Source organism: Loxodonta africana, chromosome 27, assembly GCF_030014295.1.
Source record: "Loxodonta africana isolate mLoxAfr1 chromosome 27, mLoxAfr1.hap2, whole genome shotgun sequence".
NCBI classification, from domain to species: Eukaryota; Metazoa; Chordata; class Mammalia; order Proboscidea; family Elephantidae; genus Loxodonta; species Loxodonta africana.
Genome location: NC_087368.1, coordinates 13,428,863 through 13,573,041, shown reverse-complemented (window position 1 = coordinate 13,573,041; position 144,179 = coordinate 13,428,863). Strand labels below are relative to the sequence as shown.

Below are 144,179 nucleotides of genomic sequence, written 5' to 3'. Positions count from 1 at the left end.
AAGATTTCCCCTCCCCACTTTCTTTCAAGGCCAACCCTGAGTTTGGCTGTAATGTAGTAGCTGTCCATTTTAGGCTTGAACCCACACACTGAGCCAACTCAAATGTAAACCAAGCTAAGGCTTCTTCCTCTTTCTTCAGCTGCTCTTATGAAATCCCACATATGGCCATAGTTGTGAGCTTAGGGAGCGGTGCCGGTACAACCACATGTGTGACATGGGGGACTGAACTATCTGCTTATGCAGTTAACTTGTGCCCTCTGGTCCTGCTTGGGCTCAGTCCCAGATGTAGCATTTCCATCTTGAAATTAACTGCTGCCGGGCTCACCCAAATGTCTCACTTGGCAGAGCCAACAATTTCCTATGGGGAAATTAATTCCAATGTCAAAATTAGAACTTCAGCCAGTGGGAACCAGATTTTCTCCTTCCTTGTATCCTGCAATAATTATACCATTTAGAAGGATGTCCTAGGGCCACAAGGTCCCAGAAAAAGCAGACACAATGGATATGGGGGATGGTCTGCCTGTGAGGTAGGGATTCATGGTGATGGGGATCTGGAATTTGGGGAGTAACTTCCATGGCAAGACAGAGTGGTTCCAAGCAGGAACAGAGTTGGATGCAGAGAAATTCCTAAAGTGAGTGCTTGACTGAAGTGGGAGCGTTCATAAATAACGGAGATGCATATATTAGGTGCTCATGGGATCAAGGCTCCTTGAATACCTCATTTATTTTTCAGAGAAGTGAGATGAAGCACAGGTGAAAGTGGGAACAAATCATCTATATTTGGTTATTTAATTAATTAAATAGGGTTATAACTGAATTCTTTGCTACTCCTCCCAATGAGAAATATTCCTTCCCTTTGAATATAGGCTGGCTCTGTTTCTTATTTTGACCAAAAGAATATAGTAGAAATACCACTGTTTTGCAACTTTCAAGGATAAACCTTAAGACCACCATGCTGAGAGGGAGCTCAAATGCCTGGAGAGAGGCCATGGTGAGAGCACTGAGGTGTCAGAGGTGTGCACAGAGCCAAGTTTCCAGCTAAGCCAGCCACCAACTGAATGCAGTCAAATGAATGATCCCAGCTGACATCACTTGGAACAAAAGACCACCCCACTGAATCCTGCCTGAATTCCTGACCTACAGAATGGTGAGCAAATAAATGGTGGTTGTTTCAACCCAGTAGGTTTTAGGGTAGTTTGTTATACATCAATAAATAACTGAAATAATACAGTGTTTAGAAGTAGAGGGCCTTAAAGAAATTGCAATGTCAACGATGACTCATAAACCCCCTCAGATAAATTAGAAATGAAATCAGCAGTCCGAGTGGGAAGGAAGAGAGAGGGAATTCAGAGATGGACAATGACTCAGCAAAACTGTCTCTTAAAAGGAAAGTTATCTCCTATTCAGTTTCCCGAGGCTCTCTGTCAGAAAGGAGCTACCAGCTTTATTATTAGAGCAGTTCACATGATTAAGCTGATGTTTCTATATTCCTCCTCCTCAACCACACCTCTCTCTCCTCCTCCACTACCAGCAACAAAAATTCTTTGTTTCAAGTTTATTTTGCAAGTATCAATATATGTACATAAAATCATCCCAATAAGAGGACGATTTCCAAAAGAAACTGAAAAAATCCACATTTTAGAGTTTTTAAATGGCTTTCTTGATCTTGATGAACAAGTAAAGCTAGCAAAGCCCAAGAGCAGCTCTCTCTAGAGAGAACTCCCTAGAACTTTCTCCCACAATTCCACTTGTCAATGACAGAGAAGCCAGGATTAGAAGGTCGGTGTGGGTTCTGACATGGGGGAAACCGATCTCTATTCCGGGTTGCCTCACTAACATTTGTGATTTTGAGCAGGCCATTTAGCCTCTCTGCATCTCAGATTCTTCATCTTTAAAATGAAATGTAATTCACTGAACAAATGTTTATTCAGTTCCTACTCTATGCCACGGTGGCGTAGTGGTTAAGAGCTACCAATGATAACCAAAAGGCTTAGCCGTTCGAATCCACCAGGTGCTTCCTTGGAAACCCTATGGGGCGGTTCTACCCTGTCCTATAGGGTCTCTATGAGTTGGAATCGACTCGACGGTAATGGGTTTGGTTTTTTTTTTTTTTTTTTTACTCTGTGCCCTGCACTGTTCTAGACATCTGAGATACATCGGTGAACAAAATAGACAAAAAAATACAGAAATCCTGCCCTCTTAGAGCTTATATTCTACTGAAAGAGAGATAAACAATAAACATAATAAATATATAAATGATGTGGGATGATAAAAAACCCCAAACCCAGTGCCGTCGAGTCGATATTGACTCATAGTGACCCTATAGGACAGAGTAGAACTGCCCCATAGAGTTTCCAAGGAGCACCTGGCGCATTTGAACTGCCGACCCTTTTGGTTAGCAGCCATACCACTTAACCACTACACCACCAGGGTTTCCATGGGATGATTAAAAAAATAAAAAAAATTTTTTTTTTTTTTGATAGAAGGTGATAAATTCTATGGTAAAAACAGAACAGGGTGAGGAGGGAGAATAATATAGGGGAAGAGAGCAGTCTGCCATTTTAACTAGTACCATACATGTTATTGAGAAGGTGACATTTGCACAAAGACTTGAAGGAGATGAGGGAGGGAGCCGTGAGGATATCTGAGGGGAGAGTTCCAGAGAGAGGAAAAATAAGGGCAAAGTCCCGAGGTGGGAGTATGCCTGGTGAGTTTCAGGAACAGCAAGAAGATCACTGTGGCTCGGACGGAGTAAGTAAGGGAGAGACTAGTAAGAAATCAGCTACGTGACCATTATTGAACATTTTGATCAAAGATACTATAGAAGAAGCCTGATCAAAAGGGAGAAAATGCAGAACATAATTTCAAATTCTCATGGAATCCAGAATTTCTGGATCCATGGAGGCTGGATAAACCCCCAAATCTATTGCTCTAAGATAATCTTTAAACCTTAAACCAAAAATATCCCCTGACATCTTCTGAAAACCAAACAGTAATTTAGCTTAACTACTAAAGAATGTCTGCCTAGAGCATTATGCTCTTTTAAGATGGATCTACATGGGATCAAGCTGATAATAGCAACTCAAAAGATTGGATAGGAATATTAGAAACCAGCGAGTTGATGTTAATGGAGGAGGAACAACTCAGTAAAGGAGGGTGAGAATGGCTGCACAACTTGAAGAACGTAATCAATGACACTGAATTGTACATGTAGAAACTTGAATTGGTTTATGTTTTTGCTATGTATATTCTCAACAGCAAAAAAAATAAATTATTTTTCAGAAAGGTTATATACACAAAAATATCAACCATTATATGAAGCCTACAGGTAATCAGCAATCCTGGGTAACTGCAGTCTACAAAATATACCTCAACCAAAATCCCTGACATTAACACAAAAGAAATCAGCTACATGAGGGCCTGGGGTAGTAGAGCGTCGATCATGCAGAGCCTTTAGCCACTGTAAGGCTTGGGCTTTACCTCTGATTGAATGGTTGGATGGTTCTGAGCAGAGGAGTGGCAGGTTCTAACGTGCCATTTAACAGGACCCCTCTGGTCTCTGAGTTCAGAACAGATTTGCCAGGGGCAAGGACAGAAGCAGGGAGTCTGCTGAGATAATCCAGGGGAGAAATGATGACCCACACCCTGACATTTTAATTTGCCTATTCTGGGGCTCCCTGGTGCCGTAGTGGTTAAGTGCTATGGCTGCTAACGAAAGGGTCGGTAGTTCAAGTCTGCCAGGTGCTCCCTGGAAACTCTATGGGGCAGTTCTAGTCTGTCCTATAGGGTTGTTAGGAGTCGGAATCGACTCGACGGCACTGGGTTTGGTTTTTCGGTTTTATTGTGGGGCTCCACTGAGAAAATGGCATGCAATACATGGTGGAAAGGATGGTGGGGGGGATGTAAATGATGGTTCTGTCCTCTTTGACACACCTACTCTGCACTGGGCTGGGCTGGAGACTGGACAGCTTCCGGCTGACCTCTACTGGGGTTATGACTAACTGTAGTGGAGGAAGTGCAAGACAGAGGGAGATCTTTGTGTTTCTTTCCAAGTTTGTTAGTAACTGCCCGTCTGAGAGGAGTGGCTGGCCAGCCCCGGGAAAATCTGATCCTGGTGGGATATGTATTTTGGGGAAATAGGTCACTGCACACTCTTTGAACAGGAAACTTAGCCTGTGAACAATGGCTGGATTTTAAAGACTGGAAATACCTCTTGACTAGGAGAGGTAGCCTCCAGGTCCCACCAAGAGGGTTGGAGAGGAGCCTGCAGCCAGGATATGCAGCAGGACATGCAGGCTGGGATAAGGGTAAGTCCTCGTGGGCTTTTAATGTTCCATTGGCACTTCCCTTACACACACGATGCATGGAAAACCCAGTGCCTGCCACGTTCAAGAAAATGTTCAATGAGTGTTACAAAGGAAACCATCGGGATGGATTTGGCAATTACCTGAGTTGTCCTGGTTACCTTGTCACTTGTCTCATTCTTCCCTACACATGATCACCTCCAAATAATTCCATTTCATCAAGGGTTTTCATTCATCAGGCTTTTGTCAACCAAAGCTTGGCTGTATTTTATACAGGTTGTCACCTTTAGGAATCCTAAGGAAATTTATATTTTAAAAGTGGTCTAAAATCATCACCCATTTATGATTTAAAAAAAAAAAAAACTCCCAGCAAACTAGGAATAGAGAAGGCTCGTCCTCCACTTAATAAAGAACACCTACAAAAACGTACAGCTGACGTCACACTTAATGGTGAGAAGCTAGATGATGTTCCCCTAAGATCAGAAACAAGGCAAAGATGTTCCTGCTCCCCACTGCTATACGACATCACACGGGAAGTCCTACCTAACACAGAAAGACAAGGAAAGGAAAGAAGTGCAAGAAACCAGTCTGAAAATTCCACATACCGAGCGGGGCCAAGATGGCGGACTAGGTAGACGCTACCTCGGATCCCTCTTGCAACAAAGACTCGGAAAAACAAGTGAATCGATCAAGTACATAACAATCTATGAACCCTGAACAACAAACACAGATTTAGAGATGGAAAACGAACAAATATGGGGAAGCAGCGATTGTTTTTGGAGCCTGGAGCCAGCGTCCCAGTCAGGTAACCTTTGGTGCCCAATTTAGGGCAAAGCCCAGGGGAGGTGACAGCGCAAACAAGGGGCCCAGCCCTATCCCCCTGAACTCACCCCGGGAGGGGGCCCAGCCGGTTCACGTGGGCCTTGTGGCAACGCAGCCAGGGGGAGAAGTTCCCGGGAGACAGTGACTGGTCTGGGAGCTGGGAGAGCAGCGTCCCAGCCGGGGAACCGTGCCACCGGGATTTTGACTGGGCGCTGGAACGGCACAAGCACACAGAGCTGTTCCACTCCCCTGAACTAACTCCGGGAGGGGGCCCAACCAGTCCGCGGAGGTGGCGCGGCGACACGGCTGGCAGGACGAGAAGTCCCCCGGAGGCAGCGACTGATTTTGGAGCCGGGAGTAAAGCATCCCAGCAGGGGAACCTTGACACTAGGATTTGGACTGGCAGCGGGTGGCTTCAGAGGGCCAGACCCCCGGGGGCAATCTCCACACAGCCAGCACACATAGGCAACACGCCCTGCGGGAATGTCAGATATAATAATCATTCCAAGCAAGACAAGCAACTCTGGCTATATTCTGAGGTGCTACTCTCCTATCTCGCTGATCCCTCCGCCACCCTCCCCAGGTGGCTTCATTAACATTGGAATTGCCTGAGCCAGAGGGAGAACGGCTCTGGCTCTGCAGCAGCTTTGCTTTCCCCCCTTTTTTTTTCTTTTGGTCTTTTCCTAACCCACTCTTTCGGCCTGAGAGAAGGAACAACAACAACAAAAGACCAAGGGACCAAAAATCCACCCCTAATTGGACTGAAAACACTGAACCAGCTACAGCCAAGCATATATGATCCAAATCTCAGACTTTCATCCTTACAGGGAACAAGGTGGCGGTTATAATCCAAAGGCAATTCTGATAGGGATCTGACTGCATTTTTTTTAGTGGATTTTCTGGAAAAACAAGTTTCCCAGTGATGGCTCGGAGACAGGAGTCCATATCAAACCACATAAAGAAGCAGACCATGACAGCTTCTACAACCCCCCAAACAAAAGAATCAAAATCTTTCCCAAATGAAGATAGAATCCTGGAATTATCAGATACAGAATATAAAAAACTCATTTACAGAATGCTTCAAGACATCGGAAACGAAATAAGGCAAACTGCAGAAAAAGCCAAGGAACACACTGATAAAACTCTTGAAGGACCCAAAAAGATTATTCAAGAACATAGTGGAAAAATTAATAAGTTGCAAGAATCCATAGAGAGACAGCATGTAGAAATCCAAAAGATTAACAATAAAATTACAGAATTAGACAACGCAATAAGAAGTCAGAGGAGCAGACTCAAGCAATTAGAATGCAGACTGGGACATCTGGAGGACCAGCGAATTCACACTAACATAGCTGAATAAAAAAATCAGATAAAAGAATTTAAAAAAATGAAGAAACCCTAAGGATCATGTGGGACTCTATCAAGAAGGATAACTTGCGTGTGATTGGAGTCCCAGAACAGGGAGGGGGGACAGAAAACACAGAGAAAATAGTTGAAGAACTCCTGACAGAAAACTTCCCTGACATCATGAAAGACGAAAGGATATCTATCCAAGATGCTCATCGAACCCCATTTAAGATTGATCCAAAAAGAAAAACACCTAGACATATTATCATCAAACTCGCCAAAACCAAAGATAAACAGAAAATTTTAAAAGCAGCCAGGGAGAAAAGAAAGGTTTCCTTCAAGGGAGAATCAATAAGTTCAGACTACTCAGCAGAAACCATGAAGACAAGAAGGGAATGGGACGACATATACAGAGCACTGAAGGAGAAAAACTGCCAGCCAAGGATCATATATCCAGCAAAACTCTCTCTGAAATATGAAGGCAAAATTAAGATATTTACAGATAAACACAAGTTTAGAGAATTTGCAAAAACCAAACCAAAGCTACAAGAAATACTAAAGGATATTGTTTGGTCAGAAAACCAATAATATCAGATACCAGCACAACACAAGGTCACAAAACAGAACATCCTGATATCAACTCAAATAGGGAAACCACAAAAACAAATTAAGATTAATTAAAAAAAATATATACTCATAACAGGGAATCACTGAAGTCAATATATAAAAGATCACAATAATCGAAAAGAGGGACTAAATACAGGAGGCATAGAACTGCCATATGGAGAGTGATACAAGGCAATATAGAACAATACAACTTAGGTTTTTACTTAGAAAAATAGGGGTAAACAATAAGGTAACCACAAAGAGGTATAACAACTCCGTAACTCAAGATAAAACCCAAGAAAAACGTAACGACTCAACAAACATAAAGTCAAACACTACAAAAATGCGGATCTCACAATTTACTAAGAAAAACGCCTCAGCACAAAAAAGTATGTGGAAAAATGAAATTGTCAACAACACACATAAAAAGGCATCAAAATGACAACACTAAACACTTATCTATCTATAATTACGCTGAATGTAAATGGACTAAATGCACCAATAAAGAAACAGAGAGTTTCGGACTGGATAAAGAAACACGATCCATCAATATGCTGCCTACAAGAGACACATCTTAGACTTAGAGACACAAACAAACTAAAACTCAAAGGATGCAAAAAAATATATCAAGCAATGAGCAAAAAAGAAGAGGAGTAGCAATATTAATTTCTGACAAAATAGACTTTAAACTTAAATCCACCACAAAGGATAAAGAAGGACACTACATAATGATAAAAGGGACAATTGATCAGGAACACATAACCATATTAAATATTTATGCACCCAATGACAGGGCTGCAAGATACATAAATCAAATTTTAACAGAACTGAAAAGTGAGATAGACACCTCCACAATTATACTAGGAGACTTCAACACACCACTTTCGGAGAAGGACAGGACATCCAGTAAGAAGCTCAATAGAGACATGGAAGACCTAATTACAACAATCAACCAACTTGACCTCATTGACTTATACAGAACTCTCCACCCAACTGCTGCAAAGTATACTTTTTTTTCCAGCGCACATGGAACATTCTCTAGAATAGACCACATACTAGGTCATAAAACAAACCTTTGCAGAATCCAAAACATCGAAATATTACAAAGCATCTTCTCAGACCACAAGGCAATAAAACTAGAAATCAATAACAGAAAAACTAGGGAAAAAAAATCAAATACTTGGAAACTGAACAATACCCTCCTGAAAAAAGACTGGGTTATAGAAGACATCAAGGAAGGAATAAGGAAATTCATATAATGCAACGAGAATGAAAATACTTCCTATCAAAACCTCTGGGACACAGCAAAAGCAGTGCTCAGAGGCCAATTTATATCGATAAATGCACACATACAAAAAGAAGAAAGAGCCAAAATCAGAGAACTGTCCCTACAACTTGAACAAATAGAAAGTGAGCAACAAAAGAATCCATCAGGCACCAGAAGAAAACAAATAATAAAAATCAGAGCTGAACTAAATGAATTAGAGAACAGAAAAACAATCAAAAGAATTAACAAAGCCAAAAGCTGGTTCTTTGAAAAAATTAACAAAATTGATAAACCATTGGCTAGACTGACTAAAGAAATACAGGAAAGGAAACAAATAACCCGAATAAGAAACGAGAAGGACCACATCACAACAGAACCAATTGAAATTAAAAGAATCATATCAGATTATTATGAAAAATTGTACTCTAAAAAATTTGAAAACCTAGAAGAAATGGATGAATTCCTGGAAAAACAGTACCTACCTAAACTAACACATTCAGAAGTAGAACAACTAAATAGACCCATAACAAAAAAAAGAGATTGAAATGGTAATCAAAAAACTCCCAACAAAAAAAAGCCCTGGCCGGGACAGCTTCACTGCAGAGTTCTACCAAACTTTCACAGAAGAGTTAACACCACTACTACTGAAGGTATTTCAAAGCATAGAAAATGACGGAATACTACCTAACTCATTCTATGAAGCCACCATCTCCCTGATACCAAAACCAGGTAAAGACATTACAAAAGAAGAAAATTACAGACCTATATCCCTCATGAACAGAGATGCAAAAATCCTCAACAAAATTCTAGCCAATAGAATTCGACAACATATCAAAAAAATAATTCACCCTGATCAAGTGGGATTTATACCAGGTATGCAAGGCTGGTTTAATATCAGAAAAACCATTAATGTAATCCATCACATAAATAAAACAAAAGACAAAAAACCACATGATCTTATCAATTGATGCAGAAAAGGCATTTGACAAAGTCCAACATCCATTTATGATAAAAACTCTCACCAAGATAGGAATTGAAGGAAAATTCCTCAACATAATAAAGGGCATCTATGCAAAGCCAACAGCCAATATCACTCTAAATGGAGAGAAGCAGAAAGCATTTCCCTTGAGAACTGGAACCAGACAAGGATGCCCTTTATCACCGCTCTTATTCAACATCGTGCTAGAAGTCCTAGCCAAGGCAATTAGGCTAGACAAAGAAATAAAAGGCATCCGGATTGGCAAGAAGGAAGTCAAATTATCTCTATTTGCAGATGACATGATCTTATACACAGAAAACCCTAAAGAATCCTCCAGAAAACTACTGAAACTAATAGAAGAGTTTGGCAGAGTCTCAGGTTATAAAATAAACATACAAAAATCACTTGGATTCCTCTACATCAACAAAAAGAACATCAAAGAGGAAATAACCAAATCAATACCCTTCACAGTAGCCCCCAAGAAGATAAAATACTTAGGAATGAATCTTACCAAGGATGTGAAAGACCTACACAAAGAAAACTACAAAGCTCTACCACAAGAAATTAAAAAGGATATACTAAAGTGGAAAAACATACCTTGCTCATGGATAGGAAGACTTAACATAGTAAAAATGTCTATTCTACCAAAAGCCATCTATACATATAACGCACTTCCGATCCAAATTCCAATGTCATTTTTTAAGGTGATAGAGAAACAAATCACCAATTTCATATGGAAGGGAAAGAAGCCCCGGATAAGCAAAGTATTACTGAAAAAGAAGAAGAAAGTGGGAGGCCTTACTCTACCTGATTTCAGAAGCTATTATACAGCCACAGTAGTCAAAACAGCCTGGTACTGGTACAACAACAGGCACATAGACCAATGGAACAGAATTGAGAACCCAGATATAAATCCATCCACGTATCAGCCCCTGATTTGACAAAGGCCCAGTGTCAGTTAATTGGGGAAAAATAGTCTTTTTAACAAATGGTGCTGGCATAACTGGATATCCATTTGCAAAAAAATGAAACAGGACCCATACCTCACACCATGCACAAAAACTAACTCCAAGTGGATCAAAGACCTAAACATAAGACTAAAACGATAAAGATCATCAAAGAAAAAATAGGGACAACCCTAGGAGCCCTAATACAAGGCATAAACAGAATACAAAACAGTACCAAAAATGACAAAGAGAAACCCGATAACTGGGAGCTCCTAAAAATCAAACACCTATGCTCATCTAAAGACTTCACCAAAAGAGTAAAAAGACCACCTACAGACTGGGAAAGAATTTTCAGCTATGACATCTCCGACCAGCGCCTGATCTCTAAAATCTACATGATTCTGTCAAAACTCAACCACAAAAAGACAAACAACCCAATCAAGAAGTGGGCAAAGGATATGAACACACACTTCACTAAAGAAGATATTCAGGCAGCTAACAGATACATGAGAAAATGCTCTCGATCATTAGCCATTAGAGCAATGCAAATTCAAACTACGATGAGATTACATCTCATTCCAACAAGGCTGGCATTAATCCAAAACACACAAAAGAATAAATGTTGGAGAGGCTGCGGAGAGATTGGAACTCTTATACACTGCTGGTGCGAATGTAAAATGGTACAACCACTTTGGAAATCTATCTGGCGTTATCTTAAACAGTTAGAAATAGAACTACCATACAACCCAGAAATCCCACTCCTCGGAATATACCCTAGAGATACAAGAGCCTTCACACAAACAGATATATGCACACCCATGTTTATTGCAGCTCTGTTTACAATAGCAAAATGCTGGAAGCAACCAAGGTGTCCATCAACGGATGAATGGGTAAATAAATTGTGGTATATTCACACAATGGAATACTACGCATCGATAAAGAACAGTGACGAATCTGTGAAACATTTCATAACATGGAGGAACCTGGAAGGCATTATGCTGAGCGAAATTAATCAGAGGCAAAAGGACAAATATTGTATAACACCACTATTATAAGATTTTGAGAAATAGTATAAACTGAGAAGAACACATACTTTTGTGGTTATGAGGGGGGGAGGGAGGGAGGGAGCGAGAGGGTTTCTTATTGATTAATTAGTAGATAAGAACTGCTTTAGGTGAAGGGAAGGACAACACTCAATACATGGAAGGTCAGCTCAATTGGACTGGACCAAAAGCAAAGAAGTTTCCGGGATAAACTGAATGCTTCAAAGGTCAGCGGAGCAAGAGTGGGGGTTTGGGGACCATGGTTTAAGGGGACTTCTAAGTCAATTGCCAAAATAATTCTATTATGAAATCATTCTGCATCCCACATTGAAATGTGGTGTCTGGGGTCTTAAATGCTAACAAGAGGCCATCTAAGATGCATCAATTGGTCTCAACCCACCTGGAGCAAGGGAGAATGAAGAACACCAAGGTCACACGACAACTAAAAGCCCAAGAGACAGAAAGGGCCACATGAACCAGAGACCTACATCATCCTGAGACCAGAAGAACTAGTTGGTGCCCGGCCACAATCGATGACTGCCCTGACAGGGAGCACAACAGAGAACCCCTGAGGGAGCAGGAGATCAGTGGGATGCAGACCCCAAATTCTCACAAAAAGACCATACTTAATGGTCTGACTGAGACTAGAGGAATCCCGGCGGTCATGGCCCCCAAACCTTCTGTTGGCACAGGACAGGAACCATTCCCGAAGACAACTCATCAGACATGAAAGGGACTGGACAGTGGGTGGGAGAGAGACGCTGATGAAGAGTGAGCTAATTATATCAGGTGGACACTTGAGATTGTGTTGGCATCTCCTGTCTGGAGAGGGGATGGGAGGATAGAGAGAGTGGGAAGCTGGCAAAATTGTCAGGAAAGGAGAGACTGGAAGGGCTGACTCATCAGGGGGAGAGCAAGTGGGAGTACAGAGGAAGATGTATGTAAACTTATATGTGACAGACTGACTTGTAAACGTTCACTTGAAGCTCAATAAAAGTTAATAAAAAAAAAAAAAGATCCATTCTACTACCACCGCCAAAGGTTATATAAGTCACAAAAAATGTTAAAAAAAAAGAAAACCAATATGAACTTGAAACAAAAGCGTTAACAACTCAGAAGGCTATAAGGGGAAATGAATACATACCGCTCCCTATTCTTTGAAGGTTCTGCTCTTCGAAAGAGGTTCAGAAGACTCACAACAGTTACTTCTGAACTAAAGTGTTGTTTGAAAATCTAGGAGGGGAAAAAAAAATCAATGAATAAATTTTTATTTGCATCAAAAAAAAAAATTCCACATACCGTATGATTACGACTATATGACATTCTGGAAAAGGCAAAACTACAGAGACGGTGAAGAGATCAGTGGTTGATGGGATGGGGCGGAGGTGCTGAATACGTGGAATGCAGGGCATTTTTAGGGCAGTTAAACTATTCTGCATGATACTGTAATGGTGGATACATGACATTAAGCATTTGTCAAAACGCACAGGACTGAACAACACTAAGGGTGAACCCTAATGTGAGCTAAAGACTTTACTTAATAACAATGTATCAATATTCATTCATCAATGATAACACGTGTAACATACTAATGCAAGATGTTAATAATTGAAGAAACTGTGGTGGGGTAAAGGAAGTGCACAGGATCTCTGTACTTTGCACAATCTTTCTATAAACTCTCAAAAATAGTCTATTAATTAAAAAGAAAGGTGGTCTATAGTATTCTCGATTGTTTCTTTTCTATATATGTGATCTCCTCCTTTTCTCTTTATCTCTATCTCAGACCACAAGGCACTGGCTATGTTTTTCAACCAACACTTCTTGGGTACCTCTTACGGAGCCCTGGTGGCTCAGTGGTTAAGCGTTCGGTTGCTAACCAAGAGATCGGCAGTTTGATTCTACCAGCCGCTCCTTGGAAACCCTGTGGGGCAGTTCTATTCTGTGCTATAGAGTTGCTATGAGTCAGAATCAACTCAATGGCAATGGGTTTATGTACCAAACACTTAGCTCAGATCTAGAGTTTCAGAGCTGAAGAATTCAAGGTCCCCATCCTTCAACTGTGTTTGTGCTAAGAAATTTCTATTATCTGCTCAGGACCTGCATAGACCCTAATGCACTTCAGAAAGGGCTGTGACCAATCTAGAGGACCCCAAAGAAGGAATAAATTTGCCTCTGAACTGGGTCTTGGAGAGTGAGATAAGGACGGAAATATGCTCATGGCAGAGTAACTAATAGCTAAGAATAGCTAAAAATTACAATTGGCTCTCCAAAAATTGTGCATGTATACGTTATAGATTATAACTATTATAAATGTTATTGATAGAAAGGATATGTAGAACACAATTTACTACTAATACTAATACATGATACTCACTATTAATTCTTCATGAAATGCTTTCATTGATTTTTGCCATTGTATCCACAGCCAAACCAGGGCTGCAACTGACAAGTAAGTGTAGCTACAACATGGATAGGAGCCTTGGTGGCACAACGGTTAAGTGCTCAGCTGCTAACTGAAGGCTGGCAGTTAGAACCCACCCAGAAGCTCCATGGGAGAAAGACCTGGCAATCTGCTCCCGTAAAGATTACAGCCTAGAAAATCCTATGGGGCAGTTCTACCCTGTCACATGGGGTTGGGATGAGTAGGAGTATGAGACAAATCGACTCCATGACACCTACCAACAACAACATAAGACACGGATATGCTGGTGACATTTTTGTTCACGTTAATGAGTAAGACAAAAGTGAAACAACAAAAATGTATGTGAGACTTCACTCCTTAGTCAATGACACGAGCAACTTCTTTGCTGAATCCAGCAACAGTTTTGAATACTGGAAAAATATATCCACAATTTTTTGTGGCATTCATAACGTAATGGCTACAGACATGACACACTTTTAAGTTTAATCATGTTCTTCACTTTTTTCCATCACTTTCTAAGGCAATCAACAAAGCAATAAATCAAGACCTGATTTGTAGGGTTTCTTGATTTCTGTGGCATAAATACTGACTAAAGGAACTTTGTTGCCATCGAGTCAATTCTGGCTCACGATGACTCTGTGTGTTACAGAGTACAACTGCCCCGTACGATTTTCTTGGCTGTAATCTTTATGGAAGCAGATTGCCAGGCTTTTCTTTTACAGCTCTGCTCTGTGGGTTCAAACCACCAAACCTTTAGGTTAGTAGATGATCACAAACTGTTTGCACCACTTAAATACCGCCATCATGGCCAATTCCAAGCCACCAGTACGACAGAGTTGCGCAGTAGCAAGGTATTTACAATATTCCCAACATACAGATACCACAGACATAAATAACTGCTACAGCGTAAGTAACAGTAAAATGTAGTCAAATAATTAAAAAGTGATGAGTTGTGAATATTTATCTTTCATTTTAATATAGTTTATATTATTTTTAATTATGTTAACATATTTTAATTTTTGATTAAGGCCCTGTTTAACAGTTTCTTGCAAAATTCCTGGAAAGCAAACAGCTGGCTCTCGTGAGCCTATACAAACCATCTCCAGCACGCACAGCGCTGCTTGTAGCACACAGAAGGAATTCATGAAATAACTGTTGCCTTTCTTTCCTTTATTAAAGAACACAAAATAGAAGTGGATTAGATAAAAAAAAAAAAAAGGATTAGATACGATGGGTAAAAGAATGACCGGTACGAGTCCACAAAGAAAGGGCTGTCCAGAAGGCAGTGGTAACGTTGTCCCTCTGTCTGAGCACGTTCCCTGTCATTTTCTTCTGGAAGTGTAAGGACTGCTCTGCTCTGTGAAGGGGAAAAGGCTCCGTGGAATGACCCACACGTGTCAGTCTCCTTCCTGGGCAGGCTCCAGGGCGATGGGCCTTCTGCAGGGCACATAATGCTCTGGCTTTGTGTCCAGACAAGCAGCTCAGCCACGCCCGACCTCGCACACTGTGTCAAGTGACACTCAGAGATTGTCTTCAGCAGCTCAGACTTCGCAGCAGCCAGTGAGACCTGGGAATATTTCTGACTGTGCCACAAAGAGCGATTCTAAGGTGTCAACCAGGAAAACACTCCATCCTTCCGAAATTCATGTGACAAAGTCCACAGAGAGGAAGCTGCTAATATGGAAATAACAAAATCTGTATGTTCCCTGATAGCAGGTTAGGCTCTAAAACACACCACCTCACCATCTCTGTGAGCTGGTGCTTAACACCTCTTCAAGACACCTCCACCGAGCAGCAAGGTGCTTGCTCTCAGGACACAAAGGACCAAAGTGTTCCAAGTGATGGTCCTAAGGGCTGTGTAAAATGTGACAGCACCTTTCACTTGGAACACTCGGCAAGCCTTACTTTGCCTACAGGCCGGAGAGTGGGCACAGGTAGAGAAAAACAGAGGGAGCTCAGAGGAAGGTATGCCTACAAGCTAAGGGACAGAATGACCAAGCCTAGTCATCAATTCCCACTCCCCGGATGAGTGTTTGCGCTCCTGCATAAACTGCTTTCTCAATGACCACAGGAAGATGGTGGGGAGGAGGGACTGTAACGAGCATCTATTACCTATTTATCTGACTTTAGTCCTTACTTTTCTGGATTTTGCATTTCCATTTTCTGAGAACCAAGCCACATGGTTATCATGGCAGCAGGCTATGCAACAGTGTAGCTCCTTTAGCTACAAGTGATTGATTCTGGGATAGGCATCCATCCCAATGTAGGCTAATCAATCACAGGTAGATAGATAACTGTCGTCAAGTCGACTCCAACTCAGGGCAACCTTACATACAACAGAGCAAAACGATGCCTGGGACTGTGTCAGCCTCACAGTCACCAGCAGGTTCGAGTCTCCCATAGCAGCTATTCTGCCCGTCCATCTCACCTGAGGGTCTCCCTCACCCTTGCTGGCCCCCTACTTTACCAAACATGATGTCCTCCTCCAGCAATCGGTCCCTTCTGATGATGTGTCGGGAGCCCGGGTGGCACAGTGGTGCCCAAAACAAGTGAGTTGGATAAATATTCTGTTGTGATCCATAAAGTTTTCACTAATTTTTTGGAAGCAGATCATCAGGCCTTTCTTCCTAGTCTGTCTTAGTCTGGAAGCTCTGTTAAAACGTGTCCACAGGTGACCCTCCTGGCATTTGAAACACTGGTGGCATAGCTTCCCCCATCACGGCAACACACAAGTCACCAAGTACCACAAAGTGACAGACGGTGGTCATCAACCTGACCACTAGGAATCTGGCATTTAGGCCTTGACTTTGGTCCCAGGGTTGGGTTTCTCTCCAGGCTGCTGAACCTGCTACATGTAAAACCTTGGTCCAATGGTGGCCGTGTTCCTCTGTGTAGACTAAGTAGGAGAAGAAACCAGTCATTACAAGAGAGAAAAGATAAGAAGACCCAGAGAGGAGCAGAGGCAAGCCACGGCGAGAAGTCATGAAGTCTTTCAAATCCATGGTTCCACTGGGATCCTGAGGTGCAAATCATTGCTGCCACTAGATTCCAGGAAAAATGTCCATATCAATGTTATAATCTCCTTTTTTGCTTGTGTTAGTCTGACCTGAGTTTTTGTTACCTCAAACCAAAATAGTCATAATTTATGAAAGCCCTGAAGAAGGGTTAAAATTAAGAGCTGGCTTTGCCAGAAAATGCTGTGGTGGCCAGCACGGTCATCTAGTCACTTAAGTAGGCCATCACATTACTTCCTGTTTGCCACTGGTTACCTTTGAGTGGCCATCAATGATACTACTAATAATAACACTTTTGGAGCACGTACAAAGAGCCAAACACTGTATTAATTGGTATACATAATTATTTCATTTAGACTTCGTAACAATTCTATAAAGAAGGTATTGTTATTATTATCATCCCTATTTTACAGATAGGGAGCATTGAGCGTTTAAGCGTTCTGTGACTAAGTTTCTGTAACTCATAGATCCATTAGACTATCTGGGCAATTTCATCCCTGTGAACTCATATTTGTCACACTAAGCTTACTGATTTTTTTTTTACAAATATGGGCATTCTGCTTTTATTTATTGTGTCTTATCCTATTCCAGGAAGAATTTGAGAAGCACCTCATTAAAATGCATACAATGCAATATAAAACAATAAATTTAACTGAATGTTCAACTGTGATAAAGATAAAATGAGAACAAGAAAAATACTGTAAATGTAGGAGATATGAAAGTATTGCAAAAGCCTGACAGACAGGGTTTAATGTGAAAATTATTTCTCACAGCATCGTTTGTAATAATAAAAAATTGGAAACTATATGTCCCACATAAAGAGACAGACTAAATTATAACACATCTAGTTGAAGAAATATACCATAAAACCAGGTTAAGGACACTGAAAAATGCCCAAAACCTATTTTTTTTTTCATGAATAAAACAGAATGTGTGGTGTAACACCAATTCTGTAAACATTTAAGGGAGGTAGGAACAAATCTCAAACTACAAGTTCAATCCTGCAAGAAACTACTTCTTTAATTTACTTTTTTATAACTTTCAAGTGGTAGAGCTCTAATCTCACCACTCCCCAGAGTTTTTTCTGGGTTCCATAGGAGCCAAGGCTTCAGGGTTCAAGTAAGTGTGCAGAAGAATTCTTCTCTGGGTATTGTCTTCTACCCATGTTGGTGTTGGCTGAGAGATTCTCATTTCCACGCAATCTTTACTTCTGATCTGTGCAGGGCACTGTTGGACCATCCCAACAAGCCTCCCTTTCGCCTACACAAGATTCAGGTGAGTTTCTGTCTGCTTCTACAGTGAGAATCTTAAATAATACAGTTTCACTCACCTTTGTTATTCTCCAGGGTGCGGTACTTGGCTCATCATAGGAGCTACACAAGAAATGATTCTGTGATTGAATTTGACTTATTTAAATCACTAAGTGTGAATATCTAAGCATTTTTGACATCATGCATACCCTGCGTCAACATGTCTTGTTTGTTAGATGTAACACTGACAACATGATAATCTGGAACTGGAAGTACCTTGCAACAATCCTAGGCGCATTTATTCAAGAAAAATACCGAATCATTGTAAGAACCGCAAGCTTTGTGGCATTTTAACTTGACCTATTCCCATATCCCTCTCTCCAGCTCTATAGTTACCTTGAAAACCAACAGCCTCATAACCACAGCAGCTACGAAAACCAGCAGCCTAGTAGCCACCAGAGGGAGCAGAAAAGGTTTGAAGCTCCCCCAAAAGTCCTATCCCCCGAGAACTGTCACTATTTCACCAGTTTGGCAGTTCACTGAAAAAGCTTTATTCTCAGAGTTTCTCTTCATTGACTCACTCTGTGAGACCAGCCCTGTCCCCAGGGCATTTGTCAGAAATAATTAGTAGCAACTGCTTAACATCATAGCTGCCTAAAGTAGAAACACTGGTAGGGGTTAACAAGAGGCAGACCAAAAACATTAATTAAAAAAAGAAAAAGATTGAGAGTGAGATGTCCACGGGGGCTTTATAAAGTCCAGACATGTTTCTGAGATTCCAGGAGGTCTCGTGCATATGCAGAGCTGTGCTGTGCCCAGGGAAGACCTGAGAAGACCCTATTTTCTCACAACTGCTGGCCTTGAGGCTCTGCACAAGAAGGAACTAAAGGGTAGGTAAAGCTGTAAAATGCCTGCCAAGGCATTGACGCCATGCCTCACACACACTGAGCCCCTTGGAAAAGGCTGGGAGACTTGTTGATTTAAGGCATTTAAGGAAATCTCTGTCTCATCATTTGCTGACACTAAGAAACCCCAGTGCCATGGTGGTTAAGAGCTCAGGCTGGCAACCAAAAGGCTGGCTGTTCAAATCCACGAGCTGCTCCTTGGAGACCCTATAGAGCAGTTCTACTCTGTCCTATAGGGTTGCTCTGAGTCAGAATCCACTTGACAGCAATGGGTTTATGGATAAGCTAAGCAAGCAGAGATTTCAGTGGCTGCACATAACTAAGAATACAAGCTTTACAGAAGTAACCCAAGAAAGACACTAAACAAACAGCAACAACAACAAATCCTACAGAGGTGGGGAATATAATTTCGGTTTTCCACAGTATATTAAGTAAAAAATCCGGTCTTTAACAACAAATTATGAGACATGCAAAAAAATAAAAAAGTATACCTCAAACTGTTCCTGAGGCACCCATATTTTGGATTTACTAGACAAAAACATTAAATCAGCTATTACAAAGGAAATCACGTCCAAAAAATCAAAGAAAATGTGAGATTAATGTCTCACCAAATAAAGAATATTGATAACGAGAAAGCAGTTATACTTTTAAAAAAGGAAGAAATTCTAGAGTTTTAAAGTACAATTACTAAAAAAGAAACATTCATTAGAGGAGCTCCAGAGCAGATGTGAACTGGCAGAAAAAAAAAAAAAAGAATCAGCAAACCTGAAGACAAGACTATTAAGATTATCTGATTTGAGAAATAGAAAAAAAAAAAAAAAAATGAATGAAGAAAAATGACCAGGGTCTCAGAGACTTCTGGGACACCATCAAGCTAACCAACATACACATCATGGGAGTCACAGAGGAGAGAGAAAAAGAGACAGAAAGAATATTTAAAGAAAATCACTGAAAACTTCCAAAATATGATGAAAACATTTGACAATGAAAACCTCATGGATCACAACAGCATATCGCCCAGTATAGTGCGGGAAGATGAGCCCCCTAGGTTGGAAGGCACTCAAAATACACAGTGACCACAACAATGGACTTGAGCACACCAGCAATTGTGCGGATGGCACAGGACCGGGCAACATTTTTTCTGTTGCACATGGGGTCGCCATGAGTCAGAGTTGATGCTATAGCAACTAACAACTACAACAACAGTCATTAGTAAGCAAAACTACGCCATAAAATAAGATTGGACATGAATACTCAGCACAGACCAGGTATTCCTTGCACAGTGCTTTGAAGATGAAAAGCATTGAGTATTTATGGGTAAGACCCTGTTCTAAAGCGTGTGCAATTCATGTTGGCCTGAGACAACAGATGAGGAGGGCTGTGTGGCTGAGTGAGGGCCCAGAAAATGTGCGGCTGCTCATGTGAGCAGCATGTGGAAACAGAAGTAGTGCCCAGGACTTGCTGCGGGAATGGTCCCAGGAGAGAAGTGTCCCAGCGCACTCAGCCACACGTAGTTACTATGGGAAAACCAAGAACATCTTTTTCCAGATGTCTCTGTTTGTCTCAAAATTTTCTTTTCTTTTTTTAAATACTGGGACTAGTCACAAGTTTTTGAATACTCTCAATTTTGTCAACTGGTGGCTACCGAAGAGTAAGTCAGAATTTGCCAGCAAATACTGGTAGGACCACCAACTTCTTCCCTTCCCCTCCCTCCCTGTGAATTAGTCAAGTGACTTATCAGTTGTGAGTTTTCTACTTGACAGTTTTGCAACATCGTAGCTGATGGTTTCTATTTTTTTCCCTTAAAAACAGGGCTTAGTTAAAGTTAAAAACTTTTTTTGTGCACCAGGTACTTACTCCCTTAATATGCCTTTAAGCATTTGTCTGTCTTTCAGAATTTGCAGGGCTTTCTTTTTAGAAGTTAATGAATGAACTTCAAAGCAGTTTTACAACTTTCATGTCCTTCTTTGCATTTCTTTCTCATATGAATAAACACATACAGGAACACACCAACATGGAGTTGTAGATACTCAGTGTCCTGAGAGTGCAAACGTGCCACGCTAACTCTCTGCTTCTTCCTTCTCCCCACTTCCTCCGTTCCCAGCGACATAGACACTTATTTTGGCTACTCGGAAAAGCCCAAATGGGAACAAAGTTCTATTTAAAGAGACACACATCAACATGACCATAGGTACCTGAGACACTGAATTACTGGTCCATGTTTGTCATCCTCTTGTAATAAAATCATTCACAGTCCACTAATGGCTTCATGGAGAGTGGAAGACACCTGCCTCGCAACTTCTGGCTGGACACGTGATGTCAACAGAGGCCTGAAATGTGCTTGCGTGGCTGGGGTGCTCCCTTGTGCTCTGCTGATCCACCATGAGAAGAACATACTCTAGGTAGCTGCTGACCCTTTGGCCTAGGCTCCAGAACAAGACATGCGGAGCAGACTTGAACCCAACCTGCAGCCTGGGGCCTGGGACAGAATGCCTAGCCCAGTTAATCTGCAGGAGACCCACAGAGCTGTGAGCAGCTCAATATCTGAAATAGAAACAAGAAGGGTGGGTGCTTATCATTGGGCCGGAGGCCAGGCTTGCAGCTGAAAAAGGGGCTGGTCAAGCCAAATAGCTTTGTCCAATATGGACATTAAAGGGGGGTGGGAGGGTGAGAGCCCCTTTACAGAAGCTGGAAGTCAGAGACAAACAGAGGCCTAAGCATCTAAGAATACAGAAGCAAGGAGCAATGGATCATCATGGGGGAATGGGAGATGGTCTGCAAACTTTCCAGCGAAAGGGGGAAATCCCCAAGAAGGGACTTTCCATGCTTCTCAAGAATGGCTCCCTGTCATGGATTGAATTGTATCCCCCCAAAATACAAGTATCAATTTGGCTAAGCCATGATTCCCAGTATTGTGTGATTGTCCACCATTTTGTCATCTGATGTGTTTTTCCTATGAGTTGTAAATCCTACCTCTATGATGTTAATGAGGTGGGATAGGAGACAGTTATGTTAATGAGGCCAAACTCAATCTACAAGATTGGATTATGTTTTGAACCAATCTCTCTTGAGTTTTAAAAAGGAGAAGCAAGCAGAGAGAAAGGGGGCCTCACATCACCAAGAAAGTAGCGCCGGGGGCAGACCGTGTCCTTTGGATCTGAGCTTCCTGCGGCAAGAAGCTCCTAGTCCAAAGGAAGATTGATGACAAGGACCTTTCTTCCGAGCTGACAGACAGAAAGCCTTCTCCTGGAGCTGTTGCCCTGAATTTGGACTTCTAGCCACTAGACTGAGAAAATAAATTTCTCTTGGTTAAAGCAGCACTAGATAACTAAGACACTCCCCCTAGAGGTATGCAACCTCTTCCCTAGGAGATGAGGGAGAGGACAGACGGTGGCAAAATTGATTAAAAAAAAAAAAGGTAAGTGCCAAGCTGAGGGTAGATGTTTAATACATTTTCTTTTCTTTCTTTTTTTAAACTTCCCTTTTTCTATGACTTTTTTGAGTGCTTAGGGATCTCTTTTTGACTCCTTAATGTTCAAGGGACGTTCTGTCTCTTTGACTCTCTGAGTCAACTAACATCAATATTGCCGAAGCCTAGACAGCCAGCTTCCTTCTTCTGCCCACACTGCGTTTCCTAAAAGGCTATCTGCAAAAAAAAAAGGGGGGAATTCACCTGGGTTAATGAAAAGTTCTTAAAAAAAAAAAAAAGCGTATTTATAATCTCTCCAGGTTAAAGTTGGCCAAAGAGTGGTACTAAATTTTAGGAACTGGTTTCTTTTTTCAACAAGGATGTTTGGGGAAAATTCAGGAGCTGAGGTAACCCATTGAGTTCTTCTCTCCTATCTGCCTTGCACTGGTTCCCCTAAGCAGGCTGGCACATCAAGTGAGGAATGGTAATGTTATCAATCAACTCTGGAAAATAAAAAGCCCTGGCAACCCCAGGAAGACCAAGGAGAAGAAGCACTGCTATCTCCAGGTTTAACTAATGGTGGAAAGAGGAGTCCAGCCCAGGGAGCCGCCCAGAGAGATTCTACAAGAGATAAAGTGCCAAAGGTCTGGTAGGCAACAAGCCATGGGCTCCTGCCTCACATGCTCACACATGTGGGATAACACACTCATCAGGGTTATCCTACCACAGGGGTGGAGGAGCTGAGGTATGTATGTTCATCAAATCCCATCAGTCCTTGGTTGACAGCTACCCTGAAGGGAGGGTGGTATGAGTCTTGGGCACTCTGGCCTGCAGTGTGGGCAGACAGAGAGAGACTTTCCACAGTTTCCAAGAGAGCCCTCAGGCAGAGAGGTTCGAGACTGGCAGTTGGAAGCAGGCCTGAGACACAACGAAGTGGTAAGGACCTAGGGATATGGGAGAGGTGCTTCTGTAGATTTTCATCCTTTCCCAAAGCAGCATCCCAATGGGTTGTTGAACCATGTTAGTGAGAAAATTAAAGTTGAGCTTGAATGACAAATGATCCAGGGACAAATATCACAAAAGCCAACAAATTTAAATAAAAACCAGAAAATACTCATTGCAAATACTTAATGCTCATTCCTCAGGAGCACTGCTGCCATAGAAGGTAAATTATTATCTCCGTGGTCAAGGCAACTCCATAGGGGACTGGGATCATTCATGTCAATAAATCTCACGTCGAAAGGCAAGTGCCAGTGATTCCAGGGTGAGGGCCCCTTCCTCTCTGGAGGCAAATTCAGAGCCTGCATTATGTCTGGGTGACTAAGGAGATTCGGGTTAATTACAGGAAGGTGGCCATCCTTAGCGTTTCTGGCATCCAGGGAAACGCTCTACTCACAAAATTAACTTCTGGAGTTGTGTTCAGGACCCTTTCCTCAGTCCTTGTAGTATCTTCTCATTCTCCCAGGACCAGGTCAAAGTTTACCACTTCCTGTTCATCAATCCTGCCAAGGGCACTTCATCTGGACACTCACTCAGAACACTGGTTTTCTCTGGCAGGTGATGCTAGCATGGCACCATGGGCAAGCAAGAGGCTATCCACAGAGTTCAGCTGAGATGCATGGTTCTTCACAACAGCCCTCCTGAAAATGAGGTGGGATAGATTAAAAAAAATAAAACCCCTACAATTCCCATCTCCTCTAAAATGTCTGCCCTGTAACTTACATTATTGTCTTATAACTTTTCTTAACTCTGGTATTATTATTCAAATGTACATGCATATATTTTGTTTCTATAAAGCCATTATCAGGTCCTTCAGAACAGTGACCATGACTTCTATGTTTTAGGGTACCCTATAGGTTATCCTTCCCTCTTGCATGCCAACAGAACCCTAAATTTTTTTTTTTTTTCAGAACAGTGACCATGACTTCTATGTTTTAGGGTACCCTATAGGTTATCCTTCCCTCTTGCATGCCAACAGAACCCTAAATTTGTTCAGGTGGCAATGTGCCCAGTTTTGGACAGTGAGACCTACAGGTAAGTTGTCGTGAAGTATTCTGGGAAAGCTTTTGCCTTTCTGATAAAAAGAAGCAGTTGGCATTGCTGTTCCCGTTTTCTACTTCTTCTTCTTTTTTTTTTTTTCCTGCCTGAAATACAGATGTGATGGGTGGAGCTGCAGCAATGGCCTTGCAACCACGAGGGGACATCCAAAAGAACTGCACAGATGCTGACCCTGACACTGTTGAATTCATGAACCAACACCAGTATCTGCCTACCTCCAAACTTCTTGTTAGCTGAAAAAATAAGTTCCTATTTATTTAAGCCCTTGCAAGTGGATTTTTCTATTATCTGTAGCCTCACAAACATGGTTGATAGAAGAAACAGTAGAAATAGTAGGAGCATGACCTGCACTCATTATGTTCATTTCTGCCTCCTAAATCACACACAAGTATGCCCACCTGGAACAACCTGTGTCTCATGTGAAGCCTGAACTAGAAATGGGTGTCTGGGAAATGAGGAAATATCTTTGACGTTCTTCCATTTAGCTTTCCCACTACAAAGGGGCTGGAATAGAGTTGAGTGATCCAGTTTGCAATACCTGCCATACCAACCATGATGGGCAGGGAAATCAGGGCCCCCATACAAAATCCCTAATTGATGCCTCTCCTATTAGTTGAGGAAAAAGTGGCCGCTGTAGCAGACAAACCCCAAAATCTCAATAGTTTAGCACAATAGAAGTTTATCATTCAATCCTGGGATGTCCAAAGTGGGTCTTGAATATTGTGGAAGGGGACTGGGGGGCACTTTGTTCCGTGAGTCATTCCGGGACCCAGGCTGACTTCTTCAATATTCAACCGGCAGACAGAAGAAAAGACGGTGAGGAAGGCATGTCTGCTTCTTCAAAGCCTTGGCCTGGAAGAGGCATCCATCATTTATGCTCACATTCCACTGCTGAGAGCTCATCTTATCACCTCCACCTAGATGCAGGGGCAGGACATACAGTCCTTGGCTTGGCAGCAACTTCCCAGGGACAACTCTACGGAAGGAGAGAACAAATTTTGGGGGAACAGCTAGTTGTCTGCCACCAGCTAAACTTGCTATAATCACTGTGGCAGGTTTTGCCCCTAATTGCTGCATTAAAAAAAAAAAAAAAAAAAAAAAAACCCATTGCAGTTGAGTCGGTTCCAACTCAGAGAATTCTTAATAGATAAATAAAAGAATGACTGGGAGGATGAATACACCTCTTCGTATCTCAACTATTGTAAAAAGCCATTAAAATATTTTTAACGTCAATGTCTTTAAGGATCATTTTTCATAAGAATCATTTTTAATTGTTGCAAGTCTTTTGAAGCTAGGGAAATGTTTATTAATAACCTTGGATGTATATTTTTAAATCCAGTTTATGCCATCGGTAAATGATACTAAACAAGGGCTTCTTCTTGCATGCCGTCGATTTGATTATGACTCGTAACAACCCTACAGGACAGGGCAGAACTGCTCCATAGGGTTTCCAAGGCTGCAGTCTTTAAGAGGGCAGATTGTCAGGTCTTTTCTCCCACACAGCTACTGGTGGATCAAACTGAACCGCACTCAGCAGCCAAAAATTTAATGGCTACGGCAGCAGGCCCTCTTAAGAGTTTCTTAATCTAGGAAATCTGTGCATAGAATTCAAGAGGTGTATAAACTTGGAAGAGAAAACTCACATCTGCACTACCCTCTAACTGAAATTTAGCATTGTTGTTAGGTGCCGTCGAGTCAGTTCCAAAGAATAGCGACCCTATGCACAACAGAATGAAACACTGCCTGGTCCTGTGCCATTCTTACAATCGTTGTTATGCTTGGGCTCACTGTTGTAGCCACTCTATCAATCCACCTCATTGAGGGTCTTCCTCTTTTCCACTGACCCTGTACTTTGCCAAGCATGATGTCCTTCTCCAGGGACTGATCCCTCCTGACAACATGTCTGAAGTATGTTAAGACGCAGTCTCGCCATCCTTGCTTCCAAGGAGCAAGACAGATCTTGTTCGTTCTTTTGGCAGTCCATGGTATACTCAATATTCTTTGCCAACACTGCAATTCAAAGGCGTCAATTCTTCTTTGGTCTTCCTTATTCACCGTCCAGCTTTCACGTGCATATGATGCAATTGAAAATACCATGGCTTGAGTCAGGTGCACCTTAGTCTTCAAGGTGACATCTTTGCTCTTCAACACTTTAAAGAGGTCTTTTGCAGCAGATTTGCCCAATGCAACGAGTCTTTTGATTTCTTGACTGACACTTCATGGCTGTTGATTGTGGATCAAGTAAAATGAAATCCTTGATAACGTCAATCATTTCTCTGTTTATCATGATGTTGCTCACTGGTCCAGTTGTGAGGATTTTTGTTTTCTTTATGTTGAGGTGTAATCCGTACTGAAGGCTGTGGTCTTTGATCTTCATTAGTAAGTGCTTCAAGTCCTTTTCACTTTCAGCAAGCGAGGTTGTGTCATCTGCATAACGCAGGTTGTTAATGAGTCTTCCTCCAATCCTGATGTTCTGTTCTTCTTCATATAGTCCAGCTTCTCGGATTATTTGTTCAGCATACAAATTAAATAGGTATGGTGAAAGAATATACCCCTGATGCACACCTTTCTTGACTTTAAACCAATCAGTATCACCTTGTTCTGTCCGAACGACTGCCTCTTGATCTATGTACAGATTACTGATGAGCACAATTAAGTGTTCTGGAATTCCTATTCTTCACGGTGTTATCCATAGTTTGTTATGATCTACACAGTCAAATGTCTTTACATAGTCAATAAAACACAGGTAAACATCCTTCTGGTATTCTCTGCTTTCAGCCAGGAACCATCTGACATCAGCAATGATATCCCTGGTTCCACGTCCTCTTCTGAAACCAGCCTGAATTTCTGGCAGTTCCCTGTCAATATACTGCCGCAGCCATTTTTGAATGATCTTCAGCACGGCAATGGGTTTGTTTTTTTTTTTCTTTAGGTTAGAAAGAGATAACGATAATCTGTAACCAAACGCTCACCCAGGGAGAAAAACTAAATCTCTCCGACACAGCTAGACGATTTGCAGATGGGCTATATATACAAAACCAACAAAGACTTAGAGACACAAACAAACTAAAACTCAAAGGATGGGAAAAAATATATCAAGCAAACAACAATCAAAAAAGAGCAGGAGTAGCAACATTAATTTCTGACAAAATAGACTTTAAAGTTAAATCTACCACAAAGGATAAAGAAGGACACTACATAATGATTAAAGGGACAATAGACCAGGAAGATATAACCATATTAAATATTTATGCACCCAATGACAGGGCTGATCAATATACATAAAACAAACTCTATCAGCATTGAAAAGTGAGACAGACAGCTCCACAATAATAGTAGGAGACTGCAACACACCACTTTCAGTAAAGGACAGGACATCCAGAAAGAAGCTCAATAAAGACATGGAAGATCTAAATGCCACAATCAACCAACTTGACCTCGTAGACACATACAAAACACTCCACCCAACATCAACCACCTATACTTCCTTTTCTAGTGCACACGGAACATTCTCTAGAATAGACCACATATTAGGTCATAAAGCAAGCCTTAGCAGAATCCAAAACACTGAAATATTACAAAGCATCTTCTCTGACCGTAAGGCCATAAAAGTGGAAATCAATAACAGGAAAAGCAGGGAAAAGAAATCAAACACTTGGAAACTAAACAATACCCTGCTCAAAAAAGACTGGATTATAGAAGACATTAAGGATGGAATAAAGAAATTCAGAGAATGCAGTGAGAATGAAAACACTTCCTATCAGAACTTTTGGGACACAGCAAAAGCGGTGCTCAGAGGCCAGCTTATATCAATAAATGGCACATTCAAAAAGAAGAAAGGGCCAAAATCAAAGAATTATCCCTACAACTTGAACAAATAGAAAGACAGCAACAAAAGAAACCCACAGGCACCAGAAGAAAACAAATAATAAAAATGAGAGCTGAACTAAATGAAATAGAAAACAGAAAAACAATTGAAAGAATTAACAAGGCCAAAAGCTGGTTTTTTCAAAAATGCTAACAACATTGATAAATCATTGGCCAAACTGACAAAAGAAAAACAGGAGAGGAAGCAAAGAACCCAAATAAGAAATGAGAGGAGCAATATTACAACAGACCCAACTGAATTTAAAAGAATCATATCAGATTACTATGAAAAACTATATTCAAACAAATTTGAAAACCTAGAAGAAATGGATGACTTCCTAGAAACACACTACCTACCTAAACTAACACAAGCAGAGGTAGAACAACTAAATAGACTCATAACAAAAGAAGAGGTTATCAAAAAACTCTCAACACAAAAAAGCCCTGGTCCGGATGGCTTCACTGCAGAGTTCCACCAAACTTTCAGAGAAGAGTTAACACCACTACTACTAAAGGTATTTCAGAGCACAGAAAATGACGGAATACTACCAAACTCATTGTATGAAGCCACCATATCCCTGATACCAAAACCAGGGAAAGACACCACAAGAAAAGAAAATTATAGACCTATATCCCTCATGAACACAGATGCAAAAATCTTCAACAAAATTCTAGCCAATAGAATTCAACAACATATCAAAAAAATAATTCACCATGACCAAGTGGGATGCATACCAGGTATGCAGGGATGGCTCAACATTAGAAAAACAATTAATGAAATCCACCACATAAATAAAACAAAAGACAAGAATCACATGATTTTATCAATTGATGCAGAAAAGGCATTTGACAAAGTTCAACACCCACTCATGATAAAAACTCTCAGCAAAACAGGACAAGAAGGAAAATTTCTCAACATAATAAAGTGTATTTATACAAAGCCAACAGCCAACATCACCCTAAATGGAGAGAGCCTGAAAACATTCCCACTGAGTTCGGGAACCAGACAAGGATGCCCTTTATCACCACTCTTATTCAACACTGTGCTGGAAGTCCTAGCCAGAGCAATTTGGCTAGATAAAGAAATAAAGGGCATCCAGACTGGCAAGAAAGAAGTCAAAGTACCTCTATTTGCAGATACTTTGTACAAGTGATCTTATACACAGAAAACCCTAAAGAATCCTCAAGAAAAGTACTGAAACTAATAGAAGAGTTCAGCAGAGTACCGGGATACAAGAGAAACATATAAAAATCAGTTGGATTCCTCTACACCAACAAAAAAAACACCGAAGAGGAAATCACCAAATCACTGCCATTTACAGTAGCCCCCAAGAAGATAAAATACTTAGGAATAAATCTTAGTAGAGATGTAAAAGACTTATACAAAGAAAACTACAGTAGACTTCTGCAAGAAACCAAAAGAGACTTACATAAGTGGAAGAACATACCTTGCTCGTGGATAGGAAGACTTAACGGTATAAAAATGTCTATTCTACTAAAAGCGATCTATACATTAAATGCAATTCCGATCCAAATCCCAACGACATTCTTTAAGGAGATGGAGAAACAAATCACCAATTTCATATGGAAGGGAAAGAGGCCTCGGATAAATAAGGCATTACTGAAAAAGAAGAACAAAGTGGGAGGCCTTACTTTACCTGATTTTAGAATCTATTATACCGCCACAGTAGTCTAAACAGCCTGGTACTGGTACAACAACAGATACATGTACCAATGGAACAGAATTGAGAATCCAGACATAAACCCAGCCACATGTGAACAGTTGATATTTGACATAGGCCCCCAAAACAGTTAAATGAGGAAAAGACAGTCTTTTTAACATATGGTACTGACATAACTGGATATCCATCTGCAAAAAAAAGGAAACAAGACCCATACATCACTCCATGCACAAAAAACTAACTCAAAATGGATCAAAGACCTAAATATAAAATCTAAAACAATAAAGATCATGGGAGAAAAAATAGGGACAACATTAGGAGCCCTAATACATGGCATAAACAGTATAGAAAACATTATAAAGAATGTAGAAGAAAAACTACATAACTGGGAGCTCCTAAAAATCAAACACCTATGCTTATCCAAAGACTTCACCAAAAGAGTGAAAAGACTACCTACAGACTGGGAAAAAGTTTTTAGCTATGACATTTCAGATCAGCGCCTGATCTCTAAAATCTACATGATACTGCAAAAACTCAACTGCAAAAAGACAAATAACCCAATTACAAAATGGGTAAAAGATATGAATAGACACTTCACTAAAGAAGACATTCAGGTAGCTACCAGATATATAAGGAAATATTCATGATCATTAGCCATTACAGAAATGCAGATCAAAACTACAATGAAATTTCATCTCACTCCAACAAGGCTGGCATTAATCCAAAAAACACAAAATAAGAAATGTTGGAGAGGCTGTGGAGAGATTGGAACACGTATACACTGCTGGTGGGAATATAAAATGGTACAACCACTTTGGAAATCGATTTGGAGCTTCTTTAAAAAGCTAGAAATAGAACTACCATATGATCCAGCAATCCCACTCCTTGGAATATATCCTAGAGAAATAAGAGCCTTTCCACGAACAGATATATGCACACCCATGTTTATCGCAGCACTGTTTACAATAGCAAAAAGAAGGAACCAACCACGGTGCCCATCAACAGATGAATGGATAAATAAATTATGGTATATTCACACAATGGAATACTACGCATCGATAAAGAACAGTGACGAATCTGTGAAACATTTCATAACATGGAGGAACCTAGAAGGCATTATGCTAAGTGAAATCAGTCAGTTGCAAAAGGACAAATATTGTATAAGACCACTATTATAAGAACTTGAGAAACAGTTCAAAGGGAGAAGAAAACATTCTTTTGTGGTTATAAGAGGGGGGAGGGGGCATTCACTAATTAGATAGTAGATAAGAACTACTTTAGGTAAAGGGAAGGACAGCACTCAATACAGGGGAGGTCAGCACAACTGGACCGGACCAAAAGCAAAGAAGTTTCCTGAATAAACTGAATGCTTTGAAGGTCAGCGGAGCAGGGCCGGGGGCTTGGGGACTATGGCTTTGGGGAACATCTAAGTCAATTGGCAAAATAAATTCTATTAAGAAAACATTCTGCCTTCCACTTTGAAGTGTGGCGTCGGGGGTCTTAAACGCTAGCAAGCAGCCATCTAAGATACATCAATTGGTCTCAACCCACGTGGATCAAAGGAGAATGAAGAACACCAAGGACACACGGCAATTATGAGCCCAAGAGACAGAAAGGGCCTCATGAACCAGCAGCTACACCATCCTGAGACCAGAAGAACTAGATGGTACCTGGCTACAACCGATGACTCACCTGACAGGGAACACAACAGAGAACCCCTGAGGGAGCAGGAGAGCAGTGGGACGCAGAACCCAAATTCTCATAAGACCAGGCTTAATGGTCTGACTGACACTGGAAGGACCCCAGTGGTCATGGCCCCCAGACCTTCAGTTGGCCCAGGACAGGAACCATTCCTGAAGCCAACTCTTCAGACATGGATTGGACTGGACAATGGGTTGGAGAGGGATGCTGGTGAGAAGTAAGCTTCTTGGATCAGGTGGAGACTTGAGACTATGTTGACATCTCCTGCCTGGAGGGGAGATGAGAGGGTGGAGGGGGTTAGAAGCTGGCAAAATGGACACGAGAGCAGGCTGTTTCATTAGGGGGGGAGTAATTGGGAGTGTGTAGCAAGGTGTATGTGGTTTTTGTGTGAGACACTGACTTGATTTGTAAACTTTCACTTAAAGCACAATAAAAAAATATTAAAAAAAAAAAAAAAAACCAACAGGCCTACCCCATGGGCACCGCCACAGTCCAAGACGCAGACCCGAGAAGGGATTATAATACCCAAAGAAGCAGGTGGACAAGAGACCACATGTTAGTGTGCCTGGTTGAGAGGATGAAAGCCTACAGAATAAAACCTACCAATTTCAATAAACTGGCCAGTATCGACCACGGGCCCCATGAAAACACCATTCTGTGGCCCTTTAATGTCTTTGATTCTTTTTTTACTATTTGGGCCTTGCCTCTTCAAAATACTCACTCTTTTTATATCCTCCAGGTTACAACAGTTTCAGTTGCAAATGGCTGGAATTCACACATCAACAAATAATATAAGTCTTGAAAACCCTTTGGATCAAGCTGCCCAAAGCTTCACTCCTGGCTCCATGAAGTCGAGCTAACCACCCCCATTAGAGAACAAGTGCCACTCCTAGGGCCAGCTCTGTGCCCCCAGTGACAGCAAGAAGTAGCTACAGAAGACAGACCACCCCCCCTTCAACAACCCCAAAGATTTGGAAGAATGGCACTTGAGGGGGGAAAGATTAAGGGGAAGGGTGAGAGCTTATGCTCCGGTAGAAGAAGTGACAGGGAGGGGTGATGTTCCTCAATAAGATAGTCCCTAACTTGATAAGGTCCCTGGCTTGGCTGTTAAATGTTAAGATGGAGAGAGAAGAGAAAAAGGGTATAAAACCCTAAGAAAACAACTATCAGGGCTCTCAGACTGTCCCTCTGAGCAGCCGCTAGATGCTCTCTGGTCAAGTGCACTTTTCGCTATTAACCCTCTGCTAACTAATAAAACCCCTTGCTTGCTTGACACTCTTTGTCTCAATGTTTGAATTCTTTCCTACACCGAATACAAGAACCCAGGCTATTCTCTGGTAACAGGCTGAGCTCCAATCATTTATATCTCTAACAAGTTCCTAGGTAATGCTGATGCTACTAGGACCACACTTTGAGTAGCACTAGATTAAAAACTTCAACATATTCCAAAATGTGTGTCAACTTGACTAGGCCATGATTCCCAGTATTGTATGAGGATCCACCACTTTGTCATCTGATGTAATTTCCTATGTGTTGTAAATCCTACCTCTATCATCTTAATGAGGTGGGGTTAGGGGTATTTATGTTAATGAGGCAGGACTAAATCTACAAAATTAGTTTGGATTTTAAATCAATCTCTTTCAAGATATAAAAGAGAGAAATGAATACAGAGACATGGGGACCTCCTACCACCAAGAATGCAGAACCACAAGGGGGGCGCTTCCTTTGGACCCAAGGCCCCTGCACTGAGAAGCTCCTAGGATGGGAAGATTGCTGACAAGGACCAACTCTCAGAGCTCACACAGAGAAAAAGCCTCTCCCTGGAGCTAGCATCATGAATTTGGACTTCTAGCCTTCTAAGCTGTGAGAGAACAAATTTCTCTTTGTTAAAGCCATCCACTTGTGGCATTTCTGTTACAGCAGCACTAGATGACTAAGACACCAACCTATCTACAAGAACAGCTTCTCTCACTGTCACCTTTCTGCTACACAGAAGTGCCCCTTCTAGTAAAAACACCTAGTACTGTAAATGCAGGGCAGACAGAATATAAATAACAAGGCTACCTGTCTAAGACGGCTTCTCCACCTATTAGATCCAAGGTCTGTTCACATTTGTCATAAGCTTTGCAAGTGTATCTAACACTACAGAGACCAGAAAACACAGCAAGGGCGAACGCAAGCCTGCCAGGATGGTTTTCATCTAATTCCTGCACTGACCCTGCCTTAGAGTCAAGTTGGTGCTTTCTATTGAAATAACGTACATCACTCGGGTCTAGATCAGGATTACAGCATTTCGCACCTTTCCGACACACAGTTCTGAAGAGCAACAAAAGAACACACGTATCATAGTAAAGCATTTATCGAAGGCATATGCTGAGGACAACTTTTTCCCATATTCCAAAAGAGAGGAGACAGAAACCTAAAGGCTCTAGAAGAAAGAGACTTTTCCCAAAAAGTCTCTGGTCTGCATTAATCACCGGCAACAACTCTTCTGGATCAGCAGTCATTTGAAAAGACACTTTGATTTGGGGGGTCACTTCTCTGTGTCCTCTGGTCCAATTATACATGAGTCACTTTCACATCACGAGATCGCCCCACCAAGTGCACTGTCCTGACTGCTCTTCTCAACAGCCTCCTTCCTGCCTCCTCCACCCTCCCCTTTCTTTCCTCTCCAAAAGAAAGCCTTCATCCAGAATACACTGTCACAATAAACTAGGACAGGATGCCTTCAAATAAACTCAGATGCCACTGCTGTTCACCATTTCCCACACCACTAAGCCTTTACCCTTCTCCAGATTCCCACTGCCCCTCACTTACTGCCATCACAAAGATTAAGAGTGATCTTTGGGTCTTGGAAATGTGGGGAGACAGGTATTGTTTCTGAGCACTTACACAACCCCCTAGTTGCCACGCAGTTCTATGCACATTACTTCCTTACACTGTGTCTACAGGTAGTGAAACTGAGGCACGATGAGGTTAAATCATTAAAATACAATCCCAGAAAAACTCAGAGCAAGATTAAATTCCTGTATCTCCCACTGGAGTCACTCTCACCTGGGGCTCTTTTGGTGCCCCTCCCCGCTCATGCAGACATCTGCCATGTCTGGAGACATTTTTGATTGTCACAATTCGGGAGGGGGGCAGTGCTACTGGCATCCAGTGAGCAGAGGCCAGTGATGCTGCTAAACATCCTACAACAACTCCCCCTTCCCCCCGCCCCCGCAACAAACAAGAACTGTCTGGATCAAAATGTCAACTGCATTGACCTAATCTCTAGGACTACGTCCTTTGGCCCCTAATTGATAGTTAAAGAATGGCTTACTGTACAATTTTATCATTCTACAGCATTTACACATGGCAGTCAAGTGCTATTTCCAACATGTTATACTTCAAAAAAAAAAAATACTTTTTAGTTACTCTTAAAAAATATATATATATATTTTTAAAACACACGATATAGGGAGCCATAGAGGAACATGAGTAGAGCTCACAAAGCCCAACTCTTTTCCTTTATTGAGAAAACCTGGCAAAGACCAGCTCCTTTCCTTAGCAACCTCCATCCACTGCGCTGTGGTCTGCCTGTGCCTGGCTGCTCACCTGGAGTCTTCAGTTGCTGACATGCTCTTGCAGCTGCCTTTTCTCTGCTTTGCTCATCCCCACACACATGCATCACTCCACAGCAGTAATGATGTACATTGATGGGAATCTCCAGAGATCTACAGCCCCTAGTTGTCTCTTTTGCTCAGTAAATTACATTCATTACCAAGCCATGTGAGGCATCTAAGGACATCAGCCTTTCTGGCTGCCCTCTGTCTGAGGCTGGGCAATGGGACATTATCTAGTAAGGGCTCCAAATTACTATCGTAAGCTGAAAACAACACTCCAACCAGTTTTTAAGCTGAATACAATTTTTCTTTTTTAATTTTTCACTCCCTGTCCCTCTTTCCTAACCATCCTTGGCTCTGCTTAGATTTCTATTAGTTGTAATTTTCTCTTCAAGGAGTCTGCTTTGAGTTCAAGCTGCAGAAGCTGGAGAGCTCAAAAAGAGATGTGGTATCTTTTCTACTCCTTCTTCCAAGACTTCCACCCGGACTCTCAGAAGGGTACACGAAACACTGACTTTCTCCTTCTGGCCTCAAAAATCATCAGCACAAAGGAGAGCTCAAAGCCAGCCTTGGTCATAATGCTCCCAATGCCAATACCCGATTCACTGTTGTTAGCTGCCTTCAGATTCCCAGGTCTTTCTTCTAGCCGCTGGGTGGGTTTGAACTGTCAGTCTTATGGTTAGCAGCCAAGTGCTTAACCTTTGCGCCACCAGGGCTCCTTGCCTGATTCACTAGGAACTGTAAATAGATGAGTAAATGGACATGTGACTGCCACTGATGAAGGATAAAGTGGAACTGGCAGAACCACGTGCTTTGCTGATGCTATTATCCACCAAACCTGGAATCCTCAACTCTCTGGCACGCTGTTTCCTTTCTAGAAAAAGTAATTAACAAAAGAACAGCTAAGGAAAGTGATCCACAGAGAAGGAGGATGGTGGTTGAGGGAATGTGAGCTGGCAGAGCTAACAACCTGATATGGTACAGGAAAAGGGCAATCAGACCTGGTTCCATTCTCGACAACACACCTCAGGAAGGCCCAACAACCCTTCCCTGGTTCTAGGAAAATCATGTCTCATGTCAATAAATCCCTAATGATGCCTGAGATATTTCCACCCACATAATGAATTCCATCCTATCACCCAAAACCTAATGGTTTTCTCTTCACAATTATTCACTGGCATGGTGTCTATGAGTTGAATCAACAGAGGCTTTGGGAACCTTTCACAGGCAGGGTATCCCATTGCACTAACTCCAAGAGGCTGGAGAGACAAGAGTCCCTATGACCTGGCAAAGTCAGAGTAACAGTGGCAGCCACTGCCTTTGCCTTACCCTGAAGTAGACAGTGTGACAGCCTTCAAACACATCTTCACAATCCATCAGCTCTGCTGCTTTTCACCACTCACTCGCTTCTGCATGCTGGACCACGATCAATCAATCACCAACTGCCAGAGACAAAAAAAGGAATGAATGCATTAGGACAACAGACCCACGACTTCAATTACTAAGTCACTGCTCGAGTGTATTTGTTAAAGTTGGCTGAAGAAATAGACCCAAACACAGATAATGGCTCAAGCTCAAAATAAAAGTTTACTTCTAGCTCCTGTACACATACTGGACAGGTGAAAGGTCTGTCACTGAGGTGGGCCTCCTCAATGCAGTGATCCAGGGACCCAGGCTGACAACAGTCTTGCCATCTCTGAAACAATTTCTAAGGTTGCTCTGGGGTGAGGCGGGGCCAAGATGGTGGAATAGTCAGATGCTTCCAGGATCCCTCTTACAACAAAGACCTGAAAAAACAAGTGAAATGGTTATATATATGACAAGGGAGGATCCCTGAACATCAAAGGCAAAGTTCAGAAGTCAGACTGAGTGGCAGGGGGACGGAGAGAGGGGTCAGAAGCTGCAAGGAGTTGCTGGACCTGACTCGGCAGGAACCAGTGCCCCTCAGGCACAATCCCCCAGAGCAACTGCAGCAGGGCTGGTGGTGGCATTCAGGACGTGGTCTCCTCAGGGAGAGACAGCCAGCCGCACAGTCTACTCACACCTCCCAAACCACAGAAGAACAGCTCTCTTGGCAAAAGCTAAGTACTTGCGTTTATTTTACCGTGCCCCCAAGCCCCCAAGCCAGCTTCAGTGGCCATTGATTTCCCTGGGCCTGAGATAGGTCCTGATGCACACCCTGAGCCATTCTCCCGGCCTTGGGGGAAAAGATAATCTGCCAGCTCCAGTAACCTGGGGAGCTCAGGACAGAAGCGGCTCCTGTCCAGGCACAAATGGTGCATGAACTTTGAATACCTTTAACCCCTGCATGGAGCTGTGTGGGCCCATTTCAGATTAGGCCCTTTTTGGTAGACTGCAACGGTGCATCTGCTTGAGATCTGACTTTAACAGTCTCAGCTGTGTGGTGGAGAGGTGGGTTTTTGATGTTTGACAACTCTTTGCCTCTTAAACAGGGTCTTCACCTACCTACATCAGGAGCCTGAGGACTGGTGGCTCCACCCATGTCACCTAGCCACCCACGACAGGGGTCCAAGGGTAAGTGATGCCTACCAGTCCTTACAAGCAAAAGCATTCGGTGCCCGTGGTCCAGCTGCAGAACCTACCGAACTCTGCGTTCTAGGGAACAGGGACACACTTTCCTCACAGACACTCGGGGGGATGGCTGGCAGCCCCCTACCTTGTTCAGAGCGTGACCCCCTTCTGCAACCAGATACCTGTGCCTACACCAATCTCCCCTTCCCCTCAAAGACCAAGGTTGTTCTGGGGACTTCACTCCTTTCAAGCCAGCTAGGAGTGGAAAACACAATGGAGGAGCTGCATGGGAGTTATCTTTTTGAGTTTGTCTCTTTTCCCTAGAAATGGATCTCAGTACCTCCCACTTCCACTCACATTATGCGGGCTAGAGCTATCCACACGGACCGCTCCGCAGCCAGGAATCTCTGTTGTACAAGGCTGACTCCCGCCCAACCAGGAAGGCAGCATTACGTTTGTTGTTGTTGTTGTTAGGTGCCGTCAATTCTGACTCAGAGAGACCCTGTGTACAACAGAATGAAACACTGCCTGGTCCTGTGCCATCCTCACAATCATTGCTGTGTTTGAGCCCACTGTTTCAGTCACTGTGTCAATCCATGTCATTGAGGGCTTTCCTCTTTTTTGGTGACCTTCTATTTTCCCAAGCATGATGTTCTTCAGGGGCTCGACCCTCCTGATCATATGTCCAAAGCATGCGAGATGAAGTTTTGCTATCCTCACTTCTAATGAGCATTCTGGCTACATTAGGTTTAGAGCAAGAAATTTGGGATAAGACACAAGCACAGTAACCTTGCCTTAGTTACTTAACAACTCTGAGTCTTGATTTCCCCATCTGTAAAATACCCTGCCTTCCTCTGAGGGTCATTGCTGTTATTGTTGTTAGGTACTGTTTCCAACCCTGCTTTCAATTCTTTGAGCCATATGCTTAGGATTCGAACTGCTGGCTCATATGATAGCTCTACACTGAAATTTTTTGAGGAACCACCAAACTGTTTTCCACAGCGACTATGGCATTTTGCATTCCCACCAGTAATGAATGAGGTTCCAATTTCTCCACATCCTTGCAAACACCTGTATTTTCCTTTTTTTTTTTTTTTTTTATTATACCCATTCTAGTGGGGGTGAGGTGGTATGTCTTTGTGGTTTTGATTTGCATCTCCCTAAATTTTTTTTTTTTTAATGACTAACAATGTTGAGGTAGCACCAACAGAATTTTAGGATTCGTCATCGGTAGTAAAACAAGCTCATCAGTTCATTTGAAGAGAGACAGAAATAAACCTCCAATAAGCTGAACATAGAATATGAACTGAAAGAGGAAGCAGGTGACTGGCGTACTGGCATCAAAGGCAGTGTACTCTACGTGGGTCAGGGTCAAAGCTGAGGTCCTCATTATACACTGTAACCTCCCCTTCACTGGCAACAGCACCCATCTCCCTCAAAAATCATGTCTACAAAATTCACCTCAAAGAACAGCCACCTAGTTATTTCAGAAAAGAGAATGGATGAATGAACCATGGCTCGTGAGGTCAAAAAAACCAATGTTCAAGTTTTGGGTTGTGAATACAATCTCAAAGGGACAGAATTTAAGAAAATCCATACTTATTAGAAAGTTCCAAGTTCTAGAAGAACCTGATTTCAGAATAACTTTGACCTGCCTTCTGTGCCAGCCCTGAAGTATACTGACTAATTAACCAACATTATTTTTACTAGTACTCTCACGCCTACCTTCAAGGTTTATAATTACTGGATATTGATCAGGTTTAAAAGTCACATGTATGTTTCCAGAATCCCACCCATGTGTGTAGGCTAGGTTTACATGCAACGAATTAGAAACTATGAAGTTATGGGGAATTTTAATTGAATCATGATTTCAACTTCAGGTTCAATTACCCAATTTATGCAACCCAAAATTCAAAACCTGTATTATGATGCTTAATTGTTAGGTTACATCCTGCCTTCTCACCCACTACACACGCAAAAACACACACACACACACCCCTAGCAAAATAACCGCAACCATCCCTCAGTCTCCACAAAACCCATTATTTCAACCTTACGTAAACAATTTGGCTTTCACAACTATTTTCTTTGAGCTTCTCTTTGACTGAGATCTCACAAAGCCTCTCAAGATCCTGTAGACTAGAGGCTACACACTGCTAGTTTGCCAGCTCCATTATTTCACCTCCTCCAGGAACTCCCAGAGACAGCAGTGCCACCTGCTGGTAGGGAAGGCACAATCTGCTTTCTGGAAGCCTAAGGGTGACAGGAATGGCAGCCTAGATTTCTGTCCTTGGGAGCCTTTCTTTTCTAGAGCACATCATAAGCATAAGCTACCATCTGAGATGTGTAACCTCCACAGGAGCCTCCACTGTGACTGGCAGGTCGTCTGGAAGCCATGTAAAGCAAAGCCAGGCTGGCCAACGATGAGGCACTTCTGCCTGGAAATGCCTCCTCAATCTTGCAAATGCAAGAGCCTCACTGAATTCAACATTTCCTGGCTCTCCTCTTCCCCCACTGCTTCAGTATCAGATAACAGCACTCCCAGCCCCCACCTGTAGCTATGCTATCTAGCTCTACCTTACATCCTAAGGAAGGTGCTCAGACCCCTCCCAATGTGAAGGCTCTTACAGGTACACAATGTGACACAGATCCTTCTCAAGGGATACTACTGCTTAGGCATGCAAGTCAGACTCTAATTTTTCATTCACTCTCCATCCTGCCCGTGCCTAACCCAAGGGACAGAAAGGACAGGAAGGAAATGATTTTGTTATTGTTTTGAAAGTAACACTAGTGAGCTTTCATTGATTCAGAGAGTAAACTCTTGTGCTATAGGTCACTAATACATGCTGCGTCCCTCAAGATGCACTCAGCCTGCCAATCTTCCTGGTTTCCCTTGCTTAACCTGATCAGTGTTTTTTAACCTTTTCACAGCCCCTTCCACAGGTGAACCTAAGAACTGCACGCCCTTTGTGTAGTTTTCACAGGCAGTCCCCAGTTACAAACGTCCCACTAACATGCAACCTATAGTTACAAACCAATCCCCATAAAGCCTATTTATATTAAAAATTTGAGGTATATACAATGGCTCGTAATAATAAACAGGTGCTACTTTGCAAAGAGCATTAAAACACTGTTATTATCACCATATTATCATGTTAAAGATATTTGAGTGTATCTGGAAATGATTCTATAATGCTTTTTATGTCTACAAAAGGAACACTACGTGCTAAGACAAACATCTGGTTAACTAACATTAGATACAAACTGTACCTAACTGTTCCGGCTTATGTACAAATTCAACTTAAAGACAGATTTAGGAACGGAGCTCCTTCTTAATCCGGGGACTCCCTGCATGACAAAAATGACATTTTTTTTTTTTTTTTAGATCTAAAAGCATATACTTTTTCAAGTTATACCACCTCTCTCAACCTTCAGAATTCCTTCCCTCACCATCACCAACTTAAAAATTTTAGACAAAATTTTAAGTTATTACCAATAATTTGCTTTGTGTTCCAAACTATTAGCCGACAACCTATATTTCACTTTACTAGGGACAGTTCTTCCCAGCGAGCTTGAGCTTCGCTGCAACTTCTTTTACTTCCATTCACCTCAGAGTTCTCATCTCTCTAACAGATCCAAGTGCTCCCTCTTCAATTTTTTTTTTTAACTTGCCAAGCTAATTCATTGCCTATCAAGTATAGACATTTTGCCAGTATGCAAGGGTGGATTAGCCAGGAAGCAAGGTGTACAACAGGGTTAATTGTGTTTACTCACTAATCAGTAGTGAACAATTTCACGGGGGTTTCATCACACCTTTGATGTGGTGAAAAACAGGGAAAATTTTGACTACAGATTAGTAGGTAGGCACAAGTAAACCCGTGTGTACCTTGCTTATTGGATAAACCATCTCTGGAGTATGACTTACATGTTTGAAAATCAGTGTTTCCTAAAGAAACAAATTTGTAGGGAGAAGAGGAATAAAAGGGCTTGGAAAAGGTATCAGGGTGTCTCCAAGGAATCAGGTAAATATAAATCTTTGTCAATCTCATGCCAGAATAAATTCTAAGTGAATTACATTCAAACGCCAGAATACAGTAAAATTAACACTAGTTAACCACTGGAAAACTGAAGGGACTTTTTATGTTTCACTGTAAGGATGTACACTATGCCCTTCCTATTGCAGGTCTGCAGAAATGGAGAAGAGAGGTAGGGGATACCCTGCAGTTTTAATCTGCTCTTAAACTCCTGCACGCACCTCCCCTTTTCAAAGCGTGGTTTACAGGAGATATTCCCTCCCCGCACATCCCTCTTCTGCCAGCCAAATGGTCTTCTTCAAACACACACTTTTCAAAGAACTGAGGAAGTCTGAAGAGGCTTAATTTAGACCTTGCCTTCACCCTACAGCCCAGTAACATGCAGAAAATAACTAATTTCCCTCTTGAACAGCCCCAGAAAAGCCTCAGTTCACAGCGACCCCCCCCCCCCCACACACACACAAAATCCTGTCTTCTTGAACAAGAATCTCAGTGTGCTGACCTAGTCCGCAGTTCACTGCAGGCATTTCCTTCCTCACAATTTACCAGTCACCAGTTAAGCGTCTCATTTAGATCTGCTCCGCCAGCGCCCAGCTGCTTAGAACATTTTTACCTTTGTAACGGATCTCTGGGTCCCTTCAGCCCAGTCAGAGCGCCCAACTGCAGGGAACCTGGGCCCTTCAGCCCACTCAGAGCGCCCAACTGCGGGGAACCTGGGCCCTTCAGCCCACTCAGAGCGCCCAACTGCGGGGAACCTGGGCCCTTCAGCCCACTCAGAGCGCCCAACTGCGGGGAACCGGGGCCCTTCAGCCCACTCAGAGCGCCCAACTGCGGGGAACCTGGGCCCTTCAGCCCACTCAGAGCGCCCAACTGAGGGGAACCTGGGCCCTTCAGCCCACTCAGAGCGCCCAGCTGCGGGGAACGTGGGCCCTGCAGCCCACTCAGAGCGCCCAGCTGCGGGGAACGTGGGCCCTTCAGCCCACTCAGAGCGCCCAGCTGCGGGGAACGTGGGCCCTTCAGCCCACTCAGAGCGCCCACCTGCGGTGAACATGGGCCCTCCAGCCCACTCAGAGCGCCCAACTGAGGGGAATCTGGGCCCTGCAGCCCACTCAGAGCGCCCAACTGCGGGGAACCTGGGCCCTTCAGCCCACTCAGAGCGCCCAACTGCGGGGAACCGGGGCCCTTCAGCCCACTCAGAGCGCCCAACTGCGGGGAACCTGGGCCCTTCAGCCCACTCAGAGCGCCCAACTGAGGGGAACCTGGGCCCTTCAGCCCACTCAGAGCGCCCAGCTGCGGGGAACGTGGGCCCTGCAGCCCACTCAGAGCGCCCAGCTGCGGGGAACGTGGGCCCTTCAGCCCACTCAGAGCGCCCAGCTGCGGGGAACGTGGGCCCTTCAGCCCACTCAGAGCGCCCACCTGCGGTGAACATGGGCCCTCCAGCCCACTCAGAGCGCCCAACTGAGGGGAATCTGGGCCCTGCAGCCCACTCAGAGCGCCCAACTGCGGGGAACCTGGGCCCTTCAGCCCACTCAGAGCGCCCAACTGAGGGGAACCTGGGCCCTTCAGCCCACTCAGAGCGCCCAGCTGCGGGGAACGTGGGCCCTGCAGCCCACTCAGAGCGCCCAGCTGCGGGGAACGTGGGCCCTTCAGCCCACTCAGAGCGCCCAGCTGCGGGGAACGTGGGCCCTTCAGCCCACTCAGAGCGCCCACCTGCGGTGAACATGGGCCCTCCAGCCCACTCAGAGCGCCCAACTGAGGGGAATCTGGGCCCTGCAGCCCACTCAGAGCGCCCAACTGCGGGGAACCTGGGCCGAGGGCTCGCCTGCAGGTCGAGCGGCCAGAGAAGCTTCTCCGGGCGGCACTCTCCGGGTCACGCCGCCCCCACCCCGCCCGCACCAGGGAAGAGGGTCTGCGTCCACCTCAGAATCGGGGATTCCGGGGTGGTGGAGGGGCGTGTGAACCCCCGCCCGCCCCGCCAGGCCCATCCCGCTCACCCCGCCCCGCCCCGCCCATCCCGCTCGCCCCGACCCGGCCAACGTGCGATGCGACTGGCAGCCCCGCGGCCGTGGCTCACCTCGGAAGAAACGCTCCGGCTTCCTCCGACGGCTCTGGGGAAAAAAAAAAAAAAAAAACCTGCCGCTCCCGCAGGCGCACTAGGCTCTCGCGCCTTCGCCCCTCCGGTCCAGGCGCCAGACCCTCCGACCAGGCTCTGGCCCGCCCCGGCCCTGTCGGTCAGCTGCCGCGAGAGCCAATCCGCTCGAACGGGAGGCCCAGCAGCAGTCACGTGGCCACAGCAGCCAATCACAAAATAGCCCTCGGCCGCCTGCTCCCAAGTCCCTGGGGGCTCAGCTGCTACAGTGCAGAGAGGGTTTGAGACCTGCGCAAAAGACTGAGGATCCGTGTTCCGGGACTGATTAATTGATCATATGCTACATCTTTTAGTTTCTAAAATCCTAATAATAGTCATCACCTGGGTACCTTGTTAAAATGCGGATTCCGATGCAGTAAGTTTGGGGTAGGGACCTGAGAGTCCACCTTTCTAACTAGCTCCCAGGTTGTGGTGATGATGCGCCTGGTCCGAGGACCACCCTCGAGGAGCAAGATTTTAAGGAAATCTGTTCAGAAAGTGTCGGTTTTACACCTGCCCCATGTTATTTTCAAGTTTTGAGACCTCTTCCTCCAGTGATGCAGAGCATTCCAGTGACTGACTAAGCACGGGGTGTCCTGGTGACGCTCATGGTTTGGGCACCTGCTGAGGGAAAAAACCCGCTAACCAAACCCACTGCTGTGGTCTCGATTTGGACTCATAGGACCCTACAGGACAGAGTAGAACTGCCCCATAGGGTTTCCAAGGTTGTAAATCTTGAGGGAAGCAGACTGCTTTGTCCCAGGAGCAGCTGATGGATTGGAACCCCTGACCTTTCACCACTGTGCTCTGTTTAATTCCCACACCACCCACTCTTAGACTAAGGGACAACAACCTATGCCAACTTGGGGTTGGGGTATGGAAAGTAGAAATGGAGACTGTATGATCCTTGGAAATAACAGGACTGTGTTCTGAAATATTGGGCATGTGTTTCTGAGTGGCAGCTGGGCCAGACTCTGGCATAAAGTCCCCCCTACTTTATGTAATTTACAGTCTGTCATACAACTACAAGGGCAAGTTCAGGAAGGGCACTTGGAGTATAGGAAAAACATGCAGGGACCTGATGCTTGCAGTGTAAGCTAGAGTGGTTGTACACTAACCTGCCTTAAAACCCACTGCCGTCGACTCCATTCCGATTCATAGCGACCCTACAGGACAGGGTAGGACTGCCCTGTGGAGTTTCCAAGGAGCACCTGGTGGATTCGAACTGCTGGCCTTTTGGTTAGCAGCCATAGCAAACCTGCCTTAGAAGTCGTAAAAATTTTCCCAGATGCTCTTCTGTAATTCCAGAGTCAGGACGTCAAGAAGCCCATTGCCTCTAACATCTCTCAAACTTGACCTGAACTTAGTGTACAGACTGGCCATCTAGAAGCTTTGTGGTTCAGCATAGCCAAGCTCTTATTACCCAGTGTTGTACTGATGTGGCTCAAGAGTCTAAGTGCTAAATTCTCTAAAGCCTTCAGACCAGGTGGTGTGATATTCCACCACATTGCTTCAAGCAGTTCTCTCTCACTATTCATCAAGGGGACTAAACTGCCACTTAGAGAGAACTTCATCCTTGTCAGTGTGTCTTAGTGCTAGAAGTGAAGCCCAGTGAGTAACCTTGGACATTGTTCATCACATTGCTCAGTATCAGGGCACGCATACCACAAAATTCAGAGTTTCTGGGAGCACATTAAATCAAGTATAGCACCGGTTCTGGTTACAGCAGGAATAAACAGATGTCCAAGCAAGAAAAACACATTTGAAGTCTCAAAGAAAATCTCCTTTGCTGTCTTCTAAGGTCGCTATGAGTCGGAATCAACTTGATGGCAATGCGTTTGGTTTGGGTTGGTTTTAGCATTAAACTGGAGGAGTCCTGGTGGCTCAGTGGTAAAGTGGTCAGCTCTTAACCAAAAGGTTAGTGGTTTATATCCACCAGCCGTTTCATGGGAGAAAGATGTGGTGACCTGCTTCTGTGAAGGTTACAACCTTGGGAACCCTATGGGGCAGTTCTACTCTGTCGTATAGGATCGCTATCAGTCACAATCAACTCAATGGCAATGGGTTTGATTTGGGGTTTATCATTACATCAGTGGTTCTCAAGCGTGGCTGTACAGTAAAGGTTTTTAAGGGTATAGATTTTGGGCCCCTGTGCCCAGAGATTCTGATTGGGGTGAGGCGTGGAACCTGTGTAGCTATAGGTTTAAAAAGCTCCGCAGGTGATTTGCTATCCAGCATGTGTGAGAACACCTGCATAAGTTCCTAGATCAATGGAGTCATTCTTTCACAAGGAAAAGTCAGCTCTGCAACACAGAACACTAATGACCTTAAGACTGTGAAAACAGGGCATTTTGCACACAATATGTGAGAATAGATAAGAAAGGCCAAAAATAACTCATAGGAAATAAATACACCAAGGACAATTCAGCGGTACAAATTGAAATGCCAGGTCCATAACTCAGTTTCATTCCAGTTGATTAGCTAAATATTTCAAAAAGAACCTGTTATCTTTGTTAACCATGCCAAGCTGACCAGCTCTCTAGTGATATCTTCACTTCTTCTACGCCCCTCTTACCAAAAGCAAATTCCTGGTTGAATATCAGTAACAGTTATTCTCTGAGGCTTTTCCCAAAGTGTGTAACAGAGTCACCAGGGGTACTTGTTAAAATGCAGATTCCCAAGACCCACCCCAGAGCCTCTTGTTACCTCTCTCATGTAACAATCCTGAAGTCAGTATTGGTTAAATGGGAGTCCAAACTGGACCTCCTGATAGAAAGCATCCACACATAGGCAAGCCCTCAAGTAAAAGACCTATGCTATTAGTTTGCCATGCTGGCTAAATAAAGGAGGGCCATTCCATTTTATAAAACTCCAGGAGATTCTCAGTTCTCTTTACTGGGATTGTATGAAGTTCTGTCATTATTATTATTATTTTTTTTAATCAGGCATCCGGATGCTGTTGTTGCCCAGAGTATTTCTGTGGAATGATGTGTAATGCAGTGGAGCTTGACTCAGTATTTAACTCAAATAGTGAGGTCCCCTCAGAACGCTCTGCTAACAACAGCCATCTTTTTCTAAAGTGACTTTATTTGTGACACCAAAAATAAGGAAGCCCAATGCGTGAGCCTTCAGACTAGCTTCTTTCTAGCTCTGACGCTTTAAAAAATATATTTCACAGCATCCAAATGGGGGAAGAATGTTTTTTGCCTTGTAAACTTGTAGCTCTATCTACTGGGTAAAATAAGGACAGGTTTCACTGATATTTAACTAGCATGAAGAATGTGAACTTTTAACTAGGAAAAAAAATTTGTTTTTCTCTTTATCAGTGTCAACATTATAAAGAGAGGCAACAGGAAGCAAAGAGATGCTTACCTGAGGATATGAATTTGTAAAAAGACATCCAGGCCCTCATTCATTTTCTGTTTCTCGGTCTACTTGCCTCACATACATAACTCGACTATTCTAGCTCAGGAAATGGCTATGTTAGGATGTGATATAAATCCCGAGTGATCGCAAGCACTTTTCTTCCCCCCCAGAAATTGCTGAACAAGAGATTGGGGTATATTTGAAAAGAAAAGAAAGAGATAAGATATAAACACCCCACCAATTTGCCAAGTCCCCAGAAATCCACCCATTGGTCTGTTGTGCGCAAAACCTCTGTAGACTCCTTTATAATTGCTAATTACACTTTTATCTCTCTAGCAATAAACAGCTTCTCTAAATGCAATTGATTTCATTCACAAAGACTCACAGGTTATCCCAAAATTTACCCTCTGTAACATTTTATACCTATGTGTCTGTCTTTTGGAAATGCTGGTGGCATAGAGGTTAAGTGCTATGACCGCTGACCAAAAGGTCTGCAGTTCAAATCCACCAGGAGCTCCTTGGAAACTCTATAGGGCACTTCTGCTCTATCCTGTAGGGTTTCTATGAGTCAGAATCAACTTGACACCAAAGAGTTTTAGTTGTGTTTTAATAACTGTTGCTTTTTTTTTCTTTTTTTTGTCATCCAGTGTAATCCTGTACAGATTTAGATTTAACCTAACACACAAGGCACAGCTTAGATAAAATGATTTTCTTCATGGTCTCTATAGGTTGTTACTTTTTAAAAAAATATTTCAGACTTAAGGAATGTGTAGGTAATATACGATATAGCCTTCTATAGCCCCCCCTTCAACTCATGAGAGAAACGTTATAAATACAGTCAAAACTCCTTGAACCACTCCCAAGAAGTTTATTTTTTAGAAGGAGAGTTCACAATAAGCAAGCTTAGCCACAAAGGAAAGAGAATGGCTTATGTAAGGAAACATCATGTTGTATACATGTAATAAACAAAATATAAATGGACAAAGTTCTTACTGAACAAAATGTTTGGAAATTCCAAACTGGTATAAGAGCATGATAACAGAGCTGGAGTTTCCACGTGGTCCAACCAACCCTTGTGTTTTACAGTTACAGATTTGGAGCTGGAAAGCAGGTCACCTTTGGAGGGCAGCACAGGTAATTAGGAGCAGACATAAGGTGAGGGATCAGATCTCATTCATTCAACAAACACACTCCATGAGCCCTGTCTTTCAGCTCATTTTGGAAGAGAAGTAAGCCATCACAATTCAAGATTAAAAAGTGTTGTATTGCAAGTGAGGCACACAGCATGGCAAGAAAGCAAATAGGACCACCACTTCTGATTGATGGAATAAGGGAAGAATTTTTACAAGAAGTAATGCCTTAACTGAATTCCAAAGAACTAGTAAGAGTTTGCCAGCCAAGGGTATTCCAGGCCTGGGGAACAGGCCATATAAAAAGCACGAAACCATGGAACACTGCGGAAGAGAAAATAGTTTAAATAGGTATGAGAGGGGAAGAGGGTGAAATGATGATTAAAAGGTGGTGGTGTTTTGGTTAGGTGCTATCAAGTCAATTATGACTCATAGTGACCCTAGGTACAACAGAAAGAACATTGCTCAGTCCTGTGTCACCCTCACAATGGTTGTTATGCTTGAGCCCACTGTTGCAGCCACTGTGTCAATCCATCTCATTGAGGGGCTTCCTCTTTCTCCCTGATATTCTACTTTACCAAGCATCATGTCCTCCAGGGACTGGTCCCTCCTGATAACATGTCCAAAATAAGCGAGACAAAGTCTCGCCATCCTTGCTTCTAAGGAGCGTTCTGGCTGTATTTCTTCCAAGGCAGATTTATTCCTTCTTCTGGCAGCCTGTGGTATATTCAATATTCCTCGCCAACACCATAATTCAAAGGCATCAATTCTCCTTCGGTCATTCTTATTCATTGTCCAGCTTTCACATATGAAGCGATTGGAAACACCATGGCTTGGGTCAGGCATACCCTAGTCCTTAAGGACTTTAAAGTGACATCTTTGCTTTTTAACACTTTAAAGAGATCTCTTGCAGCAGATTTTCCCAGTGCAATGCATCTTTCGATTTTTTGACTGCTGCTTCGGTAGACGTTGATTCTGGATCCAAGTAAAATGAAATCCTTGACAACTTCAGCCTTCTCTTCCTTTATCATGATGTTGCTTATTGGTCCACTTGTGAGGATTTTTGTTTTCTTCCTGTTGAGGTATAAATCATACTAAAGGCTGTGGTCTTCATCAGTAAGTGCTTCAAGTCCTCTCACTTTCAGCAAGCAAGGTTGTGTCATCTGTATATGACAGGATGTTAATGAGTCTTCCTCCAGTACTGATTCCCTGTTCTTCTTCGTATAGTCCAGCTTCTCAGTAGCATACAGATTAAATAAATATGGTGAAAGGATACAACCCTGACACACACCTTTCTTGATTTTTAATCATGCAGTATCCACTTGTACTGTTCTAAAGACTGCCTCTTGCTTTATGTACAGGTTTCTCATGAGCACGATTAAGTGTTCTGGAATGCCCACTCTTGCCAATGTTATCCATAAATTGTTGTGATCCACACAGTCTAATGCCTTTGCATAGTCAATAAAATACAGGTAAATGTTGTTCTAGTATTTTCTGCTTTCAGCCAAGATCCATCTGACATCATTCCACATCCCCTTCTGAATCCAGTTTGAATTTCTGGCAGCTCCCTGGCAATGTAGAGCTGCAACCATTTTTGAGGTATCTTCAGGAAAATTTTACTTATTACACTATTGATGATATTGTTCAATAATTTCTGCATTCTCTTGGATCACCTTTCTTTGGAATGGGCATGAATATGGATCTCTTCCAGTCGGTTGGCCAGGAAGCTGTTGCCAAATTTCTTGGTAGAAATGAGTGGGTGCTTCCAGCATTGTATCTGCTTGTTGAAACATTTCTATTGATTTCCCCACAACTCCTGGAGCCTTGTTTTTCACCAATGCCTTCAGTGCAGCTTGGACATCTTCCTTCTCATATGCTACCTCCTGAAATGGTTGAATTTTGACAGTTATTTTTGGCACAGCGACTCTGTGTATTCCTTCCATCATCTTTCGATGCTACCTGCTTGTTCAGTTTTTTACCTGTAGAATGCTTCAATATTGCACCTTGAGGCTTCAATTTTTTCTTCAATTCTTTCACCTTGAGAAGTGCCGAGCTTATTCTTCCCTTTTGGTTTTCTAACTCCAGGTCTTGCACATTTCATTATAAACTTTATGTCTCCTTGGATGCCATTTGAAATCTTCTGTTCAGCTCTTTTACTCATCATTTCTTCCATTTGCTTTAGCTACATGATGTTCATGAGTAAGTTTCAGAGTCTCTTCTGACATCCATTTTGGTCTTTTTTTTTTTTTTGTCTTTTTAAGGACCTTTTGCTGTGTTCATGTATGATGTGCTTTATGCATGATCCTACAACTTATCGGCTCTTCATTCATTAGTGTTCAGTGCATCAAATCTGTTCTGGAGATGGTCTCTAAATTCAGTTTGGATATACTCAAGGTTGTACTTTGGCTCTTGTGGACTTGTTTTAATTTTCTTCACCTTCAACTTGAACTTGCATATGAGTAATTGATGGCCTGCTCTGCAGTCAGCCCCAACCTTGTTCTGACTGACGATACTGAATGTCTCAGTTGTCTCCACATATGTAGATTGCAGATATGTCGATTTTATTCCTTTGTATTCTATCTGACAAGGTCTACGTGTGTAGTCATCATTTATGTTGCAGAGAAAAGGTATTTGCAATGAATAGTTTACTGGTCTTGCAAAATTCTACCATGCAATCTCCCACATAGTTTCTATCACCAAGGCCATATTTTTCAACTACTAATCCAAAATTTTTTTTTTTAATCCTTCATGTGTGTTTCCAACTTTCTCCTTCCAATCACCAGTAATTACCAATGCATCTTGATTGCATATTTGATCAATTTCAGGCTGCAGAATTGGTAAAAATCTTCAATTTCTTCATCTCTGTCATTAGTGGTTGGTGTGTAAATTTGAATAATAGTTCCATTAACTGATCTTCCTTGTTGCAGTTGTTGTACTTAGGCACTGTCGAGTCAGTTCCAACTCATACCGACCCTATGCACAACAGAACGAAACACTGCCTGGTCCTAAGCATCCTTAACAATCATTGTTATGCTTGAGCTCATTGTTGCAGCCACTGTGCCAATCCACCTTGCTGAGGGTCTTCCTCTTTTCTGCTGACACTGTACTCTGCCAAGCATGAGGCCCTTCTCCAGGGACTGATCCCTCCTGACAACATCTCCAAAGTATGTAAGATGCAGTCTCGCCATCCTTGCTTCTAAGGAGCATTCTGGCTGTACGTCTTCCAAGACAGATTTGTTCATTCTTTTGGCAGTCTGCGGTATATTCAATATTCTTCACCAACACCACAATTCGAAGGCATCAATTCTACTTCGGTCTTCCTTATTCTTTGCCCAGGTTTCACATGCATATGATGCGATTGAAAATACCATGGCTTGGGTCAGGCGCACCTTAGTCTTCAAGGTGACACCTTTGCTTTTGAACAATTGAAAGACATCCCTTGCAGCAGATTTACCCAATTCAATGCGTCTTTTGATTTCCTGACCGCTGCTTCCATGGCTTTTGATTGTGGATCCAAGTAAAATGAAATCCTTGACAACTTCAATCTTTTCTCTGTTTATCATGATATTGCTCATTGGACCAGTTCTGAGGATTGTTTTTCTTTATGTTGAGGTGCAATCCATACTGAAGGCTGTGGTCTTTGATCTTCATTAGTAAGTGCTTCAAGTCCTCTTCACTTTCAGCAAACCAGGTTGTGTCATCTGCATTACGCAGGTTGTTAATGAGCCTTCCTCCAATCCTGATGCCCTGTTCATCTTCATATAGTCCACGTTCTAGTATTATTAGCGCAGTGTACAGATTGAATAGGCATGATGAAAGAATACAACCCTGACACACACCTTTCCTGACTTTAAACCAATCAGTATCCACTTGTTCTGTCTGAACAACTGCCTCTTGATCTATGTAAAGATTCCTCATGAGCACAATTAAGTGCTCGGGAATTCCCATTCTTCGCAATGTTATCCATAATTTGTTATGATCCACACAGTCGAATGCCTTTGCATAGTCAATAAAACACAGGTAAACATCCTTCTGGTATTCTCTGCTTTCAGCCAGGATCCATCTGCCATCAGCAATGATATTCCTGGTTCTACGTCCTTTTCTGAAACCGGCCGGAATTTCTGGCAGTTCCCTGTTGATGTACTGCTGCAGCTGTTTTTGAATGATCTTCAGCAAAATTATGCTTGTGTGTGATATTAATGATATTGTTCTATAATTTCCACATTCGGTTGGATCACCTTTCTTGGGAATAGGCATAAATATGGATCTCTTCCAATCAGTTGGCCAGGAAGCTGTCTTCCATATTTCTTGGCATAGACGAGTGAGCACCTCCAGCGCTACATCTGTTTGTTGAAACATCTCAATTGATATTCCATCAATTCCTGGAGCCTTGTTTTTCGCCAATGACTTCAGAGCAGCTTGGACTTCTTCCTTCAGTACCATCGGTTCCTGATATATGCCACCTCTTGAAATAGTTGAATATCGCCTAATTCTTTTTGGTATAATGACTCTGTGTGTTCCTTCCATCTTCTTTTGATGTTTCCTGCGTCGTTTAATATTTTCCCCATGGAATCCTTCACTGTTGCAACTCGAGGCTTGAATTTTTTCTTCAGTTCTTTCAGCTTGAGAAACACCGAGCGTGTTCTTCCCTTTTGGTTTTCCATCTCCAGCTCTTTGCACATGTTCTTATAATACTTTACTTTGTCTTCTCAAGAGCCCCTTTGAAATCTTCTGTTCAGTTCTTTTACTTCATCAATTCTTCCTTTTGCTTTAGCTGCTCGACGCTCAAGAGTGAGTTTCAGAGTCTCCTCTGACATCCACCTTGGCCTTTTCTTTCTTTTCTGTTTTCTCAGTGACCTCTTGCTTTCTCCATGGTTGATGTCCTTGATGTCATTCCACAACTCGTCTGGTCTTTGGTCACTAGTGTTCAATGCATCAAATCTATTCTTGAGATGGTCTCTCATTTCAGGTGGCATATACTCAAGGTTATATTTTTTTAGCTCTCGTGCACTTGCTCTGATTTTCTTCAGTTTTAGCTTGAACTTACATATGAGCAATCGATGGTCTATTTCACAGTCGGCCCCTGGCCTTGTTCTGACTGAAGGTATTGAGCTTTTCCATCGTCTCTTTCCACAGATGCAGTCAAGTTGATTTCTGTGTGTTCCATCTGGTGAGGTCCATGTGTATAGTCACCGTTTATGTTGGTGAAAGAAGGTATTTGGAATGAAGAGGCCGTGGGTCTTGCAAAATTCTATCATTTGATCTCCGGCATTGTTTCTATCACCAAGGCCATATTTTCCAAAAACTGATCCTTCTTCCTTGTTTCCAACTTTCGCATTCCAATCGCCAGTAATAATGCATCTTGATTTGATTTCATGTTCGATCAATTTCAGACTGCAGCAGCTGATAAAAATCTTCTATTTCTTCGTCTTTGGCCCTAGTGGTTGGTGCATAAATTTGAATAATAGTCGTATTAACTGGTCTTCCTTGTAGGCATATGGATATTATCCTATCACTGACAGCGTTGTACTTCAGGATAGATCCTGAAATGTTCTTTTTGACGAAGAATGCAACACTATTCCTCTTCGAGTTGTCATTCCCAGCATAGACTATATGATTGCCTGGTTAAAAATGGCCAATACCAGTCCATTTCAGCTCACTAATGCCTAGTATATTGATGTTTGTGCGTTCCATTTCATTTTTGACGATTTCCAATTTTCCTAGATTCGTACTTCATACATTCCAGGTTCCAATTATTAATGGATGTTTTCCCCACATGTGTTTCAATTTGTCGTACTGTGGGGGCTTGTGTGTTGCTGTGATGCTGGAAACTATGCTACCAGTATTCAGATACCAGCAAGGTCACCCACAGAGGACAGGTTTCAGCTGAGCTTCCAGACTAAGACGGAGTAGGAAGAAGGATCCGGCAGTCTACTTCTGAAAAGCATTAGCCAGTGAAAACCTTATGAACAGCAGCAGAACATTGATACAGTGCTGGAAAATGAGCCCCCCCTTATGAATAGCAGCAGAACATTGTCTGATTTGGTTCTGGAAAATGAGGCCCCCCCCCAGTCAAAAGATAACTGGGGAAGATCTGACTCCTCGAAGTAGATTTGACCTTAATGATGTGGATGGAGTAAAGCTTTCGCGGCCTTCATTTGCTGATGTGGCACGACTCAAAATGAGAAGAAACAGCTGCAAACATCCAACAATAGGCTGGGGTACCACACCCAAATGAGGGGTACGTTGCTTCCAAAATACAAAGACGTACAGCAGGGGTTGTGCCTCCTTTTCAGTGGTAGAAGGGGCCAGATACATCAACTTATCCTTGACTTTACAAGGAACATCTTGACATGACCACACCACTGGAGCCCTAGAAAGTTTACTGAGGTGGAAGACATCTGAATTTTTTTGGAATAATTCCCACCCTGTAGCAATATTGTATCAATAACTGTAGAGTCACTGATATGTCTTTCTTACTAAGTCCATTCAGCAGAATGTCATCAATGTGATGGGCCAGCGTGACATATTATGGAAGGAAAGGGTGATTAAGGTCACTGTGAATTAAATTATGACACAGGGCTAGAGAGTTGACATACCTCTGAGATAAGACAGTGAAGGTGTACTGCTGACCTTGCCAGCTGAAGGCAAACTGCTTCTGGTGGTCCTTCAAAACAGGGATGGAGAAAAACACATTTGCCAGATTAATGGCTGCATACCCCAGGAAATGTATTCATTTGCAGGCCACATTCCCAAGGAAACGCCTCTTCCAACTGATTGCTCATATCAGATCATAAAATGGAGTATGCTTACATAATGTCTGCCAAAACCCTGAGAATCATGGCCTACCCAAGTTGACACATAACATTAATCAACACAGTGGTGATGAAAATGTTCTGACGTAGACGCTGGTGACGGTGAATAGGATTGTGAAAGTACATAAAGCCACTGTATTACACACTCACAGGCTATTAAAACAAAACTTTATTTAATGAGAAATCTACCGGTTAAAATACTATAAACTATACAGAATAAATTCAGCTGGAAAAATACTAAAAACTAAATAGTACCTACTGAGGTGAGGAGAAGTAAGGGTCTGCTTCTGGAGTGGATGTTCCCTGGCTGTCAATAAGGAGCTGCTGTGGAGGAGGTGTGGCAACTAGCTCAGCCTCTGGTGCCCCAGACTGAGCTGGAGATGGGGCTCCAGTGTTGGAACAGAAGCTGGATCAATATTAGCTGTTCATCTGGGAGGCAGTTGGAAGTGGCCCAGGATGGAAATCCACCCCTCCAGCTGGCCCTTCATCTGCTGTTGGTGATGAAGCTGGAGAAGGAAGACCTGTGGCTCCAACAAGTTCCAGTGTTGGTGCAGGATCAGAATGGACATCAGCCGGTGGTATGGAAGCTGGTTCTGCAGGTGGCCAAGGATACGAATCCAATGTTCCAGCTGGCTCTTTGTCTAGTGCCACTGCTGGAGCTCTGAGGAGCTCCAGTGTTGGTGCAGGAACGGGATCAACATCAGCAGGTGATAGAGGAATCATTTCTGGAGGTTGTCCAAGGTTGGAATCCAGCTCATCCAGCCAGCTGTTCTCCTGGTGCCCAGGCCAGACCTGGAGATGAAGGGTGGTGGGCTACAGTGAGCTCTGGTGTTGTTGTAGCAGCAGGAGTAGGGATGACATCAGCCGGTGGTCCAGGAGGCAGTTCTGGATGTAGCCCAGGATAAGAATCAGAACTTCCAGCCAGCTGTCCATCTGGTACCAGTGATGCAGCTGGTGATGGTGCTCTATGGAGGTCCAGTGTTAGTCCAGGAGCATGATCAACTCCACCAGGTGGTCCAGGAGCCCGTTATGGTGTTGGCCGAGGAAGAGAATCCGATCTTCCAGCAAGCTCTCTGCCTGCTCAACTTGGTGATGGAGGACCTGTTGTTGTACCCGGCTCCAACGTTGCTGCAAGGACAGAATATAACGCAGGAATTGGTCCTGGATTCTGTTCTGGAAGTCGCCCAGCGTAAAAATCCAGCTCTCCATCTCTTGGCAGTGCTGGAGCTGCTGATGCTCTATTGAGCTTCGGTGTCGGTTCAGGACCAGGATCTCCATCACCAGGTTGTCCAGTGTCTCACTCTCTAGGTGGTCCAGGTTAAGAATCCGAACGTCCATCGGGCTATTCCTCTGCTGCCACAGCTGAAGCTGGTCATGGAACAGCTGTTGCTCTACGGAGCTCCTGTGTTGGAGGAGGAGCAGGATCGACATGAGTTGGTGGTCCAGGTTCCGGTTCTGGAAGAAGCCCAGGATGGGAATCCACCTCTCCATCCAGTTGTCCATCGGATGCTGGTGATGGAGCTGGAGGAGGGCCTGGGCTACATCGAGCTCTGGTATTGGAGCAGGAGCAGGATTGACAGTAGCCAGTGGTCCAGGAGCCAGCTCTGAAGGTGGCCCAGGATAAGACTCTGACCCTCCAGCTGGCCCTCCATCTGGTGCCAGTGCAGGCGCTGGTGATGAAATACCTGGTGTGGTATGGAGCTCCGCTGTTGCATCAGAAGCAGGACTGACATCAGCCAGTGATCCAGGAGCCAGTTCTGGAGGTGACCCTGGCTGGGAATCCACCCCTCCAGCTGGCTCTCTATCTGGTGCCGGTGCTGGAGCTGGCGATATAATAGGTGGTGTGCTGTGGAGCCCCGGTGCCAATACAGGAGCAGAATATACCCCAGAACATGGTGCAGGAGCCAGTTCCTGGGGCAAAGATGGATCTTGAGCTACTTTTACAACTGCCCCTGGCCTTGGCTCTGGAGCTGCAAGAGGAGAAATGTTCACCAATATGACTGCTTTTCCTCATGCCTTTCCGATGATGAAAAACATCTCACGGCCATCAAGAGAAGCCCATTCCCAAGATTTCCACCCCAGGAAGTCTTCCCAGACCATGGTCCACCAGAGGAGGGTCTGAGGTTACTCTGCGCTATAGGCCAACCCCAGCCTCTGGGGGTCTTCCCGTGTCCCCCTCACAAGCTCACATGCAAGCATGCCCAGTCCTCCTCACCCTCTGGCTGTGGCTCCGTGACCTCCTTTTGATCCAGCTGGGCCAAGAGAAGCTGGGCATGGCGCTCCAGATGTGAGCCTGGCATGTTCACCTGCACATACTCCACCACGAGCTTTAGGCAGGGGAAGTATGGGGGCTGATTGAAATCCTCCAAGTATTCCTTCAGCCATGTGTCCAGGATAAAAGAGATGGCGCTGGGGGTGGGTGGTGAAGAGCAGGGTCAGAAGCCTTGCTTTCCTGCCACACTTCCCTCCCAGGGCTCCCCTGCGAAGAGCCCTGTGTCTGCCCATCCTTCCAAAGGTCAGCACCACCCTGCATCACACTCTCTGGCTATCCTGGCAGTAGCAGGCCTGGTCACTGAGCAGAGGGCTAGCACACAGCCTCCATCCCAGGGAGCTCCCCATCAATGGTCTGAACAACTCTCCCTCCTCGGAAAGCCTGAATTACATCCCTTTCTCTCCTCTGGCCCTCTCCCCACTGGACAGTAACCCTCTAAGGGCACAGAGATGTGTGTCTGCATGTTCATCTCACAGCCTGGCACACAGTAGTGCTCTAGGATTATCTGATGCTGGGCAACATATGGAGGCTGTCCCCTGCCCCAGCTGCCCAGGCCATAGGGCCCCTCCTCTGGAGATTGTGCACCAGCATGCTGCCTGATTCTCTGCATGCATGTGATGGTCTTTTCTCCCATGGACGCTATTCTCCCCTGGGACAGGGGCCCCACATGCAGCTGAGCACCCACGACTGGGGAGTGAGATTCAGGAGCAGATTTCTCTCCCTCCCACCCCACACCTCCTATTTTGGGCCCCCAATAGGGGAGGGGGCAAGTGGAAATGTGAGGGGACTGTGGGGGGATGGGTTCTCTCAGAGGCCTCTCTGAGCCCCCAGCCTCCCCTCTGCTCCCCAGGACGCCCAGGTTCCACCCTCAGCTCTGTATGACTGCTTATGTCTTGCAGGGGGCGCTCCTAAACTCATTCCTCTAGTGGAATCTAGATGTATGGGGTGCAGTGTCTGCCCAGCCCCAATCCAGACACAGGCCCCATACAGCCTCCACCCTTCTGTATAGACAGGAGCCCCTCTTTCTCCACCCAAAGTCCACTCACCCTTTCAGCTGCTCCTGGGGTTCACCGTCCTGGGCAGAAGAGGGGTGATTACATCCATACCTAGAGGTGGCGTGAGGGTGTCACATCTAATGCACTGTGGACGCTACCTGCTTAAGGTATCTGGTGTTCCTGTCTGACTGCCCGACTAGAATGGAGGCCCAGGAGGGCAGGGCTTCCTATGTGCTCTGTCTACTGAACGATGCTAAGTGCCTAGAACAGTGTCTGCAACAGTAGGGGCTTCATGGCTAACTGGTGAAGGAGTGAACCCAATCAGCACCTTCCCAGGTATCTGAGAGTCTTAGGACCCCTCTACTAGCCTCCAGGGATCCCTATTCTGGCTATCCCAAGGTCAAGGACCCACTAAAAAGAATCTCAACCCCCCTTTACAAATGGGAAATAGGTTTGCTCAAGGGCACACGGTCACTGAGGGCTGAGCCAGACAGCTTCTTCATGGGTGAGAAGAAAATAATGAATGTGAACATCCCAGCCCTTCCAACACCCTTTACCAAAGAGCTGGCCTCTGATACACACTTCCCATGGCTTGTCCCACAGGGTCCTGATAGTAATTCTAGCTGATTTGTCCTTTACCACCCCATTTGTCAGTGGAGCAAACAGGCTCTGAGTGGTGAAGTGACATTCTCCAGACTCACAGCTGGTAGGGGGCAGAGTCTCCACTGGCCTGTGGAAGGCAGGCGCTCACCTTTGGAGCAGCTGGTCTAGGACTTGCTCGGTGGTGGCATAGGTTCTGTAGGTTCCAAGGAAGATTTCGATGTAGGAGAAGTCACCCTTTAGGAAGGCGGGCACCAAGTTCTCCACCAGCTTCTCCAGTGAGCCTGCCTTGAAAGTTTTCATCACCCAGGCCTCATCCAGGTCCTCGTCAGAACCACAGACACACTGGGGGGGGGGGACAGAGGAGGGACATAGTGTCAGAGGCAGCCCCATGAACCACCAGGAGGGTTGGGGCCCGGAGCTCAGCCCAGGCACTCCCTGTCCTTCAGTGACCTGTGGCAGGAGGTGGGACAGGAGTGCCTTCAGCAGCAAACAGGCCTCGGCTTTCCAAGCAGGATTGGAGGTGGGGGATGATTACAGACATTAGGAACCTGAAGGGATTTTGTTAACTAAGTAACAATGGCATCTCCCTGGAGGAAGGGCAGTATCCCAGTGAGTCCTCACAAAACACCCCATTCCACAGATGAGAGAACAGAGGCTTGGTGACGTCTAGTGTCTGCTCGAAGTCACCTAGTCAGTGCCCTGAACCACCTGATGCTAGGGCTCTGTGATGTTCGCTTTGTGCTACATGAGGCCTGTTCTGCTCCTGACTTAGAGGGGAATGTCTGGTGCAAGCTCACCCTTTCCCAGCTGGAGACAGTGCACAGAGCAGACACGGCCATGAGATAAGCAAGACATGGATTTTTCTTTCTGTACGTTAAAGGGGGCTTTGAGAACCTGAAGCTGTGGAGCACCCAGATCCAGCCACAGGTGAGAGCTTGGAGATCCTGGGGTGGGAGAAAGACCTCCACAGAACTGAGGGTCTGAACAAATGACTCAGGAAGAGTGAATCCGAATGGCCAGTAAAGGAGTGAGGGGGCTCCGCTTCCCAGGGCCAACAAACACCTCAAAGCCACCCTGCAGTTCCATTGGCCACCCTGACAGCAGATTGGCAAAATGGAAAAGAACTCTAATACCCAGAACTGGCTCGATGCAGGGACACGGCCATTGCCATAGAATACTGGGCCTCAGGACTGCGACTGGTGTCTTGGGAAGGAGCCTGGCTCTAGTGATCCTAACTTGAAATGTGCACATCCCTCCCCTAGCATGCCACTCCTAGGAGTCTGTCCTTGGTGGGTCACTGTGTGAGGACACACATAAGCATTCCTGCAGCCCTGCTGAAAGGGCGGCAGAAGGAAATCAGTCCAGGGCCAGCAGCAGTGAGAGGCTCAGTCACTGTGGGGACAGGCCCCCCTTCTGGAACGTTCTGCAGTGAGTGAGGACACAGTTCGTGAACTGGAGGGGTCACGTGATGTGTTCCTCGAGCTTGCAGGTGGCAGAAAAAGATGTTTCATAGCCTGAGCCCTGCGCTTCAGGGTAAAAGAAGCCTGCTAAGCGTGACAATGTGTGAGGCTGGGAGAAGGTGTGGAAGGACAGTCCAGCCGACTGCTGCCCAGGGCCCTGGGATTGGAAGTTAAACACTAAAACAGCAGCAACACGCAAAAAGACGCATGGGCTGATGTGAAGCGACAACACTATGAAAAAGCCCTTTCTGATATTCCTACAAATATGGGAAAAGAGGCTTTGTAGCTGGCCAGGGCAGGGAGGGCAGTGGCAGGGGCTTGGGGGGACAGGAAAGGTTGGTGGTCAATTTCATTGAGAGGGGACCGGGGGCCCTCGAGAGGGAAAGTCCTGGGAGGGAACTGGTGGTCTCCAGGACGGTGTCTGGGTCCCGGGCGCCCCCTGGTCATCTAGGGTCCCACCCGGGGACCTACTCCCCTCACCTGCACTTACCCTGAGCCTACACCAGCCCTTCCTGGACCCCGAGTGGATGATGCCATTCTCCTTTTCCTTGGGGATCTTCTTTGCCGGGCTCTGGAGAAACAGTGCTGGCAGTGGCCCGGGAGGCATCAAGGGCCCCTCTGTGCCACCTCCTTCACGTTCTGCCCCTTTAGGTCCTCGTGCCCCCTGGGCCTCAGAGGAGCTCCCAGTTTCCCATCTGTCACCATGTGATGAGCGGGTCGGCCTGGGGGCTGCACCACCCAGCCCCAGCCAAGCCCACGGATAGAAAAATCAAAGCTCTGAGTATTGCAGCAGGATCTGGGAGAAGCTGGGCTGGCACAGGGTCAGCACTGGCCCAGGCAATGCCAGTAGTTAGGACTGCGATTTGATTGCCCCACTCAAGGCGAGCCGTATCTCAGAGAAGGCCCAGGTGAGAGTGCTGACTCAGACTGTGACCCTGACAGTCCCTCCCTAAAGCCCTGGTCTGAACTGGGACCTCTGGGCAGACTTAGGTTGCAGAGTTCTATGTGATCAGTGGGGTTGGGGCAGGGACGTAAAGGAGGTCCCTGCCTTGGTGCTCCAGCTCTCAGTCTCCAAGGCACCCAACCTGATGGACTAGGCCCGGCCACCACCCCATTCCAGGTCAGACCCAGCCCCATGAACCCAGTGACGGTGAGGGGCTGTGGGCCTGGAGCTTGGGGTTGCCCTCAAGCAACAGCACCATTTTCATCATCCTCATCCTCACCTCTCCCCTCCCAAATCTCCCCAGATCACATGGCCCTCCTTCTCTGACTCCCACCCACCTTTCTCCCAAATGGACCCTGCCTCAGCCAACAACTTTCTGTCTCAGCGGTTCTGTCCTCATTTCCTCCCTGCCCCTGTTACCAGGGACCCCATGAGGACAAGGGTCGACATGGCCTGGGGGCTGGTATAACCTGGGGTGGGATGTGAGGTCACCCAGGTGGGATCACAGTGGTGGACTGGCTTGGATTGGCAGCTCTGGCCACCCTGTGTTACCTTCGGTTTCCTTTTGGAAAGTGGCCGGAGCTGTCGGGGGTGGGATATGAGACCTTGTCTCAGCCTTTGGGACAGGGTCGAACTCCTGGATTTCTCAAGCTTCGGTACAAAAGAGGATGAGAAACAACAAGAAAACATGTTCTCAGCTCGAGTGTCTCCACTCAAGTGAGCTGGGTAGGGGGCCTTGTTTTGCATGTGGGTGCCTGGTTACCAGGGTTCCAAGTTCTATGTACTCTGTTGTCAAGGAAGTGAAGCCATGTCCTGGGTCCCCTTACCTGGGCCCGACCTCAGATGAGACCTCCCAAAAGTCTCCTCTGGGCTGCCTAATGCTCACCTCTCCCCATGCCATCTCCATAACTGTACACAGTGACACCAACACAGCCCTCTCTCCTCAGCCCACGGAACCTGGGGAAGGCTTGGGTGCAGCAAACAGCTGGGTTCAGACACCGCTCATCCCTCTTAACCAGTCTCCAACCTTATACAAGTCTTTATGCTTCCCAGAGCCTCCCTGGTCCCCCACCCTTACAGTGAGGATCATTCTAGCATCTTCTTCTTAGGGACGTCAGCAAGTGTATGTGAGATAAGAACCTGTTGGCTGACGTTGCATGTAGCTAATTAGGGGCAGATTATCCAATAGGCAAGGTAAGCACAGGGCTTACCTGCTTACCAGGCCATCTATAGTGAACATTTTCATATTTTGTCACCACATCAAAGTCTCTGCTTCTAGGTATGGCTGGCATCTGTTTCTCTCAACCCCACAGCACCTTCCTACAGAATCAAAGCCTCTTTTCAAATTGACAATCCCTGATGGGGGCAGATAACCCAGTAAGCAAGGTAAGCACAAGTTTACTTGTGCTTAATTACTAATCTGTAGTGAACAATTTCGCATGGGTTTCACCACATCAAAATGTGGTGTTGACAATGCTTACCTTGCCTTTTGGAATATCTGCCCCTGTAGCTAATGCACAAACTCAGAGGCTCAAGAATTTCAAGCAGGAGTGGGAAGCAGCATGCATGGTGGACACCTTCAAGCAGGGCTGGGTTCTGGTGGTGTGATCTTGGGAAAGTCAGTTCCCCTCTTGGCCTAACTGCACTAGTACCATTTACATCTTCTATTTTTTAAGTGAAGAAAACAAAAATATTTGATGCACACATACAGGGAAGAAATACTCATAACAATTATAGTCCTCATCTCTTCAGCTGATCACGTGGTCATAACTGGTATTTAAAACTACCTTCTTCTACCACCACTTCTGCATTCCCTTTACTCTCCGCAAGCACCTCAACTGGCATGGTTCTTTGCCTGGTGGGGCGACCCATACCTTCTGGGCCATTAGCAACCATGTCAGAATTGAGTTCCTGTAGTTTTCCATTGCCTTTAATCACAGGGCATGGTAGTACTACGAGACGTCCTCAGGGATCTTCTGTGTCCCAGAAATCCTCTTCTTTACTTTTATCATGCAATATCACTCTGATTTCCCCTTGGTAATCAGGATCAATCACATGAGCCAATATGGTAACCCCTTTCTTTGCCTGTTGATCCAGAGGCACGAGGAGCCCAAAGTGGCTAGTGGCATTCTTTTTTTTTTTAATTAATTTTTATTAAGCTTCAAGTGAACATTTACCATTCCAATCAGTCTGTCACATGTAGGTTTACATACATCTTACTCCCTTCTCCCACTTGCTCTCCCCCTATTGAGTCAGCCCTTTCAGTCTCTCGTTTCGTGCCAATTTTGCCATCTTCCCTCTCTCTCTATCTTCCCATCCCCCCTCCAGTCAAGAGTTGCCAACACACTCTCCAGTGTCCACCTGATTTAATTAGCTCACTCTTCATCAGCATCTCTCTCCCCCCCCACTGACCAGTCCTTTTCATGCCTGATGATTTGTCTTCGGGGATGGTTCCTGTCCTGTGCCATCAGAAGTTCTGGCGAGCATTGTCTCTGGGATTCCTCTAGTCGCAGTCATACCATTAGGTATGGTCTTTTCATGAGAATTTGGGGTCTGTATCCCATTGGTCTCCTGCTCCCTCAGGAGTTGTTTGTTGTGCTCCCTGACAGGGCAGACATCGATTGTGGCCGGGCACCAACTAGTTCTTCTGGTCTCAGGATAATGTAGGTCTCTGGCTCATGTGGCCCTTTCTGTCTCTTGGGTTCTTAGTTGTCGTGTGACCTTGGTGTTCTTCCTTTGCCTTTGCTCCAGGTGGGTTGAGACCAATTGATGTATCTTAGATGGCCACTTGTTGGTATTTAGGACCCCAGGCGCCACAATTCAAAGTGGGATGCAGAATGTTTTCATAATAGAATTATTTTGCCAATTGACTTAGAAGTCCCCTCAAACCAAGTTCCCCAGACCCCAGCCCCTGCTCCGCTGACCTTTGAAGCTTTCATTTTATCCCGGAAACCTCTTTGCTTTTAGTCCAGTCCAATTAGGCTGACCTTCCTTATATTGAGTGTTGTCTTTCCCTTCACCCAAAGCAGATTGATCAATAAAAAGCCCTCTCCCTCCTTCCCTCCCCGCTTTGTAACCACAAAAGTATGTGTTCTTCTCCGTTTTTTCTATTTCTCAAGATCTTATAATAGTGGTCTTATACAATATTTGTCCTTTTGCACTGACTCATTTCGCTCAGCATAATGCCTTCCAGATTCCTCCACGTTATGAAATGTTTCAGAGATTCGTCACTGTTCTTTATCGATGCGTAGTATTTCATTGTGTGAATATACCACAATTTATTTACCCATTCATCCGTTGACGGACATCTTGGTTGCTTCCAGCTTTTTGCTATTGTAAACAGAGCTGCAATAAACATGGGTGTGCATATATCTGTTTGTGTGAAGGCTCTTGTATCTCTAGGGTATATTCCGAGGAGTGGGATTTCTGGATTGTATGGTAGTTCTATTTCTAACTGTTTAAGATAACGCCATATGGATTTCCAAAGTGGTTGTACCATTTTAACAATCCCACCAGCAGTGTATGAGAGTTCCAATCCCTCCACAGCCTCTCCAACATTTATTATTTTCTATTTTTTGGATTAATGCCAGTCTAGTTGGTGTGAGATGGAATCTCATCATAGTTTTAATTTGCATTTCTCTAATGGCTAATGATCGGGAGCATTTTCTCATGTATCTGTTGGCTGCCTGAATATCTTCTTTAGTGAAATGTGTGTTCATATCCTTTGCCCACTTCTTGATTGGGTTGTTTGTCTTTTTGTGGTTGAGTTTTGACAGAATCATGTAGATTTTAGAGATCAGGCGCTGGTCGGAGATGTCATAGCTGAATATTCTTTCCCAGTCTGTAGGTGGTCTTTTTACTCTTTTGGTGAAGTCTTTAGATGAGCATAGGTGTTTGATTTTTAGGAGCTCCCAGTTATCTGGTTTCTCTTCATCAGTTTTGGTAATGTTTTGTATTCTGTTTATGTCCTGTATTAGGGCTCCTAGGGTTGATCCTATTTTTTCTTCCATGATCTTTATCGTTTTAGTCTTTATGTTTAGGTCTTTGATCCACTTGGAGTTAGTTTTTGTGCACGGTGTGAGGTATGGGTCCTGTTTCATTCTTTTGCAAATGGATATCCAGTTATGCCAGCACCATTTGTTAAAAAGACTATCATTTCCCCAATTGACTGACACTGGTCCTTTGTTAAATATCAGCTGCTCATACGTGGATGGATTTATATCTGGGTTCTCAATTCTGTTCCATTGGTCTATGTGCCTGTTGTTGTACCAGTACCAGGCTGTTCTGACTACTGTAGCTGTATAATAGGTTCTGAAATCAGGTAGAGTGAGGCCTCCCACTTTCTTCTTCTTTTTCAGTAATGCTTTGCTTATCCGGGGGTTCTTTCCCTTCCATATGAAATTAGTGATTTGTTTCTCTATCCCCTTAAAATATGACATTGGTATTTAGATTGGAAGTGAGTTATATGTATAGATGGCTTTTGGTAGAATAGACATTTTTACTATGTTAAGTCTTCCTATCCATGAGCAGGGTATGTTTTTCCACTTAAGTATGTCCTTTTGAATTTCTTGTAGCAGAGTTTTATAGTTTTCTTTGTATAGGTCTTTTACATCCTTGGTAAGATTTATTCCTAAGTATTTTATCTTCTTGGGGGCTACTGTGAATGGTATTGATTTGGTGATTTCCTCTTCGGTGTTCTTTTTGTTGATGTAGAGGAATCCAAGTGATTTTTGTATGTTTATTTTATAACTTGAGACTCTTCCAAACTCTTCTATTAGTTTCAGTAGTTTTCTGGAGGATTCCTTAGGGTTTTCCATGTATACGATCATGTCATCTGCAAATACTGATAGCTTTACTTTCTCCTTACCAATCTAAATACCCTTTATTTCTTTGTCTAGCCTAATTGCCCTGGCTAGGACTTCAAGTACGATGTTGAATAAGAGCGGTGATAAAGGGCATCCTTGTCTGGTTCCCGTTCTCAAGGGAAATGCTTTCAGGTTTTCTCCGTTTACAGTGATATTGGCTGTTGGCTTTGCATAGATGCCCTTTATTATGTTGAGGAATTTTCCTTCAATTCCTATTTTGCTGAGAGTTTTTATCATAAATGGGTGTTGAACTTTGTCAAATGCCTTTTCTGCATCTATTGATAAGATCATGTGGTTTTTATCTTTTGTTTTATTTATGTGATGGATTACATTAATGGTTTTTCTGATATTAAATCAGCCTTGCATACCTGGTATAAATCCCACTTGATCAGGGTGAATTATTTTTTTGATGTGTTGTTGGACTCTATTGGCTAGAATTTTGTTGAGGATTTTTGCATCTATGTTCATGAGGGATATAGGTCTAAAATTTTCTTTTTTTGTAATGTCTTTACCTGGTTTTGGAATCAGGGAGATGGTAGCTTCATAGAATGAGTTGGGTAGTATTCCGTCTCTTTCTATGCTTTGAAATAGCTTCAATAGTAATGGTCTTAAGTCTTCTCTGAAGGTTTGGTAGAACTCTGCAGTGAAGCCGTCTGGGCCAGGACTTTTTTTTGTTGGAAGTTTTTTGATTACCGTTTCAATCTCTTTTTTTGTTATGGGTCTATTTAGTTGTTCTACTTCTGAATGTGTTAGTTTAGGTAGGTAGTATTGTTTCAAGAATTTATCCATTTCTTCTAGGTTTTCAAATTTGTTAGAGTACAATTTTACGTAGTAATCTGAAATGATTCTTTTAATTTCATTTGGCTCTGTTGTGATGTGGTCCTTCTCGTTTCTTATTTGGGTTATTTGTTTCCTTTCCTGTTTTTCTTTAGTCAGTCTAGCCAATGGTTTATCAATTTTGTTAATTTTTTCAAAGAACCAACTTTTGGCTTTGTCAATTCTTTCAATTGTTTTTCTGTTCTCTAATTCATTTAGTTCAGCTCTAATTTTTATTATTTGTTTTCTTCTGGTGCCTGATGGATTCTTTTGTTGCTCGCTTTCTATTTGTTCAAGTTGTCGGGACAGTTCTCTGATTTTGGCTCTTTCTTCTTTTTGTATGTGTGCATTTATCGATATAAATTGGCCTCTGAGCACTGCTTTTGCTGTGTCCCAGAGGTTTTGATAGGAAGTATTTTCATTCTCGTTGCTTTCTAAGAATTTCCTTATTCCCTCCTTGATGTCTTCTATAACCCAGTCTTTTTTCAGGAGGGTATTGTTCATTTTCCAAGTATTTGATTTCTTTTCCCTAGTTTTTCTGTTATTGATTTACAGCTTCATTGCCTTCTGGTCTGAGAAGATGCTTTGTAATATTTCGATGTTTTGGATTCTGCAAAGATTTGTGTTATGACCTAATATGTGGTCTATTCTAGAGAATGTTCCATGTGCACTAGAAAAAAAAGTATATTTTGCAGCAGTTGGGTGGAGAATTCTGTATAAGTCAATGACGTCAAGTTGGTTTCTTGTTGTAAGTAGGTCTTCCGTGTCTCTATTGAGCTTCTTACTGGAAGTCCTGTCCTTCTCCAAAAGTGGTGTGTTGAAGTCTCCTACTATAATTGTGGATGTGTCCATCTCACTTTTCAGTCCTGTTTATGTTTGTTTTATGTATCTTGCAGCCCTGTCATTGGGTGCATAAATATTTAACATGGTTCTATCTTCCTGGTCAATTGTCCCTTTAATCATTATGTAGTGTCCTTCTTTATCCTTTGTGGCGGATTTAAGTCTAAAGTCTATTTTGTCAGAAATTAATATTGCTACTCCTCTTCTTTTTTGCTTATTGTTTGCTTGATATATTTTTTTCCATCCTTTGAGTTTTAGTTTGTTTGTGTCTCTAAGTCTAAAGGGTGTCTCTTGTAGGCAGCATATAGATGGATCGTGTTTCTTTATCCAGTGCGTGACTCTGTCTCTTTATTGGTGCATTTAGTCCATTTACATTCAGCGTAATTATAGATAAATAAGTTTTTAGTGCTGTCATTTTGATGCCTTTTCATGTGTGTTGTTGGCCATTTCATTTTTCCACATGCTTTTTTGTGCTGAGACGTTTTTCTTAGTAGCTTGTGAGATCCTCATTTTCATAATGTTTAACTTTGTGTTTGTTGAGTCGTTACCTTTTTTCTTGGCTTTTTTCTTGAGTTATGGAATTGATATTCCTTTTCGTGGTTACCTTATTATATACCCCTATTTTTCTAAGTAAAAACCTAACTTGTATCCTTCTATATTGCCTTGTATCACTCTCCATCTGGCAGTTCAATGCCTCCTATATTTAGTCCCTCTTTTTGATTATTGTGATCGTTTATCTATTGATTTCCATGATTTCCTGTTATGTGTATTATTTTATTTATTTATTTTTTAGAATTAGTCTTAATTTGTTTGTTTTTGTGCTTTCCCTATTTGAGTTGCATTGATATCAGGACGTTCTGTTTTGTGACCTTGTATTGTGTGTTGGTACCTGATATTATTGGTCATCAGGCCAATCTCCTTTAGCATTTCTTGCAGTCTTGGTTTAGTTTTTGCAAATTCTCTAAACTTGTGTTTATCTGTAAATATCTTAATTTCTCCTCCATATTTCAGAGAGAGTTTTGCTGGATATACGATCCTTAGTTGGCAGTTTTTCTCCTTCAGTGCTCTGTATACGTCATCCCATTCCCTTCTTGCTTGCATGGTTTCTTCCGAGTAGTCTGAACTTATTCTTATTGATTCTCCCTTGAAGGAAACCTTTCTTTTCTCCCTGGCTGCTTTTAAAATTTTCTGTTTGTCTTTGGTTTTGGCAAGTTTGATGATAATATGTCTTGGTGTTTTTCTTTTTGGATCAATCTTAAATGGGGTTCGATGAGCATCTTGGATAGATATCCTTTTGTCTTTCATGATGTCAGGGAAGTTTTGTGTCAGGAGTTCTTCAACTATTTTCTCTGTGTTTTCTGTCCCCCCTCCCTGTTCTGGGACTCCAATCACTCGCAAGTTATCCTTCTTGATAGAGTCCCACATGATTCTTAGGGTTTCTTCATTTTTTTTAATTCTTTTATCTGATTTTTTTTCAGCTATGTTGGTGTTGATTCCCTGGTCCTCCAGAAGTCCCGGTCTACATTCTAATTGCTCGAGTCTGCTCCTCTGACTTTCTATTGCGTTGTCAAATTCTGTAATTTTATTGTTAATCTTTTGGATTTCTACATGCTGTCTCTCTATGGATTCTTGCAACTTATTAATTTTTCCACTATGTTCTTGAATCATCTTTTTGAGTTCTTCAACAGTTTTATCAGTGTGTTCCTTGGCTTTTTCTGCAGTTATCCTAATTTCATTTGTGATATCTTTAAGCATTCTGTAAATTAGTTTTTTATATTCTGTATCTGATAATTCCAGGACTGTATCTTCATTTGGGAAAGATTTTGATTCTTTTGTTTGGGGGGTTGGAGAAGCTGTCATGGTCTGTTTCTTTATGTGGTTTGATATGGACTGCTGTCTCCGAGCCATCACTGGGAAACTAGATTTTCCAGGTAATCAGCTAAAAAAAAATGCAGTCAGATCCCTATCTGAATTCTCCCTCTGGCTCCGGGTATTCGGATGTTAATGGAACTGCCTGGGGAGGGTGGGGGAGGGACCAGAGAGCTAGGAGTGTAGCACCACAGAATATAGAGCTGAACACCGTGTTCATGCTCCGCCCCCGTCTGCCAAAATCCGGGCGGGACGGGTCCCCGGCTGGGACGCTGCTTTCCCCGCCCCGAGACCAGTCACTTCCTCCCGGGGACTTCTCCCTCCGGTGCTCGGCACTGCTAGCGCAAACTGGGTGGGCGTCCCCCCGCACAAACGTGCGGGCCACGCCCCGGGGTCACTTTAGGGAAATATAGCTGACCCCCCCCGCTCGCGCCCCGCCCGCTTCCCGCCAAACTCCTGGCGGGACGGCTCCCCGGCTGGGACGCTGCTCTCCCCGCTCCAAGATTAGTCACTGCCTCCCGGGTGCTTCTCCCTCCGGCTGTGCCGCTACGCTGCCCGCGCCAACCAGCTAGACTCCCTCCCGGGATGGGTTCGGGGGGGTACGGCTGGGCCCTTTGTCTGTGCCGTCTGCGCCCCTGGGCTCTGCCCCAGATCGGGCTCCGAAGGTCACCTGCCTGGTACGCTGGCTCCTAGTTCTAAAAACAGTCGCTGTCTGCCCATATTTGTTCGTTTTCCATCTCTAAGTCTGTGCTTGTTGTTCAGAGTTCGTAGATTGTTATGTATGTGATCGATTCACTTGTTTTTCCGAGTCTTTGTTGCAAGAGGGATCCGCGGTAGCGTCCATCTAGTCCGCCATCTTGGCCCCCAGCTAGTGGCATTCTTAACTTCCAGTTCAATCAGTGTTTTGTCTCCTGCTTAGATCATCCCTCACTTTGAAACTAAGCCTCTAGGCCTGCAGAGCATAAAGTCTTGAGGATAGGAAGCAAAAATTTTGCAAGTGAATCTCTAGGGGTAATAGTGAATGGTGCCACTTCCATTTCCATCCCTTGATTCCTGGACCCATGAATCCTAGCTATGGGATGGCAGGGCTTTCTTCCAAAATCCTAAGGATCTGCACTGTGATTCACTAATAGAAGACTCCACACAGCATCTCTATCTGCCATGGACACTTCCAGAAGCATCGGATCTGCCAGATCACATGACCCAAGCGGCAGAGCAGCCTGCACCATCAGCCTGCGCCTGCTGCAAGGCCTTCTCTTGTTCTGGGCCCCACTCAAAACTAGCAGCTTTCCGAGTCACTTGATAAATAGGCACAGTAGCACACCCAAATGAGGGATAAGTTACCTCCACAATCCAAAGTGGCCCAACAGGTGTTGTGCCTCCTTTTTAGTTGTGGGAGGGGCCAGATAAATTGACTTTTCCTTCACTTTACAAGGAATATCTTGACATGCCCCATACCACTGGAGCCCTAGAAATTTCACTGAGGTGCAGGGAAACTGAATTATGGTTGGAATAATTTCCCACCATCTAGCATACAAATATCTTACCAATAAGTCTAGAGTCATTGATACTTCTTTCTTACTAAGTTCAATCAGCATGATGTCATGAATGTAATAGACCAGTGTGAGGTCTCGTGGAAGGGCAAGAAGATCAAGATCTGTGATGGTTAAGATTGTGTGTTAACTTGGCTGGGCCACGATTCTCAGCGTTTTGGCAGTCCTGTAATGTTGTGATCACTTCCCTGTTGAGATTTGATACGGGATCACCCCATGATGGGATCTGCTGTGAGTAGCCAAGCAGTTGAAGGGAGCTTCCTTGGGCATGTAGCCTGCATTGAGTGTGGGCAGACATTCGGGCAGGGCTCGGGGGTTTTCACTCATTCGGGGTCCTGCAGCTGGCTTCTGTTTTTCTGACCTCTACTTCTTGGGACTTGAGCTAGCAGCTTAGCTGTGGTCTTCCTGCCAATCTTGGGATTTGCCCATTTTCACAGACTGTGAGCAACAGCCCTGGTCTCCGGCCTGCCGATCTTGAGTTTATAGCTCCTGTGGCTATGTGAATCAGAAGCCTCTTTCCTGACCCATGGACTTGGGACATTCCTGTCTCTCCAGCTTCATGAGCAATACACTTTCAGTTGCCTATCTCATGGCTACATCAACTCTCCAGCCATAGGTCGTAATTTACACTGCTGGGAACTTTATCACCTTCCCCTTCCACAAGACATCACATGGGTCCATAACTGATTGGACCTAGTAAGGAAGAAGTGTCAGTGACTCTGGACTTATTGGTAAAACAGCTGCATGCTAGAGGGTGGGAAATTATCCCACAAAAATTCAGGCACCTTCCACCTCAGTGAAGTTTCTAGGGGTCCTGTGGTGTGGGGCATGTCAAGATATTCCTTCTATTTTCCTTCTTCACTGTCCACCTTTGGCATGCATATGAGGCTACTAAAAATATCATGGTGTGGGTTAGGTACACCTTAGTCCTCAAAGTGATACCTTTACTTTTTAATGCTTTAAAGAGGTCTTTTGCAGAAGATTTGGGTACAGATGACAATATTTAAAGACTAAAAAACAACAGGCTATCTCCAGCTTGTCAGGGAACACGAGACGTTAGATGCTAGTCATCAGGTCTAACCTAGAAATGAAAAAAGTGGCCAACACAGGAGCCTCCTGGACTCTGCCCTAACCCCTGGCTGGGTTGCTCTAGCTTCCTGATCACCATTGAGTTATTCCTCTGAGGTTCCCTTACACAGTGGCCTTTGGGTGCTGAAAGCTCAGCTCTGTTTCATGTTTCAGTTAAGCCAAGAAAGAAAATTCCTTAGTCTCTGTCCCTTTATCTGCCTCAAATACTGCTTTAGTTTTCTTTTCCACATTATCTTTCTCCCCTCCTTCTTCTCTCTTTTAGCTCAGCACACACACAGACACACTTACTCTTTCAGCCCCTCTTCACATAGAATGATCCCAACCAGAGGACTTATGACTACAGCCGAGCCCATGTTCACAGGCGACAAGTGATGACCACTACTACTCCTCTAGGTGGATAGGTGACACTCTGCACCACACACTTGGTGACCCAAAATCAGATTCTACTCAAGAATAGTGAATGGACTCTTAGGCTTCTATATCTGGTAAGAGCCCAAACCAGCTGGTAATAGGACATAAGTGATTCAAGGGCTACAATAATCACAACAGCGCAATCTAGTAGCCCATCTACGTATTGAAAGAAAACAAAACAAGACTCAGTGAGCAAATATAAAATAAATCATTACAATTTCTTATAGATGGCGCAGAGACAGCAGTTGACATCAAACCACATTAAGAAGCAGACCATGATTGCTTCTACAACTCCCCAAACTAAAGAATCAAAATCTTTCCCAAATGCAGATACAATCCTGGAATTGCCAGAAGCAGAATATAAAAAACTAATTTACAGAATGCTTCAAGACATCAGGGGTGACGTCATAAATGAAATAAGGCAATCTACAGAAAAAGCCAAGGAAGACACTGATAAAACAGTTGAAGAAATCAAAAAGGTTATTCAAGAACATAGTGGAAACATTAATAAGCTGCAAGAATCCATAGAGAGACAGCATTCAGAAATCCAAAAGATTAACAATAAAATTACAGATTTAGACAACGCAACAGGAAGTCAAAGGAGCAGACTCGAGCAATTGGAATGCAGAGTGGGAGATCTGGAGGACCAGGGAATTGACACCAATATATCTGAAAAAAAATCAGATAAAAGAATTAAAAAAAAAATGAAGAATCTCTAAGAATCATGTGGGACTCTACCAGGAAGAAAAACTTGCGTGTGATTGGAGTTCCAGAACAGGGAGGAATAACAGAAAACACAGAGAGAATAGTTGAAGATCTGTTGGCAGAAAACTTCTCTAACATCAAGAAAGATGAAAGAATAGCTATCCAAGATGCTCATTGAACCCCATTTAAGATTGATCCAAAAAGAAAATCACCAAGACATATCATCATCAAACTTGCCAAAACCAAAGATAAAGAGAAAATTTTAAAAGCAGCCAGGGATAAAGGAAAGGTCTCCTACAAAGGAGAATCAATAAGAATAAGTTCAGACTACTCAGCAGAAACCATACAGGCAAGAAGGCAATGGGATGACATATATAGAGAACTGAAGGAGAAAAACTGCCAGCCAAGGATCATATATTCAGCAAAACTCTCTCTCAAATATGAAGGCGAAATTAAGACATTTACAGATAAACACAAGCTTAGAGAATTTGCAAAATCCAAATCACAGCTAGAAGAAATATTAAAGGAAATTGGTCACAAAATCAGTAATATCAGATACCAACACAACACAAGGTCACAGAACAGAACATCCTGATATCAGCTCAAATAGGGAAATCACAAACACAAATTAAGATTAATTTTAAAAAGAAAAAAATGCTCAAAACAGGGAATCATTGAAGTCATTATGTAAAAGATCACAATAATCAAAAAGAGGGACTAAATACAGGAGGCATAGAACTGCCATATGGAGAGGAAAACAAGGCGATATAGGACGATACAAGTTAGGTTTTTACTTAGAAAAATAGGAGTGGATATTAAGGTAATCACAAAGAGGTATAACAATTCCATAACTCAAAATAAAAACCAAGAAAAACATAACAACTCAACCAACATAAATTCAACTACTATGAAAATGAGGAACACACAATTTACAATGAAAAACGTCTCAGCACAAAAAAGTAAGTGGAAAAATGAAATTGTCAACAACACACACAAAAAGGCATCAAAAGGACAGCACCAATCTATAATTACACTGAATGTAAGTGGACTAAATGCAGCAATAAAGAGAGAGTCTCAGGCTGGATAAAGAAACACAATCCGTCTATATGCTGCCTACAAAAGACACACTTTATACTTAGAGACACAAACAAACTAAAACTCAAAGGATGGAAAAAAATAAATCAAACAAACAACAAGCAAAAAAGAGCAGGAGTAGCAATATTAATTTCTGACAAAATAGACTTTAAAGTTAAATCCGCCACAAAGGATAAAGAAGGACACTACATAATGATTAAAGGGACAATTGACCAGGAAGATAGAACCATGTTAAATATTTATGCACCCAATGACAGGGCTGCAAGATACATAAAACAAACATAAACAGGACTGAAAAGTGAGATAGACACCTCCACAATTATAGTAGGAGACTTCAACACACCACTTTCGGAGAAAGACAGGACTTCCAGTAAGAAGCTCAATAGAGACACGGAAAACCTAATCGCTACAATCAACCAACTTGACCTCATAGACTTATACAGAACACGCCACCCAGCTAGCTGCAAAGTATACTTTTTTTTCTAGGGCACATGGAACTTTCTCTAGAATAGATCACATATTAGGTCATAAAACAAACCTTTGCAGAATCCAAAACATCGAAATATTACAAAGCATCTTCTCAGACCACAAGGCCATAAAAGTGGAAATCAATAACAGAAAAATCAGGGAAAAGAAATCAAATACTTGGAAACTGAACAATACCCTGCTCAACAAAGACTGGCTTATAGAAGACATTAAGGAGGGAAGAAAGAAATTCATAGAATGCAATGAGAATGAAAACACTTCCTATCAAAACCTCTGGGACACAGCAAAAGCAGGGCTCAGAGGTCAGTTTATATCGATAAATGCACACATACATAAAGAAGAAAGAGCCAAAATCAGAGAACTGTCCCTACAACTTGAACAAATAGAAAGCAAGCAACAAAAGAATCCATCAGGCACCAGAAGAAAACAAATAATAAAAACTAGAGCTGAACTAAATGAAATAGAGAACAGAAGAACAATTGAAAGGATTAACAAAGTCAAAAGCTCATTCTTTGAAAAAATTAACAAAATTGATAAACCATTAGCCAGACGGACTAAAGAAATACAGGAAAGGAAACAAATAAGCCAAATAAGAAACAAGATGGGCCATATCACAACAGACCCAACTGAAATTAAAAGAGTCATATGAGATTATTACGAAAAATTGTACTCTAACAAATTTGCAAACCTAGAAGAAATGGATGAATTCCTAGAAAAACACTACCTACCTAAACTAACACAATCAGAAGTAGAACAACTAAATAGACCCATAACAAAAACAGAGATTGAAAAGGTAATCAAAGAACTCCCAACAAAAAAAGCCCTGGCCCGCACGGCTTCACTGAAGAGTTCTACCAAACATTCAGAGAAGACTTAACACCACTACTACTAAAGGTATTTCAAAGCATAGAAAATGATGGAATACTACCTAACTCATTCTATGAAGCCACCATATCCCTGATACCAAAACCAGGTAAAGACACCTCAAAAAAAGAAAATTACAGACCTATATCCCTCATGAACATAGATGCAAAAATCCTCAACAAAATTCTAGCCAAGAGAATTCAACAACATATCAAAAAAATAATCCACCATGACCAAGTGGGATTTATACCAGGTATGCAAGGTTGGTTTAATATTTGAAAAACCATTAATGTAATCCACCATATAAATAAAACAAAAAACAAAAACCACATGATGTTATCAATTGATGCAGAAAAGGCATTTGACAAAGTCCCACACCCATTCATGATAAAAACTTTCAGCAAAATAGGAATTGAAGGAAAATTCCTCAACATAACAAAGGGCACCTATACAAAATAAAAAAAAAAAATTTTTTTTTTTTTTTAATACAAAGCCAACAGCGAATATCACTCTAAATGGAGACAGCCTGAAAGCATTTCCCTTGAGAACGGGAACCAGACAAGGATGCCCTTTATCACCGCTCTTATTCAACATTGTGCTAGAGGTCCGAGCTAGAGCAATTAGCTTAGACAAAGAAATAATGGGCTTCCAGATGGGCAAAGAAGAAGTAAAATTATCTCTATTTGCAGATGACATGATCTTATACACAGAAAACCCTTAGGAATCCTCCAGAAAACTACTGAAACTAATAGAAGAGTTTGGCAGAGTCTCAGGTTATGAGATAATCATACAAAAATCACTTGGATTCCTCTACATCAACAAAAAGAACACCGAAGAGGAAATCACCAAATCAATACCATTCACAGTAGCCCCCAAGAAGATAAAATACTTAGGAATAAATCTTACCAAAGATGTAAAAGACCTATACAAACAAAACTACAAAGTACTAGTGCAAGAAACAAAAAGGCACCTACATAAGTGGAAAAACATACCTTGCCCCTGGATAGGAAGACTTAACATAGTAAAAATGCCTGTTCTACCAAAAGCCATCTTATACATACAGTGCACTTCCGATCCAAATTCCAATGACCTTTTTTAACGTGATGGAGAAACAAATCACCAGCTTCATTTGGAAGGGAAAGAAGCCCCGGATAAGTAAAGCATTACTGAAAAAGAAGAAGAAAGTGGGAGGCCTCACTCTACATGATTTCAGAATATATTATAAAGCCACAGTAGTCAAAACAGTCTGGTACTTGTACAAGAACAGGCACATAGACCAATGGAACAGAATGGAGAACCCAGATATAAATCCATCCACATATGAGCAGCTGATATTTGACAAAGTCCCAGTGTCAGTTAATTGGGGAAAAGAGAGTCTTTTTAACAAATGCTGCTGGCATAACTGGATATCCATTTGCAAAAAAATGAAACAGGACCCATACCTCACACCATGCACAAAAACTGAATCCAAGTGGATCAAAGACCTAAACATAAAGACTAAAACGATAAAGATCATGGAAGAAAAAATAGGGACAACGTTAGGAGCCCTAATTAAAGGCATAAATGGAATACAAAACATTACTAAAAATGACAAAGAGAAACCAGGTAACTCGGAGCTCCTAAAAATCAAACACCTATGCTCATCTAAAGACTTCACGAAAAGAGTAAAAAGACCACCTACGGATTGGGAAGAAATTTTCATCTGTGACATCTCCGACCAGCACCTGATCTCTAAAATCTGTATGATTCTGTTAAAACTCAACCACAAAAAGACAAACAACCCAATCAAAAAGTGGGCAAAGGATATGAACACGCTCTTCACAAAAGAAGATATTCAGGCAGCTAACAGATACATGAGAAAAATGCTCTCGATCATTAGCCATTAGAGAATGCAAAGTAGAACTACGATGAGGTTCCATGTCACTCCAACAAGGCTGGCATTCATCCAAAAAACACAAAATAATAAATCTTGGAGAGGCTGCGGAGAGATTGGAACTCTTATACACTACTGCTGGGAATGTAAAATGGTACAATCACTTTGGAAATCTATCTGGCGTTTTCTTAAAAAGTTAGAAATAGAACTACCATACAACCCAGAAATCCCACTCCTCAAAATATAACCTAGAGAAATAAGAGCCTTTACACGAACAGATATATGCACACCCATGTTTATTCCAGCACTGTTTACAACAGCAAAAAGCTGGAAGCAACCAAGGTGTCCATCAACGGATGAATAGTTAAATAAATTACGGTATATTCACAAAATGGAATACTACGCATCGATAAAGAACAGCGACAAATCCGTGAAACATTTCATAACATGGAGGAACCTGGAAGGCATTATACTGAGTGAAATTAGTCAGAGGCAAAAGGACAAATATTGTATAAGACCACTATTGTAAGATCTTGAGAAATAGTACAAACTGAGAAGAATACATACTTTTGTGGTTACGAGAGGGGGGAGGGAGGGAGGGTGCGAGAGGGTTATTTGCTGATTAGTTAGTAGATAAGAACTACTTTAGGTGAAGGGAAGGACAATACTCAATACAGGGAAGGTCAGTTCAACTGGACTGGACCAAAAGCAAAGAAGTTTCCGGGATAAACTGAATGCTTTGAAGGTCAGCAGAGCAAGGGTGGGGGTTTGGGGACTATGGCTTAAGGGGACTTCTAAGTCAACTGGCAAAATAATTCTATTATGAAAACATTTTGCATCCCACTTTGAAGCGTGGCATCTGCGGTCCTAAATGCTAACAAGCGGCCATCTAAGATGCATCAGTCGTTCTCAACCCATCTCGATGAAAGGTGAATGAAGAACACCAAGGTCACACAATAACTATGAGCCCAAGAGACAGAAAGGGCCACATGAACCAGAGACTTACATCATCCTGAGACCAGAAGAACTAGTTGGTGCCCGGCCACAACCCATGACTGCCCTGACAGGGAGCACAACAGAGAACCTCTGAGGGAGCAGGAGATCAGTGGGATGCAGACCCCAAATTCTCATAAAAAGACCAGACTTAATGGTCGGACTGAGACTAGAAGAATCTCGGCGGTCATGGTCCCCAAACCTTCTGTTGGCCCAGGGAGGGAACCATTCCCGAAGACAACTCATCAGACATGGAAGGGACTGAACAATGGGATGGAGAGAGATGCTGATGAAGAGTGAGCTACTTGTATCAGGTAGACACTTGAGACTGTGTTGGCGTCTCCTGTCTGGAGGGGAGATGGGAGGATAGAGAGGGTTAGAAACTGGCAAAATTGTCACGAAAGGAGAGACTGGAAGGAGGGCGCGGGCTGACTCATTGGGGGAGAGTTAGTGGGAGTATGGAGTAAGGTGTATATAAGCTTATATGTGACAGACTGACTTGATTTGTAAACTTTCACTTAAAGCACCATAAAAATTATTTAAAAAAAAAAAGGAAAGTAGTTATCTGCAGAGGATGGCAGGGCTTTGCTCCAAAATGCTGCAGATCTGCGCAGTGATTCACCAAGAAGGGCCTGTCCTTCAAAAGAAGGATGAAGAAAAAGGCATTGGCCACATCAACGGCTGCATACCAGGTACCAGGAGATGTGTTAATTTGCAGTTCACTCCTCCAAGGAAACTCCTCTTCCAAATGATTGGCTGCTCACATCAGATCACAAAATGGAGGCTAATTACATAACGTCTGCCAAACCCTGGGAATCATCACCTAACCAAACTGACACATAACATTAACTATCACAGTGGTGATGAAAATGTTCTGAAGTAGGTACTGATGATGGTTGAATAAGATTGTAAAAGTACATAAAGCCAGTATACTACACACTTAAAAATTATTAAAACAAATTTTATGAGAAATCTACCAGTTAAAATAGAATAAACTATGAAGTATAAAGTGATCTGGAAAAATATTACCACAAAACCAAAGAAATTCCCGCTCAGGTGAGCTGAAGAAAGGGTGTGTTTCTGGAGCTAACGTTCCCTAGCTGTGAATGAGGGGTGGCTGTGGAGGACTTGCAGCAAATGGCTCAACCTCTGGTGACCGAGGCAGAGCTGGAGATGGAGGACCTGGTGTCCTATAGAGCTCTTATATTGAGCAGGAGCCGGATCGACATCAGCAGGTGGTCTCGGAGCCATTCAGGAGGTGGCTACGATTGAACTCTACGCCTCCAGCTGACTGTCCATCTGACGCTGGTGATGGAGCTGGTGACGGAATAGTTGGTGCACTGTGGAGCTCCAGTGTTAGTGCAGGAGCAGGATCAACATCAGCAGGTCCTCCAGGAGCTGGTTCTGAAAATGACCCATGTGGTCCCTGTCTGCTGGAGCTCACAATCTATAGGGGAGACATGAAGATGGATAAAAGCATGAAAACAAACACATGCAAAGAAAAAAGCATATTTTATAGAGAAAATAAAGCAGGGTGCTGTGAGATAAAGTTGGGGTGTGGTCCAGGAGGTCTCACTAAGGTGACATTTATGTCTGACCAGAATGACAGGAGGCACCAGCCCTGCGCGAGTCTGGGGACAGCGTGCCAGGGAGAAGACAGAGCTGTTGCAGAGACTGGGACACAGACGTGAGTTTATCCAGAGAAGTGGTTGAAATGCAGCCAGTAGAGCTAGAGGGAGCTGAGGAGGAGGGGAGGCAGGGAGGAGGAGAACAGGTCCAGGACCCATGACCTGGTGGGCTGGTGGAGTTCTCTCTTGCTCTGTGATAACAACACCCCCAAAACTAATGACTCACAACACACAACAGCACACAGTCTCTGTGGGCCAGGAACCCAGGCATGGCTTACCTGGTGACTTCTCCAAGTTCTCAGGAGCCTGTGGTTGTGGTCTCAACTGAGTCTTGACTGGGGACGATCTGTTCCCTACTCACTTCCGTGTTATCAGCAGTACTCCATGAGCTTTTGGACTGGGGGGCCTCACTCCTGTCTGTCTGTTGATCAGGACCCTCCCTCAGGTCTTTGTCACATGAGTCTCTCCATGGGCAGGTCATACATCACAGCTGCTGCCTGGAGGGAGAGAGAAAAATAAATGACAGACACGGGATGACTGAGAGAGAAACAGAGAGAGAGGATAAAAGAGAGCCACCACGGTGACCCCACCTGTGTGGCCCCACACACCTCCCCAAGGTCATTCCACCCCCCAGGCCATGCCAGCCCTTGTCCTCATGGGGTCCCTGGTAAATTGGGGCTGGGAGGAAATGTGCACAGAACTGATGAGGCAGAAAGTTGTTGGATGAGGCAGGGTCCATTTCGGAGAGAGGTGGTGGGGGTCAGGGAAGGAGGAGCCATGTGACCTGGGGAGATCTGGGAGGCGAGGAGTAATAATGAGGATGATGAAAATTGGGCTGCTGCTTCAGGAATAGCACACATTGAGGGCAACCCCAAGCTCCATCCCCACAGCCTCTCACCACACTGGGTTCATGGGGCTGAGTCTGACCGTGGCTGGGCCTAGTCCATTAGGTTGGGTGCCTTGGGGAGGCTGGGGGCTGGGGTGGCAAATGGGGAGGCCTCTTTCGCTTCCCTGCCCTGACCCCGCTGATCACACAGAACGCAGGGATGTAAGTCTACCCAGGGGTTTCAGTTCAGACGAGGCCGTAGGGAGGGACTGTCGGGGTCACAGGCTAAGTCAGCACTCTCACCTGGACCTTCTCTGAGATCCAGCTCACCCTGAGTGTGGCAGTCAATGTGCAGCCCTACCTGCTGGCATTGCCTGGGCCACTGCTGACCCTGTGCCAGCCCAGCTTCTGCCAGATCCTGCTGCAGTAATTAGAGGTTGATTCCTCTATCTGGGGACATGGTCAGGGCTAGATGGTACAGCCCACAGGTCGACCCATCCAGCATGGGACAACTGGGAGCTCCTCGGAGGCACAAGGGCTTGAGGGGCAGAAAGAGAAGGAGGCAGCTCAGAGGGGCTCTTGACGCCTCCCTGGCCGCTGGCGGCACTGTCTCTGCAGAACTCCCCGCAGGAGATCCCCAAGGAAAAGGAGAATGGCATCGTCTCCTCGGTTTACCCCAAAAAACGGGCGATGAAGGGCTGCCGCAGGTTCTGGGTGAGTGCAGGGGGAGGGGAGTGACGTCCCTACCCAGGGACCCAAGGTGACCAAGACACCACTCTGTGGACCTCAGGTCACTCCCAGGGCTTTCCCTCTCGAGGGTCCCCAGTCCCCTCACAAGAAAATGATCTCCCCTCCTCCGCACTCTCCTCCCTGCCCTGGCCAGCCACAAAGTCACTCTTCCCATATTTGTAGGAATATCAGAAATGAGGTTTTTATACTGTCTTCACTTCACATAAGCCCATGCATATTTTGCCTGTTGCTGCTGTTTGTGTTTAACTTTCAACACCAGGGTCTCAGGCAGTAGTCGGCTGGGTCCTCGCACAACTTCTCCCAGCTTCACACATCATCACACTTGGCAGGCTTCTTTTATCCTAAAACAAGGGGCTTAGGCTATGACACATCTTTTTCTACAACCTGTAATCTCAGGGAACGTATCACGTGACCCCTTCAGGTCAGGGGCTGTAGCCTGACTCGCTGCAGAATGTTCCAGAAGGGAGGCCTGTCCCCACAGTGACTGAGCCTCTCTCTGCTGCTGGCCCTGGACTGATGCCTTCTGCAGGGCTGCAGGAACGCTTACGTGTGTCCTCACACACTCACCCACCCAGGACAGACTCCCAGGAGTGGCATGCTGGGGGCGAGGATGCACACATTTCAAGTTAGGATCACTAGAGCCAGACTCCTTCCCAAAACAGCGGTCGCAGTCCCGTGGCCCAGCAGTTTGTGATGCTGGCCACGTCTCTGCATTGAGCCTGTTCCAGGTATTATGGTTCCTTTCTGTTTTGCCAGTCTGCTGTCAGGGTGGCCAACAGAACTGCAGGGTGGCTCTGAGGCACCTGTTGGCCCTAAGAAGCTGAACCGCCTCTCAGTCTTTTACCGATCATTCACATTTGCACTCCCTGGGCCATCTGTTCACATCCTCAGTTTTACGGGGGTCTTTCTCCCACCCCAGGGTCTCTAGGTTCTCAATCTTGTATGTTTCTGGGTGCTCCATAGCTTCATGTTCTCAAAACCCCCTTTAATGCACAGAAAGAAAAATCCATGTCTTGCCTATCTCATGGGTGTGTCTGCTGTGTGCACTGTCTCCAGCTGGGAGGGAGTGAGCTTACACCAGACCTTCCCCTGTGAGTCAGGAGCAGAGCAGGCTTCATGTTGCACAGAGGGAACATCATGGAACACTAATGTCAGACAGTTCTGGGCTCTGACCAGGTGAACTCGGGAAGACACTGGATATCACCAAGCCTCTGTTTTCTCAATGGGGTGTTTTGTGAAGACTCACTGGGATACTGCTTTTCCTTCAGGGAGATAACAATGGTTACTTAGTTAACGAAATCCCTTCAGGTTCCTAATGTTTGTAATCAGCCCCCACCTCCAATTCTGCTTGGAAATCCGAGTCCTGTTTGCTGCTGAAGGCACTCATGTCCCACCTCCTGCCACAGGTCACTGAGGGAGGGGGAGTGCCTGGTCTAAGCTCCAGGCTCCCAACCCTCCTGGTGGTTTATGGGGTTGCCTCTGACAATATGTTCCTCCTCTGTCCCACCTCAGTGTGTCTGTGGTTCAAACGAGGACCTGGATGAGGCCTGGGTGATGAAAACCTTCAAGGCACGCTCACTGGAGAAGCTGGTGGAGCTCCTGGTGCCCGCTTTCCTAAAGGGTGACTTCTCCTACATCGACATCTTTCTGCGAACCTATAGAACCTACGCCACCACCCAGCAAGTCCTACACCAGCTGCTCCAAAGGTGACTGCCCTGCCCTCCAAAGCCCAATGGGGCCTCTACTCCCTACCAGCTGTGAGTCTGGAGAATGCCACTTCACCACTCAGAGCCTCAGTTTTCTCCCCTGAGAAGTGGGCTGATAAAGGTCCAATCAGCTAGAATTACTGTCAGGACCACATGGGATAAGCCACAGAAAGTGTATACCCGGAGCCCAGCTCTATGGTAAAGGGTGCTGGAGGGGCTGGGATCTTCACATGTTCTCCATCACGAAGAAGCTGTCTGCCTTACACCTCACTGACTACGTGCCCTTGAGCAAACATACCTCCCATTTGTAAAGGGGATGTTGAGATTCCATTTAGTGTGTCCTTGTCCTTGGTATCAACGGCACTGGATTTGGTTTTTGGTTTTGGCTTGTCCTTGGTATAGCCAGAAAAGAGATCCCTGGAGGCTGGAAGAGAGGCTACAGGACTCTCAGATACCTGGGAAGGTACTGGGTGGGTTCACTCATTCACCAATGATCCGTGAAGCCCCTGCTGTTGCAGACACTGTTCTGGGTATTTAGGATTGTTCAGTGAACAAAGCAGATAGGAATCCCTGCCCTCCTGGGCCTCCGTTCCAGTCCGAGAATGAGACAGGAACACTAGACATCTTAAGCAAGTAGTGTCCACAGTGCATTAGATGTGACACCCTCACACCACCTCTAGGTATGGATGTAACCACCCCTATTCTGCGGAACCCCAGGAGCAGCTGAACCCCAGGAGCAGCTGAAAGGGTGAGTGGACTTTGTGTGGAGAAGGAGGGGCTCTATCTCTACAGAAGGACGGAGGTTTCAGGGGACCTGTGTCTGGATTGGGGTTGGCAGACCCTGGGCCACATTCATCTAGATTCCACTAGAGGGATGAGTTTAGGGGCGGCCCCTGCAGGATGTAAGCAATCATAGAGAGATGGGAGTGGAACCTGAGTGTCCTGGGGAGCAGAGGGGAGGCTGGGGGCTCAGAGAGGCTCCTGAGACAATTCATCCTCCCAAAATTCCTTTACATCACAGGTTGCCCCCTTCTGAATTTTGGACCCAAAACAGGAAGTGTGGGGGGAGGTGGGGAGTGGAGAAAATTGCTCCCAAATCCCCGTCCCCAGTCATGGGTGCTCAGCTGCATGTGGGGCCCCTGTCTGAGGGGAGAACAGTGTCCATGGGACAAGGGACCCTCACACACGTGCAGACAACCAGGGAGCATGCTGGTGCACACGCTCCAGAGGAGGGGCATCATGGCCTGGACATCTGGGTCAGGAGACGGACCCTGCGTGTCACCCAGCATCAGATAATCCTGAAGCACTACTGTGTGCCGGGTTGCGAGATAAACATGCAGACACATATTTCTGTGCCCTTAGAGGGTTACTGTCCAGTGAGGAGAGGGCCAGGGGACACAAATGGATGTAATTCAGGCTCCCCAAGGAGGGAGAGTTGGTCAGACCATGGATGGGGAGCTCCCTGGGATAGGGCTCTGTCCTAGCCCGCCTGTCAGTAACCAGGCTGCCACTGCCAGGATAACCAGAGGGTGTAATACAGGGTGGCCCTGACCTTTGGAAGGGCAGGGGCAGGCAGAGGGACTGGCCCATTGCAAGGGTGCCCTGGGAGGGCAGTGTGGTGGGAAAAGCCAGGCCTCTGACCCTGCTCTTCACCACCCATCCCTAGCGCCATCTCTTTTATCCTGGGCACATGGCTGAAGGAATACTCGGAGAATTTCAATCAGCCCCCAGACTTCCCCTGCCTAAACCTCGTGCTAGAGTATGTGCAGGTGAACATGCCAGGCTCACATCTGGAGCGCTGTGCCCAACTTCTCTTGGCACAACTGGTTCAAATGGAGGTCACTGAGGCACAGCCAGAGAGTGAGGAAGACTGGGCATGACTGCATGTGAGCTTGGGAGGGGCACGACGGAAGAACCCCAGGGGTTGGGGTTGAGCCAGAGCTCAGAGTAACTTCAGACCCTCCTCTGGTGGACCACAGTCTGGGAAGACTTTCCGGGGTGGAAAATCTTGGGAATGGGCTTCTCTTTGTGGCAGTGGGTGTTTTCCATCATTGGCAAGGCATGAGGAGAGGCAGTCATGTTGGTGAACCTGTCTCCTCTTGCAGCTCCAGAGCCGGGGCCAGCGCCAATGGTAAAAGGAGCTCGAGAGCTATCTTCGCCCCAAGAACCGGCGCCTGGACAATCTCCTGGGGTACATTCGGTTCCTGTAGCAGCACCAAAGTGCCATAGTGCACCGCCTACTATGTCATCGGCTGCAGCACTGGCACCAGATGGAGAGCTGGCTGGAGGGGTGGACCCCTCTCCTGGGCCACCTCCAGATATGGCTCCCGGACCACAAGCTGATGTCAATCCTGCTCCTTCTGCTGCTCCAACACCAGAGCTGCAGACAGCACCAGCTATTCCATCGCCAACTCCATCGCTGCCACCAGACCCAGAGCAGCCTGAAGGGTGGGATTCTTATCCTGGGCCACCTCCTGAAGCGGGCCCTGTACCAGCTGGTGAGGTTGATCCTGCCCCTGCACCAAAACCAGAGCTCCACAGAGCACCACTGCTTCCATCACCAGCTCCTGCACTGGAACCCGACAAACAGCCAGCTGGAGGCTCAGATTCGTATCCTGGGCCACCTCCAGAACCAGTTCCTGGACCATTGGCTGATGTCAATCCTGCTTCTGCTCCTGTTTCAACACTGGAGCTTGACGTAGCCTAGGTCTTCCCCCAGGTCCATCAGCAGCATCAGATGGAGAGTCCGATGGAGAGGTGGATTCCATCGTGAGCCACCTCCAGAACCGGATCCTGGACCACCAGCTGACGTCGATCCAGCTCCTACTCCAACACAAGACGTCGACAGAGCAACAGCTATTCTGTCACGAGCTTCAGCTCTGGCAGCGGATGGATAGCCCGCTGGAGGTTCACGTTCTTAACCAGGGCCACCGCCTGAGCCAGGCCATGGACCACCTGGTGATGTCGATTCTGATCCTGTACAGACACCGACGCTCAATACAGCACCGCCTATCCCATCACCAGATGGAGAGCCCACAGAAGAGCTGGATTTTTTCCCTGGGCAACTTCCAGAACACACTCAAGGACCGTCTCCTGAGTCAGATCCCGCTCTTGCAGGAACATTGGAGCTGGGTACAACAACAAGTCCTCTATCACCAAGTCGAGCACTGCCACCTGACAGACAGCCTCCTGAAAGATCAGATTCTTTCCCTGGGCCAAGACCATAACCAGCTCCTGGACCGCATGGTGAGGTCCATCACATGCCTGGACTAACACTGGGACTCCACAGAGCAGCATCACCAGCTCCAGCACTGGCACCAAATCGGGAGAAAGGGGGAAAATGAGATTCTTATTCTGGGCTACATTCAGAGCTGGCTCCTGGACCACCAGCTGATGTCAACCCTGCTCCTGTACCTCTACCAACACCAGGGCTCAATATAGCCCACAGCCGTCCATCTCCATCTCTGGCCCGGGCACCAGGGGAAGAGCCTGCTGGAGGGCCCGATTCCCATCCCGGACCACCTACAGAAATGGTTCCTCAACCACCTGCTCCTGCACCAACACCGGAAGTCCTTAGGGCACCAGCTATTTCATCACCAGGTCCGGCGATGGCGCTAGACAAAGAGTCAGCTGGAGGGGCGGATCTCCATCCTGGGCCACCTCCAACTGGCTCCCGACAAACAGCTGATATCGATCCTGCTCCTACTCCAACACTGGAGCCCCACAGGCTATTAAGTCCTCCATCGCTAGCTCTGCCCCGGGCACCAGAGGCAGAGCCACTTGCCATGCCTCCTCCACAGCAGCTCCTCATTCACAGCCTGGGAACATCAGCCTCAGAACCAGACATTTTCTTCTTCTCACCTCAGTGGGTGTTTTTTCACTTTTGTCGTGGTATTTTTCCAGTTCAATTTATACTTTATAGCTTAGACTGTATTAACTGGTAGATTTCTTATTAAAGAAAGGTTTGTTTTAATAGCTTTAAAGTGTGTCATATAGTGGCTTTACCTACTTTCACAATCCTATTCAACCATCACCATTATCTACGTCAGAACACTTTCGTCACCACTGTCATGGTTCATGTTACTTGTTAACTTAGGTAGGCCATGATTCTCAGGGATTTGGCCGAAATTATGTAATCATCTTCCATTTTGTGATCTGATGTGATCAGCCAATCAGTTGGAAGAGAAGCTTCCTTGGGGAGGTGGCCTGAAAATTAATATATCTTCTGGGGTATGCAGCCATTAATCTCACTGATGCCTTTTTCTCTATCCCTGTTTTAAAGGACCACCAGAAGCAGTTTGCCGACACTTGGTCAGGCCAGCAATACACCTGCACTAATTTATCTCGGGGGTATATCAATTCTCAAGGTGTATGTCATAATTCAGTCCTCAGGGAGCTTGATTGCTTTTCCTTTCCAGAAGACATCACATTGGTCCATTACATTAATGGCATTATGCTGACTGAACCTAGTAAGAAAGAAGTATCAATACTCTAGACTTATCGGTAAGATACTTGCATGCTAACCCAAAAACCAAACACACTGCCATCCAGTCGATTCCGACTCGTAGTGACCCTATAGGACTGGTTAGATCTGCCCGATAGAATTTCAAAGGAGCACCTGGCGGATTCGAACTGCGGACCTCTTGGTTAGCAGCTGAAGCACGTAACCACTGTATGCCACCAGAGTTTCCATTGCATGCTAGAGGGTGGAAAATTATTCTGACAAAAATCCATATGCCTACATTTCAGTGAAATTTCTAGGGCTCCGGTGGTGTGGGGGATGTTGAAATATTCCTTGTAAAGTGAAGAATTAGTTGATGTATCTGGCCCTTCCTACAGTAAAGAGGAGGCACAACATTTGTTGGGCCTCTTTGGGTTTTGGAGTCATCATATCCCTCATTTGGGTGTGCTGCTCCAGCCTATTGATCACGTGGTTTGAAAGCTGCACCTTTTGAGTAGGGCCCACAACAAGAGAAAGCTCTGCAACAGGTTCAGTCTGACGTCCAAGCTGCTCTGCCACTTGGGCCATGTGATCTGGCAGAGCCAGTGGTTTGGGAAGCGACAGTGGCAGACAGAGATGGTCTTTGGAGTCCTGTTTAGAGTCTCGGGCAGGCCCCTATTGGTGAATCACAGTGCAGATCCTTAGGATTTGGGAGGAAAGCCCTGCCATCCTCTGCATTTAACTACTCTCCTTTTGAGAAACAGCTTTTGGCTTGTTACAGGGCCTTAGTAGAGACTGAACACTTAACCGTAGGACACCAAGTCACAATGCATCCAGAGCTGCCCATCATGAACTGGCTGTTGTCTGACTTACGGAGCCATAAAGCCAGATGTGCACAGCAGCACTCCATCATTACATGGAAGTGGTACACACGATATCAGGCCTGAGCAGGACCTGAAGGCTCAAGTAAGTCGCACAAGGAAATGGCCCAAATGCCCATGGCCTCCACCCCTATTACATTACTTGCCCTTTCCTAGTCTTCATCTATGACCTCATGATCAGTTGACTGAGGAAGAGAAAACTGATGTCTGGTTTACAGGTGTTTCTCTGCATGATATGCAGGCACCATCTGAACATGGACAGTGGCAGCAAAGCACTACAGCCCCTTTCTGGGACCTCCCTGAGGGACAGTGGTGAGGGAATAGCCTCTCAATGGGCAGAACTTCAATCAGTGAACATGAGTTTTCACTTTACTTGCAAGGATAAATGGCCAGATATGCAGTGGTACACTGATTCATGGGTTGTGGCCAATAGTTTCACTGGATAGCCAGGGACTTGGAAGGAACATGATTGGAATTTGGAGACAAGGAAGTATAAAGAAGTGGCATGTGACAGACCTCCCTGAACAGGCCAAAGAAGCAAACATATTTGTGTCTCATGTGAATGCTCTGACTTACGCAGCATTCTCTAAAGAAGCAAAACCAGTAAAGTGTATAAATACCTATATATAGAGAGAGATTTATATCAAGAAAATGGCTCACACGGTTTTAGAGGCCATAACATCCCAAGTCTGTGGGTCAGGATACAGGCCTCTCCTGATTCATGTACCCTCAGGTGCTGGTGTACCCAAGATCGGCAAACTGGAGAGCAGGGCTTTTACTCACAGGCTGTGAAGGTCAACAAATCCAAAGAGTGGCAGGTAAGACCGCAGGTAAACTGTTAGCTCACGTCCCGAAAACTGGAGGTGAGACGAACAGAAGTCAGCTGCAGATTCCAGAAGGACAAAAGCCCCCGAGCCCTGCCAGAATGTCTGCGCAAACTAGATGCAGGACACACACCCAAGGAAACTCCCCTTCAACCAGTTGCCTACTCACATCATATGGCACCATGGGGGTAATCACATATTAAATCTCAACAGGGAAGTGACCACAACATAACATGACTGCCAAAACTCTGAGAATCATGGCACAGCCAAGTCAACACATACTCTTAACTATCACAGTTCACCCCTTTCCAACTCTACACATCTCCTTAAACCATACATAATCTCTGAATAAAGACAATTATAAAGGCATTCTTGTGCTAACATGGTACAATGAACACACATACAACCAAAAATGCACTAGCCCTGTTTACATCTTATAAGTTGAGAAAACAAAAATATTTGATGCACACATACAAAGCAGAAACACTCATAACAGTTACATTCCTCGTTTCTGCAGTTGGTCACATGGCCATAACTGGTATTTAGAACTACCTTCTTCCACCACCTATTCCATGTTCCCTTTGCTCTAAGCAAGCACCTCAGCTCGTCGTGGCTCTTTCCTGGTCGGGTGACCAAACTGTCATTTGTAAAGGGTCTGGGCCATTAGTAGTCCTCTCGTAACTGAATTGCTGTAATTTTACACTGACATTAATCACAAGGCATGTGTGATTGTTAAGATTGTGTGTGTCAACTTGGCTGGGCCACGATTCTCTGTGTCTTGGCTGTTGTACGATGTTGGGATCACTTCCCTGTTGAAATCTAATATGTGGATTTCAGATATGGAACCCCCATAATGGAACCTTCTGAGTGGTATCAGTGCAGGTAGGGCCTGTGGTGGCTCACTCCCCACTCAGCCTTCCTCTCTTCACCCTCTGCCATGCACTTCCTTCCTGCTCATCTTGCCAAGGCTCTTGGCTTGCTCTGGATCCTGCAGCTGTCTCTTGTTCATCCGACCTCCAGTTCTTGGGACTTATCTGCCGATCCTGGGATTCATCAACCTTCACAGCCTGTGCGTTTAAGAGCCCTGCTCTCTAGCCTGCCAATCTGGGCTTTGCCAGCCCCTATGGCTACATGAATCAGAAGAAGCCTCTCTCCTGATTCATGGACTTGCAAATCTACAATCACATGAGCTGCTTCCTTGATGTAAATCTCTCTTTCTATATATATTTATACCCTTGACTAGTTTTGCTTCTCTAGAGAACCCAGCCTAAGACAGTTGGTACCGAGAGTGGTTCTAGACACACGAAATTTTAAGGATGAGTTTTCTAAATTAACTTTCAAGTCTGGTTAGTTTCGAAGATGTTGATGACTCTGCTCTCAGTAGTAAAGAAAGCACTGCTAATCCATGGCATGAGGCAATTCAAATACGCAAATTATCACCACCAATAGATTAGGTATTGGTGAAAGGCGAGGCTCTGGGTGATCGCATATATGATGCCTTTCAACAATTTTCTCATAATGAGAAGTATACAGAAGCTGGTTGGTTGGTCCTACTTTCACTAGACAAACTGGTGAAAGAAAGAGATGCGCTCAGGGCTTCAGTGTCTAAGCTCAAGTGCAGCATAAAATACCTCAAAGTTTCCACTTGTGCTTTGAAAGAAAGCCTGATTTCTTGTAGCAATAACACTGATATTGCCAAAAACCAAACCAGAGTCTTACTGTAAGAGTGGCTGAATTACAATCCTACTTCAACTGCCAAACTCAAGAGGTGTCTGAAGTTAAAATGAGGGCACTGATTGGGAAGAAATAAGATCCTGAAACTTGGGATGGGGACATATGGGAAGATAATTAGAAAGCTGGAGACAGTGAGCCCCTAAATTCCATTTAATCACTCCTGTTGGTTGGGTTGCCAATAGAACCACTTCCATAGGAAGAGATTACTTCATGTTTGTCTGCTACACCACCCTGCCCAGTAAAAGCATTAGCCCCTCCACTTCCATTTAATGAAATTAGCCCTTCCTCAGCTGCCTCTAAAGAGCCCTTGCCTGAGCCATTGCCTGGGGCATCATCTGAGGCAGATGCTTTACAAGACAATGCTGAACGTTCTCAAAACAATCCCACACTACAGATTCTGGCTTCTAGGCATATAACTAGACTTAAGTCCCAGCGAACCACAAAAGGTGAAGTACAAAGTGTGACCCAGGAGGAAGTATGCTACACTCCAAGAGAAGTACTTGAGTTTTCTAATATGTACAAACAGGAGCCTGGGGAATAGGTGTGGGAATGGTTATTAAGGCTGCAGGATAATGCTCCAAGGAACGTAAACATGGATCGGACTGAGTTTATTGATATGGGTCCACTAAGCACACATTGTTCATTCAGTGTTTCACCTCAAGAAGTTAGGAAAAGATCTAATAGTTCCTTTGGTTAGGTTGCTGAAGCATGGGTCACGCAGTTGCCTACAGTAAATCAAGTTGAAGTACCAGACATGCCTTGGTATACTGTAGAAGACGGTATTCAAAGGCTTAGAGATACTGCCATGCTAAAATGCATTTCTCAGGTTAAACCCACAGACCCGCACATGGAATGCCCAGAGAACACACCTTTTACCACAACTGTGAGGAAAAAAATTCTGAAGGGAAATTCAGCATCCTTGAAGACTGCTGTGACTGCTATTTTATGTAAATCAGCTTTGACACTGGGAACTGCCCTAACTGAATCAAGACACCTCAATACAATAGGGTTGATTGGACCCTGTGATAGCAGGGGCCAAGTGGCAGCACTCAATCAACAAAGACAAGTGGACGTGGTAACAGTAATGGACGCAGAATCAAAGCAGTAATCAGAATAGTGTGACTCATATGGACTTAAGACTACTTAGTCATGGTGTCCCTAGGAGTGAATTAGATAGGAAATCTACTAAATATTTACTTGATCTGTACAAACAGAAGAATTCTACTTCAGGTGAAGAGCAGTCCAACTCGAATCGCTCTCAGTCAACTCCCATACTTGAGCAAATTTGAAGACCCACAACCCCTTCAATGAAGGGGAGGCCAGGTCCCCATGAGGAAGGACTCCAATACAGTGTCAAAAATTTATACGCTCAATTCTCTCCTAGCCTTCCCCAAAGGTGTCAACAACCTTTTATGAGAGTGATTTTTCACTGATGAAAAGAAAATAATCAGACTTTTTGGGGATTACCAGACAGTTAGCTCTGAACTGACACTAATTCCAGGAAACCCAAAACGGCACTGTACCCTACCAGTCAGAGTGGGGGTATATAGAGGTCAGGTTATTAATGGAGTCTTGGCTCATGTTTGTTTCACAGTAGGTCCAGTGGGTCCCTGAATCCCCCCATACTGATTTTCCCAGTTCCAGAATGCATTATTGCAATAGATATGCTCAACAACCGGCAGAAACCCCACATTGAATCTCTAACAAATGAAGAAAGAGCTATTTTGGTAGGAAAAGCCAAGTGGAAGCCATTACAACTGCCCCTACCTAGGAAAACAGTAAACCAAAAGCTATACTGCATTCCTGGAGGAATTGCAGACATTACTGCCACCATCAAGGACTTGAAGGATGCGGGGGTGGTGATTCTCACCACATCCCCCATTCAACTCACCTATTTGGCCTGTGCAAAAAACAGATAGATCTTGGAGGATGACAGTAGGTTATCAAAAATTTAACCAGGTTGTGACTCCAACTGCAGATGCTGTTCCAGATGTCGTTTCATTGCTTGAGCAAATTAATACATGTCCTGGTACCTGGTGTGCAGTTATTGAACTGGCTAATGCCTTTTTCTCCATAGCTGTTTCCAAGGACCATCAGAAGAAGTTTGCCTTCAGCTGGCAAGGCCAGCAATACACCTTCACTTGCCTACCTCAGGGCTCCATGAGCTCTCCAGCCCTATGTCATAATTTAGTCAGCAGGGACCATGATTGCCTTTCCCTTCCAGAAGATGTCACAGCTGGTCCACTACATTGATGGCATTATGCTGATTGGACCTAGTAAGGAAGAAGTATCAATGACTCTGGACTTACTGGTAAAACATTTGCCTGCCAGAGAGTGGTAAATTAATCCCACAAAAATTCAGGCACCTACCACCTCAGTCAGATTTTTAGGGGTCCAGTGGTACGGGGCATGTTGAGATATTCCCTCTAAACTGAAGGATAAGTTATTGCATCTGGCTGCTCCCACAACTAAAACAGAGGCACAATGCCTACTGAGCCTCTTTGGAATTTGGAGGCAATGTTTCTCATTTCGGTGTGCTACTCCAGCCTATTTATTAACTGACTTGAAAAGTTGCTAGTTTTGAGTGGGGCCCAGAACAAGAGAAGGTTCTGTAACACGTTCAGGCTGCTGTGTAAGCCACTCTGCCACTTGGGCCATATGATTCGGCTGATTCAATGGTGCTTGAAGTGTCCGTGGCAGATGAGGATTCTGTCTGGAGACTTTGGCAGGCCCCTACTGGTGAACCACTGCACAGACCCTTAGGATTTTGGAGCGAAGCCCTGCCATCCTCTGCATTTAACTACTCTCCTTTTGAGAAACAGCTTTTGGCTTGTTACTGGGCCTTAGTAGAGACTGAACACTTAACCATGGGACACCAAGTCACCATGTGGGCTGAGCTTCCCATCATGAACTGGGTGTTGTATGACCCACAGAGACATAAAGTCAGATGTGCACAGCAGCACTCCATCATTAAATGGAAGCAGTATATACAAGATCAGGCCCAAGCAGGACTTCAAAGCCTGAGTAAGTTGCATGAGGAAATAGCCCAAATGCCCATGGTCTCTATTTCTATCACGTTACCTTCCTTCTCCCAGTCTGCACCTATGGCCTCATGGGGAGTTCCTTCTGATCAGCTGACTGAAAAAGAGAAACCTGTACCTGGTTTACAGATGATTCTCTGCAATATGCAGGCACCACTCAAAAGGGAACAGTGGCAACACTTCAGCCCTTTCTGGGACCTCCCTGAAGAACAGTGCTGACAGGAACTCCTCCCAGCAGGCAGAACTTTGAGCAGTGCACCTGGTTGTTCACTTTGCTTGGAAGGAGAAATGGCCAGATGTGAGCTTGTATACTGATACATGGGCTGTGTCCAAAGGTTTGGCTGGATGGTCAGGGACTTGGAAGGAATATGATTCAAAAATTGGAGACAAGAATTTATGGGGAATAGCTATGTGGATAGTCCTCTCTGAATGGGCCGAAGAAGGGAAGATATGTGTGCCATGTGAATGCTCACCAAAGGGTGACCTCACCAGAGGATTATTTTAACAATTAAGTGGATACGGTGATGTGTTCTTTGGAAACCACTCATCCTCTTTCCCCAGCTACTCCCGTCATTGTTCAATGAACTCATGAACAAAGTGGCCCTGGTGGCAGGGATGAAGGTTATGCATGGACCCAACAACATGGACTTCCACTCACCAAGGCTGACTTGGCTACAGCCACTGATGAGCATCCAATCTGCCAGCAGCAGAAACCAATACTGACTCTCCAATATGGCACCATCCCTTGATGTGATCAGTCAACAACCTGGTGGCAACTTGATTATACTGGAACACTTCCATCATGGAAAAGGCAGCATTTTGTTCTTAATGGAATAGACACTTACTCTGGATAAGGATTTGCCTTTCCAGTATGCAACGCTTCTGCCAAAACTACCATCCGTGAACTTACAGAATGTCTTATCCACAGTCATGGTATCTCACACAGCATTGCCTCTGATCAAGGGACTCACTTTACAGCAAATGAAGTGCAGCAGTGGGCCCATGCTCATGGAATTCACTAATCTTACCATGTTCCCCATCATTTTGAAGCAGCTGGTTTCACAGAATGATGGAATGGCCCCCTGAAGTCACAATTATGGTGCTAGGTAGGTGGCAATACCTTGAAGGTTTGGGGCTGTGTTCTCCAAAGGCTCTATATGCTCTAAACCAGCGCCCAGTATATGGTACTGTTTCTCCCATAATCAGGATTCATGGTCCAGGAATCAAGGGGTAGAAATGGCAGTGGCACCATGCACTATTACCCCTAGTCATCCACTCATAAGATTTTTTTTCCTGTCCCTGCAACCTTATGCTTTGCATGTCTAGAGGTCTTAGTTCCAAAGGGAAGAATGCTACCACCTGGAGACGCATCACTGATTCCATTGAACTGGAAGCTACAAATGTCACGTGGCCACTTTGGGTTCCTTATGTCTCTGGATCAACAAGCAAAGAAGGGAGTTACCATACTGGCTGGTGTGATTGATTCTTATTACCAAGAGGAAATCAGATTGATATTACATAATGGAAGTAAAGAAGAGTATGTCTGGAATGCAGGAGATCTCTTAAGGCGCCCCCTAGTACTACCATGTCTTGTCATTGAAGTCAACGGAAAACTACAGCAACCCAATTCCGACATGACTACTAATGGCCCAGGCCCTTCAGGAATGAAGGTTTGGGCCATCTCACCAGGCAAAGAACCATGACCTGCTGAGGTGCTTGCTGAGGGCAAAGGGAATACGGAATGGGTGGTGGTAGAATGTAGTTCTAAATACCAGTTGCGGCCACGTGACCACTTGCAGAAACGAGGACTGTAATTGTTATGAGTATTTCTGCTTTGTATGTGTGCATCAAATATTTTTGTTTTCTTCACTTATAAAATATAAGATGTCAACAGGACTAGTGTGTTTTTGGCTGGATGTGTGTTAGTTGTATCATGTTAGCTGCATGTGTGACTTTGTAATTGTCTTTCTTCAGAGATTCTGTATGGTTTGGGGAGATGTGTACAGGTGCCAAGCTGACAAGGCGTGGCCTGTGATGGTTAAGATTGCATGTCAGCTTGGGCTGGGCCATGATTATCAATGTTTTGGCAGTTGTATAGTATTGTGATCACTTCCTGTTGAAATCTGATACGTAATCACCCCAGTGATGGAATCTGCTGAGTGGCATCAACAGAGGCAGGGCACGTGGCAGGTCACCGCCCCTCAGCCTTCATCTCTCCTCCCTCTGCTGCCTACTTCCTCCCTGCTTGTCTCGCCAAGGCTTTTGGCTGATTCTGGACCCTGCAGGTACCTCGAGTTCATCTCACCTCTGGTTCTTGGGACTTGAGCTAACAACCTACCTGCCAATCTTGGGATTCATCAGCCTTCACAGCCTGTGAGCAACAGCCCTCCTCTTTGACCTGCCCATCTTGGGTTCGCCAGCCCCTGGGGCTACATGAATCAGGAGAAACCTCTATCCTGATCCATGGACTTGGGTTGTTCCAGCCTCTACAATCATGTGATTGATACACAAACACACACACACACATATATATTTATACACGTATGTATATGTATATACACTTTACTGTTTTGCTTCTCCAAAGAACCTAGCTTAAGACAGCACATACGCCCGGTTACCAGGTGGTCTGTCTCCTGTTGCCTTCTCATACTCCCTGTCTGTATTCCTTGGTAGCTGTAGTCCAAGATGGCGAATCCACGCCGCATTAGCTGGTAGGGGACCTCCACTCCGTAGCTGTTTTCTCTGTTCTCTATCAGTTTCTTATTCCATTTGATGCTTGATCAAGTTCTTTATTCCTTCATTTGATGCTTAACGTTCCAGAACTGATGTATATATTTGTTTTGTTTTTTGGGTCTTTGCTGCAGAGGGATGGCATGCTGCTTCTGTGTATAGTGCCATGTTGGAAATGTCTTGGTTTCTTTATGTTGAGTTGCAATCCATACTGAAAGTTGTCATCTTTGATCTTCATCGGTATGTGCATTGTCGGCAAGCAAGGTTGTGACATCTGCATATCTCAGGTTGTTAATGAGTCTTCTTCCAATCCTGATGCCCCATCCTTCTTCATGTAGTTGGATTATTTCTTCGGCATACAGATTGAAAAAGTATGCTGAAAGGATACAACCCTGACGCACACGCTTCTTAACTTTAAACCACTCAGTATCCCCTTGTTCTGTTCAAATGACTGCGTCTTGGTGTATGTACAGGTTCCTCATGAGTAAAATTAAGTGTTCTGGAATTCCCATTCTTTAAATGTTACTCATAATTTGTTATGATCTACACAGTTGAATGTCTTTGCATAGTCAATAAAACAGGTAAACATCTTTCTGGTATTCCCTGCTTTCAGCCAAGGGCCATCTCACATCAGCAATGATACACCTTGTTCCATGTCCTCTTCGGAATCTGGCTTGAACTTCTGGCAGTTCCCCATTGATGTATTGCTACAACCACCTTTGAATGATCTTCAGCAAAATTTTACCTGTGTGTGATATTGATGATGTCGTTCAATAATTTCTGTTGCATCACCTTCATTTGGAATGGGCACAAATATGGATCTTGTCCAGTGGCTTGGCCAAGTACACGTCTTCCAAATTTCTTGACACAGATAAGTGGGCACCTCCAGCACTGCATTCATTTGTTGAAACATCTCAATTGGTATTCTGCCAATTCCTAGAGCCTTGCTTTTCGCCAATGCCTTCAGTACAGCTTGGACTTCTTTTTTCAGTAGCATTGCTTCTTGATCATATACTACCTCCTGAAAGAGTTGAACATTGACCAATTCTTTTTGGTACAGTGACTTCGTGTACTTCTTCCATCTACTTTTGATGCTTCCTGGGTTATTCAATATTTTCCTGTAGAATCCTTCAGTACTGCAACTCATGGCTTGAATTTTTTCTTCAGTTCTTTCAGCTTCAGAAATGCTTAGTGTGTTCTTCCCCTTTGGTTTTCTAATTCCATGTCTTTGCACATTTCATTACACTAGTTTACTTTGTCTTCTCGAACGGACCTTTGAAATCTTCTGTTCAGCTCCTTTACTTCATCCTTTCTTCTATTCGTTTTAGTTTCTCTATGTTCAAGAGCAATATTCAGAGTCTCTTCTGACATTCATTTTGGTCTTTTCTTTCTGTCTTCTCTTTTTTAATGACCTTTTGCCTTCTTCATGTGTGATGTCCTTGATGCCATCCCACAACTTTTCTGGTCTTTGGTCATTAGTATTCAATGCATGAAATCTATTCTTAAGATGGCATCTAAATTCAGGTGGTATACACTCAAGGTCAAAGCCCTGGTGGTGTAGTGGTTAAGTGCTACAGCTGCTAACCAAAAGGTCAGCAATTTGAAACCACCAGGCACACCTTGGAAACTCTGTGGGGGCGGTTCTACTCTGTCCTATAGGGTTGCTTTGAGTCAGGATACACTTAATGGCAACAGGGTTGGGTTGGTTGGTTGGTATACTCAAGGTTGTATTTTAGACCTCACGGATGTGCAAACGAAAACCATAAATGCAGGGGCAGTGCTTTGAGGTCCAGCTTTGAACAATGGCTTATTTAATATAATAATAAAAGCACAAAAGGCAAAATAAATAAATAGAACTTCATAAAACGTAAAAACACTTTATCAAAAAAGTGAAAACACAAGCTACCAAATTGGAGAATATCTTCAGGAACTCTATGTCGTATAAGAATCTAACAATCAAACTATATACAAAACTTCAACAACAAACCAAACCAAACACGTTGCCAATGAGTCAATTCTGACTCTTAGTGACAAAAAGACAAAAAAATCATAAAATGGGCAAAGGGCTTGAACAGACATTTCACCAGAGAGGGCATTCAAATGGCCACCAGACACATGAAAAGATGCTCAGTGTCATTAGCCATCAGAGGGATGCAAATCAAAAACACAATGAGATACCATGTCACTTCCACCAGGATGTCTAATAATAAAAATAACAGATGTTGGTTGGGATGTGGGGAAATTGGAGCCCTTATCCATTACTGGTGGGAATACAAAATGGTACAGCAGTTGTGGAAAACTGTGGCAGTTCCTCAAAAAACTAAAATAGGAGAGTCAGTGCCAAGATGGGGGAGTACTCACCTGCTTCTGGTGGTCCCTTTTACAAAGAAGACCCCCAAAAAACAGTGAACTGACTATATATATGACAAGTGAGGACCCATGAACATCAAAGCAAAGTTAAGAAACTGGACTGAGCAGCAGGGGGGAGGGACAGATGGTTCAGAATCATGAGGAGTTGCTGGACCTGTCTCAGTGGGAACCAGCGCCCCTAAGCCCCAATTCCTGGCTTGACCACAGCAGCCCTAGCTGTACCATACTGAATGCGGTTTTCTCAGCCAAAGAGAGTGAGCAGCAGAATCTACTCGTGCCTCCGGAATCAGCAAACAACAGCCTTCTTGGCAAAAGTTCAGTGCTTGCATCTAATTTACTGTGCAGATTTATCTGATCCCTCCTCCCTCTGCACCAGGTCCTAAGTCAGCTTCAGGAACAGTCAGTTTTCCTGGGCCTGAGCTAGGTCCTGCTGTGCACCTTAAGCCACTCTCCTGGCCTTACAGAAGGAGCAAATTAACAAACAGGGAGAAGAATAATCTGCCGGCTCCCCTAAACTGGGAACTTAGGGAAGAAGTGGCTCCTGTTCAGGCACAAACAGTCCATGACTTTGAATACCTTTTACCCTGCATGGACCTGTGTCCCATTTCAGTAGCTAAGCCTTTGCTGTTACACTGCAAGGGTTTATGTGCCTGAAGTCTGAGTTTAACTATTTCAGCTGTGGGGTGGAGAGCCAAGTTTTTAATATTTGACACTGCCCTGCCTGTTAAGCAGGGTCCTCACCTACCCACATCAGGGGCTTGAGGACTGGTGTTTCCACCCATACCACCTAGCCACCCACAACACCGGTCCAAGGATAAGTGGTGCCTCCCAGTCCTTACAGTTAAAAGCACTGGGTGGCTATGGCACGGTTTCAGAGCCCACCCACCTGTACACTCTAGAGAACAGGGACTCACCTTCCTCACAGACACCTAGGGGGTGGTTGTCAGCCCCGACTTGCTCACAGTATGACCTCCTGCTGCAACAAGAAACTTGTGCATATACCAATCACTACTCTCCTCTCAGACCATAGGTGACAGCATGCACCACACACTTGGTGACCTGTTCACTGGACACCTGCCCTGAATCCATACAAGAAAAGTGAATGGACTCCTATGCTCGTATACTTGGTAACAGTTCTAGCCATCTCGTGAAAAGACATTACAGCTTAAAAGCCTCCCATAATCAAGTTAGCTCATTCCAGCAGCCTATTTGGGTATATCAAAACAAAACAAAGTAAGAAGCTAAGACAGGAAGCAAACAAAATAAATAAATACAAAATAAATTATTACAGTGCAGAATTAAATGAAATAGAGAAGAACAAAACAATTGAAAGAGTTAACAAGACCAAAAGCTCTTTCTTTGAAAAGATTAACAATTGATAAACCACTTACAAAAGAAAAACAGGAGACGAAGCAAATAACTGAAATAAGAAATGAGATGGGTGATATCACAAAGGACCCAACTGAAATTAAAACAATCATTTCAGATTACTATGAAAAACTGTACTCTAACAAATTTGAAAACCTAGAAAAAATGGACAAATTTTAGAAACACACTACCTACGTAAACAAACACAAATAGAGGTAGAACAACTAAAATTCATATCAAAGAAAGAGACTGAAAAGGTAATTAAAGAACTCCCAACAAAAAAAGCTCTGACCCTCATGGCTTCACTGGAGAATTCTACCAAACATTCAGAGACGAGTTAATCCCACTACTACTAAAAGTATTTCACAGCATAGAAAAGGATGGGATACTCCAAAATTCATTCTATGAAGCCAGCATCTTCCTGATAAAAAACCAGGTAAAGACACCACAGAAAAAGAAAATTACACACCTATATCCCTCATGAACCTAGATGCAAAAAACCTCAATAACCTTGTAGGTGAAAGATTTCAAAAACGTATCAAAAAAAAATAATTCACCATGACCAAGTGGGATTCATATCAGGTATGCAGGGAGGGCTCAACATTAGAAATACAATCAATGTAATCCACCATATAAATGAAACAAAAGACAAGAACCACATAATCTTATCGACTGTTGCAGAAAAGAAATTTGACAAAGTCCAACACTTATTCATGATAAAAACTCTCAGCAAAATAAAAATAGAAGGGAAATTCATCAACATAATACAGGGCATTTATACAAAGCCAGCAGCCAACATCACCCTAAATGCAGACAGTCTGAAAGCATTCCCCTTGAGAAAGGGAACCAGAGAAGGATGCCCTTTATCATCACTCTTCTTCAACATTGTACTGGATGTCCTAGCCAGAGCAATTAGGCTAGATACAGAAATAAAGAGCACTCAAATTAGCGAAGAAGAAGTAAAAGAATCTCTGCAGATGACATTATCTTATACACAGAAAACCCTAAGTAATCCTCAAGAAAACTACTGAAACTAATAGAACATTTCAGCAGAGTACCAGGATACAAGAAAAATATACAAAAATCATTTGGATCCCTCCACACCAACAAAGAGGAAATCACCAAATCAATACCATTTACAATTACCTCCAAGAAGATAAAATACTTAGGAATAAATCTAACCAGAGATGTAAAAGATCTACACAAAGAAAACAAGACATTAAAGCAAGAAACCAAAAGAGACCAACATAAGTGGAAAAACATACCTTGCTCATGGATAGGGAGACTCAACATTGTAGAAATGTCTGTTCTACCCAAAGTGATCCATAGATACAATGCAATCCCAATCCAAATACCAATGACGTATTTCAATGAGATGCAGAAACAAATCACCAACGTCATATGGAAAGGAAAGAGGTCTCCAATAAGTTAAGCATTATTGAAGAAAAGAACAAAGCGGGAGGCCTTGCACTACCTGATCTTAGAACATATTATACTGCCAAGTTGTCAAAACAGCCTGGTACTGGTACAACAGACACAGAGACCAATGGAACAGAATTGAGAATCCACACATAAATCCATCCACATATGAGCAGCTGATATTTGACAAAGGCCCAAAGTCTGTTAAATAAGGAAAAGACAGTCTCTTTAACAAATGGCACTGGCATAAGAGGATACCCATCTGCAAAAAAAGGAAACAAGACCCATACCTCACACCATGCACAAAAACTAACTCAATATGGATCAAAGACCTAAACAGAAAATCTAAAACAATAAAGATCATGGAAGAAAAAATACGGACAGTGCTAGGAGCCCTAAACAGTATGCAAAACGTTAGTAACATTCCACAAACACCAGAAGAAAAACTCGATATCTGGGACCTCCTAAAAATCAAACACCTATGCTCATCCAAAGACTTCACCAAAAGAGTAAAAAAATAACCTACAGACTGGGAAAAAGTTTTGGGCTACCACAATTCTCATCAGCATCTGAACTCTAAAACCTACATGATACTGCAAAAATTCAACTACAAAATGACAAATAATACAATTAAAAAATGGGCAAAGGATATGAACAGGCACTTCACCAAAGAAGGCATTAAGGCAGCTAACAGATACATGAGGAAATGCTCACAGTCATTAGCCATTAGAGAAATCCAAATCAAAACTACAATGAGATACCATCTCACCCAAACAATGCTGGCATTAATCCAAAACATACAAAATGATAAATGTACGAGAGCTTGTGGAGAGACTGGAACACTTATACACTGCTGATGGGAATGTAAAATGGTACAACCACTTTGGAAATTGAGTTGGCGCTTGCTTAAAAAGCTAGAAATAGAACTACCATACAATCCAGCAATCCCACATCTTGGAATCTATCTTAGAGAAATAAAAGCCCTCATATGAACAGATACATGCACACCCATGTTCACTGCAGCACTGTTTATAACAGCAAAAAATGGAAGCAACCAAGGTGCCCATCGATGGATGAATAGATAAATGATGGTATATTCACAAAATGGAATACTACACAATGGTTAAGAACAATGATGAATTCGTGAAACATCTATAGTACGAAGGAATCTGGAAGGCATTATGCTGAGTGAAATTAGTCAGCTGCAAAAGGACGAATATTGTACGAGACCACTATTATAAGAATTCAAGAAAAAGTTTAAACACAGGAGAAAATATTCTTTCATGTTTACACGCGTGAGGAGGGAGGGAATGGGTATTCACTAATTAGATAGCAGACAAGAACCATTTTAGGTGAAGGGAAAGACAGTACACAATACAGGACAGGTCAGCACAACTGGACTAAACTAAAAGAAAGGAAGTTTCCTGAATACAACTGAACACCTTGAAGGCCAGAGCAGCAGGGCTGGAGGTTTGAGGACCATGGTTTCAGGGGACATCTAGGTCATTTGCATAACAAAATGTTCTGCATCCCACATTGGTGAGTGGCATCTGGGGTCTTAGATGCTAGCAGGCAGCCATCTAAGATGCATCAATTGCTCTCAACCCACCTGGAGCAAGGGAAAATGAAGAAGAACAAAGACATAAGGTAAAGAGGAGCCCAAGAGACAGAAAGGGCCACATAAACCAGAGACTACATCAGTCTGAGACCAGAAGAGCTAGACAGTGCCCAGCGACAACCGATGACTACCCTGACAGGGAACACAATAGAGAATCCCTGATGGAGCAGGAGAACAGTGGGATGCAGACCTCAAATTCTTATAAAAAGACTAGGCTTAATGATCTGACTGAGACTAGAGGTAACCTGCAAGTCATGATCCCCGGACCCTTTGTTACCCCAAGACTGGTACCATTCCCAAAGCCAATTCTTCAGACAGGGATTGGACTGCACAATAAGACAGAAAATGAAACTAGTGAGGACTGAGACTTTTGGCTCAAGCAGACACATGAGACTATATGCGCAACTGCTGTTTAGAGGTGAGATGAGAAAGCAGAGGGTTATAAGAGCTGGTTGAATGGACACCGGCAATACAGGTTGGAGATGAGGAGTGTGCTGTCTCATTAGGGGGAGAGCAGCTAGAAGTATAGAGCAAGGTGTTCATAAGTTTTTGTATGAGAAACTGACTTGATTTGTAGCCTTTCACTTAAAGCACAATAAATAAATAGAAAAATTTTTTTTACCCAAAAATGGAGCTACCATATGACCGAGCAATTCCACTGCTAGGTATATACCTGAAAGGCTTGAAAGCAAAGACTCAAATAGGGATTTGTACAAGAATGTTCATTGCAGCCTATTCACAATAGTCAAAAGGTGGAAACAACCTAAATGCCCATCTACAAATGCATGCATAAACAAAATGTGGTACATACATACAATGGAATACTATCATCCAGTAGGAGAAATAAAGTCTTCATACATGTGGCAGTATGCTGAGTGAAATAAACCAATCATAAAAGGAAAAATGTTGTATGACCGCCATTATATAAAAAGACAAGAAAAGGCAAATGTACAGAGCCCAAAGTTTATTAGTGGTTACCTGAGGCAGGGAAGGAGGAGGAAACGGGGGTTGACGGTGTTGGAAAAATCACATTGATTAAACGACGGTTGCACAGCTAAGTATTGTAATTGCTGTCAATTATACACCTGTAAAAAGCTGAATTGGCAAAAGTTGTGTGACAGATAGATTTATAACTACAAAAAAAAAAAAAAGAGGAGCTGTTGAGGCTGCTTATGTATAACCAAACACCTCATGGGATTTGGTTCCTTGGCTTGGAGGTTTACAGTCATGATTTCATGGACCATCCCAGTTAACTGACCTAATAATGTATTTAGTGCTTCTGTTTTACCTCCTAGTTTGCTTTGTAGTGACTGAGGTCTTAAAACGCTTGCAGGCAGCTGTCCAAGGCACAATTGGTCTCTATTCACCTGGAGCAACACGAGAAAAAAGAGGGTCAGGAATAAGAGGAGGATATGGAATGTGTAGCTAATTGCTTCCATGAACAACCGCCTCCTTTGCCATAAGACCAGAAAAACTGGATGGTGTCTGTCTACCATTACTAAACATTTTGATCAAAAAGTCCATAGAAGAATCCTCATTGCAGAACTTCAAATTCTCATGGAATCCATACTTGCTGGACCATACAGACTAGATTAACCACTGAAACTATTGCCCTGAAATGATTTTTAAACATTAAACCAAAAATATTCCCTGAAGTCATCTTAAAATCAGCCAAGAGTGTAGCAATACGCTCTTTTAAGAACCATCTATATACGGTGAGACTATGTTAATGAGGAAGGAACAACTCAGAAAAGGAGGGTGAGAATGGTTGCACAACATGAAGAATGCAATCAGTGTCACTAAATTCTACATGCAGAAAATGTTGAATTGCTGTATGTTTTGTTCTGTATATTCTCAACAACAAAAAAACTAATAAAATTCAGAAAAAAAAAATCTGTTGACCATAAAAAAAAAAAAGACAAATGACCAATAAGGCTCTCCATGATTGTCCCCTATTACTCCTCTCTTATCATCTTCCCCTGGCTCACTCTGCTCCAGACTCACTGGTTTCCTTGCTGTTTCTAGAAAACCCCACACACCCTGCTGCATTAGTGCTTTTCAACTTGCTGTTCATTCATCTTGGAGCACTACACTTCTCCTCATATCTGTGTCTCATTTCCCAATTCCTTTACCTTAACAAGGTCATCTCTCATCACCTATCGAAAACAACAAACCTCATGCCTTGGAACTCCAGGTTCCTCTTACTGGTTTTATTTCTCTCCAAAGTACTTATTGTCCCCAAAATTAAATGAATAAGTAAATGAATGTTTGTTCCTTTATCTATTACCACATTCTCCTTTGAGAATTTAAGCTCTATTAGAGCACAGACTTTTTTTTTTTAATCTATTTTGCTTATTGCTGAATTCTCAGTGGGCAGAATGGTTTCTGAACTATAGTAGTCACATATATGGCCAAAATAACACACACCTGTTGAGTGAAAGAATGCACAAAGGAACCATTGGGCCATCGTCAATTCATAGCCAAGCACCATTTAAGTAGGGGAAGGGAGACAAGTGGATAGCTTAGGGGACTTAATACACTCATCTTCCCTGCCTACTCCTGGGTCCACAAGTTGTGTCTGGAAACTCTCCTGGGTACAGATTGACTGACGGCAAGACTTGAGAGTCTTGGGTCACCATCTATTTCCATTCCAGGGGATAGAATATTGCCATATGAAAAGTACAAGTTGTGGTTCCAGAAGGTCTAGTTTTAAAATCCATTAATTATTTGGAAGGTTTGAGAAAGTAACTTAACTACATCGAGTCTCAGTTTCCTCATCTGTAAAACAAGAGAACATATCAGCTATTTTCCATATGGGATGCAATGAAGATTAAAAGAGGTAACATGAAAACAACGTTCTGTAAACTGTTAAAAAAAAAAAAAAGCAATAAATATAGATTGTGATGGTAGAAGAGAACAATACTGATTTGGACCTACTTAGCAACTTAGGATTGGAAGAAGATTCATTAACAACCTAAGACATGCAGATGACACAACCTTGCTTGCTGAAAGTGAAGAGGACTTGAAGCACTTAAAGATCAAAGACCGCAGCCTTTAGTACGGATTACACTTCAACATGAAGAAAACAAAAATCCTGACAACTGGACCAATAAACAACATCACGATAAACGGAGAAAAGATTGAAGTTGTCAAGGACGTCATTCTACTTGGATCCACAATCAACATCCATGGAAGCGGCCGTCAAGAAATCAGACGACACATTGCATTTGGGCAAATGTGCTGCAGGTATCTCTTTGAAGTGTTAGAAAACAAAGATGTCACTTTAACAACTAAGGTGCGCCTGACTCAAGCCACGATGTTTTCAATTGCCTCATATGCCCATGAAAGTTGGACAATAATTAAGGAAGACTGAAGAAGAATTGGTACATTTGAATTATAGTGTTAGTGAAGAATACTGAAAATACCATAAACTGCCGGAAGAACAGACAAATGTGTCTTACAAGAAGTACAGACAGAATGCTCAATAGAAGCAAGGTTGGTGAGACTTTGTCTCACATAATTTGGACATGTTATCAGGAGGGACCTGTCCGTGCAGAAGGGCAACATAAAGTAAAAAAAAAAAAAAAAAAAAAAGGGTCAGCGAAAAAGAGGAAAACCCTCGGCAAGATGGATTGACACGGTGGCTGCAACAATGGGCTTAAGCATAACACCGACTGTGAGTATGGCGCAGGACCTGCCAGTGTTTCATTCTGTTGTACACAGGGTTGCTATGAGTCAGGATCAACTCAGTGGCACCTAAAAACAACAGCAACCAACAGAGTCATTGCAATTACAATTACAATTACATTGTAATTGACGGATACCTGATTAGTCATACAAACACTCAAAATATTTGTTGGTTGCTGCTATTAGCCTTGTTGGCCCAAAAGGAGAATGATGATTTTTTAGTACTCACAAGTGGTGAGTACTTTATATGCATTATTTCATTTTATTCTAATAAAAAACTCTTGTGAGGTAAATATTACAACAACTATTTTAAAAGCGATTTACAGTTTACGGAGGGGGCGGGGGCCAAGACGGCTGACTAGGTAGAAGCTACCTTGGATCCCTCTTGTAACAAAGCCTCGGAAAAACAAGTGAATCGATCATATACATGACAATCTACGAACCCTGACCATCAAACACAGATCTAAAGAGTTGACCTGAGTGACAGAGACTGACAACGAACAACCACAGGGAAGCAACAACTCCTTTTGGAGCCGGCAGCCAGCGTCCCAGTCAGGAAACCTTGGCGCCGGGCTTTCAACTGGGCTCAGGGGACCTGAGCACGGCATCCTGAGGCAGCGCAAACAAGGGACGCGGCCCTAGTCCCCAGAAGTGACCTCGGGGGAAGACCAGCCAGTGAACACAGGCAGCGCAGCCACGTGGCTGACAGGAGGAGAAGCCACCAGTAGGCATCGACTGGTTTTGGAGCCTGGAGTGTGGCGTCCCAGCCGGGGAACATTGGCACTGGGCTTTGGACTGGGAGCGGAGGAACTGCCCACTGCTTCTGAGACAGTGCAAGCAAAGGACACGGGCCTGACCCTTGGGGGCAATCTCTACCCACCCAGCACACACAGTCAACACGCCCCTTGGGAATCTCAGAGAAAACAGTAATCCCAAGCAAGATAAGTAACTTTGTCTATATTCCGGGGTGCTATTCTCTCCTATTTATCTGAACCCTCCCCTCCCCTCCCCTTCCCAGGCGGCTTCATTAACATTGAAATTTCCTGAGCCAGAGAGTGAAGTGTGCTGTGGTTTTTGTTTCTTTCTTTTTTTTTTTTTTTTCTGGTCTTTTCCTAACCCATTCTCCAGGCCTGAGAGAAGCAGCTACAAAAAAACCCAGGGACCAAAAATCCTTCCCTAATTGGACTAAAAACACATAACCAGCTCCAGCCAAACATATGTGATCCACAGTCTTGGGCTTTCATCCCTACAGGGAACAAGGTGGCTATTATAATGCAAAGGCAATTCTGATAGGGATCTGACTGTAATTGTTTTAGCCCACTACTGGAAAGACAAGTTTCCCAGGTCTGATATCTTTGCATATTGAACAGAGCCCTCACTTACCCACAACAGGGAACTGAGGGCTGAAGCTCCCCCCAGACCACCTAGCCTCCTGCCTTAGGGGTGTAAGGGGGGTGATACCTGCCAATCTGTAGAGGTGCATGCACTGGGGGCCTAAGGTACAGCTGCAGAGCCCACCCACTAAAGTGCATTAGGAATAGAGACACACCTACCTCACTGGCACTTGGGAGAAGACTGTCAGTATCCTTCCCCCACTGGAGTGTGAAACCCTGCTGATACTAGACTCTGGTGCACACAACTATCACCACTACTTCTCTAGGTGGATAGGTGACAGTCTGCACCAAACACTTGATGAACCGAAATCAGATTCTACTCAAGCATAGTGAATGGACTCTTAGGCTTATATATCTGGTAACAGCCCAAACCAGCTGGAACTAGGACATAAGTGATTCAAGGGCTACAAGAATCAAGACAGCGCAGTCTAGTAGCCCATCTACATATATTGAAAGAAAAGAAAAGAAGATAAGACTCAGTTGGCAAATATAGAACAAATTACTACACTATCTTAGAGATGGCTCAGAGACAGCAGTCGATATCAAACCACATAAAGAAGCACACAATGACTGCGTCTACAATTCCCCAAAATAAAGAATCAAAATCTTTCCCAAATGAAGATACAATCCTGGAATTGCCAGATGTAGAATGCAAAAAACTAATTTACAGAAGGCTTCAACACATCAGTGATGACCTTAGAAATAAAATAAGGCAATCTACAGAAAAAGCCAAGGAACACACTGATAAAGCAGTTGAAGAACTCAAAAAGATTATTCAAAAACAAAGTGGAAAAATTAATAAGCTGCAAGAATCCATAGAGAGACAGCATTCAGAAATCCAAAAGATTAACAGCAAAATTACAGAATTAGACAACTCAATAGGAAGTCAGAGGAACAGACTCGAGCAATTGGAATGCAGGGTGGGGGATCTGGAGGACAAGGGAATTGACACCAAAATAGCTGACAAAAATCAGATAAAAGAATTTAAAAAAATGAAGAAACTCTAAGAATCATGTGGGACTGTATCAAGAAGAATAACTTGCATGTGATTGGAGTCCCAGGACAGGGAGGGATAACAGAAAACACAGAGAGAACAGCTGAATATCTCTTGGCAAAAAATTTCCCTGATATCATGAAAGACGAAAGGATATCTATCCAAGATGCTCATCGAACCCCATTTAAGATTGATCCAAAAAGAAAATCACCAAGACATATTACCATCAAACTTGCCAAAACCAAAGTAAAGAGAAAATTTTAAAAACAGCCAGGGATAAAAGAAAGGTCTCCTACAAAGGAGAATCAATAAGAATAAGTTCAGACTACTCAGCAGAAACCATGCAGTCAAGAAGGCAATGGGATGACATACACAGAGCACTGAAGGAGAAAAACTGCCAGCCAAGGATCATATATCCAGCAAAACTCTCTCTCAAATATGAAGATGAAATGAAAACATTTACAGATAAACACAAGCTTAGAGAATTTGCAAAAACCAAACCAAAGCTGCAAGAAATACTAAAGGAAATTGTTTGGTCAGAAAACCAATAATATCAGATACCAGCACAACACGAGGTCACAAAACAGAACATTCTGATATCAACTCAAATAGGGAAATCACAAAAACAAACTAAGATTAATTTTAAAAAGAAAAAAAACACTCAAAACAGGGAATCATTGAAGTCAATATGTAAAAGATCACAATAATCACAAAGAGGGACTAAATACAGGTGGTATAGAACTGCCATATGGAGAGGGATACAAGGCGATATAGAACAATACAATTTAGGTTTTTACTTAGAAAAATAGGGGTAAATATTAAGGTAACCACAAAGAGGTATAACAACTCCATAACTCAAAACAAAGACCAAGAAAAACATAATGACTCAGCAAACATGAAGTCAAACACTATGAAAAGGAGGAACACAATTTACAAAGAAAAACATCTCAGCACAAATAATTGAAAAATGAAATTGTCAACAACGCACATAAAAAGGCATCAAAATCACAGTACTAAACACATAAAAAAAAAAACACATACATATCTATAATTACGCTGAATGTAAATGGACTAAATGCACCAATAAAGAGACAGAGAGTCTCAGACTGGATAAAGAAACACGATCCGTCTATATGCTGCCTATAAGAGACACACCTTAGACTTAGAGACACAAACAAACTAAAACTCAAAGGATGGAAAAAAATATATCAAGCAAACTACAAGCAAAAAAAGAGCAGGAGTAGCAATATTAATTTCTGAAAAAATAGAGTTTGAAGTTAAATCTGCCACAAAGGATAAAGAAGGACACTACATAATGATTAAAGGGACAATTGACCAGGAAGATAGAACCATATTAAATATTTATGCACCCAATCACAGGGCTGCAAGATACATAAAACAAACTTTAACAGAACTCAAAAGTGAGATAGACGCCTCCACAATTACAGCAGGAGACTTCAACACACCACTTTCGGAGAAAGACAGGACTTCCAGTAAGAAGCTCAATAGAGACATGGAAGACCTAATTGCTACAATCAACCAATTTGACCTCATAGACTTATACGGAACACTCCATCCAACTGCTGCAAAGTATACTTTTTTTTCAAGCACACATGAACATTCTCCAGAAGAGAGCACATGTTAGGTCATAAAACAAACCTTTGCAGAATCCAAAACATCGAAATATTACAAAGCATCTTCTCAGACCATAAGGCCATAAAAGTGGAAATGAATAACAGAAAAACCAGGGAAAAGAAATCAAATACTTGGAAACTGAACCATACCCTCCTCAAAAAAAACTGGCGTATAGAAGACATTAAGGAGGAAATAAAGAAATTCATAGAATGCAATGAGAATGAAAACACTTCCTATCCAAACCTCTGGGACACAGCAAAAGCAGGGCTCAGAGGTCAATTTATATCGATAAATGCACACATACATAAAGAAAAAACAGCCAAAATCAGAGAACTGTCCCTACAACTTGAACAAATAGAAAGTGAGCAACAAAAGAATCCATCAGGCACCAGAAGAAAACAAATAATAAAAATTAGAGCTAAACTAAATGAATTAGAGAACAGAAAAACAATTGAAAGAATACACAAAGCCAAAAGCTGGTTCTTTGAAAAAAATTAACAAAATTGATAAACCATTGGCCAGACTGACTACAGAAATACAGGAATCAAATAACCCGAATAAGAAACGAGATGGGCCGCATCACAACAGACTCAACTGAAATTAAAAGAATCATATCAGATTATTACAAAAATTGTACTCTAACAAATTTGCAAACCTAGAAGAAATGGATGAATTCCTAGAAAAACACTACCTGCCTAAACTAACACAATCAGAAGTAGAACAACTAAATAGACCCATAACAAAAAAAAGAGATTGAAACGGTAATCAAAGAACTTCCAACAAAAAAAGCCCTGGCCCGGAGGGCTTCACTGCAGAGTTCTACCAAACATTCAGAGAAGAGTTAACGCCACTACTACTAAAGGTATTTCAAAGCATAGAAAAAGATGGAATACTACCTAACTCATTCTATGAAGCCACCATATCCCTGATACCATAACCAGGTAAAGACATCACAAAAAAAGAAAATAGATGCAAAAATCCTCAACAAAATTCGAGCCAACAGAATTCAACAACATATCAAAAAAATAATCCACCATGACCAAGTGGGATTTATACCAGGTATGCAAGGCTGGTTTAATATTAGAAAAACCCTTAATGTAATCCACCATATATATAAAACAACAGACAAAAACCACATGATCTTAGCAATTGATGCAGAAAAGACATTTGACAAAGTCCAACACCCATTTATGATAAAAACGCTCAACAAAATAGGAATTGAAGGAAAATCCCCCAACATATTAAGGGCATCTATACAAAGCCAACAGCCAACATCACTCTAAATGGAGAGAGCCTGAAAGCACTTCCCTTGAGAACGGGAACCAGACAAGGATGCCCTTTATCACCGCTCTTATTCAACATTGTGCTAGAGGTCCTAGCCAGAGCAATTAGGCTAGACAAAGAAATAAAGGGCATCCGGATTAGAAAGGAGGAAGTAAAATTATCTCTATTTGCAGATGACATGATCTTATACACAGAAAACCCTAAGGAATCCTCCAGAAAACTACTGAAACTAATAGAAGAGTTTGGCAGAGTCTCAGGTTATAACATAAACATACAAAAATCACTTGGATTCCTCTACATCAACAAAAAGAACATCAAAGAGGAAATCACCAAATCAATACCATTCACAATAGCCCCCAAGAAGATAAAAGACTTAGGACTAAATCTTACCAAAGATGTAAAAGACCTTATATAAACAAAACTACAAAGTACTAGTGCAAGAAACAAAAAAGGACCTACGTAAGTGGAAAAACATACCTTGCTCATGGATAGGAAGACTTAACATAGCAAAAATGCCTCTTCTACCAAAAGCCATCTATACATACAATGCACTTCCGATCCAAATTCCAATGACATTTTTTAATGTGATGGAGAAACAAATCACCAACTTCATATGGAAGGGAAAGAAGTCCCGGATAATTAAAGCATTACTGAAAAAGAAAAAGAAATTGGGAGGCCTCATTCTATCCGATTTTAGAAGATATTATACAGCCACAGTAGTCAAAACAGCCTGGTACTGGTACAACAAAAGGCACACAGACCAATGGAACAGAATGGAGAACCCAGACATAAATCCATCCATATATGAGCAGCTGATATTTGACAAAGGCCCAGTGTCAGTTAATTGGGGAAAAGGTACTCTTTTTAACAAATGGCGCTGGCGTAACTGGAGACCCATTTGCAAAAAAATGAAACAGGACCCATACCTCACACCGTGCACAAAAACTAACTCCAAGTGGATCAAAGACCTAAACATAAAGACTAAAAAGATAAAGATCATGGAAGAAAAAATAGGGACAACCTTAGGAGCCCTAATACAAGGCATAAACAGAATACAAAACATTACCAAAAATGACGAAGAGAAACCAGATAACTGCGAGCTCCTAAAAATCAAGCACCTATGCTCATCTAAAGACTTCATCGAAAGAGTAAAAAGACCATGTACAGACTGGGAAAATTTTTTCAGCTATGACATCTCCGACCAGCGCCTGATCTCTAAAATCTATGTAATTCTGTTAAAACTCAACCACAAAAAGACAAACAACCCAATCAAAAAGTGGACAAAGGATATGAACACGCACTTCACTAAAGAAGATATTCGGGCAGCTAACAGACACATGAGAAAATGTTCTCGATCATTAGCCATTATAGAAATGCAAATTAAAACTGTGATGAGATTCCATCTCACACCAACAAGGCTGGCATTAATCCAAAAACAAAAAATAATAAATGCTGGAGAGGCTATGGAGAGATTGGAACACTTATACACTGCTGGTGGGAATGTAAAATGGTACAACCACTTTGGAAATCTATCTGGCGTTTTCTTAAAAAGTTAGAAATAGAACTACCATACAACCCAGAAATCCCACTCCTCAGAATATACCCTAGAGAAATAACAGCCTTCACACGAACAGACATACGCACACCCCTGTTTATTGCAGCTCTGTTTACAATAGCAAAAAGCTGCAAGCAACCAAGGTGTCCATCAACGGATGAATGGTTAAATAAATTGTGGTATATTCACACAATGGAATACTACGCATCGATAAAGAACACTGACGAATCTGCGAAAGATTTCATAACATGGAGGAACCTGGAAGGCATTATGCTGAGTCAAATTACTCAGAGGCAAAAAGACAAATATTGTATAAAAAAAAAATTTTTATATGTATTTTTTTATAAGACCACTATTAACAGATCTTGAGAAATAGTATAAACTGAAAAGAACACATACTTTTGTGGTTATGGGGGGGAGGGAGGGAGGGTGGGAGAGGGTTATTTACTGATTAGTTAGTAGATAAGAACTACTTTAGGTGAAGGGAAGGACAATACTCAATATACGAAAGGTCAGCTCAGCTGGACTAGACCAAAAGCAAAGAAGTTTCTGGGATAAACTGAATGCTTTAAAGGTCAGTGGAGCAAGGGCGTGGGTTTGGGGACTATGGCTTAAGGGGACTTCTAAGTCAATTGGCAAAATAATTCTATTATGAAAACATTCTGCATCCCACTCTGAAATGTGGCATCTGGGGTCTTAAATGCTAACAAGCGGCCATCTAAGATGCATCAATTGGTATCAACCCACCTGGATCAAAGGAAAATGAAGAACACCAAGGTCATACAATGACTATGAGCCCAAGGGACAGAAAGGACCACATGAACTAGAGACTTACATCATCCTGAGACCAGAAGAACTAGATGGTGCCCGGCCACAACCCATGACTGCCCTGACAGGGAGCACAACAGAGAACCCCTGAGGGAGCAGGAGAACAGTGGGATAATGCAGACCCCAAATTCTCATAAAAAGACCAGACTTAATGGTCTGACTGAGACTAGAGGTATCCCGGCTGTCATGGTTCCCAAACCTTCTGTTGGCCCAAGACAGGAACCATTCCCGAAGACAACTCATCAGACATGAAAGGGACTGGACAATGGGTTGCAGAGAGATGCTGACGAAGAGTGAGCTATTTGTATCAGGAGGACACTTGAGACTGTGTTGGCATCTCCTGTCCGGAGGGGAGATGGGAGGGTAGAGAGGGTTAGAAACTAGCAAAATTGTCACAAAAGGAGAGACTGGAAGGAGGGAGCGGGCTGACTCATTAGGTGGAGAGCAAGTGGGAGTATGGAGTAAGATGTATGTAAACTTATATGTCACAGACTGACTAGATTTGTAAACTTTCACTTAAAGCACAATAAAAATTATTAAAAAAAAAAAAAAAGCGGTGAATGATCTTCAGAGAGCTTCACTGCCAAAACTCATATGGTCATGTAACTAGGAAGTACTAAACCCCTTTCCAAAATACCAAGCCATTCTCTAACTTTTAAAGTTAGGCCTCTCTTTACCCATGATATTTAAACATGTTCCAGACAGGATGCTCCACATGAAATGTGCAGGGAAGGGTAGCACCATAGAAAGTGAAAAGTTTAATTTAAATTCATAGAAGGTAGGAAATGTCTGGTATAAAAGACGACATGCTGCGTGATTCCATTCATATGAAATTTTAGAGCAGACAAAAATAAGCTATGGTAATTATCTTGTGGGGAGGGGGAGTAGAATTAACTTGAAAGGGGCAAATTGAAATTACTCATGTGACAGAAATAGCCTGTATTTTGATAGTGGGTTACGTGCTGTTTGCATTTTTCAAAGCTCATCAGACTGTATACTGATGATCTGTGCATTTTACTGTACCTAAGTCATAATTCCATTTGAAAAGTTTAAGCTCATAGAAATAGAGATGAATTGTAGACTTGGGAACCAAATGAAACATAGTAACGCTAGAATGATATCACCACGATGCTAAAGTAAAAAGCTCCAAGCTCCTGACTACCAAGTAAACACGAAAAGCAAGTAGAATCTGTCAGAATTAACCTTGTCAGAACTCTGGTACACAGTCAGAGGCTCATGGCAATCAAACGAACACTGAATCCAGAAGGGGGTAACATCAAGAAAATGGGAGGAAAACTGTGTGGCTTTCTGTTACTGGCCTATGCCTCTCCCCTGCCCTGGCTCAGTAGCCAGCTTGAAGGGGCAACCCATATTTTCAGCCTGGGACTCTGGTCCTGGATTCTGAAAGGAGCAAACCAAACCTTATGCACAAAGTACTATGTTTGTCTGTTTGAACCTGTCAGTGGCTACCTAAAGGGCTGAAGCAAAATGCATGTCTCTGTATCATAAATCTTAGAGGTAGTACGGGTGGAGGAGTAGAGGGCACACTGAAAGTCCTGGGCTAAGAGAGGAAGATTCAGACACATGTTAGAAAGCTGTGGGGTAAGGTCAGGGGCCAGAAAGAGAGCTTCTTTGGGAAGCTGGGGCATTCAGAAGCACCCGGGGATACTGAGGAATTCAAAAAGACATACAAATGCCTAGGTTAAGATGCTCACCCAGAAAAGACCTGAGAACACCTTTAACATTCACTTTAGGTTGATCTCTAGGTCAGTGTAAACCTTGCTAAGTATTGAAGGAGTGTTGCAGGACAGACCCTATCTGCAAGGACCACAAAGGACTTTTTCTCTCATTGCTTACCTTTTCTTTGCTTCTTTTTCCTGTTTTCTTTCATTTTTTTAATTTTTCTTTTCAACTCCTAGTGTTCACGGAAGTCTCTGTCAGAACAATAGCTGAGCACAACCTAAAGAAACAGAGACTTCCGTGAACACACACACCAAGTAATTCAGACTTTGCAAAACTAATTTCTGAAAGTCACTAAACCAATGGACTTCAACAACAAAACAAAGAGAGAGACAGAGAGGAATGGAGGAAGAAAGGGAAGTCCGGTAGAAGGGGGAGAATCTCATTTCAAGAGTTACCATATTACTCAAATATCTCATTTTCAATTAAAAAAATCACAACGTATACAGAGGAACAAGGGAGAATGGCCCATTCAAAGGAACAAAGTGACAGAAATCATCCCCAAGAAAGCCAAGATACTGGACTTACTTGATAAAGACTTTTAAACAACTCTTTTAAATATGCTCAAAGAACTAAAAGAAAACACAAAGAACTAAAGGAAATCAGAAAAACAATCTATAAACAAAGCGAGAATATCAGTAAAAATATAAATTATATATATATACAAAAAAGAACCAAACAGAAAAGTACAATAACTGAAATGAAAAATTCACTAGAGGGGCTCAACAGCAGATTTGAGCTGGCAGAAGGAAGAATCAGTGAACCTGAAGATAGGACAATTGAAATAATCCAATCTGAGAAACTGATAGAAAAAAGAATTTTAAAACAATGCACAGAGTCTAACAGTCCTGTAGGACACCATCATGCACAAAATATACACATTACAGAAATCCCAGAATGAGGAGAAAGAAAGAAAGGGACAGAAAGAATATTTGAAGAAATAATGGCTGAAAACTTACCAAATTTGATGAAAGTAATGAATCTATGCAGGCAAGAAGCTCAATGAACTCCAAGGATAAACCCAAAGAGATCCACAGTGAGACACATTATAATCAAGCTCATGAAAACCAAAGATAAAGAGTTTTGAAAGCAACAAGAGAGAAGCAAATCATCACACGCAAAGAATCCTCAAAAACATTAAGTATCAATTTCTCCTCAGAAACCATGAAGACCAGAAAGCAGTGGGGTCACATACTTATAACAATGAAAGAAAAAAAAAACCTGCCAACTAATAATTCTGTATCTGACAAAACTGTCCTTCAAAACTGAGGGCAAAAAATAGAATATTCCCAGATAAACAAAACCTAAGGAAGTAGGAAATGACCCAAGATGGCAGCTTAGTCACACACACCATGCTGTCCCCCTACAGCAGAGAACCAAGAAACAAAGTGAAACAGATAAAGATGATGTCATGGAGTGAACTGTGTCCCCCCAAAATATTTGTGAACTTGGCTAGGCCATGATTTCCAGTATAGTGTGATTGTCTACCATTTTGTCATTTCATGATAGCTTTCTATGTGTTGTAAATCCTATCACTATGATGCAATGAGATGGATTAGTGGCAGTTATACTGATGAGATCTGCAAGATTAGATAGTGTCTTAAGCCAATCTATTTTGAGATACGAGACAGAGGAGCCAGCAGAGACACATGGGAACCTCACACCACCATGAATGCAGTGCTGGGAACAGGGTGTGTCCTTTGGATCTGACATTTCTGCACTGAGATGCTCCCAGACCAAAGGAAGACTGATGACAAGGACCTTCCTCCAGAGCTGACAAAGACAGAAAGCCTTCCCCTGGACCTGGCGCCCTGAATTCAGACTTCTGGCCTACTGGACTTTGAGAGAATAAACTTCTCTTTCTTAAAGCCATCCACCAGTGGTATTTCTATTACAGTAGCACTAGATGACTAAGACAAATGACAATCTGGGAACCCAGAACAGCAAATGAGTCAAACACCGAAGGGAAGGAGAACTGAATGAAAACAGCAAACAAGACTTATAGACTGTAGGCGTCCTGCCAGCCAACCCAGCACCATGTGGCCATCGTAAGACAAAGTGAGTTACATTCCTGGGTGAGGAGCTCAGGAAGGCAACTTCACAGAACCCCCATTAAGAGATAGAGATACTGTGTAGACAAACGTGGAGCAAAACGAGGTGAGCAAAACATGAAACATATCTAAGGAAGCAAAGTGCAGGAAGGCAGGCGAGAGCCCTAGGGATCCAGGCAAACACAGAGTAGAGACTCAGCTAGAAAATAGAGCAGAACTACTCACCAGCAGCAGTTTCTGATCATTAGGGCAGCTGGCACTGCCAGAGTGGAGGATCCTTGAAGTGGCAACTAGAGATCCCTCACATGACCAGACTCTGAAAAGCGCACTCCCAGCATCTGGTCAGAGCTGGTCCTAATCACTGGTTGCACTCTGTGGGGAGTGCCTCTCTATGCTCCCCGCTTCCCTCCCAGTTCCCAGGAGTGTGCCTCTCTTCCCTTCGCCACTTGACAATCCACATCACACAGACCCGTGCTGTCAGACTTGCAACCCGAGGTTTGCATCTGCCCCATCCATTCTCATGCCAACTTGCACACCTAGCAATCCACAGCACACAGTTGTACACTGTCGGACCTGCAACCAGAGGCTCGTGCATGCTCCATCCACCCCTGCGCTACCCAGACCACCACTCCCACCACCAGACTGGCAATCAGAGGACTGAAACTCCCCTCTCCCGCCCACCATTCCACCCATCTGGCGATCAGCAGTGAAAGCTCCTATGCTACCTACCCAGTGACACGTGACCCATGCACTCTCACCCCAACCACTGGGAAACCAGCAGTGCACACACACAACGCCCAACCCAGAGATCAGTAAGAATGCTCCCTGCACCCATGCTCCAGTAACCAGCTGGAAAGACACATCACCTCAGCAGCAATGGCAATATATCCTGACAGGTGCCAAATGAACCTCCGTCAAATGATGATCAGGAGATCCTAGTGCCCTCAGCCTACATCTCACCATCTGCAATGCCACACATCCCACATCCAAAGAGTTCTTCCAGGCTGTCTACACTTGTGCTGAAACCCCTTGATATCCTACCACCTAATGAGATAACAATTTGTGCACGTACAGTGGGCCTACCCCATCTATTTGGGTAGCACTCTCTCATCGTGGATATGGAAACATCCTGCCCTGACCTCCAGAAAACACACTAACTCTATCACTAACCCAGAAGGATCCCATGGTCCCACAAGTGCTGTGGAAGGAACCTGAACACCCACCACTTGTCACCCAATATCAGGAGAAGAACCAGCTCTCCCACCTCCACTCAATCCAGTAAGGGAAGACAAACAAGCCTATCCAAAGAAGATTCACACATGAGTATGACCCACCATACCCCATAGTGAGAGGAAATCATGCTCAGTCAAAATATACCACCAAAGTAACAAATAAGCCAGAACCACAAAATAAATAATACAAAGGAATAAAGGCATTCTAAAGAGAAAGAAAAGAAACAAGGCTCTAGATACATCAAAACAAAACAAATTAGCACGCATCAGGAGCAAGGTAGAATGAAGAAAACTAAAGACACAAGGGAGAGATTAATCCAAAGGACTAATGGACCAAAACTACCACAGCCTCCACAAGATTGAGTCCAGTGCAACTAGATGGTGCCTGGCTACCACCACTGACTGCTCTGACAGGGATCACAGTAGAGGGCCCTGGACAGAGATGGAGAAAAATGTAGAAGAAAATTCTAACTCACAAAAAAAGACCAGACTTACTGGCTTGACAGACTACAGAAACCCAAAGAATATGGCCCCTGGTCACACTTTTAGCTCAGTAATGAAGTCACTCCTGAGGCTCACCCTTCAGCCAAAGATTCAATAAGCCCATAAAACAAAACAAGACTAAAGGGGCACACTAGCCCAGGGGCAAGGATGAGAAGGCAGGTGGGGACAGGAAAGCTGGTAACAAGGAACCCAAAGTCAAGGAGGGGAGAGTACTGACATATCGTGGGGTTCATATCAAATGTCACAAAACAATATGTGTACCAACTACTTAATGAGAAGCTAGTTTGTACTGTAAACTCTCATCTAAAGTATAATGAAAAAAAAAAACCAGCACAAAACATACAATCAAGAAAGAAATACATAAATAAATTAACACCTTAATACCTCAGAGACAGTAGACAATAACAAATCATAGGAAGAAACAGGATAAGACAGCTCAAAAAAGTGAGCAAAATAAAGGAGCAGAAAACCTTACTGAGGAAGAAACAGGAATAGAACCACCTGATGAGGGATTCAAAAGACATATATAGGACCATCAAAGAGATCAAGGAAAACACAGACAAAACCCTAGAAGAATTCAGGAAAACAATACAAGAACAAAATGACAAGATAGACAATTAGAAACCACACAAAAACGACAACTAGAAATTCAGAAGATTAACAATAAAATATGAGAAGTAAATAATGCAATGGAGTACACAGAAGGAGAATTTAATCAATGAAACAAAGAACCCGCAAAACAGAGAACAAATTCCTTGTTACTAAGTTGTTTGAGGAACAGTCACAAAAAAGAATGACAAAAAATGAAGAAAGCTTAAAAGTTATATGGGACACTATCAAGAATAATAATTTACACATAATAGAAATTCCAGAAGAGGAAGAGAAAAAAAAAAAGTATAGAGAGAATTTTCAAAGATTTATTGCCAGAAAATTTCCCTAATGTCATGAAAGACGAGAAGGTTTCCATCCAAGAAGCTCAACAAACCCCATACAGGATAAACCAAACAAACCAAACCCAGCGCCGTTGAGTCAATGCCAGAACCCCCAAAAAGTCACTAAGACATATCATAATCAAACTTTCAAAAACCAAAGAAAGAATTCTAAGAGCAGCTCAAGAAAAACAAAATATCACCTACAAGGGGGCACCAATAAGACTAAGCACTGATTTCTCAGCAGAAAACATGCAGCAAGAAAGTAACGGGATGACATATATAAAGCACTCAAAGAAAAGAACTGCCAACCAAGAATCTTATATTCAGCAAAACTGTCTTTCAAATAGAATGACAAAACTAGAACATTTTCAGATAAAAAAAAAAAAGATAAGGGAATTTGTAAAAATGAGACCAACCTTTCAAAAAACATTAAAGGGAGTCCTTCAGACAGAGAAACAACAATATCGGAGAACAATCTGAAAATGAGACACGTAACAACATCACACAGATACCAACCCAGATAAAGAATTCTCAAAAGTAAAATAAAGCACAAAACTGAAAACAGGGTACCAGAGATGTCAATCTGTAAACAATGACAACTTCTAAACAAAAAGGGGGAATAAATGGAGAGGAAGTCAAGGTGATATCAAGCTATAACAGACTGTTTTAAACTTAGGAAGATAAAGGTAAATTTCAGAGTAACCACAGGCAAAATTAATAAATCTACTCATCAAACAAAAAGAAAATCAAAAAGAATCAGTAAGCACAAAGTCAACAACAATTGAGGTTATGGAAAGAAAATCCATGAACAGAAAGAACTTAGCAAAAAAATTTAAGTGGAACAAAGAAATCATTAATACCACCAAAAAAAAAAAAAAGGCATAACAAAATAACAGTAAATCCACACCTATCAATAATCACACAGAAAAGAGAAAGAGAGTAGCAGAATGGATTAAAAAAAATCCATGATCCATCAATATGTTGCCTACAACAGACACACTTCATACATGAGGACATAAATGGTTAAAAATCAAAGGATGGAAAACAAAAATCAAACAAATAGTAACCAAAAGAGAGTAGGAGTGGCAATAATAATCTCTGATAAAACAGACTTAAAGTCAACATCCATTATAAGAGACAGAAGGGCATCATTAACTATTAAAGGGTTAATCCACCAAAAGGACATAATCATAATAAATATTTATGTACCTAATGACATAGCTCCAAAATACATAAAGCAAACTCCAACAGAATTGGAGTTCTACAATAGTAAAACAGAAAGTTCTACAACAGTAGTAGGAAACTTTAACACATCACTTTCGATGAAGGACAGAACAACTTGAAAGAAACTCAACAAAGATACAGCAGGTCTAACCAACAGACTGGGAAAAAGTTTTTGGCTACGAAAAATCCGATCAGCACCTGATCTCTAAAATCTACACGATACAGCAAAAACTCAACAACGAAAAGACAAATAACCCAATTAAAAAATGGGCAAAGGACATGAACAGACTCTTCACCAAAGACATTCAGGGGCTAACAGATACATGAGGAAATGCTCATGGTCATTAGCTATTAGAGAAATGTAAATCAAAACTACAATGAGATACCATCTCACCCCAACAAGGCTACTGTTAATCCAAAAAACACAAAATAAATGTTAAAGAAAATGTAGAGAGACTGGAACACTTACACACTGCTAGTGGGAACGTAAAATGGTACTACTTTAGAAATCAATTTGGCGCTTTCTCCAGCAATTCCACTCCTTGGAATATATACTTGAGAAATAAGAGCCTTCACATAAACAGTATATGCACACCCATGTTCACTGCGGCACCGTTTAGAGCAGCAAAAAAGATGGAAGAAACCAAGGTGCCCATTAACGGATGAATGGATAAATAATGGTATATTCTCATAATGGAGTACTACCTAACAATTAAGAACAATGAAATATCTCATAACATGGAGGAATCTGGAAGGCACAATGCTGAGTGAAATCAGTCAGTTGCCAAAGGACAAACATTGTATGAGACCACTATTATAAGAACTCAAGAAAAAGTTTAAACACAGAGGAAAATATTATTTGATGGTTATAAGGGTGGGGAGGAAGTGAGGGGGTATTCACTAGATAGTAGAGAAAAACCATTTTAAGTGAAGGGAAAGATAACACACAATACAGCGGAGGTCAGTACAACTGGACTAAACAAAAAGCTAAGAAGTTTCCTGAATACAACCAAACACTTCGAAGGCCAGAGTAGCAGGACTGGGGTCTGGGAACCATGATTTCAGGGAACACCTAGGTCAATTGGCGTAACAAAGTATATTAAGAAAACGTTCTGCATTTCACTTTGGTGAGTGGCGTATTGTGTCATAAATGCTAGCAAGGAGCCATCTAAGAGCATCTGTTGGTCTCAGAAAGGGCCACATAAACCAGAGACTACATCAGCCTGAGACCAGAAGAACTAGATGATACCCGGCTACCACCGACAACTGCCCTGGCAGAGGGCGCAAAAGAAAACCCGTGATGGAGCAGGAGGACAGTGGGATGCAGACCTCAAATTCTCCTCAAAAGACGACTTAATGCTCTGACTGAGACTAGAGGGACCCTGGAGGTCATGGTGCCTGGAACCTCTCTTAGCCCAAGACTGGAACTATTCCCAAAGCCAACTCTTTAGACAGGGATTGGACTGGACTATAAGACAGAAAGTCATACTGGTGAGGAGTGAGCTCCTTGGCTCAAGTAGACACATCAGACTAGGTGGGCAGCTCCTGTCTAGAGGCGAGATGAGAAAGCAGAAAGGGATAGGAGCTGGCTGAATGGACACAGGCAATATAGGGTGGAGAGGAGGAGTGTGCTGTCTCATTGCGGGGAGAGCAGCTAGGAGTACATAGCAAGATATGCAGAGTTTTTGTATGAGAGACTGACTCGATTTGTAAACTTTCATTTAAACCACAATAAACTTTAAAAAAAAAAAAGATTCAGAAGATCTAAATTAACACAATCAATCAACTCGACCTTGTAAATATATACAGAACACACGACCCAACAGCAGCACAGTACACATTCTTCTCCAATGCGCATGTACCATTCTCCAGAATAGGCCACATTTTAGGCCACAAACCAACCCTCAATAAATTAAAAAACATCAAAGTACAGGTATGCACCACTTAATGTCCACAACACATTCTGTGAAATATGACATTACGTGATCAGGACGTTGTGTGAACACCACAGTATATACAGGAGAGAGGTACACAGGATGGTCACCAGCCACACCAAGGGAATGTGCAAAAATTTCGCTCTGCCGTAGTCAGTCCTGCATGGCTACTAGCCCGTCTCCAGGAGCCACACCTGGCCCCCAACCTGCTGTGTCACGCACTTGCTGTCCAGCCAGCTGCCAGCTCCATCCCCTTCATTCCTCCCTGCCTTCCCCATCCCCAATAATGGCTTTCAATTCTTCCAGTCCTGCCCGCCCCTCCTTTACATCACATCTCCACATGCCTTTCCTATTCTTTCTCCTACCACCCCCATGAGCCAAATAATTAGGTGACCAACCACAATGGGAGGAGCTGCAGCCTCAGGCCTGAGCTTCAAGTGCAGGGCACCCAGGCTGAGTGGAGCTGTGGCCTCAGCAGGGCATACCTGGCAGCATCACCCTGCCTGAGGTGAATATAGCAGGACAGGCAGCCACAGATGGGCACCGAGACCCTCACCCCTCTGCCCCCAGGGCCAGGGCAGATGTGGGACCCAGACAGCTAGTGAGAGATGGATCAGATTCCCAGCAAAGTACATCTGCTACATCCTGTCTGTGATTGGGATTGCTAAACTCTATTATAACTTTATGGAACCACAGACATGTATGCAGTTGGATATTACCCGAAAGAATGTTAAGTGTTGTATACCTGTAATGCAGAACATCTTCTTCGATCGTAACGGTATAAAACTAGAAATCAATAATAGAAAGAACAGTAAAAAAAAATACATGGAAACTGAATAACAACTTACTTAAAAATTATTGGGTATAAGAAGAAATTAAAAATGAAATTGAAAAATTCTTAAAATCCAATGAGAAAGAGGTGGAGCCAACACGAAGCTATGGACAGGAGCGCCATGCCATCCTTCTGCAGCAAAGACCAGAAAAACTAAGTAAAACAGAGACAAATGCCAATCCTGGAAGCCGAAGCATCAAATGAAAGAATAAAGAACTCAATCAAGCACCAAATGGAATAAGAAACTGACAGAGAACAAGGAGAACTACAGAGTGGAGGTCCCCTACCAGCTAAGGCAGCACGCATTTGCCATCTTGGACCACAGCCACAAAGGAACGCAAACAAGGAGTACAAGAAGGGAACTTCACAGAGCTCCCAACAGGAGACAGAGCACCCAGTAACCAGGGATACATGCTTTCCCACCCTCACCCTTTTTCCCTGTATGTGGCCTCCACTGCTTTCCAATGGGCCATGGTTACTCAGCTGGAGAGGCACCCGCTCACTGCTGGCTGATTTGCCATCTTGGAACTTAGCCACCAAGGACTGCAGATAAGGAGGACGGGAAGGCAAACTTAATGGTGCTCCCAAGAGGACACAGAGTACCCAGTAACTGGGGGTACACACTTTCCCATCTCCCAGCCTTGTTCCCTTGACACAGCCTCCAAATAAGAAGAGGGAAAAAAAAAAGTGACCAATAAAAGTTCTTTCCAGTGGAACAGGGAAAGCTATTGATAGCTAGGAGAATCATGCTCCCCCTTGCCTGCTTTCTTCCTTGTTTCTAATGCCCCTTCGAAGGAGGTGGGCTGCTAGGAACGGGTCACATTTAAAAACATTAAGTCAGCCACGGCTTTACTTGTTTGGAAGTCCAAGGCAACAGCCAATGATGGGCTCAGGAGAGACAGCACCAAGAAGCATAGCCCCTTCCCGCACCTAAGGGGAAGGGCGGGGCGGCTCACTAGATGGGGGGTGCTCAGTCACAGGTCCTCAATCAAGCATCTGCACCCACAGTCCTTCCCCTGGTGCACATTTATCCTTCAGGGGACTCACAGGGAGTGGCCTGCAGCAGGACAGGATTCAAGGATCCAGGATTTCAATTTTAGGCTCTCAGCCATCTTTCAGAATCTCTCAGGATCTCTTTACATCCTGGGGGGAGCAGAAGTTTTACCATTGCTACAGAATCTTCATCGAGGGTTGCTGCAAGTTAATTCCTGACCCTATGGGAACAATGATAATTCTGTTTTATTTCTGTAAAAAAAAATTATATATGCACAGATTTGAGCTGCTTTACCTTTATCTAGTTTAGCCTGCAAGATTAATGCTCATTCAAAATTAAAATTGAAGGTTTTAATCTTCTGGCAACACATGGTTATCTTTGTATAAATCTTCCTATTCAAAAGAAATACATATATATATACATACATATGTTAAAATGAACTCTATATAATTCTGTACTTTTTTCTCTTCTCATTTGTTTTTTTTTTTTAATTCCATAGAGGGTGTAGGAATCTTCAAGAAGAGAAAGAAGAGTAACTGGAGCAAATGATTCCCCTCTGTTCTTTTCACTTCAGTAGTCAGCAGCTGGGTGAGAAAGCTGACCCAGGCCACCCCTGGGTAACAAACTACACTTTCTCCTCACCCACCAGCTGGAGAAGCTCTGCTGCACCCCTTCTCTGCTGACTCCCAATCAACAAAGCTCCATCCCTCTAAGGAAGCGCTGACTGATTCTCTGTGTGCAGTACCACTGGGATCCAGCTACTCGGTGAGAAGAATTCAGTATTAGAGCCTTAAATGACTTCATCGACATCATGAGCTCTTTGTGCTGCCACAGATCACCCCGCTCACAGCTGTGCCGGTCCCAATGGAACCTGGACCGTCGTTGTTATCCTGACACAAAACCAGGAATAAGGACAGAGCCTTCTGTGATATTATAATGCATTCCCTTGTAAAGTCACACTCAATCGTTGGTTCACATGAACAAAACCCACTATAACAACATATTAACTATGCTTTCTAAGACAGTAATCCCTGAAATGACACAATTTACACAGAATTTATTTTTAGACTAATAAGCCAAGTTATTTTTTTTGTCCGACCTGGAATCTTACAAACCCAGCTGTTGAACAGCAATTGTCACAGATGTCAAAACGTCTTTCAACATTTAGACAGTCACCTAGCCATTATTCTCGTGGGATACATGAGTGCCTGAGAGAATCACACTTGACGGATGCAAAAAATAGGATAGCCATATGGTAAATACAACTCCCCATGTCCCAATCATCTAATCTAGTAATTTCCCTACTATTCTATACTGAGAGGAAGCCCATCGTCTCAATTAAAAGAACGGGTTCATGCTTTTCCCCAAATGCTCCCGAACATGAGAACATGTAAGTTTTGTGAATGACCTTCCAATTCTCTATGCTACACGTAACCCACAAATGCTATTTATACTGATTCCCGAAGTTAACAACTCAGGGTCCCTATGTCAGAGAGAGAAGTCCCTGAGCGGCGCAAACACTGACGCACTCGATTACTAGCTGAAAGGTTGGAAGTTTGAACCCATCCAGAGGCGCCTTGGAAGACAGTCCTGGTGATCTACTTCTAAAACGTCACAGCGTTGAAAACCCTATGGAGCAGCTCTACTCTGCACGCATGCTCTTGCTATGAGTCAGAATAAACTCGATGGCAACCAACAACAGCAACAGACTGGAGACGGAGTCCCTGGATGGTGCAAACGGTTAAGTACTTGACTACTAACCAAAAGGGTGGTCGTTCGAAGCCACCCTGAGGCTCCCTGGAAGAAAGGCCTGCTGACCTGTTTCTGAAAGCTCACGGCATTGAAAACCCAACGGAACAGGTCTACTCGGCACATATGGGGACATCTTGAATCAGAAATGATGCAAGGGCAACTGGTTTTTTTGGTTTACACTGGAGAGGGGTCTCATGTTCTATCAGTCTATTCTACCACTGCTCTCTTCTAGGGAAACTGCCAGGACCACAGTCCTAACTGAAGCAAGTAGCCCTAGGCCACAAATGTTTGGACCATGTCGTGGATTGAATTATGTCCTGGCAAAAAATGTGTGTATCAATTTGGCTGGGCCATGATTTCCAATTGTGCGGTTTCCTCCATTTTATGATTGTAATTTTATGTTAAAGAGGATAAGGTAGGATCGTAACACCCTTACTGAGGTCACACCACTGATTCATTGTGAAGGGGGTTTTCCTGGGTGTGGCCTGAACCACATTTATCTTACAAGATATAAAAGGAAAAGGAAGCTAGCAGAGAGGGGGACCTCATACCACCAAGAAAGAAGCACTAGGAGCAGAGCGCGTCCTTTGGACCCAGAGTCCCTGTGCCTGAGAAGCTCCTCGACCAGGGGAAGATTGAGGACAAAGGCCTTCCTCCAAAGCCGACAAAGAGAAAAAGCCTTCCCCTGGAACTGACGCCCTGAATTTGGACTTGTAGCTTACCAGATTGTGAGAAAATAAATTTCTCTTTGTTAAAGCCATCCACTTGTGGTATTTCTGTTATAGCAGCACTAGATGACTAAGACAGACCAGCAGAAGGTATCAGCATCCATCGGATTGCCTGGTATGAGAGCTTACGCCAATAGGGATGATAGCTACTACAGAACCTATCACAGTCCATTCTTTTCCTGGAGTTTGGTGCATACACAGACCATCGACTAGGTTGTGGGAGCAAGAAGGGAGAGCAGGAGCAGAAAGACACCAGAAGAGAAGCCAAAATGGAAATGCTGAGTCATGTTAATGGCCAAGAAGTAGAATACGAATGAGCAGCCAATGTTAGTGCAGACACACCCTGGAGTGGCACCAGACCAGGAACTATCTTCCTGCTCATGAGTTAGGTCCCTCCCTGGCAGTAACAGAGGCCTCTGTTGACTTTCAGCCTCCGGGGCCAAGTCTTGCAGTAGCAGAATGCAATTCTTCTAGTCTAATAGAATAAAATTAGTTCCCAACATCAGTTCCAGCACTGCAAGAAGTGCCTGTTTGGGGCCAGCTGTGTCAGAAATTAATGAGCCAGCCCCTCGGAGCACCTGCACCTTCACCAACTCTAATCACTTCTCCCTCCCAAGAAAGACACCAAGCTCATCTCTTTAGCAGCCAGTGATTCTCAATCACAGGCATTTGGAAACGTGTATTGTGGGTGGGGTGGACATCCTTGCTTGACACGATGACTTGGTTAGGTTGGAGTAACACGGGCAACGAGTGACCAGGGATGCTAAATGTTCCTAAATGGGCAAGGACAGTTCCATACAATGATAAATCACACCAAAACACCCTCCTTGAGAAACACTGGGCCTCCTCCAACATTCTGGGCAGAGAGAAGAGGGTAGGAAAGGCAAGTTATAGAGAGGACGGCAGTAAGAGAATAAGCAACATCCTCCGTAAGAAGTGAACCAGTCAAGTTAAGACTGTCCAAAGATCAAAGTAAGCCCCTATGCACCTCCTTCCCTCACGTCCAGCAATAATGCTAAATACAAACAAAGTTCTTACTCTCATACCCCCTCCCATGGGCCCAGTTAGCTTTCAGTTTTATCTTTTAAAAACTGTGCATTTCCACATCTTTTTTCATTTGTTCTAATTAGAATAATTTCTTAGCAACTAAGAATAATTATTGCTGTTGTTGATAACAGTGACGCCAAAACCAAACTCATTACCATCAAGTCAATTCCAACTCAGAACAGCCTGACAGGACAGAGTAGACTGCCCCACAGGATTTCCAAAGCTGTAATCTTTAGACAAGCACACTGCCACATCTTTCTCCCACAGAGCAACTGCTGGGTTCGAACCACGACCTTTCGGTTAGCAGCTGAGCACTTAACCACTGCATCACCAGAGCTCCTTGATAATAGCAATAAAGTAACAACTGAAAATTTTTCCATGTTACTAAAGGGACTAATGACTAAATCTGTGCTGTAATATGTCTGTTGAAATTTCACCTTAGAGATTAATTCTTCAGAGGATAACTCTTCACAGATTAAGTTTGTCAATTAATATCCTCTTAGGAAACAGTTTTTTGAGCCACGCTGGGGAAACAAAAGAGGAGAAATTCTCTTCCCACCTCTTCCAGACTCTTTATAAAGCTCTAGGCAGTATTGAAAGACACATCCTGTACAAATAAGCTTTATCACCAACGGTCAGGGCATGGGGAGACCAAATGGAAAGAGACAGCTTAGCAGATCAAAGAGCAAATATTTTAGAGGCAGTGTGCTCAATTATGTGGGAGACAGACCCACGGCACTTTCTATACCAGGCAGATGCCACCACAAGGTAAAAAGTTCACCAGGATACAACTACAGTCTGAAAGTCTCCCCAGGGTAGAGAAGTTCAAAACTTAATTCTGTTTTCAGTGAGTTGAGGTCTTGACTTAAATAGAACACATCATCATTACAAGTGGGGGTTTCCAGCCTGTATGAGTCAAACAGGGGTCATTACAGGCTGAAACACTGTTGTCCAATAGAACTTTCTGTGATGATGAACGTGCTCTACATCTGTGCTCTCCAATAAGGCAGCACTAAGCACATGTGGCTACTAAGCACTTGAAAGGTGGCTAGTTCAAGGGACTAAGTTTTTTTTCATTGTAATTAATTTAAGTATAAATAGCCACCTGTGGCTTGTGGCTGTTGTACTGGACAGCATAGTTAAAGGCTTAGACCAAGGACTGGGAAAATGATCCCAAAGTGTTTCACAAGACAATCTTACTCATCCTCTGACTACCTGATAAAGCACTTCCTTAACCCTTGCCCCTGCATACACACACAGACACTATGCATAACGTTTCACCACATCACGCATCACTAGACCAGCACTCGCAAATTTTAACATACGTCAGAATCACGGAGGGCTTGTTAAAACACAGATTATTGAGCTCCAACCCGAAGTTTCTGATTCAGCAGGTCTGGGTTGAGCCCCAATCATTTACATCTCTAACAAGTTCCCAGGTAATGCTGATGCTGCTAGGACCACACTCTGAGTGGTACTAAAATAAAAACTTCAACTATTCAAACACCAACTGTCATGGATTGAATTGTGTCCCCCCCAAAATGTACATCAACATGGCTAGGCCAGGATTCCCAGTATTGTATGACTGTCCACCACTTGGTCATCTGATGTAATTTCCTATGCATTGTAAATCCTACCTCTAGGATGTTAATGAGGTGGGATTAGGGGCAGTTATGTTAATGAGGCAGGAGTCAATCTACAAAATTAGTTTTTATTTTAAATCAATCTCTTTGAAGATATAAAAGAGAGAAGTGAGGACAGACACATGGGGACCTCCTACCACCAAGAATGCAGAACCACAAGGGGGGCGCTTCCTTTGGACCCAAGGCCCCTGCACTGAGAAGCTCCTAGGATGGGAAGATTACTGACAAGGACCTCCCCCGAGAGCTCACACAGAGAAAAAGCCTTCCCCTGGAGCTAGCATCATGAATTTGGACTTCTAGCCTTCTAAACTGTGAGAGAACAAATTTCTCTTTGTTAAAGCCATCCACTTGTGGCATTTCTGTTACAGCAGCACTAGATGACTAAGACACCAACCTATCTACAAGAACAGCTTCTCTCACTGTCACCTTTCTGCTACACAGAAGTGCCCCTTTCTTCTAGTAAAAAATAACACCTAGTACTACAAATGCAGGGCAGACAGAATATAAATAACAAGGCTACCTGTCTAAGACGGCTTCTCCACCTATTAGATCCAAGATCTGTCCACATTTGTCATAAGCTTTGCAAGTGTATCTAACACTACAGAGACCAGAAAACACAGCAAGGGCGAACGCAAGCCTGCCAGGATGGTTTACATCTAATACCTGCACTGACCCTGCCTTAGAGTCAAGTTGGTGCTTTCTATTCAAATATCGATACCTGCACTGACCCTGCCTGGGAGTCAAGTTGGTGCTTTCTATTCAAATATCGTACATCACTCAGGTCTAGATCAGGATTACAGCCTTTTTCACCTTTCCAACACACAGTTCTGAAGAGCAACAAAAGAACACACGTATCATACTAAAGCATTTATCAAAGGTATATGTGAAGGCAAAGTTTTTCCATATTCCAAAAGAGAGGAGACAGAAAAGTAAAGGTTCTAGAACAAAGAGACTTCTCCAAACAGTCTCTGGTCTTCATTAATCCCCTCAACAACTCTTCTGGATCAGCAGTCATTTGAAAAGACACTTTGATTTGGGGGGTTACTTCTCTGTGTCCTCTGGTCTACTTATGTATGCGTCACTTTCACATTACAAGGTCACTCCATGAAGAGCACTTTCCTGACTGCTCTTCTCAACAGCCTCCTTCTTGCCTCCTCCACTCTCCCCTTTCTTTCCTCTCCAAAAGAAAGCCTTCATCCAGAATACATTGTCACAATAAACTAGGACAGGATGCCTTCAAATAAACTCAGATGCCACTACTGTTCACCATTTCCCACACCACTAAGCCTTTACCCTTCTCCAAGTTCCCACTACCCCTCAGTTACTGCCATCAAAAGATTAAGAGTGATCTTTGGGTCTTGGAAATGTGGGGAGACAGGTATTCTTTCGGAACACATACAGAACCCCCTAGTTACCACGCAGTACTATGCACATTACTTCCTTACACTGTGTCTACAGGTAGTGAAACTGAGGCACGATGACGTTAAATCATTAAAATACAGTCCCAGAGAAACTCAGAGTAAGATTAAATTCCTGTATCCCCCACTGGAGTCACTCTCAATTGGGGCTCTTTGGGTGCCCCTCCCCCCTCAGGCAGACATCTGCCATGTCTGGAGACGTTTTTGATTGTCACAATTCGGGAGGGGGGCAGTGCTACCGGCACCCAGTGAGCAGAGGCCAGGGATGCTGCTAAACATCCTACAACAACTCCCCCACCCCCTGCCAACAAACAAGAACTGTCTGGACCAAAATGTCAACTGCATTGTCCTAATCTTTAGGATTACGTTCTTTGGCCCCTAACTGATAGTTAAAGAATGGCCTACCCTACAATTTTATCATTGTACAGCATTTACACATGCCAGTCAAGTGCTATTTCTGACATATGCTGTGTGTGTGTATATTTTTAGTTACTCTCAAAACAGAGGATATAAGGAGCCATAGAGGAAAATGAGTAGAGCTCGCAAAGCCCAACTCTTTTCCTTTATTGAGAAAACCTGGCAAAGACCAGCTCCTTTCCTTAGCAACCTCCATCCCCTGAGCTGTGGTCTGCCTGTGCCTGGCTGCTCACCTGGAGTCTTCAGTTGCTGACATGCTCTTGCAGCTGCCTTTTCTCTGCTTTGCTCATCCCCACACACATGCGTCACTCCACAGCAGTAATGATGTACTTTGGTGGGAATCTCCAGAGATCTACGGCCCCTACTTCTCTGTTTTGCTCAGTAAATTACATTCATTACCAAGCCATGTGAGGCATCTAAGGACATCAGCCTTTCTGGCTGCCCTCTGTCTGAGGCTGGGCAATGGGACATTATCTAGTAAGGGCTCCAGATTACTAACTTAAGCTTAAAACAACACTCCAACCAGTTTTTAAGCTGAATACAATTTTAATTTTTCACTTCCTGTCCATCTTTCCTAACCATCCTTGGCTCTGCCTAGATTTCTATTAATTATAATTTTTTCTTCAAGGAGTCTGCTTAGGGTTCAAGCTGGAGAGATGTGGTATCTTTTTTACCCCTTCCTCCCAGACTTCCACCCAGACTCTCCGAAGGGGACACCAAACAGTGACTTTCTCCTTCTGGCCTCAAAACTCTTCAGCACAAATGAGAGCTCAAAGCCAGCCTTGGTCAATGCTCCCAATTCCAATACCCGGTTCACTGTTGTTAGGTGCCATCAGATACCCAGGTCTTTCTTCCATGGAGCAGCTGGGTGGGTTTGAACTGCCAACCTTATGGCATGGTGTCTATTGACTTGAATCAACTGAGGTTTTGGGAACCTTTCACAAGCAGGGTATCCCACTGCACTAACTCCAAGACACTGGAGAGACAAGAGTCCCCATGACTTGGCAAGGTCAGAGTTAACAGTGGCAGCCACTGCCTTTGCCTTACCCTGGAGTAGACAGTGTGGCAGCCTTCAAACACGTCTTCGCAATCCATCAGCTCTGCTGCTTTTCACCACTCACTCACTTCTGCATGCTGGACCACGATCAATCGATCACCAACTGCCAGAGACAAAAAAAAGAATGAACGCATTAGGCCAACAGACCCACGACTTCAACTACTAAGTCATTGCTCAACTCTCTTTGTTAAAGTTGGCTAAGTGCTTAAGAAATAGACCCAAACACAGATAATGGCTCAAGCTCAAAATAAAAGTTTACTTCTAGCTCCTGTACACATACTGGACAGGTGAAAGGTCTGTCACTGAGGTGGGCCTCCTCAATGCAGTGATCCAGGGACCCAGGCTGACAACAGTCTTGCCATCTCTGAAACAATTTCTAAGGTTGCTCTGGGGTGAGGCGGGGCCAAGATGGTGGAGTAGTCAGATGCTTCCGGGATCCCTCTTACAACAAAGACCTGAAAAAACAAGTGAAATGGTTATATTTATGACGAGATAGGATCCTTGAACATCAAAGGCAAAGTTCAGAAGTTAGACTGAGTGGCAGAGGGACGGAGAGATGGTTCAAAAGCTGCAAGCAGTTGCTAGACCTGACTCGGCAGGAACCAGTGCCCCTCAGGCACAATCCCCCAGAGCAACTGCAGCAGGGCTGGTGGTGGCATTCAGGACGTGGTTTCCTCAGGGAGAGACAGCCAGCCGCACAGTCTACTCACACATCCCAAACCACAGAACAACAGCTCTCTCGGCAAAAGCTAAGTACTTGCGTTTATTTTACCGTGCCCCCAAGCCCCCAAGCCAGCTTCAGTGGCCATTGATTTCCCTGGGCCTGAGATAGGTCCTGATGCACACCCTGAGCCATTCTCCCGGCCTTGGGGGAAAAGATAATCTGCCAGCTCCACTAAGCTGGGGAGCTCAGGACAGAAGCAGCTCCTGTCCAGGCACAAATGGTCTGTGAACTTTGAATACCTTTAACCCCTGCATGGAGCTGTGTGGGCCCATTTCAGATTAGGCCCTTGTTGGTAGACCGCAACGGTGCATCTGCTTGAGATCTGACTTTAACAGTCTCAGCTGTGTGGTGGAGAGGTGGGTTTTTGATGTTTGACAACTCTTTGCCTCTTAAACAGGGTCCTCACCTACCTACATCAGGGGCCTGAGGACTGGTGGCTCCACCCATGTCACCTAGCCACCCATGACAGGGGTCCAAGGGTAAGTCATTCCTACCAGTCCTTACAACGAAAAGCATTGGGTGCCCATAGTCCAGCTACAGAACCCACCGAACTCTGTGTTCTAGGGAACAGGGACATGCTTTCCTCACAGACACTCGGGGGATGGCTGGCAGCCCCCTGCCTTGTTCAGAGCGTGACCCCCTGCTGCAACCAGATACCTGTGCCTACACCAATCTCCCCTTCCCCTCAAAGACCAAGGTTGCTCTGGGGAGTTCACTCCTTTCAAGCCAGCTAGGAGTGGAAAGCACAATGGCGGAGCTGCATGGGAGTTATCTTGTTGAGTTTGTCTCTTTTCCCTAGAAATGGATCTCAGTACCTCCCACTTCCACTCACATTATGCGGGCTAGAGCTATCCACACGGACTGCTGGGCAGCCAGGAATCTCTGTTGTACAAGGCTGACTCCAGCCCAACTAGGAAGACAGCATTACGTTTGTGGTTGTTGTTGTTAGGTGCTGTCAATTCTGACTCACAGAGACCCTGTGTACAACAGAATGAAACACTGCCTGGTCCTGTGCCATCCTCACAATCATTGCTGTGTTTGAGCTCACTGTTTCAGTCACTGTGTCAATCCATGTCATTGAGGGCTTTCCTCTTTTTTGGTGACCCTCTATTTTTCCAAGCATGATGTTCTTCAGGGGCTCGACCCTCCTGATCACATGTCCAAAGCATGTGAGATGAAGTTTTGCTATCCTCAATTCTAATGAGCATTCCGGCTGCATTAGGTTTAGAGCAAGAAATTTGGGATAAGACACAAGCACAGTAACCTTGCCTTAGTTACTTAACAACTCGGAGTCTTGATTTCCTCATCTGTAAAATACCCTGCCTTCCTCTGAGGATCATTGCTGTTATTGTTCTTAGGTGCTGTTTGCATCCCTGCTTTCAATTCTTTGGGCCATATGCTTAAGATTGGAACTTCTGGGTCATATGACAGTTCTACGTTGAACTTTTCTGAGGAACCATCAAACTGTTTTCCACAGCGACTATGGCATTTTGCATTCCCACCAGTAATGAACGAGGCTTCCAATTTCTCCACATCCTTTCAAACACCTGTTATTTTCCTCTTTTTTATTATTATTATTATTATTATAGCCATTCTACTGGGGGTGAGGTGGTATGTCTTTGTGGTTTTGATTTCCATCTCCCTAATGACTAATAATGTTGAGCTAGCACCAGGAGAATTTTAGGATTCTTCATTGGTAGTAAAAGCAAGCTCATTAGTTTACCCGAAGAGAAACAGAAATAACCCTCAAATAAGCTGAGCATAGAATACAAACTACAAGAGGAAGCAAGTCACTGGGGTACTGGCACCAAAGGCAGTGTCCTCTCCCTGGGTCAGGGTCAAAGCTGAGGGCCTCATTATACACCGTAACCTCCCCATCACTGGCAACAGCACCCATCTCCCTCAAACTTCATGTCTACAAAATTCATCTCAAAGAACTGCCATCTAGTTATTTCAAAAAAGACAATGGATGAATGAACCCTGGCTCGTAAGGTCAATAAAACAAATGTTCAAGTTTTGGATTGTGAATACAATCTCAAAAGGACACAATTTAAGAAAATCCATACTTATTAGGAAGTTCCAAGTTTTAGAAGAAACTGATTTGAGAATAACTTTGACCTGCCTTCTGTGCCAGCCCTGAAGTATACTGACTAATTAACCAACAGTATTTTTACTAATATTCTCATCCCTACCTTCAAGGTATGTGATTATTGGATACTGATCAAGTTTAAAAGTCACACGTATATTTCCAGAATCCCACCCATGTGTATACACTAGCTTTACAAGCAAAGAATTAGAAACTATGAAGTTATTGGGAATTTGAATTGAATCATGATTTCAACTTCAGGTTCGATTAACCAATTTATGCAAAGTGCTTTCAAACCCTGTATTATGGTGCTTGTTAGGTTACATCCCGCCTTCTCCCCCACTACACACACACACAACCAGCAAAGTAACCACAACCATCCCTCAGTCCCCACAAAACCCATTATTCCAACCTTATAGAAACAGTTTGGCTTTCACAGCTATTTTCTCTGAGCTTCTCTTTGACTGAGATGTCACAGAGCCTCTCGAGATCTTCTAGACTAGAGGCTACACACTGCTGGTTTGCCAGCTCCATTATTTCATCTCCTCCAGGAATTCCCAGAGACAGCAGTGCCACCTGCTGGTAGGGAGGGAACAATCTGCTTTCTGGAACCTATGGGTGACAGGAATGGCAGCCTAGATTTCTTTGTGAGCCTTTCTTTTCTAGAGCACATTATAAGCATAAGCTACCACCTGAGATGTGTAACCTACACAGGAGCCTCCATTGTGACTGGCAGGTCGTCTGGAAGCCATGTAAAGCAAAGCCAGGCTGGCCAACAACGAGGCGCTTCTGCCTGGAAATGCCTCCTCAATGTTGCAAATGCAAGAGCCTCACTGAATTCAACATTTCCTGGCTCTCCTTTTCCCCCACTGCTTCAGTATCAGATTATAGCACTCCCAGTCCCTACCTGTGGCTATGCTACCTAGCTCTATCTCACATCCTAAGGAAGGTGCTCAGACCCCTCTCACTGTGAAGGCTCTTACATGTACACAATGTGACACATATCCTTCTCAAAGGACACTACTGCTTAGGCATGCAGGTCGGACTTGAATCTCTTTCACTCGCTCTCCATCCTCCAGGTGCCTAACCCAAAGGACAGAAACAACAGAAAGGAAACGATTTTGTTGTTGCTTTGAAAGTAACACTAGTGAGCTTTCTTTGATTCAGAGAGTAAACCCTTGTGCTATACGTCACTGATACATGTCGTGTCCCTCAAGATGAACTCAGCCTGTCGATCTTCCTGGTTTCCCTTCCTTAACCTGATTGGTGTTTTTCAACCTTTTCACAGCCCCTTCCATAGGTCAAGGTAAGAACTGCACGCCCTTTGTGTAGTTTTCACAGGCAGTCCCCAGTTAGCAATGTCTAACGTGCAACCTGTAGTTACAAACCACTCCCCGTAAAGCCTATTCATATGAAAAATTTGAGGTATATACAATGGTTCATAATAATAAACTGGCGCTACTTCGGGAAGCACGTTAAAACAGTTATTATTATCATATCATCATGTTAAAGATATTTTAGTGTATCTGGAAATGATTCTTTAATGTTTTTTATGTCTAGAAAAGGAACACTACATGCTAAGACAAACATTTGGTTAACTAACATTGGATACAAACCGTACCTAACTGTTCCGGCTTATGTACAAATTCAACGTAAAGACAGATTTAGGAACGCAGCTCCTTCTTAATCCGGGGACTGCCTGCATGACAAAAATGACATTTTCTTTTTTAGATCTAAAAGCATATACTTTTTCAAGTTATACCACCTCTCTCAACCTTCAGAATTCCTTCCCTCACCATCACCAATACCAACTTAAAAATTTTAGACAAAATTTTAAGTTATTGCTAATAATTTGCTTTGTGTTCCAAACTATTAGCCGATAACCTATAATTCACTTTACTAGGGACAGTTGTTCCCAGCGAGCTTGAGCTTCACAGCAACTTCTTTTGCTTCCATTCACCTCAGAGTTCTCATCTCTCTAACAATCCAAGAGCTCCCTCTTCAATTTTTTTTTAAACTTGCCAAGCTAACTGACTGCCTATCAAGTATAGACATTTTGCCAGTATGCAAGGGTGGGTTAGCCAGTAAGCAAGGTGTACAACAGAGTTAATTGTGTTTACTCACGAATCAGTAGTGAACAATTTCCCGGGGGTTTCATCACATCTCTGATGTGGTGAAAAACAGGCACAAGTAAACCCGTGTGTACCTTGCTTATTGGATAAACCATCTCTGGAGTATGTCCTCCATGTTTGAAAATCACAGTGTTTCCTAAAGGAACAAATTTGTAGGGAGAAGAGCAATAAAAGGGCTTTGAAAAGGTATCAGGGTGTCTCCAAAGAATCAGGTAAATGAAGATCTTTGTCAATCTCATGCCAGAATAAGTTCTAAGTGGATTACATTCAAACTCCAGAATACAGTAAAATTAACACTAGTTAACCACTGGAAAACTGAAAGGACTTTTTATGTTTCACTATAAGGATGTACAGTATATCCTTCCTATTGCAGGTCTGCGGAAATGGAGGAGAGAGGTAGGGGATACCCGGCAGTTTTAATCTGCTCTGAAACTCCTGCACACACCTCCCCTTTTCAAAGCGTGGTTTACAGGAGATATTCCCTCCCTGCACATCCCTCTTCTGCCAGCCAAATGGTCTTCTTCAAACACACCCTTTTCAAAGAACTGAGGAAATCTGAAGAGGCTTAATTTAGACCCTGCCTTTCTCTCACAACAGCCCAGTAACATGCAGAAGATAACTAATTTCCCTCTTGAACACCCCAAAAAAGCCTCAGTTTACAGCAACCCCCCCCGCCCCCCCCCCCTCCGCAAAACACACACACATACACACAAAATCCTGTCTTCTTGAACAAGAATTTCAGTGTGCTGATCTGGTCTGCAGTTCACTGCAGGCATTTCCTTCCTCACAATTTACCAGTCACCAGTTAAGCCTCTCATTTAGACCTGCTCCGCCAGCACTCACCTACTTAGAACATTTTTACCCCTGTAACGAATCTCTGGGTTCCTTCAGGCCCCTCAGAGCGCCCAACTGCGGGGAACCTGGACCCTTCAGCCCACTCAGAGCGCCCAACTGCGGGGAACCTGGGCCCTTCAGCCCGCTCAGAGCGCCCAACTGCGGGGAACCTGGGCCCTTCAGCCCGCTCAGAGCGCCCACCTGCGGGGAACCTGGGCCCTTCAGCCCGCTCAGAGCGCCCACCTGCGGGGAACCTGGGCCCTTCAGCCCGCTCAGAGCGCCCAACTGCGGGGAACCTGGGCCCTTCAGCCCGCTCAGAGCGCCCAACTGCGGGGAACCTGGGCCCTTCAGCCCGCTCAGAGCGCCCAACTGCGGGGAACCTGGGCCCTTCAGCCCGCTCAGAGCGCCCACCTGCGGGGAACCTGGGCCCTTCAGCCCGCTCAGAGCGCCCACCTGCGGGGAACCTGGGCCCTTCAGCCCGCTCAGAGCGCCCACCTGCGGGGAACCTGGGCCCTTCAGCCCGCTCAGAGCGCCCAACTGCGGGGAACCTGGGCCCTTCAGCCCGCTCAGAGCGCCCACCTGCGGGGAACCTGGGCCCTGCAGCCCACTCAGAGCACCCACCTGCGGGGAACCTGGGCCCTTCAGCCCACTCAGAACACCCAACTGCGGGGAACCTGGGCCCTTCAGCCCACTCAGAGCGCCCAATTGCGGGGAACCTGGGCCCTGCAGCCCACTCAGAGCGCCCAACTGCGGGGAACCTGGTCCTTTCAGCCCACTCAGAGCGCCCACCTGCGGGGAACCTGGGCCCTGCAGCCCACTCAGAGCGCCCAACTGCGGGGAACCTGGGCCCTTCAGCCCACTCAGAGCGCCCACCTGCGGGGAACCTGGGCCCTTCAGCCCACTCAGAGCGCCCACCTGCGGGGAACCTGGGCCCTTCAGCCCACTCAGAGCGCCCAACTGCGGGGAACCTGGTCCTTTCAGCCCACTCAGAGCGCCCACCTGCGGGGAACCTGGACCCTTCAGCCCACTCAGAGCGCCCATTGCGGGGAACCTGGGCCCTTCAGCCCACTCAGAGCGCCCAACTGCGGGGAACCTGGGCCCTTCAGCCCACTCAGAGCGCCCAATTGCGGGGAACCTGGTCCTTTCAGCCCACTCAGAGGGCCCACCTGCGGGGAACCTGGACCCTGCAGCCCACTCAGAGCGCCCAATTGCGGGGAACATGGGCCCTTCAGCCCACTCAGAGCGCCCACCTGCGGGGAACCTGGGCCCTGCAGCCCACTCAGAGCGCCCAATTGCGGGGAACCTGGTCCTTTCAGCCCACTCAGAGCGCCCACCTGCGGGGAACCTGGACCCTGCAGCCCACTCAGAGCACCCAATTGCGGGGAACCTGGTCCTTTCAGCCCACTCAGAGCGCCCACCTGCGGGGAACCTGGGCCCTGCAGCCCACTCAGAGCGCCCAATTGCGGGGAACCTGGTCCTTTCAGCCCACTCAGAGCGCCCACCTGCGGGGAACCTGGGCCCTGCAGCCCACTCAGAGCGCCCACCTGCGGGGAACCTGGGCCCTTCAGCCCACTCAGAGCGCCCAGCTGCGGGGAACCTGGACCCTGCAGCCCACTCAGAGCGCCCAATTGCGGGGAACCTGGGCCTTGCAGCCCACTCAGAGCGCCCAGCTGCGGGGAACCTGGGCCGAGGGCTCGCCTGCAGATCCAGCGGGCAGAGAAGCTTCTCGGGGCGGCACTCGGGCTCCGTCCCTGCGTCACGCCGCCCCCACCCCGCCCGCACCAGGGAAGAGGGTCTGCGTCCACCTCAGAATCGGGGATCCCGGGGTGGGGGAGGGGCGTGTGAACCCCCGCCCGCCCCGCCAGGCCCATCCCGCTCGCCCCGACCCGCCCCGCCCCGCCCATCCCGCTCGCCCCGACCGGGCGAACGTCCGATGGGACCGGCAGCCCCGCGGCGTCCCTCACCTCGGAAGAAACGCTCCGGCTTCCGCCTACGGCTGGCGCGGGGGCGGGGGGGGCGGGGGGGGCGGGGGGGAACCCTGCCGCTCCCGCAGGCGCACTAGGCTCTCCCGCCTTCGCCCCTCGGGTCCACGCGCGAGACCCTCCTACCAGGCTCTGGCCCGCCCCGGCCCTGTCCGGTCAGCGACCGCCAGAGCCAATCCGCTCGCACGGGAGGCCCAGCGGCAGTCACGTGGCCACAGCAGCCAATCACGAAATAGCCGGCCGCCGGCTCCCAAGTCCCTGGGGGCTCTGCTGCTACAGCGCAGAGAGGGTGCGAAACGTGCGCAAAAGACTAAGTCTCTGTGTTCGGGGACTGATTGATGGATCATTTGCTACATCTATAGTTCCTAACATCCTAATAATAGTCATCACCTGGGTACCTTGTTAAAATGCGGATTCAGATCCAGTAAGTTTGGGGTAGGGACCTGAGAGTCCACCTTTCTAACTAGCACCCAGGTGGTGGTGATGATGCGCCTGGTCCGAGGACCACCCTCGAGGAGCAAGATTTTAAGGAAATCTGTCAGAAAGCGTCGGTTTTACACCTGCCCCATGTTATTTTCAAGTTTTGAGACCTCTTCCTCCAGTGAGGCAGAGCATTCCAGTGACTGACTAAGCAGGGGGTGTCCTGGTGAAGCTCATAGTTTGGGCACCTGCTGAGGGAAAAAACCCGCGAACCAAACCCACTGCTGTGGTGTCGATTTGGACTCATAGGACCCTACAGGACAGAGAAGAACTGTCCCATAGGGTTTCCAAGGCTGTAAATCTTTAGGGAAGCAGACTGCTTTGTCCCAGGAGCAGCTGGTGAATTGGAACCCCTGACCTTTCACCACTGTGCTGTGTTTAATTCCCACACCACCCACCCTTAGGCTAAGGCACAACAACCTATGCCAACTTGGGGTTGGGGTATGGAAAGTAGAAATGGAGACTGTATGATCCTTGGAAATAACAGGACTGTGTTCTGAAATATTGGGCATGTGTTTCTGAGTGGCAGCTGGGCCAGACTCTGGCATAAAGTCCCCCCTACTTTATGTAATTTACAGTCTGTCATACAACTACAAGGGTAGGTTCAGGAAGGGCACTTGGAGTATAGGAAAAACATGCAGGGACCTGATGCTTGCAGTGTAAGCTAGAGTGGTTGTACACTAACCTGCCTTAAAACCCACTGCCATCGAGTCCATTCCGATTCATAGCGACCCTACAAGACAGAGTAGGACTGCCCT

At 44.0% G+C, this 144,179-nt stretch overlaps 2 long non-coding RNA genes across 11 annotated transcripts in view; both read right to left on the bottom strand.

Moving 5' to 3' along the window:
* The window catches only part of LOC111749237 (uncharacterized), a 530,861-nt gene extending 493,856 nt beyond the window's left edge, over window positions 1-37,005 (bottom strand). For 4 of the 10 annotated variants that reach the window (XR_010319557.1, XR_010319555.1, XR_010319564.1 and 1 more), the window contains exons 1-5: window positions 36,841-37,004; window positions 36,558-36,670; window positions 23,712-23,955; window positions 21,102-22,552; window positions 12,460-12,548 (exon numbers count right to left, since the gene is read on the bottom strand). This is a non-coding gene — a long non-coding RNA (uncharacterized LOC111749237). Of the gene's footprint in view, window positions 1-12,459; window positions 12,549-21,101; window positions 22,553-23,711; window positions 23,956-36,557; window positions 36,671-36,840 lie in introns of all 10 variants that reach the window. The other 6 variants (XR_010319559.1, XR_010319565.1, XR_010319562.1 and 3 more) reach the window with 5 other exon arrangements.
* Window positions 37,006-78,664: 41,659 nt separating this feature from the next.
* On the bottom strand, window positions 78,665-136,598 carry LOC135228751 (uncharacterized). Its single transcript, XR_010319552.1, has 4 exons — window positions 135,464-136,598; window positions 135,174-135,286; window positions 80,872-81,090; window positions 78,665-80,412 (listed from the first exon to the last, which is right to left on the bottom strand). It is a non-coding gene; the product is annotated as an uncharacterized LOC135228751 (long non-coding RNA).
* Between the last annotated feature and the right edge of the window lie 7,581 nt (window positions 136,599-144,179).